This window comes from Mytilus trossulus, chromosome 12 (genome assembly GCF_036588685.1).
Source record: "Mytilus trossulus isolate FHL-02 chromosome 12, PNRI_Mtr1.1.1.hap1, whole genome shotgun sequence".
NCBI classification, from domain to species: Eukaryota; Metazoa; Mollusca; class Bivalvia; order Mytilida; family Mytilidae; genus Mytilus; species Mytilus trossulus.
Window position 1 is genome coordinate 16,734,516 of NC_086384.1, and position 144,179 is coordinate 16,878,694.

A 144,179-nucleotide genomic window follows, 5' to 3' on the forward strand; every position below is an offset into this window, starting at 1 on the left:
CTTTTATATTTACTTTCTTCTCATTTTGCGTTTTTTAGTAATAATCAAGATATATTAATGTAAATATAAACATTTATCGCTGTATATGACGATGCAATTATGACTCTGATCGAGTGAAAAAGTAAATATTATTTCTTCCATTGACGACAAAAAAAAAATTAAAAAAAAATTAAATAGTTTTTACTGAATGAGAAAGTGAACCGTCGAAAGACCAATATTACTCTAAAAAAATATTTAAAAACATAAAGAAAAGCTTTTTTGCCAAACATAATATACATATATTTACGACAAAAGGAACCCATTGTTGGGTTGCTGCCACTTAATTGGTAATTTTAAGGAAATTTTGCATTTTTTTGTCATTATCTTGAATATTATTCTAGATAAAGATAAACAGTAAACAGCACAAATGATCAGCAAAGTAAGATCTACAAATAAGTTAATATGACCAAAATAGTCAATTGACCCCTTAAGGGGTTATTTTCCTTTAATGACAATTTTTCACAATTTGTTCATCATATTTGCTAACTTTAAAAAATCATATTCTCTAAAACTACTCAACCAAATTCAACCAAATTTCAACTGAATGATCAGTAGGGTGTATAAAATAAAGTTTGTGCTTTATTTTTTATTTCGTCAAAAAACATGGCCGTCATGGCTAAAAATAGAACACAGGGTAAAATGCAGTTTTTGGCTTATATCTCAAAAACTCCAGCATTTAGAGCAATTAAGACAGGAAGTTACAGTATTTATAAGGTCAAGGTCTACCTGTCCTGAAATTTTCAGCCGAATAGGGTAACTGGTTTTTCAGGTATAATGCCCCTGAATTGATGATTTTAAAGAAATTTTGCAGTTTTTGGTTATTATCTTGAATATTATTATAGATAAAGATAAACTGTTAATAGCAAAAATGTTAGGCAAAGTGAGATCTACAAATAAGTCAGTTTGACTAAAATTGTCAATTGACCCCTTAAGGAGTTATTGCCCTTTAAAGACTGTTTTTCACAATTTGTTCATCATGTTGACTTACTTTAAAAAATCTTCTCCTTTGAAACTGCTGTATCAATTTCAGCCAAACTTACACTAAATGAGTTTCAGAGTATCTAGTATAAATTTTATATTTCATTTCCTTGTATGTCAAGAAACATAGCTCCTATGGCTAAAATAGGACATAGGAAAAAATGATTTTTTTTTGCTTTTGAAGAAAATAGGACGATTCAAAGAACATTTAAATAAATTGAAAAGCCAAAATAATCATTGATTAGAGATTTAACCAAAAAAAATGAGGTGAGCGATTCAGGCTCTTGAGAGCCTCTTGTTTAAATTGGTCCCTACATGATTCTAACCAAGCAGGAATCTTCCTATCCCCACATGGCTTGAATCTGTCATGGTAAGTATTGAAAACTACCCGTTGGAGTTTTACCTTGTACACATACCCGGTAACCTTACTAATTATGATACCCGTCCCTTTCCATTGTGACCCCAATTTCTTACATTTACCCTTAATCTGAGCAGTGTCCAAAACATAGACAAGATCCCCCGGCTGGTATGATTTTTCTAATACCCTAAGGTCATAGTCTCTTTTCATTTTCTCCTGGGAGGTATTGAGCTTATCACGAGCAATGGTATGTGCACTTTTGATAGCTTTTTCTAGGTCTATAATATAGCTATCAGCACCCTCATACTTCTTTTCACTTTGACTACCAAACATAAGGTCTGCTGGCTGATTAGTCTCCCTGCCAAGCATGAGCTTGTTTGGTGTGTACCCTGTACTCCTGTTGACACTAGATCTCATGGCTCCCCCTAGTTGAGCAATGTGTTGATCCCAGATTTCTTGTTGTGAATCAACAAAGCATCTCACTGCATCCATGAGACTGCGGTTCTGTCTCTCAACTTGTCTATTTGACTGAGGACGGTATAGGGTCGTTCTAGCCTTGTGAATTTGCAGCAAATTGATCTGTTTGCATGGACAAATATGCCAAACGTAATGCAGAAAAACACGTTAGGCTATTTTATACAGACCAGTCAAATTACAAAATTCTCAATATCTGGCTAGTGTGCTGTCATATCATACCATTCCTCTTCTTTTATTCAATTCTTATAAGTAACATACGTTTTTGAGAATGAAATATATATTATCACTGTTTGAACTTTTTAGAAATCTTTTAAAATTTCCTCATAGACAGTTGAATAACGTTTAATTAATTTTGTATAATGTTTAAAGTCTATCATTTTCGTAAAAACAATAAATAAGGATCGTTTAAATTGATGTAATTGAATAGATCAGACAGCTAATAAAAGTCATCTGAATTTGTCATTTGAGAGGTTATACCATAGTCCTTTATGTTTAATATTTTTTTAACTTGATCAGAGACACACAGTTCTTTATGATTGAGATTAACCTTCCCAAAGTTAAATACCCTTATTATCGTTGATTAGCATTTCCAGATCAGTAAAATCTTTGCACTTTTAGACTACTTCATTCTGAATTTTCCCCTAATATCAGTTATCATTTCCTCTCTTTTGCTGCAATATTCCTAAACTATATACACATTTTGTTTTGATTAAACTGAGTACCGTTTCTAAGAAATAAAAAAAAAAAAAAAAGAAATGGACGTTTATAAAAAAAAAAAAAGATATGTAACGCGCGTCTGGTGCAAATATAAAATTTCAATCCTGGTACCTGATGAATTTATTTACAACCACTGGGTCGATGCCAGTGCTGGTTGAGTTTTTGTTCTTCGAGAGTATCACCAACCAAGTAGTCAGCACTTCTGACTTGAGTTATTGATATTTTCATAATTATAAATTAACTGTTTGTAAAACTCTGGATTTTGAAATGCTAAGTTTTTCTACCTCAGGAATAGATTACCTTAGCTGTATTTGGCAAAACTTTTAGGAACTTTTGGTCCTCAGTGCTCTACAACTTCGAACTTTCTTTGGCCTTTTTTTACATTTTTTTATTTGAGCGTCACTGGTGAAACTTTAGTAGATGAAACACGCGTCCAGCGCAAATATAAAATTTCAATCCTGGTACCTATGATGAGTTTATTTATATTTATGTTATTGAATTGATAAGTCAGCTCAAAGTCCATTTACCTTTGAATTTCTTCTAATTTGATCCTTTTGGTGTAATAAACAAGATATTAGTTATAAACACATATCGCTATAATACGAGATAATTCTTATTCTGATCGAGTGCAAAAGTCAAAACATAATTGTTCCATTGTATCTCCAAATTTGTACCCCAATCTGCAAAAGTGTAATTGTTGTTTTATTGATTGGTCAAGAGAAAACGTTTAAGGACCAATACAACTCCCCAAAAATCCTTTGATAAAAAAATACAAAGGAACCCACTGTGCAAAATATAATATATAACGGATTTAAGTTGGGTAAAACGGACACCTTAGATTATTAAAAATCAAGAATTATTGACTGATATTCTCCAAGTATCTTTTTGAATATGATGTCTGCTTACACATAATTCCATTAAGTTTAATCAACTACTACCTTAAATTGAAGATGTTGTAATGAAGATTTACCGCAATATATCAACAAGTTAAAAATATATATATTAGACTTCCGTCGGCTCATTATTACTTTGACGAATACCCCTCTCTTTTTATTCATTATTTATTTCAAGTAACATAAGTTTGAGAAAGCAATATATATAAGCACTGCTTTTACTCTTGAAAGACGTATTGCAATTTCCTAAAAGATGTTTTTACATCGTTTGATTCATTTCGTATAATGTTTAAAGTGTGCCATTTTTAATAAAATAAAAAGGTTGATTGAATTGATGTTATTGAATATATCAGATATTAATATGTCAATGGAGTGGTTACCTTGTATCTTTTTACGATTAAATAGATAACTGGAACAGGAATGACAAACTGTTTAGTATGATTAAGATTTATCTTTCCTTTTTCTGTATTTGAATGTTTCATTTCAGTTTTTAAAAAATCGTCTGCTAAGTCGAAAGTGAAATGTGAAAATTTAATTTTAATTTGATTTTGGTATCATTTCTTAGAAACAATTAATACAGACGTTTAAATTTATGTAATAAAATTGATAATATGACTTGGGTGACATGAATTAAGTCAATAGAGCGGTTTCCCTATATCGTTTACGTCGCGATGGATAACTGGATCCGGGATGAAACAGTATTCTGATAAATAAACTTATCATAGCTACCAGCATTACAATTAGAAATTAAGACCAATATAAAGTTTAAAACCAAAGGTCGCCGTATAGAATTCAACAATGAACAAAACGCATACCGCATAATTAGCTAAAAACTGTATCACTCGACTAATTTGCTGACATTCACATAAAAGGATCAAATTGCTGTGTAGATCGTTAAACACTTCTATAGTTAGACCGAACAGAAAATAGCAAAAAAAGAGATCTTATGTACTGATTTTGTGTTATGGGTATATATTCCATATCCTTTGGTTTTTTTCTATTTTATGTCTTTTATGAACACATCATACACAACAAATGAAGTCAGTTGTAAAAGATCAAATACATCATTATATTCCATGCAAAACCCGGACCATTTTTACCATCACAAAAAAAAACAGTACATTAGGATTGATTTTATGATACTTTAAGGTGATAAAAACTTTGTCACAGGAAAGTTTATCCTGTATAAAAGAGAAGATGTGGTATGATTGTCAATGAGACAGCTATCCAAAAAGACCAAAATGACACAAACAATAACAGCTATGGATCACCGTACGGTCTTCAACAATGAGCAAAGCCCATACCGCATAGTCAGCTATAAAAGGCCCCGCTAAGACAATGTAAAACAATTCAAACGAGAAAACTAACGGCCTTATTTATGTAAAACAATGAACGAAAAACAAATATGTAACACATAAACAAACGGAAACCACTGAATTACAGGCTCCTGACTTGGGACAGGCACATACATAAATAATGTGGCGGGGTTAAACATGTTACCGGGATCCCAACCCTCCCCTAACCTGGGACAGTGGTATAACAGTACAACATAAGAACGAACTGTAAAAATCAGTTGAAAAAGGCTTAACTCATCAGATAGACAAAAAATACAAGTGGACGTGGCCGGGTACATACCGACAAAAAGACACAATGAACAGATCTGAGAATACTCGCAGTTATCTGACAGCTAGTTCAAAGCCACTAACAACTAATAAAAAAATCATGCCTCTAAGACTTAATACTCAATTTGTACATATCCAACATACAATGGATTTAGTGTAAAGACGTCATAAACAGCCAGAGAAAAACATGACCTTGTGCAATGCCAAGTTACAGGTATCGACAGATTGTAGATCCATGAAAATGTATATGTATATAACATACTAGTAATATGTAGTTAGCTTTTAATCTACTGATAACAAAATCAATATTTATACCAATAAAAACAATATTCAATGATCTGATTACAGTGTCGAATAGGTAACCTTTTAGAATAAGTTTATTTAAAGGAGCAACAAGTTAACATGGATCATTTCTAAATTTCCGGGCACGGTTAACAACATTTTCGTAAAAATGAGGATGTGCTATCCCGTTTGAAATAAGTTTTCTACAGGTACAACCAAACTTCAAAACCAAATCTTTATATCTATGGAAAAATATAGTAAAGGTTTTAAGTAATTTATGGTAACTATATCCCTGATTTAATAATTTACCAGTAATACATAGGTTGCGTTCGTTAAAATCAAAAACGTCACAACAGACACGGGCATAGCGAACAAGTAGTTAAATTATAGCACAATATTGACCACTGTATCCCTATTTTGACATTTTTACCTATTACGTCTGTTTGTTTTATTTGCCCATTGTTGTAAATAAAGTGGAATTGCATGCTTTTGTCATACTAGTGAGAGGTTCAGCTTGATTTAAATAAAAACCAGGTTTAAATAATTATTTTCTTCATAAGGAAATGTCCGGACTAACGCAGAAATATGACAGTTGTTTAAAATTCGTTTGATGTGTTTGAGCTTTTGATTGAGCCATTTGAAACGTGACTTACCAGTGCTGAATGTTTCTCGGAGTTAGGTAGTTTTTGGAATATATGTTAGTATGTATGCAATATTTCATTCAGTTTTCACAGATAAACCACTGTTCCATTTTTTCCTATTTTCCAAGATAAATATTTACATTGATGAATATAACATATTATATTAATGCAAACATTCGTAAATGCAAACAAATTAATATTGGCAATAAACTGGCCAACGGATGTCTAATATATTCGTTTGTAAACTAGTTGATATATATTGTACATAAAGGGAAGAGTAATATACCGGTGTTCAAAAGTCATAAATCGATTGAGAGAAAACAAATCCGGGTTACAAACTATAACCGAGGAATAAACATCAACTATTAGAAATACAGCACAAACTCACGCAAGAACGCAAGAACATACACCACAGAGAAATGCACAAACATATAAAACAATAGTCTTCACAAAATGCAAACCGCAAAACAACAACGAACATATCCAATCAACGACAGACACCACCGGATATGTCAAACAGTGACGCGCTTACGTAACCAACATGCAATCTCGAACTTTTTACAGATATTTTCACAATACTTGTTCACACAATTGTCAATGCAAATTCTCACTCGGTATAACAGTCATATACAGGAATACTTCACGTTCGGTACATTAACAAACAGACGAAATAGATGTTAAACCACAATCGAAGACGTGGTAAAAAAAAGTCATTTGTTAGTTTAGACACAGCTACATCGTATAGATCAGCAATTCGTTAAGGTGTCCATAAAAATGTACGGAGTTTCATTTCAAATCTTTACTCTGTTGATGCAGTTTCTGTGTGCACACTCCTGTAAAAATACGATTTGATTATTGATTTAATTTTGACGTTATTTGAAAGTTTAAAAATAAGATTTATAAATGTTAACTGTACATTTCCATGAGCAGTTTCTGCTTGCACACTTCTGTAAAAATACGATTTGATTATTGATTTAATTTTGACAATAGTTTGAAAGTTTACAAATAAGATTTATAAATGTGTGTTCATTTAATTTGGTATTAAATGTTAACTGTACATTTCCATGAAATCACAACTAAGACCGTAAAACTTTATGTTATTGAATTGTTTCATAAACTCTCAGGTGATTTGATTTTTGTCAGTGGATACGTTACCATGAGATAGTTATTTGAGCATAGACGACAGAATTAGAATTAGAATTAAAACCAAACTTTGATTAAGAGGAATAGCATAATCGATCTTGTACTATACATTTGAATATCGTTGATTAGCATTTCCAGATCAGTAAAATCTTTGCACTTTTAGACTACTTCATTCTGAATTTTCCCTATATATCAGTTACCATTTTCCTCTCTTTTGCTGCAATATTCCTAAATTATATACAAATTTTGTTTTGATTAAACTGAGTACCGTTTCTAAGAAATAAATAATTTGATATGGACGTTTATAAAAAAAAATCAATCTTGGTACCTATGATGAGTTTATTTACAACCACTGGGTCGATGCCACTGCTGGTGGAGTTGTAATTTTTCGAGGGTATCACCAGCCCAGTAGTCAGCACTTCTGTGTTGACTTCAGTTATAATTGATATGTTCATAATCATAAATTAACTGTTGAAACTTTGAATTTTTGAAATACTGATGAGTCTTCTGTAGAAGAAACGCCCGTCTGGAGCAAATATAAAACTTCAATTCTGTACCTATGATAAGTTTATTTATATTTATGTAATTAAATTGATAAGACAGCTCAAATTTCTTTCACCTTTGAACTTCTTCTAAATTGATCATTTTATTGTAGTAGACAAGGTATAAGTTATTATAAGATTTGTAGAAACAAATATCGCTAGAAAATACTTATTCGAGTGCAAAAGTCAAAACATAATTGTTCCTTTGTAGCTCCAAAATTGTACCCCAATTTGCAAAATTGTAATGGTTTTTACAGATTGGTCAAGAGAAAACGTTTTAGGACCAATACAACTCCCCAAAAATCCTTTGATAAAAAAATATGAAGGAACCCACTGTGCAAAATATAATATATGGGTAACGGATTTTAGGTGGGTAATACGGACATCTTGGATAATCAAAAATCAAGAGTTATTGACTGATATTTCTCCCAGAATCTTTTTAATATGTTGTCTGCTCAGACATAACTCCATTTAGGTTAACCGAATATTCGCTTGAGTTGGAGATGATGTAATGAGGATTTACTAAAAATATATAAACCAGTTAACAAATAGATACAGACTTCCGTCGGCCCATCATTGCTTTGACGAATACGCCACATGAAATGAAGAAATGTGTAATGCAGAATTGTAGGTACTACAAACCAATCAAATTAAGTTACAGAAGTCCCCATATGTTGCTTGTTAGCTGTCGTGTTATAACACCCCTCTCTTTTTATACATTATTTTTTTTCAAGTAACATAAGTTTGAGAAAGCAATATATATACTCACTATTTTTACTTTTGATAAACGTACATGTATTGCAATTTCCTGAAAGATGTTTTAATATCGTTTAATTTATTTCGTATAATGTTTAAAGTGTACCATTTTTGATAAAATAAAAAGGTTGTTTGGATGGATGTTATTGAATATTTCAGATATTAATATGTCAATGGCGTGGTTATCTTGTATCTTTTTACGATTAATTAGATAACTGGAACAGGAGTGACAAACTGTTTATTTTTATTAAGATTTATCTTTCCCTTTTCTGTATTTGACTTTTTCATTTCTTTTGTCAGTTTTTCAAACCAACTGCTAAGTTGAAAGTGAAAGTGAAATGTAAAAATTTCATTTTAATTTGATTTGGTATCATTTCTAAGAAACAAATAATACAGACATTTATATTTATGTAAAAAAAATGATAATATAACTTTGGTGACATGAATTAAGTCAATGGAGTAGTTTCCCTATATCGTTTTAGGTCACGACTGATAACTAGATCCGGAATGAAACAATATTCTGATAAATAAACTCATCATAGCTAAAAGCATTAAAATTGAAATTGATACCAATATAAGTTGGAAACTAAAGGTCACTTTACGGAATTCAAAGATGAACAAAACTCATACCGCATAATTTAGAAACGGCCCTTTCGTGGCAAATATATCACTTTACTTATTTGCGACATTCATATAAAAGGATCAAGTTCATGTGAAGATCGTTAAACACTTCTATAGTAAGATCGTTAAACACTTCTATAGTAAGATCGAACACACATGCTTATGTACTGATTTTGTGACATAGATAGATACCCCATATTCTGTTTTTTTTTTTTTTTTTTATGTCTTTTATGAACACATGATCCTCCACTCAATCATACAAAACAAATGAATTCAGTTGTAAAAGTTTTCTTTATTCCTAATATTTTAGCACCCATTATTCTCTTTTCTTTTTTTTTCTTTTTTTGCCTTTTATTCTGCAATTTAAATCATACCGTCTTTTATAGACACGTATTTTAAAGAAAATTTAATGTTGAAAAAAACCCAATATGTTCATTATCAATATGTACATGTTGAAGAAAAATATTAATTTAGACAAAAACACTTTGTAAGTACATACACGTAAAAAATAGTAAAAACATAAAAATAGATTTAATCATTCCTATTATGGCTTGATTTAATAAAAGATAAAATTGAAGCAATATTTTTTTAAAACTGAAAGTGGGGGGGGGGGGGGGGGGGTCATATTGTGTTACCCTTGTCCATCTGTCCGTCCGTCCGCGCTTCCGTCCCATTATGGATATACACATCTTCCTATATCTATATAGTTTTTCCGCACAACTCCTCATACAGTTTAAATCCTAGGAAGTTTTCACTTTGCTGTCCGTTTGTACAAAATTACGAAAGGTCTGCATGTGGTCAGGGTTTTGATTTTTAATATTATTTGCTCTTATAGGAGATAGTTGAACTTTTCATTTTTGGGTACCCAATTCGTAAATCTCTTCGACTATCTTGCATGTCATCTGTTTGCATTATTTCCCCGTTCCGATATATATGATTTTAAGCCACTTAAAACCGTAACTTTAGCAGGTGGACATGTAATAGCTTGTTTTTGGCACTATATCACGACAGTACGTATTCTGTCCATATACTGCTGCATAACATGGCATATATAAGCAACATTATATCAGATTCTACAAATTCTTGAAACAGTGTCGTGCGGTTATAAATACATCTGCAAGTTAACAGAAAAACACGCATACAAACTGACATCTTTTTTTATCTGTATAAAAATTATTGTATACAAGTCTATAGAAACATTAAAGTTCTGGCTCCAACAGTGTTCACGGGTTTGCTCGAAGCATATACAGAACCAGTACATGATACACAACATGCGACAAAAAAGGGGGGTAGTAATAACAGGAAACTAAATTAAACTAAGGCTTTGGTCATGTTGATTGATTTAAACTCTTCAATAAAAATGGAATTTAAGGGAACAGGAAAAAAATGAATAAATTGCATTACTTACAACATCCTTTAAACTGACCAGTGATATTTTTTTTTATCACAGAACACACGGAGATAATCCAACGATTATATATAAGAGTCTGCATACATGAAGTGTGAACCTAAATGTTCTTTACCTTTAAATATAACGTTTATTCTAGTAAATCCTCAAAAAAAATAATTGTAAAATTCTTCTATAATAAAATTAGTTCTTTAATCTCTACATGTTTTTTGTCTGTGATATGTTTTATATTAATTTATCATTTTATTTTATTCTTTATAATTTTGCAAACTTCATTTCTTTTGTTAAATTTTTACATTAGCCAGTATCCTTTATTCTAAAATCCCCTTTTAGATCTTAGACTAATAATATGTGACAAAAAATTAATGTGTTTCTGTCTCTGAATTTCGCTTTCTCTCGAGACTTTGTCTTTATAGTAAGGTGATACATCGTGTAAAACATTTACAAAATAACTAAAGATACGGAGGTTGAGACATGACATCAAACAGATGTACATATTAATGTTTAATTTGGCTACCAGAATAATCTCCCTAACAACAAAAAACACTGACTGGAAATTGTGTGTTTTGTTATAGGCCATCTACAAAAAAATTCATATCATTATCGATGACTTTTCCTTTTGATTTTGATTTTTGTTGTCTGGTTGTTGTCTTATTGAATTATTGACTACTTACGGGATTGTCATTTTACTTTAGGTACAGAAAGTGTGTGTGCATATATTTTTTTAGTAGATTTTAGTATAGATATAGTTGTAGTATGATATAGACATGATCGATAGAATATTGTTCTCGACCCTCAAGTTATTCAGTGAAATAGAATTGGAAACTGTTCTATTCTATATTGAAGTTGAAATGCTACTTTCAGGGTACATGTCTCTATTCTGCCTGGTTTTGTTGTCTGGTTGTTGTCTTATTGAAGTACTGACTACCTACGGAATTTTCATTTTACTTGAGGAACAGTGTGTGTGCATATTTGTTTTTAGTAGATATATAGTAGTAGTATGATCTAGACATGATCGATATACTTTCAGGGTACATGTCTATTTTTTATTCGGTTAACTTTTTTACCTATACAGGCTATATTACTGTTTCCTTGATGATAAAACTAAACGAATCAATACAAAGAAAATTCTTTTAAGGATCCACTGAATGTTCTTTTATTCGGAGAATATCCCAGGTTTAACTCTTCAAACAATATACTATTTATACATGTGTGTATTTAAAGATTTCTGTTCTATTTTTAACTTCTAAATTGCGGACGTGAAAGAAAACACCATAACAAAAAACAAAAACGTGGAATGCAAAATGTAGCGATGGGTTCATGATCGCGAAACATCACTTATGTCAATAATTTATTTGGTATAATCCAAAAAAATATATGAAGTATAAATATCAAATGATTGTTGCAACCTAGGAGAACTTCAAGATTAATTAATTTAAATGTAAAATTGTTTTGTGTCAACTGTTGTCGTTGACTAACTGCTTGACACTGCGGAGAATTTATGACCAGTATATTTATGTAGTTCATTTCCTTTTCTTAAATTTGAAAGGTTTTTACTTATTCCGACTGGTGTGATAATTTTCAAAATAGGGGATATCTAGTCTTACCGTACGATAATTAATATGGTCAAATTCCTAAACTTGCACCCGGGCCCCTTCTTCTTGTTTTCTGCTGAACGATGTCATTTCCCAGTGAATCTTTTTTTAACAAAACTGATTCTCATGCTTTGTTCTTATAACAAAATTGTTTTTATTTGTTATACATGTATGTTTTTTTGCAAGCATGTGTATATACAAATGGTTCTTTTTAAATATGTTTTGAATATGTATTTCAAGTTGAAGTGCATATGTGTTTATATTTATTTGATCCCAGCAGACACTGAGTGTACTCAAGTTATGATGTACATGTCAATGACTGTTTTTGAAGTCACAAGGATGACCCAAATAATGACCTTTGAAGTCAAAGAAAACAACACATTTTTCTAATTTTTGAATGCAACTTGTAGTTGTATGTCTTTAATAGAAATAAACTGTGCTATTTTTTTACATGATAACACATGTAAAACCAGTAAAATTAAATACGCAGGATGGACAAATCATCCTTTTTGTAGAATGAATTTAAACACAAAAAGTACAGGTAAAAAATTAATAATTTCTGTAAACATTATTTATAAAGTTGATAAGTGTAAAACTTGTAATGATTTCACATTAAACACCTTCAGTTACAAATGTAAAATAATTATAAGTATCTTGATCCTATTTATAATACAAAGAACAAGTCGATTAATAAATAAAAGTCCCTTTAACAACGGGAATAGTGTTAAAAATAAAACACCTAGAAAAATGTCTATTTATAGTCTCTGTGAAGGTCAACTAAAATGTAACCTAATTATTAACACTCCAAAGGGGATTTACCTAAGTTTACTGAAGCATAATGGATGTTACAAATAAATATTAAAAATACTCCCCAACTATGGTATTAAACAAACATCTTCATATCTGTACAGTAAATTGAAAAGGCTTACAACAATCTGATAAAAGAAAAAGATTGATTAAATGATCAAAAACCCAAAAATGTGACATTCTTCTTATGCAAGAAACACACTTTACAGATAACTTGACAAATCATTTAAATACTGAATTTGAAGGCAAACTTATACTAAGTAATGGTTCAAGCAATTCAAGGGGTATTGCCATATGGCTGGAAAAAAAACTAAACTTTAAAATTATAGATGACTATAAAGATAATGAGGGAAGGCTATTGCTTGTTAATATTGAATTAGATGACACTATTATAACAATAGCTAACATTTATGCGCCAAATAAACCAAAAAGCAGAAATATTTTTTTTAAAACTGTACATGCTGTAATAGAAGAAAAAAGTTTGGGTCAACTTATTCTAGGAGGAGATTATAACGAAATGTTATCCCATATTGATTCAAAAAGCAAATCTAAGCACCAAAAAAATTAAAAAACTGCTCACAACTTAAATAAACTTATAAAGTCCTTTCAACTAAGTGATATGTGGAGAAACAGAAATCCAAACAAAGTTCAATATACATGGAGTAGAAAAGATAGATCGGAGTCGACAAGAATAAATTATTTTTTAATTGCTCCTGAGGTATTCAAAAACTGTGTTTCATGTGATATAAGACCAATAGTACTACAAAACACAGATCACAACTGTGTTTCTTTAAAAATAAATTTAAGTAGAGGACAAAAAGGAGGGGGATACTGGAAACTTAACAGTAGTGTACTTCAAAATGAAGACTACATTGAAATAATTAATAAGATAATAAAAAATTATAAAAACAAGGCAAACACTAAAACTGAACTTGACATTCTATGGGACAATTTCAAAATTGAAGTTAGAGACTATTGTAAAATAAAAGGTAAGAATAAAAAAGACCAAATCAGCAAGTTGGAAAAAATGTTAACGGTCGATGCCACTGCTGGTGGAGTTGTAATTCCCCGAGGGTATCACCAGCCCAGTAGTCAGCACTTTTGTGTTGACTTCAGTTATCATTGATATGTTCATAATCATAAATTAACTGTTGAAACTTTGCATTTTTGAAATACTGATTAGTCTTCTGTTTACAAAAAAAAGCATTACAAATAGTATCAACAGGTCAAATAAACAAGAAAGTAAGATTTGAGAGTACTCGCAGTTACTGATAGCTAGTTAAAGCCAAAAACAATTAATAATAAAAAATCATGCATCAGAGACTAAAATCAACTGAAACACATCCCAGGGATTTAGTATTTTAACGTCATGAACAGTCAAAGAAGACATGACTTGTGCAATGCCAAAAATAAATAAATCGACAGGCAGTAGGATAGTTAGGAGTTAACCACTTTATAGATCAAAATCAACGTGGGTGTGTCTTTATACACCCCGTTTGAAAAGAATACAAATTTAGTTGTGTTTTAATTTGCTGACGACAAAATCGATATTAGTGCCAATGTAAACTATATTTAAAGATCTAATTACAACATTGGTAAGATAACCTTTACTAATAAGTTTATTTAAAGCTTCGATGAGTTTACACGGATCACACAGTGATTTCTGCGCTTTAAGTACAATACATGTATTACCGTTAAATTTAGGATTTGAAATACCGTTTTTAATCAGTCAAATTTACTTATCAAATCTTTGTATCTATGAAAGAATTTAGTAAAAGTTTTACGTAATTTATGGTAACGAAATCCCTCACTTAATAATTTACCAGTGACATCACTACATACACGGGCATAACGAACGAGTTGGGATATTTAAACACCGTACGATGGAGCCAAAGGAACATCGCCGTCTAAAAAAGGAAAATTAGCAATAGGGAATGAAAAGTCGTCTCTTTTGTCGTAAATGTTAGTATGCAGTTTTCCTTTAGAGATTGAAATGTCTAAATCTCGAAAAGGGCAATTTACACATCATTCTCTAGACAAGAAAAATATCCCACTTAAAACAGAATTTGATACTATGAAGATTTGTCTCATTGGCTCTCATACCAAATCTTCCATATCTAATAGCTTGATCCTTGCATAGAACAACCAAAATATAGCATCATAATATTCATTCTGCCAACTACTAAGGGCACCAGTATGTATGATAGTGAGTGTACCGTCGCTTGTGGTCCTGAATAATCTTGGCAAACCAACATCTACCAAAACTACAATTACTAACTGTATATAACTAAGATAAGATATAAAACTAAACTATTTATTAGAACAAAAATCTAAAACTCACTAAGAGCTAAAACATTTTCATATAAAAAAAAAAAAAACTTACTAAATAGTAAAACATTTACATATTAATACCTTGATGTAACATTTGGCTTTCTAGGGGGCTACTCATTACAGTTTTTGAAGAATAACATACACAAAATATATATAACTTATGCCTGTGGTAGATCCGAGCAGACACAACATACGAAAAAATATATATTACTTATGCCTGTGGTAGATCCGAGCAGACAAAAATAATTTCGAGAACCTGTGGTAGATCCGAGCAGGTGAATGCGAATAAAAAATAGATTCTGCGGTAGATGCCAGCAGATTACCTAATGCGAATAAAAATAGATCCTGCGGTTGATGCCAGCAGGTGTACAAATGTACTTAATAATTTTAAATATGTATAAATGAATTGGGGGAAAGTAATTTCCCTGAAATTATGTTGGCCAAAATGAGCGAAATTAAAGAGTGAAAGCCCCCAAGAAAAGATACATCAAATATGTAAAAAAATAGTAACTTATAAATGTATGTACATTGTATCTATATGATAAAACAAGTAAAAAACTAATACAAATATAAAAAAAATCTGTACATATACATATATTTAACTTCACAATATGTGCCAATAATATGAAATGATGTATAAAATCTTCTAAGAGAAATGTTCGCTTAAAAACACATTTTATCTTGAGCTGCATGTATAGTTTTAGGGTTGGTTCTAATATTACGTATGTAACAATCAGATGACCATCTACCTAGAGTTTGAATAATGTGGTCTTCTATTCCTGCAGCAGCTGCAGATGTAGCTGCTCCTATTCTAAATGAATGCCCAAAAAATTTATCATCTTTATACCCAAGTCTAAAAAGTAAATTTATCAGCAAAGAAATAAATCTATCCCTTGATAAGGGAGTATGGTCATAAGCATCATTAACGAACAAAGGTGACTGAGGCTTAGCTCCTAAATCAGTTCTGAATTTGATATATTTACTCAAAGTAGCTACAGGGTGAAAAACATTGTTTTCAAAAATAGTAATATTAACACCTTGCCTGAATGGATCACACTTAGAAGAATGTAAATGGAAAACTAAATTTTGTAGTGACCCATCTAGAGAAATATCTTGAATTGACACAATGTTATCCTTAGAAAAATCATTACTCCGACAAGGAAATTCTCCACATCGGAGGAATCCAAAAAAAGCTCAATTAAATGCGCATTCTAGCATTAAATCCATCAATGGAGAAAATACCCCCGACCTCAACAATTTACATAGCTCTTTTAAAATTGTAGATGTAACAGGCATTCGCTTGGGACGTATATTACACTGAGACTTTTTTAAACCTCTTAGAATGCACTGCAAACGAACCGTATTTGCTAGCGGGCCTGAATGACCCTGTTTTAAAAAGTAGTGTCTTATACCTGCTAAATACAATTTAACAGTTGAATGTGCTAGTTTTAATGAATTTTTACAAAAGGCAACAAACAAAATTAAACAATTCTCATCTATAAATGGCAATGCATTTAAAAAACAGTCTGTTCCATTCATAACCATAAGTTTTGAAAACATTTAACACCAGTCATATAAGCTTGCTTTGTACTCTGACAAAGGCTGGCTTCCAATAATTCCTCAACTTGCTGAATCAACTCATCATTAACTGGGATGGCTTCAGGCAAGGTGTTGGTTCTTGATCTGCCAGTGGTTGTAGTGATCGAAACTTCCTCATCTGATAACGAGAAATAGAGTCTGCTACAGTGTTTTCGACACCAGCAATATGTTTTGCATGAATGACAAAGTTATATAGAGCAGAGAGATAAGTTAGTTTCCTCACAAGTTTCATTATACTCTGGATTTTTGATCTTCCTTTGGAGATAATCTCTACAGTACTTAAATTGTCACAGTAAAACAATATTCGTTTTCTTCTCCAATTGTGACCCCATAGAGCACAGGCCATCACTATAGGGTACAGTTCAAAGAAGGCCATAGACGTTTGCTCATGTAAAAGTTCTGGTGTAAATTCGCCTTGAAACCAACTTCCCTGATAGAATCCCCCGAACGATGTGGGTGTTGCATCTGTGTAAAGTTGAATGTCTGCAGCTTTAATAATGTCATCATTAATAAAAAAAGATATTCCATTCCAGTTTTTAAGAAATTGAGACCACATTGCCAAATCAGATTTGTAATTCTTAATATGTACATGATGTGACAATTTTTGAACAGTTGTTGAAAGCTTAATCAAGTGAGACACAAATGATCTGCCTGGTAAAATAACTCTGCTTGCAAAATTTAAGTGTCCTAGCAGACTTAAAAGTTCTCTTTTGGTACATGTATTACGTTTAGAAAAAGATTCAATAATTTCTTGAATTCTTGTAATTTTCTCTTTAGGCAAACGTGCCTCCATCTTTATAGTATCAAGAAAAATACCCAAATATTCTAAAATGACACAAGGACCTTCAGTTTTCTTTTTTGACAAAGGTATACCCAAAAACATTTTTAACACATTGCTCATTATTAGCTGACCATTATCTGCTCTAGGTACAATAATTAAAAAATCATCTAACAAATGTAAAATATTTACAATACCATAGTTATTTCTAGCTATCCAGCGAACAGCCCTGGATAGTGTATCAAAAATTTTGGGACTTGATCTACACCCAAACACTAATCTCTTAAAAAAACTTTTTGTTCCACTGTATACCATGATATGGCCATAATTCTGATTTAAGATGAATAGTTTTGAACGCATCGCAAACATCTGTTTTCAGAAGCCAACTTTTACTACCTAACTGCTTTATAGTATGAGTAGCATCATCAATGGAAACATACTGTAAAGAAAATTCTTTCTTATCTATAAGTTCATTTAGACTTGGATTGTACTCATCCTCATGTGGTGCTGAAAGATCAACAATTAAAGGCCTTTTCTTACTATATTTATGTTCGGCTAAACCAATTGGATTTATGCGATAATTGCTAAAAGGAATATTGTTAAAAGGTCCAATGAGGTATCCTTTTGACACTTCAGTTTCAAGTAATTCTGACACGCAGGTAGGATTTGTAGATGCTGACTTCAAATTTTTACAAATAATAGACTTTGATGGGAGAGTCTTTAACCCAGTGTGAAAACCATATCTTAACCCGTTTATCAAATAATTTTTAAAAGTTTAGTCCGGATGTCTACATAATTCATTTTCCAAAATATCTATATTAACAGGTGTAGAGACAGACATGTCAAAATTTTCAGGTGTCTCTAATTTCTCCTCTGTGTGTGGGGGCCTGTTCTTTTGAGGCTCCTGAAACTCGTTTTTTGTCTGCTGGCAGTTGATTTTTGGATGATCCCCTTTGCAAGCCAAACACACATGGGCATTTCTACAGCGTGGCAGAATGCATCCCTGTGTCAATTGAAATTGTTACAAATTTCTCTTCCAGAATGAAAAACCCTTTCACTACCATATGTATCCTGAGAATCATTCATTTTATTTCCTGATGACCTTTGAGTTGCAGAACAAAATCCTGATGTGTGAAAGGTACTGCCACAAATATTACATGTGTTAGGCCTTATATTTGTGAATATATAACAAAATAAGGTATTGTTCCGTATGGACCAATCAACTGCCATATTATTGTATCGCAAATGTGCAGCTGAATCGAGGGAAAATCTCTAATGGTACTCGTAGAAACCATTGCCAGGGTATCGCGATGCCATGTCTACAATGTCTCTCTCATATGTGTCAAGCTCACTCCTACTGTTGGGGAACGCTGAACACATTATGTTCTTGTAAATCCCAAACGCTTGGATAAACTCCCCAATGGACAAAGATCTGTTTAACCGTGGGTCAGGTTTCGTATGATAACTAGAAGTTTCACTCTTATCTTCCCCGTCTGTTGTACCCATTCCCACATAATACGGGATTAGAAGTGAGGATAGGTTTATGTCCATACCTGATATGATGTTTCTCCTTAATTGGGGTGTTACTGTTTCCACGAATGGCAAAGACTCGGCTGAATAGCCTCTTGGTGTTTGAACAAAACGATTGTTCCAAAGAGCTTGTTCCTCGCTGCCTGCTGCAGCCGTTGGCAATGCATTACTCTTCAGAGCAGAGTATGCTGTCTCCAAATTGAAGTTCAGACCATTGGCATTGACTTCTTCATTTCTCAGTTGATTTCCGGTTGAAGCGAAAGTAGAGATCCACGTGTTTCCGGTTAGCGTTGTTGTTGTCTGTTCACGTGCGTCCACTGTTCTCTGTGTAATAAGGGTATTAACTTGGCCAGTTAGTGTTGTCACATTATGTTGCAAGGACTGCACTGTAGTTGACAGTCTTGAAACAATGTTTATTAAGGTTCTGTTGTTTGTTTCTGCAGATGCATCTTGGGATGCCGCCCTTCCTAATATGTCATCGTGCACGTTGTCGGTTGTTGTGTCTGTGGCAGTTGAATTCTGGGATCGCGCACTTCCCAATATGGTGTCAGCGTGGCCCTCGTTGTTTCTCCCCGCATCGGAACTAATATTTTCTCTGGACTCGCGGAAAAGTCTGACCAATGCCATTCTCCTCGTATTTGGTGGAATTCTTATCCCTCTTGTATTTAGTTCTTGTCTAAGTTTTACTAGAGTCCAATTTTTTAAAATCAACTAAAACACATCCCAGGGATTTAGTATTTTAACGTCATGAACAGTCAAAGAAGACATGACTTGTGCAATGCCAAAAATAAATGTATCGACAGGCAGTAGGATAGTTAGGAGTTAACCTCTTTATAGATCAAAATCAACGTGGGTGTGTCTATATACACCCCATTTGAAAAGAATACAAATTTAGTTATGTTTTAATTTGCTGATGACAAAATCGATATTAGTGCCAATGTAAACTATATTTAAAGATCTAATTACAACATTGGTAAGATAACCTTTACTAATAAGTTTATTTCAAACTTCGATGAGTTTACACGGATCACATAGTGATTTCTGCGCTTTAAGTACAATATTACCGTAAAATTTAGGATTTGAAATACCGTTTTTAAGCAGTCAAATTTACTAATCAAATCTTTGTATCTATGAAGGAATTTAGTAAAAGTTTTACGTAATTTATGGTAACGAAATCCCTGACTTAATAATTTACCAGTGACATCACTACACACACGGGCATAACGAACGAGTTGGGATATTTAAACACCGTACGATGGAGCCAAAGGAACAAGGAAAAAGGAAAATAAGCAATAGGGAATGAAAAGTCGTCTCTTTTGTCGTAAATTTTAGTATGCAGTTTTCCTTTAGAGATTGAAATGTCTTAATCTAGAAAAGGGCAATTACTGCTGTTTATGTTAGATTTAGTTAAAGTAAGTTCGTTATGGTAAATTTCGGAAGTATATTTAGAGAACTCTGGATTATTTAACGAAAAAATGTCATCCAGATAACGGAAGGTATTGTTGAATGTATCAACCAAATATAACAATGACGTGTTTTTACTGAGTTTGGTCATAAACTGAGATTCATAGCAATACAGGAAAAAATCTGCTATTACAGGGGCGCAGTTAGTGCCCATAGGAATACCTGCTACTTGTCGATACACTTTATCGCCGAAACGTACATATATGTTGTCCAGGAGAAAATTTAAAGTTTCCATCATATATTCACATTTACAGTAAGTGTATCTAGCATACTTTCCTTTTTCGTTACAGGAAAATGCTTTAAACGAGTTACAGCAAATAAATTTGCAATGAGATTTTTCAAAAGACAATTTAATTAAATATGAAAACTTTTTCTTGATAAGATTGTGTGTAAGTGTAGTATAGAGAGTAGAAAAATCATAATTGTCAACAGAATTAAATGGACCATCAAAAGCATTTTTTTATATCTAAAATACCATTATTTTTATTAGCTTTATTACAAAAGTTAATAACAAGTTCTTTGATAGAAGTAAGGGAGGTAGTTAGAAGTACTGACAGATTGGTAGTAGAACACTTACAAGATGCGCAGATGAAACGGAATTTAAATGTTTTGTGTGACGATTATACGACATGGATACGTAAAAAAATGAGAAAATCGTGCACAGAAGATTTATTTTATGATATATACATGCACATTGGTTCACGAATTGGATAAACATTATTTGACACCAGTCACTCATTTCATATGACTTTAAAAACAGATAACCGAATTCAAAATTATGGACTGAAATGTCTGCCAGCATCATTTTGAAACTATTATCTGCTTAGACATTTAATGAAACCATATCTTCGCCCGAGATTGAAATGATCAACACATGATTTTAATATCGAGTGCAGAAGAAAATTAGGAACTTTCCGTTTTGAATTTTCCCGGAGTTCAGTTTTTTTTGTGATTTTACTTTTAACATATGCCAACACTTGTTACGACGAAGCTGTTGTAAATATGATCTCTATGATGATTTTGTTTGTATCAAATTTATGATCGATTATTAGGTTAAACTGTTTGAAGACCAGTATTTTTTAGCCGAACATCAACATTCTATCTTTTGTATAAATCATTAAAGTCATACATGATTGATAAATGTTAGAATATTATGGTATAATAAACATCTGTGTGTATGTATACACTATTTCAACCAGTTTGCAAACAGAATTCCATATAATATTAAGGTAATAGGGTCGTTTATTTCATAGAATTTTTAATAATTTGTCAAAACGAAGGTTTTTATCATGCTTTTTTCAAAAATATAACAAAAGGTATGGGTCACCGGACTTTTTTTCATGCTACATGTTGTGCAAAGTGGTAATATTTTGTATAGATTATTCATGGAAAATCTAAGTTTGTGTGATAAAAAGAAAACTACATGATATAATTTAAAAACAAAATGTGAGTAGATAGCTCTATTAACATGCTTTAAGATAAGAAAATGAAGACTTGTTTTCTTGCTACATATTAAAATAGTTAAATTCACAACACTTTCTATTATAAAATTACTTTATCTGAGTTATCTCTCCAACTATCTAAATTATCTCCCTTTATTTGGCAAAGTTGAAAGAAAAAAAATCAAACACAAATATGGCTGTTTTTTTAGAAATTACAGCCGAATAAAACACATAATTTTCTATATTTACATCAAAAGTCTAACACATGCATTACATTTTACTCTCAAAATTTGCACATTTTATTAAAGATCTTGACCAACCGTTATCTGCTACTTCAAAATCCAAGATGGAGAAAGACACCCGAGCCAACTTAACAACAATTTGAACTATATTTCCCAGAATAAATCTATAAACTATAGAATGAGGTGGATACCCGAAACAGTTAATCAACTGTAGGTATTACCTACAGCAGGGTGTTGGCTACGGTAAATACCAGCAGTGGTTTTCGTCTGATGTGGATTAGCCGAACATGAATATGTTATATTTTGCATATATCATTTAAGTCATACATGAATACAAATAATAATAAATTTTATGCAGAAATATATTTCTAAATTGTTATTTTGCAGGTCTTTGGGCGGAAATGAAATCTTAACGCTTGACATGAATATTTTTCGAGGTTTGACGGCTCTTCAGACATTGTAAGTAACTTGGTTCTATAAAATCAAACAAAACAAAAAGAAAACCAATTTCCCTTTATGCTTTGCGTGTTTATTGTCGTGTTGATTTATCTTATCTTTTTTGAAAATTTAGCAATTTCCAAATTTATATTTATTAATGCGTGCTTTTTTAGTTTGAGATAACATGTACACTGTATCAATGTAAATAAAAACAAAAATTAGAACGTTAAGATTAATGTTATTGAACTTTTAATAAACTCTTATGTGATAGAAATGTTTTAAAAACAGAGGTTACTTGTATCTGTTTAGGAGAAGGTAGTTTACTTGAGCAGATACCTCAGAACTCTGAATAAAGTTGAGACCAAACCTTGATAAATAGCAATACCATTATATATAATACAGTTGCACTTCCTTGATAAGTAGTACATATTTCAAGAATAGTAAATTCTTTGCACTATGGACAACTTCAATTTGACTTTGCCCCAAATAATGACAGGAGAATATTCTGCAACATTCTAAGAACATTGATAAATTTCGTTTTGAATAAAATGATTACCGTTTCTAAAAATTACAAATAAAGATATTTACGTTTAGATTTATGTTATTCAATTGATTCTTTCATTGACGACAAAAAACAAAATACCAAAAGTTTTATATAGTTTTTACTGAATGAGAAAGTGAACCATTGAAAGACCAATATTACTCACAAAAATTATTTAAAAACATAAAGAAAAGTTTTTTTGCCAAACATAATATACACTACCAACAATTTGACTAGCGTTAACATGTACATTAAATGCCGCTATAAAAACAGTACTTTTAGGAAACATTACTAAACAGTACATTAAATGCCGCTATATAAACAGTACTTTTAGGAAACATTACTAAACAGTACATTAAATGCCGCTATATAAACAGTACTTTTAGGAAACATCACTAAACAGTACATTAAATGCCGCTATATAAACAGTACTTTTAGGAAACATTACTAAACAGTACATCAAATGCCGCTATATAAACAGTACCTTTAGGAAACATCACTATTCAGTACATAGATTTTTATATCATTTTCAGTAATGTTGAGAAAAAGTTGTTTACAGTACTGAAAATTTCAGTCATTTATCAGTACTGAAAATTTCAGTCATTTATCAGTACTGAAAATTTCAGCCATTTTTAGTGCTGAAAATTTCTACACATACAATATAAGGTCAATGTCAGAAAAATATAAAATGTTTTTATACTACAACTAGTTGTGTTTATTTTATATAAAATATTGTAACAAAGCTCTATTGGTTTACGATGTCAATTTCATCATGGCACACTTTCTCCACAATCAGGGGTCCATGAAGGGATGAAAATAAGTCTTTCGTTTTTGTAACGATTTGAATAGCTATCAATTAATTAATTTATGTTGCAGTATAAAAGCAATATTAGGTCAATGTCAGAAAAATATAATCTTTTTTTGTGCTTGGCGCAAAACTGGGGAAGTGCTCGGTAGAACCTCGCCCTTCCCCAGTTTCTTAGCCTCATACAAAAAATATGTATGAGACTGCGAAACTGGGATAGGGCAAGATTTAAATGCGCCTTCCCTTTCCCCAGTTTTATTCAGAATACTAAAAAGTTTATATCTTTATGACATTGACCTAATATTGTTTTTTTCTTAATGCAACCTAAATTAAAATTGATTTTTAAATCGTAACTGTTATATATTATTAGCATGAATATCAAACTGTGTGTATCCCTTAATGAACCCCTGATTGCGGAGAAAGAATTGCATGATGAAATTGACATTGCATAAAATATAGAAATCAACTACAACGGAAGCCCGCAATGAACGGTGTTTTAATCTTTTGCTGACGACAACTTCCAAATCTACATAGGACCAGGATTTTTTAAGGTAAATAGTTACGAAATATATCAATGCAGTTCACATTTCATTTGGTTAGTATGGTGATCACGAAATCAAACACATTTCATTTGGTTAGCTATGGTGATCACGAAATCAAATAACGTGTTCAAACTTGGGGCATTTTAGTTAGTTGCAGAACCTGTCCGTCCTGGGACAACTCGGACCGTCATAAAAAGACAGCTAGGACCATCTATAATGGCAACTCAGACAAAAACAAAAGGAACATGTTTACTAAGTTTCAAGTTGATTGGACTTCAACTTCATTAAAAACTACCTCGACCACAAACGTTTACCTGAAGTGGGACAGACAGATGGAGGAGTGCAAAGAGTTTCAGAGGAGAAGATTTTTGTAAAAAATTTACGAAAAATTGGTAAAAAATGACTATTAAGTGCAATAACTCCTTAAGGGATCAACTTACCATTTCAATCATGTTAATTTTTTTTTAGATCTTACTTTGGTGACATAATGGCTGTTTACAGTTGATCTCTATCTATAATAATTGTCAAGATAATAACAGAAAACGGACAAAATTTCCTTAAAATTACCAATTCAGGGACAGTAACCCAACAACCCATTGTCCGATTCATCTGAAAATTTCAGGGCAGATAGATCTTGACCTAGTTAACAATTTTACTCCTTGTCAGATTTGCTCAATGCTTTAGTTTCAGAGTGATAAGCCAAAATATACATTTAACCTCTATGTTCTATTTTTAGCCATGGAGGCCATCTTGGTTAGTTTGGTTAGTTTGGCGGGTCATCGGACACAATTTTTAAACTAGATACCCCAATGATGGTTGTGGCTAAGTCTGGTAAAATTTGGCCCAGAAGTTTCAGAGGAGAAAATTTGTTTATAAGTTAACGACGACGGACGCTCAAAATTCGGATTTGTGGACATATTTTTCCTGTCGACAGGAATACATAACTTTTTTGTATTAAAAGATAAACAGATAAACATTATCTGTTTTATGTTAAATTATTTGTAAATTTTGTTTTATATATAAAATGTTCTTTAAATGTGTGCAATTTGTTTTTTTCTTCTTCAAATAATCCATATTTTTTTAACGAAAGTTTACTTTTGAACACTATTTTTATTTGTTTTTTTTAAACTGAAAAAAGTTTTAAATGTCTGAATATCTATATTATTTCTTTTTATTAAACATAATTTGGCTAATTTAAAAACTCTGCACTTTCCCTCTTTTTTGCCAAATTGAGTCCTGTTACCAGGAAATGGTAAACATATGGGGCTTAGGGAAGTAATAGTGTTGTGTTAAGCTCATGTGGCTCTATTCAACTAATAAAGTTTAATTCTGCGGTCACACTTTGCAACGATCGCACTACGATCTGTGAAAAAATGCAAATGTTGACGATCGTAGCGCGATCTTGAAGATCACAGTAAGGTCGTATCACGGTCGTGGTGAGGTCTTCAAGTTCGTGATGAGCGTATAAAACTTTGAACATGTTCAAAGCAATCGTGGTGGAATCAGGTATTAGTGAGTTCGCACTAAGGTCGTGGTAAGATCGCAAAGGTCGCTGTATCATTATAGCGAGAGCGTAGTGAAAGCGTGATTCTATTCGGAGAGACCAGTACCATAGTGTGGAAACGGAACTGTACGGTTTTCTAATAATTTGGTCATTCGGGAGACTGTCAAAAGGGGCCCCGACATTTGCAAAATAACAAGTTGCTTGAAGAAAATTTGATGAACTCTTATGTTACTATATATAGCTATGTAACGTTTCTGCTTCAGGTTTTGGTAGCTTTAATATTCTCATAAAGAACCAATAAAATAATAAGAAAGCTATGTGCATCCAAACGTTTTCCTTAGAATGATGGAGCTCCATGATGTGTGAAACGATCAAATTTGCCACACAAAAGGGATCAAAAATGTATAAAAAAAACGACGAAAAATGTAAAAAAAAAACATCGAAAAATCAATTTTTGCTACCTGAATTTCCACATGTACCTTTTCTGATATATAGTCGTACCTGTCTGAAAGTTTTGAAGTCATTGTTCCAGTAGAAATCCAAATATATTCATTTTCTCCATGTCGGATATTTTTATTGACTGTACAATCGCTTGCAAGTTTACTGTAAAATCACTCTGAGCCTTCCTGAACAATATCAATGAGAAGAACATAAACCGTGTACTATCTCTTCTGCCACATTCATGATTAGTTTATGTTTTCCATGATACTTCTGTCATATAAATATTTATTAAAATTGCTGTAATCCAATGCTGCAACACATGTCTGGAATGATTTTCTCTCCTTTTTCTGTTACAATTTAATATCAGTTAGTTATTTTGTATTGTTATCAATTTTTTATACCTAAATTACACACTCAAAAGTTGAATCTGACTGAGCGGATCCGGCACGTGGGGAGATGGAGTGTTGATGATTGAAACTCCATTCAAGTTTTTCGATTTTTTTTTATTTTGTGGAATTAAGGGTGTTCCGTGGTTTGGATCCCGCACCTGATCTGATATCGTTATTGATAGTATTAAATGATGATCCGATCATTCAACTGATTTTTTTTTTATAGTTTGGTCTTGTGTTGTGATAGTTTTTTTTATATATATAAATGAGCGCACACAGACATTTTTAACCCCGCCAAATTCTGTATGTACCTGTTTTAAGTCATAAGCCCGTAGTTCAGTGTTTGTCGTTTTTTCGTGTATGTCATAAATGTTTTTCCTAAATTGTTTTATTATGAATTAGGCCATCATATTGTGTATTAATTCTTATTTTTCATGTCGGAACCTGTTATTGCCGACTATAATTGCTTAAATCCATTTATTTTTTTAACTTTGAAAATCCTATCACATCTCCTTCTTTTTATATTGAAGATATAAATAATTATGGTTTGATAAAATGTTGATCTCACTAAAAAAAAACTTTTTCGTTAATTTGTCGGATTCTATAGTTGGGAATATTGAAAAGTTCCCGATATAAAAAAAAAATCATGTTGTTTTCTCTGTCTTTCTGATATCAAGGCCTCTCCAATCCTTGATAACATTTAATTTTACTTGAGCTTTTTCTTCCAGTAGTTGTAGCTTGTAGTAAACAGAAATCTCATTGGAAATTATACCACATCTTCTTATTTTAATATCGAGTTTATTGACATATATAATACGTGTCTTTTGCTTGGATCCGTGGTTAGCTACCACTATTTCACATTCGAATTCCTTTATCAAGTTACAATATTCCGATCCTCTGATGAAAACTTCTTTGTTTTATTGTTCAAATATGTATTTATTATTTTTTTTAAATTGCTGGTCAAAAACATATTAAGTAAAATTCGAAATATGCTAATTACCCTTGCAGAGCATCTAGTCACCTTTTTTATATATAAATATTTATTTTGTACGAGGATTATTTTCATTTTTATTTTAGATTGGATTTTGCTAATTGTTGACAGCCGTGCGATGACCTATTGTTGGTAATTTCTGTCATTTTGGTCTCTTGTGGAGAGTTGTCTATTTGGCAATCATACCACATCTTCTTTTTTTATATCTATTGTATACATTTTGTTTTTGTCTCTGATATAGTCACCTTAAAAGGGTTCCTTGATAGGATCTTAATTGGTAAAATGACTGGTTTTGTGCTTATTTTCATTTCAAATACCATACATGAATATAATAGGACAGACAAGGAATATGGAACGCCATAGCTGTGTCACAGTGGAAAAAATGGAAAAAAAAAATATTTTGATACTTTTTGGACATTTTGTTAAAGATTTTGTAAAACCAGTGATTTTGTTATATTTGCAATATTTCACTAGGGATTTTGATGTTTTTATTGTGCTAATTAAGTTTAGAAGATTAAGCTAATATAATTTCATGTTTTAATTTTTTTTTTTTTTAAATAGCGACATTTTACTTCAAAATGATCTATTATTCCTGAGACTACTATAACACATGTTATAGTAGTCTCAGATTATTCGTATTTGACAAGCCAAGGCTTTAATCCCATAAATAAGTCTGTATGTTCTATAATTGTTAATTATTATCTACATGTATGTGTTAATTTTTCTGCTATCCCTTATTTGAATTTTCTCACTCATTTAGAGAAATATTTGTCAAGTACAAGTAGTTTTGGTTTGTTATATAAATTAATTTGTTATTTTGATGTGGCAAATTGGATTTAGTATTACACTGAGCAGTCCCAACTGTATTCCATGCTGAACTTATTAAATTATACATCGCGCTAACCAGAGTCGTCTTTTGTTACTAGAGCTAGTCCCAGAGTCAGAGTCCGTACTGTTTATTGTGTTTGTGTGGTTCCAGACCAACACATTTCCCAGTCACAGATACACCCAGAATTTATTTGTGATAGCTGTCTTTCGTTGTTCATATTTAGTATAAGCTGTGAAATTTAATTATTTTCAGCTTTTATTACTCGATTATGAGTGCCCTTTTTATTATGTTCAAATGGTTCAGTAGTATAACAATTATGTTGAGCAATAACATCATAATGTCATTATATTGTGCAGATCTGGTATTATATTCAGCACTTTAATCAATATACTTTTGTCTTTATATTCAGTACTTTTGAAAATATCTTCTGTCAACATATTATTATATTATGTAGATTTCTCATTATGTTGATTACAGAAACCGAAATATTCAGTGGTCAAACACACTTTTTATACGCCCGTCGTCTTTAGACGGGACGTATTATGGTATACCGTTGTCCGTCCGTCGTCTATACTTCGGAAAATAACTCAAAAACGCTTTCACCAATTTCCATGAAACTTAAGTGAATTGTTTATATCTATTGACGTAAGCTCCCTTTTGTTTTTTTTTAATTTCAAATTTTAAGTTTTGGATTTATTGGGCTTTATTTATAAAAAAAAAAGGGGGTCCGTTGTCCACACTTCGGACAATAACTCAAAAACGCTTTCACCAATGTCCATGAAACTTTGGTGAATTGTTTATATCTATTGATGTAAGCAAGCTCCCCTTCAATTTTTATAAATTTCAGATTTTAAGTTTTGGATTTAGAGGGCTTTATTCATAAAAAAGGGGGATTTTTAACACTTCGGACAATACTCAAAAAGGCTTTTACCAATGTCCATGAAACTTTGGTGAATTGTTTATATCTATTGATGTAAGCTCCCTTTCAATTTTTATAAATTTAAGATTTTACATTTCCGTGTTATGAATTTTTATGCTTAAAAAGGGGTGATTTTCCAATTTGGAACAATAACTAACACTTTAAAAAACAAGTGAAAAGAGCAACGGGCGTATCATGCGCTAAAGCGTAGCACTTTATTATCAGTACTGTTATCATTATGTTGAGTGAAATAAATATTATGTTCTGTAGACTGATCATTATGTTCAGTAAAATAAATATTATGTTCAGTTCAAACAACTTTATGATCAGTAGTCAAAATGTTTTATGTTTGGTTCAAAAAATATTATACTAGGTGGTTAATCAATTACTTTCAGTGGGTTTTTTTTTCATTATGTGGTGGTGGTAGACTTCCGAAAATAACCGAAAACATGTATAATTTTTTCGGGTAACATGTCGTCTGCTATACAATGTGCTCTTGCAGAACTTAATCTGCAAATCTTTCAAATTAAATTTTTTAAAGATGATAGGATAGAAGATGACACTTTTCAGCACCTTACTGATCAAGACTTGATCAGACTAGGTGTTGAAACTATTGGTGATAGAATAAAGATTGAGGGAAGCAATGAGGATGACTCTGTGACTATATTACACAAACATTAGCAACTATAGGTCATCATAATGCCCCCAATAATTAGAAAAAGCCCCCGCATAGTCAGCTATAAAAGAGGGGGAAAGATACCAGAGGTAGTATCCCCGAAATGCTGTGTGGTAGACAGTGTTATTAATTAATTATTAGCGCCCTTGGTGAAACTTCAAATTTCATAATTAATGTATTTCATTGTTAAATAATTTACATGAAGCATATAAGTATACATTTGTTAATTGCATAGCTTTTGCTATTTGAATTCGTTGGTTAAAGATATTTATTTATATTGTAAAGTTTAATATTTGCATCGTCGCAAAATCTTTGGTTACCCTCTTTGTATACATTCAGTGAGAAAGTTATATATTTTATAGATCATACAGACACTAAAATAGGAAATTGATAATGCTTGTCTATCCTTTTTTTGATGCGTTTTGTTATTTGATTTAGCCATGTGATTATGGATGTTCCGAATTGAGTTTTCTCTTATACTCCAGTCCCACTAAGCCACGATCGCACTACGATCTGTGAAAAAAATGCAAATTTTGATGATCGTGTAGGTCGCAGTAAGGTCGTACCACGGTTATGGTGAGATCTTCAAGATCGTGAAGAGCGTGGCCAACTTTGAACATGTTCAAAACAATCGTGGTGCGGTCGTGGTAGAAGCGTAGTGAAAGCGCATTAAGAACGTAGTAAGATCGGAAAGGTCGCTGTACAATCGTTGCGAGAGCGTAGCGAAAGCGTGTTTCTATTCGGAGAGATTGCGCTACGATCTCACAGCGACGTTATCACGACCTTAAGTTCAGTATTTTTGTGATTTTACTCTCTACTCTGTTACCGGCCACAAAAGAGCTCATCAACCAGAGAATTAATTTAATAAACACAAAACTGTAATAAATCCCAGTAATTTTAAGTTTTGGAAGCTCTTTGGTATTGTATTAGGTACTTTAAATGAAAAGAAAAGTTACAAGTAACATATTATATTAGTTTAAACGAGTAAACACTAGGGACTATATTCGTGAACAACGAAGCGAAGAAGAACAGACAATTGTGGTCTCGGTCGTATATTGGTATGACGTTGGCGTCGTCGTCGTCGTCGTCGTCGTCCGAAAACATTTGATGTTTTCGCACTTTAACTTAAGTATAAGTAAATAGAAACATGTGCAATTTAAACACAAGGTGTATGACCATAAAAGGGAGGTTGGGATTGATTTTGGGAGTTCTGGTCATAACAGTTTAGGAATTAGGGACAAAAAGGGCCCAAAATAGCATTTTACTTGGTTTTCGCACAAGAACTTTCAGTAAACAGAATTCTATTAAAGGAGTAGGTACGGTAAGACTCCTTTTTGGCCCAAAAATATAGCAGTTTTACAAAATTGTGATAATGTAATCGTTAAGCCATTTATTGGAAAGTAGAATGATTCTGGTACATAAATATGGGCTGTTTTTGACAATACAATGCACATATATCGGGTACTAGCATCATAAAGTCACGCTAAAATACTGAAATCTTCACAATTTCAGCATTGTAGACAAATTTTAGACGGTTTCTGTCTAAAATCATCTTCGCTATTATAGCCAAGGGTTACGAGAGAGCGGGAGTGGATCGTAACCCTTGGCTAGCGAAGATGGTCTAAAATGAAAGTGGCCGCATTCGTGTTCATCCATAAAATTGAAATGTAAGTTGTATTTGATGATAATACATAATATATATAAAGGTTGAGGATGAACACGGATGCGGCCACTTTCATTTTTGACCAAAACCATCTGAAAAGAGACGATTTTTGGCGAATTTGATAGATTTTTCATATTAAGCTTGAATCAGAGCGTTTTTAATGATTTAATCAGTTGAAATCTTTCACAAAAACTAATTGAATCAATTGAAATAGACACTTTTAAAAGTGTTTAAAAAGTGTCTAAAATATTTCGTCAGATGAACTTGAAAATTGAGGCCAAAATCGGCCCTTACCGGACCTACGTCTTTTAACATAAGGTTTATGACCACAAAAAGAAGGTTGGGATTGATTTTGAGAGGTTTGGTCCAATCAGTTTAGGAATTAGGGGCCAAAAACGGTCCAAAACAAGCATTTTTCTTAGTTTTTGCACAATATCTTTAGTATAAGAAAATAGAAATCTATGAAATTTTCATACAAGGTTTATGACGACAAAAGGAAGGTTGGGATTGATTTTGGGAGTTTTTGTTTTCGTATAAAGCTGCGCCCTGCGGAGCATCTGGTTCTTTGAGTGGCCCAAAAGCGTGGGATTCATTATCCAGTGAAATAAAAAAAATATACTATAGGTGTTTTTTATACGACCTCAAACATTTTTTTGGATCGTATAATTGTATGATGTCGTTGTCGTCTGCGTGGTCCGAAGCCCAATTGGTTTCCGGACAGTTTCTTTAGTTTAAAAAAAATAGATCTTAATGATTTTTTTTCTAAAGAGTCAATACCACAAAAGGAAGGTTGGATCGATTTTGGGGATGGTTGTCCAACCGTTTTGGAATAAGAAGCCCAAAACAAGGATTTTTCTAGTAAGGATAATAACTTGTGTATAAGTATTTCATTTGCTCTGAAATTGTACCACAATGTTTAAAACCACAAGTAGAAGGTTTGGATTCGTTTACGGGGTTATGGGTCAAAAGTTTAGGAATAAAGGGCCAAAAAGGGACCAAAAGCCAGCATTTTTCTAGTTCCAAGACAATAAATTGTGTTTAACTGTATTGACTTCTCTAAAATTGTACCAAAATGTTCCACATAACAAAGGGGAGGCTAGGATTAAATTTTGGAATAATTGCCCAAAATATGTAGGAATTAGTGGGGCAAAAAAAGAAGCATGTTTCTAGTTTCCAAACAAAAATTGTTTAGGTGAATTAATCTCTCTGAAATCGTAATACAAGGTTCCATACTACAAGGGAAATGATGGGACTGAGTTGAAGGGTTATTGCTTAAAAAGGGGGTTTCAATAAGTTTTTTTTAGGGGGGGTTAAAAATTTTAAGGGATTCCTTTATTTCAAAAATTTTCGAAATTCGAATTTTTATAAATTTCAAGAAGAAGCCTTCAATTGCACAGTATTGTATAGTAGATTTGTTAGATCTCTGGCCACATTTATTTTGTGACAAAAACCTTAATTATGACAAAAATTCGATCACAATCCAAATTCAGACAGTATGAAGCTTCAATATTGTGACCAAATTTGCTCCAACCGTTCAGGGTTGCACCACTGCGGTCGTATAAAGATGTGCCCTGCGGAGCATCTGGTTGTTGTTGTAATTATAGTTTGATTATTTAGATCTATTGTTTACATTTGTATATTAGTAAATTATTCATTTATGTAGTTGATATTGTATGTAGAGAGCCTTATTGAAATTTGGTTTAATCCTAATGAGTTTTTATTATATTGTTATTATAACTCGCAACTTGACTTTTGTAACTTGCAACTCGACTTTCGTAACTCACAACTCAATACTCGCAACTCGACTTTCATAACTCGCAACTCGATACTCGATAAAAAGTGAATCTCTTGCGAATTGCCGAAATGATGTCAGAGGCGGATTAAGGAGGGGGGAGGGTCCAGCCTCCCTTTTTGGGAAAAAAATCCTGCTTGCTTAAAAGGGAATCACCGAAGCTTGACTGGAGCGGGGCCCCTCTTAGGCAGTCACCGGGCCCCCACTTATGAAAATTACTGGATCCGCCACTGGATGTTGCCATCAAAACTGTGTCACTTAAAATAATTTGTCTCCGGGTATATTGTTATGCAATCTGTAACTTTACTACAATGGTTCTTTTATGGTTGCCATGGTAAGGGGTGTTTTGTTTTAAGGGGACAATAATTTGATGGGGTTTTTTTTTTGGGGGGGGGGAGTTGACGAATAGATCTAATCATTTTGATCTGTTGCTACGCAAGTTTATATTTTACTACAGCAAAGATTCATTTTTACTTTTTTATACGCCCGTCAAAATTTTGACGGGACCTATTATGTTATACAAATGTCCGGTGTCCGTCCGTCTGTCCGTCTGTCCGGCGTAAACATGTCGCGCCGTAACTTGAGAACGACTTATCCAAATTTCACGAAACTTATTGTAGTTGTTTCTTATGATAGTCAAATGATTTGTATACTTTTCGGTCAAAATAAGATTAAAACTTTTTGAGTTACGGCACTTTGTAACTAAAACAGGGGTGTGTTTTTTTCACATGTCGCACTGTATATGAAAAACAATGTTTGACTATTGCTTAAAACTTTACACACTTCTTAGTTATATTAATTTTAAGATCTGTATACTTTTTGGTGATGATTTAAAATTTCGTTTTTCAGTTATTTAGTATTTTGTAAAAAAAAAAGGGGGAGGGTATTTTTACATGTCACGCCGTATCTCAAAATCAATTTATGATTGTTGCTTAAAACTTTAAACACTTCTTTGATATATTGATCTTAAGATCTGTATACTTTTGGGTGATGATTTAAAATTTCATTTTTCAGTTATTTAGTATTTTGTTAAAAAGGGGGAGGGTATTTTTACATGCATGTCACGCCGTATCTCAAAATCAATTTATGATTATTGTTTGAAACTTTACATACTTCTTTGTAACATTAATCTTAAGATCTGTAAATTTTTTGGTTTTAATTCAAAATTTTATTTTAGTGATATTTAGTTTTTTTGGGTTCATATGTCCCTCTGTATCTCAAAAACAATATATGGTTATTGCTTAAAACTTTCTCAATTTTTTTTTATGATTATTGCATTAAACTATCACACAAGACGACAAGTGTATCATGCGCTCATGGCGCAGCTGTTTATTTTAATTTGTACACAATTTAGTTCCTGCATTTAAAGTTGCAGAGAGTTAATTTTCCTCATGCTCTGGGCATATTGGTCAAAATAATTTCTGTCAAGTCTTATCAGCCTATAGTAAAGTTTTAAAAAATTCATTTAAAAGAATTGGTTGTCATATTTGTTTAGCCCACTTTGCTATATTCATAAATTTTTATCCGTAATCATTGTCCGTTAACTTATCTAAAATTGTAAAAACTGGTTTCCTCTGCATACTAATGAGCTTAATTATTTTACCAAACTAGGGAACAAGAAATCTTCATAGGGATACATAGATTGAACATTTTCTAAATGGATCCACAGAACTCTGTGTCTCACCTGCAGTTGCTGCTGTTGGTGTAAAAGTGTGATGTTGACTATAAAAGTGGGTATATTTATCAGTAAAATACAGAATTTAAAAAATAATATATGTGCATGCATCATACTACATGGATAATAAAAACAATGTTATGGCATATTCATAGATCTAATTTTAAGGGTTAACTTAATATAGCTCTACATCTTTTATATACGCTTTAGATTTTAAATATTTTGGCCACGAGCATCACTGAAGAGACAAGTGTTGTCGAAATGCGCATCTGGTGCAGAAAAATTGATACCGTTAATGTTATTATTAAATTTTGCAGACTCGACATAGGGATAGTGATCCGGCGGCGGCGGCTACGGCGGCGGCGTTAGCTAACTTCTTAAAAGCTTTATATTTTAAAAGGTAGAAGACCTGGATGCTTCACACTTTGTATATAGATGCCTCATGTCACGAACTTTCGGTCAGTAACATGTCCAATGTCCTTGACCTCATTTTCATGGTTCAGTGACCACTTGAAAAAAAAGTTAATATTTTTTGTAATGTTAAATTCTCTCTTATTATAACTAATTGGATAACTATATTTGGTATGTGCATACCTTGCAAGGTCTTCATGCCCGTCAGACAGTTTTCACTTGACCTCGACCTCATTTCATGGATCAGGGAACAAGGTTAAGTTTTTGTGGTCAAGTCCATATCTCAGATACTATAATCAATAGGGCTAGTATATTCGGCGTATGGAAGGACTGTAAGGTGTACATGTCCAACTGGCCGATGTCATCTCACCTTGACCTCATTTTCATGGTTCAGTGGTTAAAGTTAGATTTTTGTGTTTTGGTCTGTTTTTCTCATAATTTATGCAATAGAACTTCTATATTTGTTGTATGGAATGATTGTAAGGTGAACATGTCTAGCGAGCAGATGTCATCTGACCTTGACCTCATTTTCATGGTTCAGTGGTCAAAGTTAAGTTTTTGAGTTTTGGTCTTTTTATCTAATACTATATGCCATAGGTCAACAATATTTAGTGTATGGAAATATTTTATGATCTATATGTCAGTCGTGCAGGTTTAATTTGACATTGATCTCATTTTCATGGTTCATTGCTCAGTGTTAAGTTTTTGTGTTTTGGTCTGTTTTTCTTAAACTATTAGTAATAGGTCAACTATATTTGTTGTATGGAAGCATAGCTGTACATGTCTGCCTGGCATGGTTCATCTGACCTTGACCTCATTTTCATGGTTCATTGGTCTTTTTTAGTTATCTTGGTTAATGTTAAGTTTATGTGACAGTCTTTAATAAAGCTTTATACTTAGGACTATCAACATAATATCAATGACAAGTAAAGAAGGCGAGACATTTCAGCGTGTTCACTCTTGTTTATCTTGTTCTAGTTTATTATGGAGACTGCAATGATAAATTATAAATCCCAAAAAATCCTTAATCTCACCATTGTACGTGTCAGAAATGCTAAATATATGGACTCATCTTAAAATTCCTTAATAATAACCCTGATTGGTAAGGTTACCGTAGTATTTGATGATTATTTAAGAAAATTGTACCCTGAATTTTATTTTTAGATTTCAGCAACAGAATGAAGAATTCCAAGAGTCTAATACGGTTTATTAAACAGGATTTTATCATTGAATCAACATCCTACAAGAATATAACATACACATAAGTAATTATGTGCAGGGAAGAACATTTAAACAAAACTGTAAGAGACATACAGTGGTGGTGTATTTTTAAAGAGACCGAAAGAACCTATAATAACTTGCCATGAGTGTATATTTTCCAAACCAGAAGCTCGTTCATAATAATATACAATTTAAATTAAAATTATTGTATGAACATTACAGATAAAGTCTCAAATGAAACATTTAAGTACAAAACATTGAAATAGTCCTTTCCATGTTGTGTGACATGTAGAAATGTTATGCTTTCACCATTCATGTAGCTCCATATAGAGGAATGGGTCCCTGTCCCCCTCCCCCAAAAAAAAACGCATTCGTATCCGACTGCAATCAATCGATAAAAAACACCAAACAAAAATCAAAAGGGAAACATACCATCGACACTTAATACATGTAGCATGCTCTGCATTGTGAATGAAAGATTTTTTTTATGTTTTTTTGACATGAGACAAGCAACGAGAAGGTTCCTACCTTGGTACAGGCGTTTGCATAAATTATTTTTAGAATATTAAGTTGATAAATGGATTAGAAAAAAATCTTTCGTTCTGTCTTTTGTAAGTAAGACCCTTTTCCCTGAGTAATTTGTTTCAAAGTTGATCAACAAATACAACTAAAATCCAGGATGCGAGTCATCGATGTACATGACTTTGCTTGTCTTCTTGCTTTATTGTCGTGCCTGTGACATGCGAAAGATATAGATAACAATCCTACGGCGTTAGCTATTTGTATTGAGCTTGATATTTTATATGGTAATTGACTTTAACTGGAGGCTTCATACCTTGTGGCTTATACATGTATAACGAAAGTCTGTATTATATCTGTTGGCCTTGACCTCATTTTCATTGTCAAGCAACTGCTTGAAAACAAATTTCTATTTTTATTATGTTTTTTTCTCACTTAACTATTAATGAACTACCGAATTGGACTATTTAACGGGTTTGTAATAACATGAGCAACAGGATGGGTGCTACATTTATATGTGGAACAGGATCAGCATACCCTTCAGGAGCACCCGATATCAAACCCATGGTGGGATTCGTGTTGTTTAGTCATTAGTTGTCTTTCTGACTTAAATTGGTTTATCTCACATTGACTTCATTTTCATGGATCTTTGACAATGTGTGATGTATGTGACACCTGTACTAAAACTCTAACCTTGGTCTATCAGCATAAAATAATTCGTGAATATAAAAGCAGGCGAAACGTTTCAGCTTGAGCATTCTCGTTGCATCTTATAAGTTGTATTTGTCTGAGACATTATTGGTTAGAGCTTACAGGACTCACTTTAATTGTTGAGGACCAAGAAATTTGAACAACAAGAAAAAAATAAAGATAGGTTGTATTAAACATGCTCACGACCAAAAAATATTTACTTTCTATAATATTATCTACAGTATGTTCAGTTTCTGTTAAATTCTTGTGAAGACTCGATTCGTGTTCATTTCCAATTAAAAAAAAATCATGTGATAGATCGATTCACTTTGGGTTCATAGGTAGAACATTTGTCTGTAGTTTAGATCTTTTACACTAACCGTGATTTTGAAAGTGCTTAAGGTCAAGGACAAAAAAAATATTTTTTTTGCAATTGAACACTCTTTTACTTGTAACGTAAAAGATGAAGAAAACCGAATAAGACTCCAATTAGTAATAGACTGAAATATCTTTTGTAGAAGTGTTACTGTTTTGTGGAGATTTAACTAACATTTCTTTTCATATTTAGAATTATGTATTTTAATTGGATTCTGCCTTACTACCCTAAAAATTAGTCCAGCTTTTCATTCAAAATCTACTGCTGTCAAAATTCTTATGCTATATTAAAACCACACAAAGAACAATTCGAAGCAAAGTTCTATTTTCTTGCCGTTAAATAGAAAATATCAGTGTTGGTAAAAATAAGGAATGTTGTTATAATTTTCAATGATACAACTATAATAATTCACCAAAGTTTTAGGTAGATATACGCAATTGTAGTCGACTGTACGACCTTCATAGAGTGAGTAAAAGTCGCTATAAAAGGTTTAAACATGTGAAATATGAATATGAAAAAATTCATATCAGAATATTAACTGCCTAATGTACATGTATAACAAAACAATTTACAAACAACAAATATTACCGAAATGAACCAACCACAACCACTAGACTACAGGTTCCTGACTTGATCCAAGGTTAATGTTATAAAAGTATCTTGAAACGTGTGCTTATTCTTTTAAATTACTTTTAAATTATTACTGATAACAAACTGTCATGGTATCAAAGAATCTTTTCTATCTATAAGAGAAACGTGAACTATATTAAAGACGTCATTGCATTTCAAGTGCTACAAGAAAGTATGAAAGAGCAACAGTTTTAATATAGACGACTGCATATATATAATCTACATATTTAGTTCTATAAATAAAACAAGGAGATGTGGTATGCCTCCCAACTAACAACAACAGAACAAGGATACTATATAAATAACCATAATGTTCAACGTCAGACATTGACAAAATCGGTTTAACCCGCCATATTTATATGCACCTCTGTCACAAGTCGGACAAAGTCATGTTATAGATATGTCTTTGTGTAGTTATACGTTTAGTTTGATGAACGATATTCTGACATTGTGCTTTACATCTAGATGACATCTATTTTTTTTCTCTCGGACCTATTCAGAACTTCTTGTATGGTGCTGACTGCTTAATATTGAAAAACTGTATTGGTGACCCCTGTCTGATAGTTTTGTATTTGTTGCTAATGTGATTGAATTTGACTGTTTTTATGACAGCTCCTTTTCCGCTTTTCACATAAATCCTTAATGAAATCATCATTGCGCATGGAAAGCTGTAAAAGTCATCTTGATAACTAGCGAAACTAATCGTCAGGGAAAAAAACCGCACTGGTTTACGCTAAAAACATTGAATAACACCAGTTATGACATACAACAAATAACAACAATCAAAAATGAGAAGTCGTGGCTTGAAACAGGCACATAACGAATGTGGTCATAAAGTTCATCAAAAATAATCCTCTTTAATGTCGTGTTGAAATGAAAGAATAAATATAGCCATGGAGTTTTAAAATAAAATTCTTGTTTTTATCCCAAACCAACTTATGATATTTGTTGATGATTATTTTTTATTGATTGTTGATTGCTTTATGTCCAGTGGCAAATATTTCACGATGGTTCTGGACGAGAACAAGTTTACAATAAATACAACAGGTACTAGTAGGTCTTTTAATAATAGAGGCCCATCCCGATGATGATCAGGGGGAATTTCGACTTCCACTGGAAAATAAAGGTATATAAGTAAGGGACAAAAATTTTGCCATGCAACAAGAAGAGTTGTTGCAAGGGTTCTTAGCGTGCAGAGATCTTGTCACTCTCTTTACTAGAGGCATTGGATTAAACCGCGATATCTGACAGGACGTAGCTGCAAACTTGATACATCTTTCACAGCCAGACGGACGCCCCACTTTAACAAGTTTTTTACTGCCGATCGGAACAGGACCAAGTGAGCATATTTCTATTCCCAACTCACCCTTGGGGCTTATGATATTTGTGATAGCATAACCGAGTTTTTTATTAGGTCTTGAATTTGACTACAACTTTATGTACTTAAAAATGATTGAATTTTCAGTACTGTAAAATTATTAAATTTTCAGTACTGAAAAATGACTGAAATTTTCAGTACTTCTGAAAAATGACTGAAATTTTCAGTACTACTGAAAAATGACTGAAATTTTCAGTACTGAAAAATGACTGAAATTTTCAGTACTGAAAAATGGAAAACGACTGAAATTTTCAGTACTGAAAAATGACTGAAAGTTTCAGTACTGAAAAATGACTGAAATTTTCAGTACTGAAAAATGACTGAAATTTTCAGTACTGAAAAATGGCTGAAATTTTCAGTACTGAAAAATGACTGTAATTTTCAGTACTGTAATCAACTTTTTCCCAACATTACTGAAAATGATATAAAAGTTAATGTACTGAATAGTGATGTTTCCTAAAAGTACTGTTTATATAGCGGCATTTAATGTACTGTTTAGTAATGTTTCCTAAAAGTACTGTTTATATAGCGGCATTTAATGTACTGATTAGTATTGTTTCCTAAAAGTACTGTTTTTATAGCGGCATGTAATGTACATGTAAACGCTAGTCAAATTGTTGGTAGTGTACATAGATTTATGACAAAAGGAACGATTTTTCGATCTCTTTTGTTAATTTTCCTTTCTGGATGTTGATGTTCCTTTGGCACCATCTTACAGTGTTTATACTAGTATTTCACAACTCGTTCGCTATGCCCGTGCCTGTTGTGGTGTTTTTTTTTTTATTTTAACGAAAGTAATCTATCTATGACTGGTAAATTATTAAGCCAGGGATTTCGTTACAACAAATTACATAAAACCTTTACTTAATTTTTCAATAGATATAAAGATTTGGTTTTGAAGTTTGGTTGTACATTGTACCTGTAGAAAATTTATTTCAAACGGGATAGCACATCCTCATTTTTACGGAGATGTTGTTTACAGTTCCCGGAAATTTAATTTAACACTGTAATTGGATCTTTGAATATTGTATTTATTGGTAATAATATCGATTTTTTTACCAGTATCAGTAAATTTAAAACAAGCTAAATTATTGTTATTTACATATGCACATTCATGGATTTAAAATCTCTCGACATTATCTTAGCATTGCACAAGGTCATACTTTTCTCTGACTGTTTATGACGTGTTTACACTAAATTCATTGGATGTTGAATGTGAACAGATTAATAATTAAGTCTCAGATGCAAGATTCTTTTATTAGTTGTTTGTGGCTTTGAACTAGCTTTCAATAATGAAGGAATAGTATAACATAAGAACGAACTACAAAAATCACTTGAAAAGACTTAACTCATCAGATGGATGGATATAAATTCATCTAACAAAAACACTGAGTGAACGGGGCCGTGTACTTGTAAATCCCAACAACAAAAAGACACTAAGTGCAGATCTATGAGTACTCGCAGTTACTGACAGATTTTTCAAAGACACTAATAAAACAATCATGCATCTAAGACTAAATTATCAATCAGTACACATCCGACATCCAATTGATTTAGTATAAGATGTCATATACAGAAAAACATGACCTTGTGCAATGCCAAGATACAGGTATCTACAGATTGGAGCACCATGAATGTGTATATGTTTACAACAATACAATTTAGTTTGCTTTAAACGTACTAATAACAAAATCAATATTAATACCAATAAAACAATATTCAATGATCTAGTTACAGTGTTGAGTTTGTAACCTTTTAGAATAAGTTTATTTAAAGGATCAATAAGTGTACCAGGATCGTTTCTAAATTCCGGGGACGGTAAACAAAATCTCCGTAAAAATGAGGATGTGCTATCCCGTTTAAAATAAGTATTTACTACAGATTTTTATTGTCAGTTTTGGTGGACGTTTCGTCCCCGAGGCTATCACCAGCCCAGTAGTCAGCACTTCGGTGTTGACATGAATATCAATTATGTGGTCACTTTTATAAATTTCCTGTTTACAAAACTTTGAATTTTTCGAAAAACTAAGGATTTTCTGGTACCAGAAATAGATTATCTTAGCCGTATTTGGCTCAACTTTTTGGAATTTTGGATCCTCAATGCTCTTCAACTTTGTACTTGTTTGGCTTTATAACTATTTTGATATGAGCGTCTATGATGAGTCTTATGTAGACGAAACGCGCATCTGGCGTACTAAATTATAATCCTGGTACTTTTGATAACTATTTACACCACTGGGTCGATGCCACTGCTAGTAGACGTTTCTTCCCCGAGGGTATCAACAGCCCAGTAGTCAGCACTTTGGTGTTGACCTATATCGTTTTAGGTCACGATAGATAACTGGATCCGGGCTGAAACAATATTCTGATTAATAAACGTAGCATAGCTACCAGCATTACAATTAGAAATTAAGACCAATATAAAGTTGAAAACTAAAGGTCACCGTATAGAATTCAACAATGAACAAAACGCATACCGCATAATTAGCTAGAAACGGCCCCTACATGGCAAATGTATCACTTGACTAATTTGCTGACATTCACATAAAAGGGTCAAATTGCTGTGTAGATCGTTAAACACTTCTATAGTTAGACCGAACAGAAAATAGCAAAAAAAGAGATCTTATGTACTGATTTTGTGTTATGGGTAGAAATTCCATATCCTTTGATTTTTTTCTATTTTATGTCTTTTATGAACACATCATACACAACAAATGAAGTCAGTTGTAAAAGATCAAATACATCATTCTATTCCATGCAAAACCCGAACCATTTTTTTACCACCACCCAGTACATTAGGATTGATTTTATTATACTTTGTCACAGGAAAGTTTATCCTGTATCTGTTTAAAACAAGGTAGTTTACTTGAGCAGAGATGAACAAATCATTTCAAGTGGACAATACACATCTTTTGAGAGAAATAACTTTACCAATTCGACTCTATACGTCTTCTAATAGTAATTCACATTATCAGAACAACCACAACATTGTTCTTTGAACTATTTCCATGTAATATTTTTTATTTTCTTCTTATTTAGGATAATCAACTTAATATAAAATACGTATAATCAAATATCTATATTTAACGATCAAATTAAAATTTGCATGTAGCGCGAAGGTTTTTATTAAACTAAAATCTGAACTTTTCATCATAGCTCTAAAACAGTACCTCATTTGGCAAAGTTGTCGCAATATCGCTTTCAAAAGTAAAATCTATTGATCTGGTGGATCTCATTTGCACAACGGAGAGTAGTAATACATATTTCTGAAACAGTAAAATCTTGGCACTTTTACAACTTCAATTTGACATTGTCCCAAAAATATAAAGCTAACAAATATCTGTAGTAATTTTCCCCTCTTTTTCTGCAAAATCCTACAATATTATAAATTTCATATTGATTCAACTGGTTACCGTTTCTTAAAAACACAAATTAAGATGATGTTCGTCTGGTAATACAGAAGATATCAAAATTCTTACATTGGTACCAGTTGATTATCAGATTTATCCAATCGAGATAATTAAATAACCGAATTTTAAGGTCCGAGCATCGGGGAGGACGTTAAAGTTGAGAATTTACAATCGTGATTGAATATATCCGATAATCCATGAATAACTATGTAATAATCAGTAACTCTAATGAATATCAAATACATTTTTATTTTTGATCAGCGAAAATCCCTTCCAGTGGCCTCCACATTCCACAAAATTGTCTATTTCATTAAAACCTGTTAGCATCTTTTGATTCATTCAGTCAGCCGATGAAGGGTGTGAACCGTAAACTCATTCAAAAATCGTCTGAGATCGTAGGCAACCACACGTTGATTAATTGTTTCATACATTGGTTACGGACAGGGTTAAATATAGCCACAGAATTAGGGAAAAGTTATTATAAGAAATCTATAAACAGTTATCGCTATTTGACGACAAAATAATGACTAAATACAAAAGTCAACACATAATTGTTCCATCAATAGACCAAAAGTCTAACCCCAATTTCAACTAAAAGAGAGAGTTAAACCGTTTAAAGACCAATATTACTTCCAAAAATTCATTGACCAGTTTTCAAAGAGATAAACAACACTTCCAAGGCCTTCTTTTTCGAAAGTAAATATGTTTGGATTAATAAAAACGGAAAAATGTATGCAAATTACGTTTTTGAAATATATTTATTATTTTGAGGGACCTGGCTGTCAACCAATTTTTTTCGAAACTTGATGTAAACATTTTTAAAGATTTGACGTCTCTGGAGGAATTGTAAGTAACTCGATTCACAAAAGAAATATTTGACTTCATGTAATGCTGGTTTGCAATCGCAATGATTTGATTTATATCTTTTGGGAAAACTTTTCCATTTTTTTAACGATATATAAATGTTTGTCAAATCGATTTAATATATGTAAAATGTACACTTGTAAAGAAATAACAAATAAGAACTTTTAGATTAATGTTTTTGGATTGTTCATACAAGTTTGGGGGATGGGGATTTTTTCAATGGGGAGGTTTCTCTGTATCTGTTTATGACAATATAGTTTACAGGTGCAAAGATGAGACCAAACCTTAAGAAATTGAAGTCAATGAAGAGTTGATAAAACTTAAGTGTTAAACTATAACCAAATCCGGGCAAATAATTAAATATGTTCATGCTGTACATTCTACTATTTTTATGAACGAAAAAAAAATGACGTTTAGATTGATTTGCTTATAATTGAATGTATATGATATTTTAAAGTTGTCTGAATCGTTCAATCTAGAATGGAGAGGTTACTCAATATCTTTTGATGACAAGATTGTTAGCTAGAGCAGGGGAAGGTCAAATTCTTCTCAAATTGACATATAACCTTGCTTAGTAAAAAATCGCTATCTATTGTGCGCTATACATCTTTGACAAGTAGTTCACATTTTATCAATTTTGTATCTTAATTAGTAGAACGTTTATTCTAACAGGAATGAAAAAAATCATTTCAAATTAACACCAAATGACGTAATTCCGTTTGGATATAGAGATACATTTTATGCAGAAATTCGTTTTAAAAAAGGGTACTTATACTACAACCAAATGGCAACACTTGATATCAATCACTTTAAGGTAAAGGAACAGTAAATGGGCTATGTCGCAGATTTTACTACAAAATTGCATACAACCTTGGCTCGTTGAACTACAACTGAAAATCGAAAAAATAATACATTTATCTGTTTTTGTTGCTGAAAAGTTGCAGATTGATTTCTCTTAATATGGGTGAACATTTGTATAGAAAGCACATAAAATCGGCAAAAAAACTTCTAAATTTTGTCTTAAAATCGCCAAATCTCTAATTCTACTCCATAGATTTTTCTTAAAAAACTATATATTGTTGACACATACATTTCTGTTTTAATGATATAAAATAATCATAGGGTCACCGACTTCGTTTTTTATCTAATAATCAATTTGTTACCTTATTGGTAGTAAAAAACGTCAAAAATCAACGCTTTACGGCCTGCAACGCGATAACGTTACGATTTTTTCGACGTTGTGTTGGATTTTTTCACAAAGAACGCAACTTTGAATGATGTATACTGTAAAAACGAAGTCGGTGACCCTATCTTTATTTTGCATCATTATAACGGAAATTTATGTAACAACAACATATAGTTTTTTAAGAAAAATCTATGGAGTAGAATTAGAGATTTGGTGATATTAAGACAAATTTTAGAAGGGTTTTCGCCGATTTTATGTGCTTTCTTTACAAATGTTCACCCATTTTGTAAGAACTCAATCAGTAATATTTCAAATGATAATTGAGATAAATGCATTATTATTTCGATTTTCAGTTGAAGTTCATCGAGCCAGAGCTGTATGCCAAATTTTACTGAAATCGAAGACATAGCCCATTTACTGTAACTTGACCTTAAATGGTATCATTTTAAGAAATAAAAAAAAGGACGTTTAGATTTATGTAATTAAGGTCAAGGATCTGTAAATGACTAGTCCATAGATTTTTTTTTTAAATTTACAACTCAATTAGATATTGAAAATATACATCAGAAAATGTTAAAAAGAAAGTATATGTCACCGACTTCGTTTTCGAGAAAAATCCATTTTTAAAATAGTCCGATAGAGTACTAAATTACGTTAAATATATAGGGACAATCAATATTTTTCTTCAACAATTTTCGGTTTCCTGAATAAATCACGTGAACCGCACCATCGAATTTTGAACAAAATTAATATGTTCTTTCTCTTTGTCTAACTAATTAGATGATGCTTAAAAAAATATGGTCACCGACTTCGTTTTCCCTGTAGAAGCGACGCAAACTCAACATTTTGGCAAAAAAAAAAAAAAAAATCTTGACGTCGTCATTCTTATTACATAACGTCGTTATCATGCTAATAATTTCCAACGTTCTTCGTGTTGATTATGCACGATGATGATGTGTTTTGTACTGATAGATTCTTTTTATCATATTAAAGAGTCTGGATAATTATCATTAGTTTTTATTTTGTATTACCAGTTTTCTTAATTCTTTATATTTTAGCACCCCATTATTCTCTTTTCTTTTTTTTCTTTTTTTGCCTTTTATTCTGCATTTTTTGCCCGTTATTCTGTATTCCGTAAACCCTAAATCAGAACGTCTTTTATAGACACGTATTTAAAGAAAATTTAACGTTGAAAAAACCAATATGTTCATTATCAATATGTACATGTTGAAGAAAAATATTAATTTAGACAAAAACACTTTGTAAGTACATACACGTAAAAAATAGTAAAAACATAAAAATAGATTTAATCATTCCTATTATGGCTTGATTTAATAAAAGATAAAATTGAAGCAATATTTTCTTTAAACTGAAAGTGGGGGGAAGGGGGTCATATTGTGTTACCCTTGTCCATCTGTCCGTCAGCCCGCCCTTCCGTCCCATTATGGATATACACATCTTCCTATATCTATATAGTTTTTCCACACAACTCCTCATACAGTTTAAATCCTAGGAAGTTTTCACTTTGCTGTCCGTTTGTACAAAATTACTAAAAGTATGCATGTGGTCAGGGTTTTGATTTTTAATATCATTTGCTCTTATGGGAGATAGTTGAACTTTTCATTTTTGTGTACTCAATTCGTAAATCTCTTCGACTATCTTGCATGTCATCTGTTTGCATAATTTCTCCGTTCCGATATATATGATTTTAAGCCACTTAAAACCGGTTCTACAAGTTCTACAAGTTCTTTAAACAGTGTCGTGCGGTTATAAATACATCTGCAAGTTAACAGAAAAACACGCATACAAACTGACATCTTTTTTTATCTGTATAAAAATTATTGTATACAAGTCTATAGAAACGTTAAAGTTCTGGCTCCAACAGTGTTCACGGGTTTGCTCGAAGCATATACAGAACCAGTACATGATACACAACATGCGACAAAAAGGGGGGTAGTAATACCAGGAAACTAAATTAAACTAAGGCTTTGGTCATGTTGATTGATTTAAACTCTTCAATAAAAATGGAAGTTAAGGGAACAGGAAAAAATGAATAAATTGTATTACGTACAACATCCTTTAAACTGACCAGTGATATTTTTTTCTTATCACAGAACACACCGAGATAATCCAACGATTATATATAAGAGTCTGCATACATGAAGTGTGAACCTAAATGTTCTTTACCTTTAAATATAACGTTTATTCTAGTAAATCCTCAAAAAAAAAAAATTGTAAAATTCTTCTATAATAAAATTATTTCTTTAATCTCTACATGTTTCTTGTCTGTGATATGTATTATATTAATTTATTATTTTATTTTATTCTTTATAATTTTGCAAACTTCAATTCTTTTGTTAAATTTTTACATTAGCCAGTATCCTTATTCTAAAATCCCCTGTTAGATCTTAGACTAATAATATGTGACAATAAATTAATGTGTTTCTGTCTCTGAATTTAGCTTTCTCTCGAGACTTTGTCTTTATAGTAAGGTGATACATCGTGTAAAACATTTACAAAATAACTAAAGATACGGAAGTTGAGACATGACATCAAACAGATGTACATATTAATGTTTAATTTGGCTACCAGAATAATCTCCCTAACAACAAAAAACACTGACTGGAAATTGTGTGTTTTGTTATAGTCCATCTTCACAAAAATTCATATCATTATCGATGACTTTTCCTTTTGATTTTGATTTTTGTTGTCTTGTTGTTGTCTTATTGAATTATTGACTACTTACGGGATTGTCATTTTACTTTAGGTACAGAAAGTGTGTGTGCATATATTTTTTTAGTAGATTTTAGTATAGATATAGTTGTAGTATGATATAGACATGATCGATAGAATATTGTTCTCGACCCTCAAGTTATTCAGTGAAATAGAATTGAAAACTGTTCTATTCTATATTGAAGTTGAAATGCTACTTTCAGGGTACATATCTCTATTCTGCCTGGTTTTGTTGTCTGGTTGTTGTCTTATTGGAGTACTGACTACCTACGGAATTTTCATTTTACTTGAGGTACAGTGTGTATGCATATTTGTTTTTAGTAGATATATAGTAGTAGTATGATCTAGACATGATCGATAGACTTTCAGGGTACATGTCTATTTTTTATTCGGTTAACTTGTTTACCTATACAGGCTATATTACTGTTTCCTTGATGAGAAAACTAAACGAATCAATACAAAGAAAATTCTTTTAAGGATCCACTGAATGTTCTTTTATTCGGAGAATATCCCAGGTTTAACTCTTCAAACAATATACTATTTATACTTGCGTGTATTTAAAGATTTCTGTTCTATTTTTAACTTCTAAATTGTGGACGTGAAAGAAAACACCATAACAAAAAACAAAAACGTGGAATGCAAAATGTATCGATGGGTTCATGATCGCGAAACATAACTTATGTCAATAATTTATTTGGTATAATCCAAAAAAATATATGAAGTATAAATATCAAATGATTGTTGCAACCTAGGAGAACTTCAAGATTAATTAATTTAAATGTAAAATCGTTTTGTGTCAACTGTTGTCGTTGAGTAACTGCTTGACACTGCGGAGAATTTATGACCAGTATATTTATGTAGTTCATTTCCTTTTCTTAAATTTGAAAGGTTTTTACTTATTCCGACTGGTGTGATAATTTTCAAAATAGGGGATATCTAGTCTAACCGTACGATAATTAATATGGTCAATTTCCTAAAATTGCACCCGGGCCCCTTCTTCTTGTTTTCTGCATAACGATGTCATTTCCCACTGATTTTTTTTTTAACAAAACTGATTCTCATGCTTTGTTCTTATAACAATTTTTTTTTTATTTGTTATACATGTATGTGTATATGCAAGCATGTGTATATACAAATGGTTCTTTTTAAATATGTTTTGAATATGTATTTCAAGTTGAAGTGCATATGTGTTTATATTTATTTGATCCCAGCAGACACTGAGTGTACTCAAGTTATGATGTACATGTCAATGACTGTTTTTGAAGTCACAAGGATGACCCAAATAATGACCTTTGAAGTCAAAGAAAACAACACATTTTTCTCATTTTTGAATGCAACTTGTAGTTGTATGTCTTCAATAGAAATAAACTGTGCTAATTTTTTACATGATAACACATGTAAAACCCGTAAAATTAAATACGCAGGATGGACAAATCATCCTTTTTGTAGAATGAATTTAAACACAAAAAGTACAGGTAAAAAATTAATAATTTCTGTAAACATTATTTATAAAGTTGATAATTGTAAAACTTGTAATGATTTCACATTAAACACCTTCAGTTACAAATGTAAAAGAATTATAAGTATCTTGATCCTATTTGTAATACAAAGAACAAGTCGATTAATAAATAAAAGTCCCTTTAAAAACGGGAATAGTGTTAAAAATAAAACACCTGGAAAAATGTCTATTTATAGTCTCTGTGAAGGTCAACTAAAATGTAACCTAATTATTAACACTCCAAAGGGGATTTACCTAAGTTTACTGAAGCATAATGGATGTTACAAATACATATTAAAAATACTCACCAACTATGGTATTTAACAAACATCTTCATATCTGTACAGTAAATTGTAAAGGCTTACAACAACCTGATAAAAGAAAAAGATTGATTGAATGGTCAAAAACCCAAAAATGTGACATTTTTCTTATGCAAGAAACACACTTTACAGATATCTTGACAAACCATTTAAATACTGAATTCGAAGGCAAACTTTTACTAAGTAATGGTTCAAGCAATTCAAGGGGTATTGCCATATGGCTGAAAAAAAACTAAACTTTAAAATTATAGATGACTATAAAGATAATGAGGGAATGCTATTGCTAGTCAATATTGAAATAGATGACACTATTATAACAATAGCTAACATTTATGCGCCAAATAAGCAAAAAGCAGATTTTTTTTTTCAAAACTGTACATGCTGTAATAGAAGAAAAAAGTTTGGGTCAACTTATTCTAGGAGGAGATTATAACGAAATGTTATCCCATATTGATTCAAAAAGCAAATCTAAGCACCAAAAAAATAAAAAAACTGCTCACAACTTAAATAAACGTATAAAGTCCTTTAAACTAAGTGATATGTGGAGAAACAGAAATCCAAACAAAGTTCAATATACATGGAGTAGAAAAGATAGATCGGAGTCGACAAGAATCGATTATTTTTTAATTGCTCCTGAGGTATTCAAAAACTGTGTTTCATGTGATATAAGACAAATAGTACTACAAAACACAGATCACAACTGTGTTTCTTTAAAAATAAATTTGAGTAGAGGACAAAAAGGAAGGGGATACTGGAAACTTAACAGTAGTGTACTTCAAAATGAAGACTACATTGAAATAATTAATAAGATAATAAAAAATTATAAAAACAAGGCAAAAACTAAAACTGAACTTGACATTCTATGGGACAATTTCAAAATTGAAGTTAGAGACCAGACAATCAACTATTGTAAAATAAAAGCTAAGAATAAAAAAGACCAAATCAGCAAGTTGGAAAAAATGTTAACGGAATTAAATATAATTATAGACAAATCATCATGCAATGATAAAAACAAAAGCAATTTAGAACAGAAAGTAGAAAATATAGAAAATAAAATAGGAAAACTCTATAATGAGAAAATAAAAGGTAATCGAATAAGGGCATGGGTAAAGTGGGTTGAAGAGGGAGAAAAAAATTCGGCATATTTTCTAGGGATGGACAAATCTAGACAGAATAGAAAAACAATAACCCAATCATATGATGATAAGGGTCAGGTTACAAGAGATCAAGACAAAATATTAGAATTAGAAGCAAATTATTACAAAATTTTGTACTCTACAAAAAATCCTGAGATAGAAGAAACAAAAAAGTATTTAGAATCTCTAAAAGAATATAAAAAAAAAATGACTCTGAAAGTAATACTTGTGAAGGGGAAATAACTGTTGATGAATGTACTGATGCAATTTTTAAAATGAAACTTAATAAAGCTCCTGGGCTTGATGGATTAAATGTTGAATTCTACAGAACATTTTGGGAAGAATTACAAACTTTTACAGTCGCTACTTTTAATTATTGTTTTGAAAAAGGAAAGTTATCAAACACTCAGAAAGTAGGTCTAATATCCTTAATTTATAAAAAAAAAATGACCTTCTTTCACTAGATAATTATAGACCTATAACTCTTTTAAATTATGATGCAAAAATACTCGCTTATGCATTAGCACAAAGATTAAAAACCCTGCTACCCAAAATTATACACACTGACCAAAAAGGATATGTTAAAAATAGGTATATTGGTTTTAAAGTCATAAGAAACGAGTGGCCGGTGAAAAATAATGTTCTTCCAATTCTTAAACCAATGCATACAAACATCATAAACTTAGTCTTCTGTGCTCGAATTTATCATTTTTTTCGTGTAAATTTCGTATAATTGTCAATTTTTTTTTCAATCGGTCAGTGTTGTGAAAATATGGCAGGTTATTAAAGTTCGTGTTTTGAAGCCGAAGTTTAACGATTGTCACCTGTTTGTCAACAATTGACGAAAAATAAACAAAAAGCATGGAAATTGAGCACGTGTTTAACATGTAAATTCAGATAATAGTTTATTTTAAGGACATTCCTGCGTATTGTGGTCACCGGATTTTTACGAGATGGGTCACACTGAGGTCACCTTGCATACGGAAAATATGTCGGGGGAATTGCTTGCTGGAAGGAAGCTATTCAAATAAAGTAAACTTCTTCTAAATATGAATAAATTAAAGAATTTTCTTTAGAAAAAAGTATATGTACATAAGTTTTATAATGAAAACTATCCATTGAGTTATTAAAATCATATGCATTAATTCTTTTTGATTTGAAGTTTCTTATGACTTTAATATTCGACAAATACAAGATGTTATAGATTACTCTGAAACTTTTAAAATAGATGGAACAATCTCATTCCTTGACTTTACAAAAGCATTTGATTCATTAGAATGGGACTTCATGTTTGAGACTTTAAAGAAATTTGGCTTTAAAAATAATTTTATTAGGTGGGTTCAGACAATGTACTCGGATGCATTATTAATAACGGGTGGGTTTCTACTCGATTCAGTGCTTCTCGTGGAATCTGACAAGGATGTCCGTTATCATCGTTACTTTTTGTTCTAGCAGTAGAAGTAATGGCAATTAAGATAAGGGAAAATAAAAACTTTAAAGGACTAGAAATAAAACTAGATGGTAAAAGTAACACTCTGAAAATTTGTCAACTAGCAGATGATACCACTTTATTTCTTCAATCAAAAAAAGATGTTACTCTTGCAATCAATTTAATAGAAATATTTGGTACTTCTTCAGGTTTAAAATTAAATAAAACAATGAATGAAGGGATATGGCTAGGCCAATTGAAACACTGTCGTGATAAATGTGAATATATAAATTGGTGTACTACACCTATTAAAAGTCTAGGAATTGATTTTGGGCATAATAAACGAGCATGTCAAAAATTAAACTTTGAAAAGCAGCTTTTAAAATGTAAAAAAATAATAGCCGATTGCAGTAAAAGAAATCTTACTATTATAGGAAAGATAGTCATCATCAAATCACTTGTTTTGCCAAACCTAACATATATTGCATCAAACACTATAATTCCTTAAAAAAATGTTGCAAAATTTTAAAACTTTGATATAATTTTATATGGAAAGGTAAAAAAGACAAAATAAAAAGATCCACACTTACAAAAGATTTTTTGGAAGGTGGACTTAAAATGACAGACATTGATGTTTACATAAAATCATTGCATATCAATTGGATTCTAAAATTAAGCGAAGATAAAAATGATAATTGGACAATCATTCCAAAATTTTATTTCAACAAATTAGGGGAAAATCTTTTTGTATTCAAAATGAATTTAAAGAGTATTAAAGACATTGATAAAAATAAGTTACAAAATATGCCAGACTTCTACAAGCAACTAATTAAAGATTGGATTAGTGAAAAAGGAGGGAACACAAAAGATCCCAAAAGATTTTTTGAAATCAGAAAACAAGTTTTGTGGGGTAATGATAATATTAGGTTTAACAGAAAATGTCTAAACTTTGACGACTGGATAAAAGCGATATAATTAATATAAATGATATCATTGATGAACAGAGTAAAATCTCTGAAACTACAATCTTATCTAAGCTTAAATATAAACAAAATTGGATAAAGCAAATAAATATGTTAAAAAAAGCTATACCAAAGAAGTGGAAACTAATTCTTTGTACTGAAGAATCCATCAAAACTAAAGTTAAAGTTGTCAACGACTTAAAACTTAGGTATACAACAATAATTCCATTAGGGAGCACTAGAGAACTCTATAAAATATTCAAATTAAAAGAAAATCATGAAAAACCAAACGGTTTTCTTTTATGGGAAAAATTATTTGACAAAAATTTAAATTACAAGTTCAAAAATAACTTTGTTTTTATTTTTCAATATCTCACTGACAACAGATTGAAAATATTTAGATGGAAACTTATTCACTATATTCTGCCATGTAATGAACTATTAAAAAAGTGGAAAATTACTGAAGACAACTTATGTAAGCATTGTAAAGAAAAAGATAACTATGAACACTTTTTTGTCAACTGCTCATTTAATACAGACTTCCTAAAAATAGCAATGAAATTAATGAACTCCCTAGGTATATACAAAAACATTTTAAGTCTTGAAAATCTAGTAATAGGGTACAAAATTGAAGACTCGGCATACTTGGATATTAACTACATACTAACAATAATATCCTTTTCATTATATAAAGCATATTATGTCTCAGAAAAAAAAAAAAAAAAAAAAAAAACATTTTGAAAATTTTCCAAAAAGAAATTTCAGATATTATTGAAATGAACAATTTCAATAACAAAAATAATAGTAAGACAATTCTAAAAACAAATAAATTCATTGAAGATTATACAAAAAAAAATCAGAATTAAATCAGTTTTAAATGTCTGAAACATTATCTTATAAAAAGAACAAAACGTAAGCACAATTGTTAATTGTTATAATCCTGGTACTTTTGATAACTATTTACATGCCATATATGGTCATGTTTATTCACAGGTTCAATCATGCATGTCGGCATGTGTTACAAATATGTTTGTTATAATGTTCAACCATGCATAAGTAACGCCATGTTACATATTGTTGTTTTATTCATAAACATTATAAGAAAAAAAAAAGATAAACATGTGTAATCACGATTATTTAATATTTTTTTCATAGTGTAGACAAATTGTGAATTGTGCACGCTAAAATGAATGATTTAACTTGTGCAATACATATACACGACGACATACAATAGATCAGTAGAAATTTAAACAAAAATTGTATACTTACCGAACTTTATAAAATAAGTTAAATCCTGTTTATATAAGAATATTTAGACACACTCGATAAAGCGATAACGCACATGCTTTCCGAACCAAAACTAAGCCCAATTTCTTTCAATGGAACACGGATCATTTGATAAAATCGATAACGGAAAAAAATTCCGGAAAATTTAATGTATAAAAAAAAACAAGAAATTTTTAACAAAGATCTGTATGTGTATTCACAATATTTATTTTATATAATTGTGAAATCAATTATACTATAGCTACTAATATTATGAATAAGTTATATCTTACCAAATAGTGTTTCCCTAAACTATTAGGTAAACTAACATGAGGGATACTAAGTTACAAGCTGTAAACTTAGTAAATTGTTACAGCAAATATGAAATAAAGATATTATTACGTTTAAAAAAAAAAGTCATTTCCCAGTGAATATGAGGTTTTTGAATGAACAGTTTTGACATATCTGTACTACACACAGAATACTTCCGATACCACACTGTTTACAACTTGGGAAGAAATACACACTGTTTAACTGCTTAGCAAGATATCAAAGTTCTAGATCTACCACCTTATACGATCTTATACCAGTCAAGTTCGCGATTTTCATTTTGAAGATCTTCTTCGTGACTTTTTTTACATTCATTTTTAAAATCCTTGATTATTTCTTCATCTTCAATTTTAGCAAACAAGTTAATTCTCCTATAAGTTGCATACTTTTCACCAAATTTACCGTTGTCCCGTCGGAAAGTCGCCGGTTGCTACAATGCAAATTCTAGTGAAAGGGATGTAATTCGTACAAAACGTCGCAATATTTCGCGGAATCCGGTAGATGGCGTTCATTTACTGTTACTTGACCTTAAATTGAAAATATAACTTATGTTACATGAATTTAGTCAGTGAAAATGTTGCCTAAATCTTTTTATGACAAGATAGTGAATTGAAACCGGGATAAAATAAATATCCTGTTAAATAAATTATCATAGGTACCACGATTTAAAATGAAATCGAGACCAATACAAAAGTTCGCAACTCTAAGTCACCGCACGGAATTCAATAATGAACAAAACCCATACCGAAAAATAAGCTATAAAAGGCTCGGACATGACAAACGTGAAAAAAAGTTCAAAAGAGAAAACTAACGACCTAGTTTATGTAAAAACAATAAACATAAAACAGGTTTGACATACAGCAATATACAACAACCCTTGGTTATGTGCTGACATTATCCCAAAAGTATTAAATTTCTGTGTAGGTCTTATAACAGTCCTTAGATGTACGTTCACCAGACAGTAAAATACAGAAAACGAATTGATATGTTTTATATCTTTTATGAATGTATGTTATAAACCTTTACTTAATCATTCAAAATAGAAAAATCAAGTACACTATGCTAGATTATGAACATTTTTATTTTTCTTGCAGTTACAACAGCAATTTTTTATCAAAAATATCCAACCTTCTTAAATTTATAGGTTTCAATGAAAGTATTCTTAATATAGAAAATCTTGTAGTAGGATATAAAATAAATGATGAAGCTTACTATGAAATTAACTTTCTTTTGACTGTAATATTTTTTTCTATCTACAAATCATATTACATCTCTGACTCAAAAAGAACAAAAATAGATATCTTTAAAATATTCAAGGCAGAAATAAAATCTATAGTTGAAATCAATAATATAATTAAAAGAAAAACCAGTAAATTGATTTTAAAAACCCTAAAATACATAAATGATCATAAATAATAACAAGGATTTGTACAAATATCCCTGAGATCACATGACCCAAGTATTAAGTCACATGACTTGAGCATGTCAGGTGACAATAATGTACAAAAATACCACGTGTTAAAAAAAAAAAAAGATAATAATGTATCATTCAATATTGTATAATACACACTTTATTGTCTTCTTTTTTACTTTATATTTTATGTGTTTATCTTTGACAACTATGTGTAGTGCACCTTGATGTCGTGTATAATCATGTTTACCCGAGTAGTTTAGATATATCAGTCTAAAATACAACAGGTTTCAAATAAGTTAACAGTTACACTTTTATTATGATTCAAAACATCACGAAAATTATGATCAACTTACCTTTTAAATTAGACAAACTGTCTAAGTATTGTGAATTAAATTTATCCAAATCACAAAGATGATCAAAGATGATGATGGCAAAACGATGCACATTTATCTAATATTAAAAAACACTATCGGACGGAAGTGAAATATTCTCCGGTAAACATGAAATCATTTAAAATATTGTAATATTGTAATGTAACATCAATTTACTTTTATTAGATATTCTCCCTGGATACCTAATAACTAATATATCAGGGATACTTAGTGCAATGCTGTACACTAAGTAAATTGTTAACAGCAATAGAGTGCAACAAAGTATATTATCCACGTTAAAAAAAAAAAAAGTACACTATGCATGATTGATATATTATGGGAATTTTATGATAGTTTAAGGTGATACGAAATTTGTCAATCGAGAGGTTATTCTATAACTGTTTAGGGCAAAATGGTGTACTTCAGCAGAGATGACAGAATCATTTCAAATTGAGACTAAACATCTTTAAAGAGGAATACCATTTTCCGGCGCTATGCTTCTTCGAATAGTATTCACACTTTAGGATAATCAACCAGATACAAAGTAATTCAAAATATGTATTAACAAATATCAAAGTACATTTATAACGATACCATTTAAATTCGCACTTAAAGCGAAAGTTTTTATAAAACTAAAATCTGAACTTTGCATCGTACAAATTTAGCTCTAAAACAGTTCTTCATTTGCAAAACTTGTGGGAAGTTACTAATGAATAAGAAAGGCAAACCATTTTTAAAGCAATACCACTTCCCAATATAAACTCATTTGATAATAAAAACAAAAAGAACCATTGTGCCAAATGTAATACATGAATGTAGGATTTTATGGGTTTTAATATGGACAACTTAGGCAATCAAATTAAAACTTAAGGACTGATTGTCTTGCCAGCTAAAGCATGACAATTTTTATTAAACTGAAATCTAAACTCTTCATCATGAATCTATAACGGTTTCCAATTTATCAAAGTTGTCGAAAGTTGCTGCTGAATGAGAAAAGCTTACCATTTTCAAAATTAAAATTATTTTATTACCAAAAACACAAAGGAAACCGTTGTTCAAAATATTTAATATGAGTGTAAGTATTTATGTGGCTAATAAGGACAACTTTGGTAACTGAAATAAAAATCTGGAATGATATTCCTATCCGCAGTAATTTGTAACTTTAGTCTACATACATCGTGCTCCGTGTAAATTCACCATATAAATTCACATATAACAGCTCCATATCAAAATGGTGAAATGACCAGATTTAATAGAAGACTTTGAGCATGTTGTTTTAACATATATAATTAACGTCATCCGTGATAAATAACTTTTAAAATAATTCATTGTATCCCTCGTTTTCCAAGGTAAGTATTATTGCATTGATGAATATGAAATATTTTATGCAGAAATACGTTTCAAAAATGTTATTTTGCAGGGACTTATGGAGCAACAAAATTTCAGCACTCGACGTGAATATCTTTCAAGGTTTGACGTCACTCGAGATATTGTAAGTAACTTTATGCCGTTAAAACATAATTTGCATTTACATGTATGTGTTGCTGATTTACTGTCGCAAAGGTTTATCTTCTCTTTTTGAAAACATTTTGCAATGTTCCTACTAAATTAATAAATGCCTGTTCATTCAATTTGATATAACGTGAAAGCTTAACCAATTTTTAGAATTAAAAAAATTAGAACATTCAGATTAATGTTTTTGAATTTTTAAGATAAGTCAAGGTGATATAAATGTTTTGAAAACAGAGGTTACCTTGTATCTGTTTAGGGCAACGTAGTTTTCTTTTCGAAAAAAAACTTGAGACCGAACCTTGCTAGAGAGGAATAGCATAATCGATCTAGTGGTATACATTTGCACATCACAGATTAGCAGTACATATTTTCAAAACAGTGAAATATTAGCACTTTGACAACTTCAATTTGACTTTGCCCAAAAGAAAAAACAAGAAAATGATACAAAGTTACTAAATATCTATTGTCATTATACCCCCGCTTTAAAAAAGGGGGGTATACTGTTTTACCTCTGTCTGTCAGTCCGTCCGTCAGTCCGTCAGTCCGTCAGTCCGTCAGTCCGTCCCATTTCGTCACATTTTTCTCAGGAACTACACATCCACCCTTTCTGTAATTTGGTATCAACATTTATATATGTCAGCCATACCGTGTGATGCGTTTTCAGATTCATCATTCATCGACTTCCTGTTTACCGAACACTTGTATGATTTTACACATGATAGCCAAGTTGAAAATTTTCGTCACATTTTTCTCAGGAACTACAATACAAGGATTTCTGAAATTTGGTTTCAGGGTTTATCTAAGTCGGCTATACCGTGTGATGCGTTTTCAGATTGATCACTCGACAACTTCCTGTTTACCGAACTCTTGTATGATTTTACACATGATAGCCAAGTTGAAAATTTTCGTCACATTTTTCTCAGGAACTACAATACAAGGATTTCTGAAATTTGGTTTCAGGGTTTATCTAAGTCAGCTATACCGTGTGATGCGTTTTCAGATTGATCACTTGACAACTTCCTGTTTACCGAACACTTGTATGATTTTACACATGATAGCCAAGTTGAAAATTTTCGTCACATTTTCCTCAGGAACTACAATACAAGAATTTCTGAAATTTAGTTTCAGGTTTAATTTAAGTTAGCTATACCGTGTGATGCGTTTTCAGATTCATCACTCGACAACTTCCTGTTTACCGAACACTTGCATATTTTTACACTATTAATATTATCCACTTGCGGCGGGGGTATCATCAGTGAGCAGTAGCTCGCGGTTTCACTTGTTTCCACCTTTTTTCTACAATATTATTAGAATATGTATAAATTTCGTTTCGATTAATCTGGGTGCCGGTTTTTTTTCTCAAAAAAGATATGGACGTGCGGATTTAAGTTCTTTAAATGATGAGATTAATCCAAGTACTCTTCTCTCTGACCTCCTTCTTTTTTGTGTTTTTTATGGTAATAACCAAGATATAACTTTTTATAACATGTATAGGAGGATTATACACATCGCTATATCAGTTGTATATTTCGATAAAATCCGACTCTGATCTGTTACAAAAGTCAAAACATAATTGGTCATAACTTGTATCCCAATCAGCAACGCTTTGGTCAATTCTTACTGAACATGAAAGGGAAACCGTTTTTAGACCAACATTACTTCCCAAAAATCCTATTATAAATACACAAAGGAAACCATTGTGTAAAAAATAGTGCATGGCTCGAGACTTTCATATGGTTAATACGAACAATTTAGATAACCGAAATAAACATTATTGACTAATATTTCTGCCAGCATCATTTCATCACTGGTGTCTGTCTAGACATAACCCCATTGAGTTAAACCATATCTTCGCTCGAGATTGAGATGTTGAAATGGGAGTTTTGATATCGAGGGATAAATATGCGTATCATTATGTTAACACTGGTGACGACGAGGCTGTAGTAAATATGGTATTAAGATCATTTTGTTTCTATTCAAATGTGTGATCAATTATGTGATTAAACCGTCTGAAGACTGGATTGTTTTAGCCGAACATCAACCTGTTATTTGGTGCATTAATCATTTAAGTCAAAACTATAACCTTGTGTTTTTATGTCAACACTTGTTACGACGAAGCTGTAGTAAATAAGATAAATTTGTTTGTATTCAAATTTGTGATCGATTGTGTGATTTAACTTTCTAAAGACTTGATATATATTCTAGCCAAACATCAACATGTAACTTGTTGCAGTAATCATCTACGTCAAACATGAACTATAACCTTGTATTGTAATGTAGACATGTATTACATTGTTTGCAATGAACAACAGTGATTTCCCAGTAAAATAAAAACCGATAACTTAACATGTGAAATAAACCCAATTAGTTCACTCCCCTAACGTCATACAACAATGTGGTTTCTACATTGTCAATGTAATAAAAAGAATAACTTATTAATGAATTCAAGTATCAAGAAATAGTGAACTCGTGATCTGACAACACTGATAATTAACGTATACGCTACGCGCATTTGTGAATTGTTTGGTCACTCGTTGAACATTTTTCTCATTATAAATTATAATCCTGGTACATTTGATAACTAATTATTGTCAGCAGTAAAACGGTATTTAATTTGACAAAGTTGTCTTTACCTAATACTTAACGAGAAAGGTAGAAAATTATCAGACCAATATCACTTTACCAAAAATGTTTTAGTGAAATAAATTAAAAGTAAATGGTTATGCAAAATACAATATACCTTAAAATAATAGATGAGGTTGAAATGGACAACTAAGGTAACTGTACTGAAACTGTCAGCATTATTCGGCGGTTATTTATTTGTCTGCCTGCACACAACAACGTAATACTTAACGTAATGGTCACTTAATATGACTACAAAAGTCAAAAAGTCTGAAAAGACCAGTTTTTGTCTGAATTTGCATAAATTTTTACTTGACATTCTTAATTTGTCTGCATAATTTTTGAAAATTCTTGACATAGTACTAGTTTGTCTAAAAAGGTTCTTGATTTTTCTTGACAAGTGTTTTGACAGTATTAACATTGTCTTAAAATTTCTCGACACTTCCTGTATCATCTGATAAGAGTCTGAATTAGTCTCGACCAATTCTTGACTGTCTTAAATTTGTCTCGATCTGTCTTGACATATTCTTGACATTCTTAATAATGTCTGAATTTGTCTTGACATATTCTTGACATTCTTTATAATGTCTGAATATGTCTTGACACATTCTTGACAGTATTAAATATGTCTTGACACTATCTCAACAGTATCAATTTCGCCGGTACGGTTTATGAAATATTTTGGGTTTGTGTGGCTAAAAAAAGAGGAGGGGGGCTTTCGTGTTGGTCAAAGATTTTTTTATCAACAAAAATTTGTGATAACGGTCTCCTTCCTGAAAAGAAAAAAAATGTTTAGATCTATATTATGTATGTTTGTTTGAGACCAATGAAATTATTGATTAAAAATTATTAAATTCAACACTCAAATTTGAATAGTAAATAGAAATCATTGATGGGACCCATTATGAATACTTTTTTTATTATTATTCCTGGAGTAGATAATAATTTTCTTTTAATCTTTGAAATGTTTATTGCAGGTCAACTGATAAGTTGTATGGCTGATTATAGGTTAATCAGTAATTGCTATTTGACAGTTGCGTGTATTCTGGGGTGTGTTATAACTTAATTTCATGGGGAACATCCTGTCCATGTATAATACTGAATATATATATTCCAACAGATGACATTACACAAATTTTTCTTCTGTTAAATGAATGATTTTATGTCATCATAATTTGCTATTTATATAAACCACATTTTTGTACAATAATTATTTACAATATTAACATTGGATATATTGAATGTAGAGTGAAATATGTCTACCATATGATTGGTTTTAATAATTTAATTAATAATTGAGATTTAGGAATCAAAACTTGTATTTTTTACAAAAAAACACATTTAAATTGTTTTATATCAACACACCCTCATTTAAATTATTTTATACATTATATTTCGTAGCCGTATTTGCATTTGTGAAACTATTTAAATACCAAAATTTTCAATTGTTTTACATAATATTTGATATAAATGAGAATTTGTCAAGAAAAATTAAGACACGAGTCATACTTTTGGAGAATGTCAAGTAAAAGTTCATGCAAATCAAGTCAAAAACTGGTCTTTTCAGACTTTTTGACTTTTGTAGTGTATGGAACGCATTAAATGGAGGGACAAAAGTCAGAAGACATCACTTCAAATCTTCAAACACTGTTGTACAAGATGGTCATTGAAATATTTGTATTCAAGTTCATCATTTATAATGCGGTAATACTGTCTAAAAACAACATCGATTTTTATATACTTAAGGGCAGATATTGAAAATGTTTTCGTCTCATGATAATAATGGAAGCCATAAATGAATAAAAACTTTATATCATATTATAAAAATCTGCCAGTATGTTGTCAATATATATCAACCAGTTTATAAACAGATATACTTCTGTTGGACCCCCAAGGGTGATTGGGGAATAGACATATGGTCACTTGGTCTTCTTCCGACCGGCAGTAAAACGCTTGCCGAAGTGGGGCGTCCGTTTGGCTGTGCGGGATGTATCAAGTTCGCAGTCACGTACGGTCAGATTGGGGACGTTAAATCCGATGCCTCGTGTAAGGAGAGTGGGCTGTTGCAAGGCAAAATTTCTGTCCCTATCCAATATACCCTCATTTTTCAGTGCCATTCCAAATTTCCCCGACCATCATCCCAGATGGCCTCTATTAATTCAAGACCTACCTATAGTATTTTTTGTGAACTTGTTCTCGTCCTGAATATGCATGAACTATTTGCCACTGGACGTTAAGCAACCAACAATCAATCAATCAATACTTCTGTGGGTCAATAACTGCAATGACGAATACTCTTATTTTTCGGAAAAAATGTTACTGGTTTGATCTTGTATTATATCTACCTCTCCTTTTATTAATTGTTTTTCAAGTAACACAAGATTCTGAAAAAGCAACATATATAATCAATGTTCTTATCTTTTTAAAAATATTTTCCATCGAGCTTTTAAAGTATGGATCGATTCAGCTTGTTGAATGATTAAAGACAACCATTTTGATGAAAATAAACAAACGTCGTTTAAATTGATCCTATTGATTGTAATAAATTGCCATTTGTTTTCAAAGATATATTAATTTGTGTCAATTGTATTTAGTATTACAAGTAAAATTAGAAATATATGCAAGAAATAACAATTAAGGTTATTGAATTGCTGGTAAGGAGTCTGAATTTGTAAATGGAGAGGTTTGCCTATATCTGATTAGGACAAGATAGTTTACAGGATCAAAGACGACAGCATTCTTAATCAAATTTAGATAAAACCTTGATGAATAGTAAAAGCATTATCGATGTTTTTATGTTTCAACTAACCAAATACAACCACCTGATTGTAAGCACATTGTATGTATATTTGAACAGCACACGGTTTGAGTGTCTAGGTAAAACACGTTCCTCTGTCACCCTCAAACAGTGACGTTACAAAATAACATTGAGAATAAACTTTACAAAAAATCTGAAGAAATTCATTTAACAAATCAACATGAAGGATCTTTCAGTAATACCTTTAATTGGTTTTCAAAGAAATATACTATACTTCAGTTTTTCTTATTTTTCTACTGTAAATATGTATGGATTGAGGAATACAAAACATTTTATGCAGACATATGTTTAAAAATATTATTTTACAGGTGGCTGAGTGCCAATCAAATTGAAACGCTTGACGTAAATCTCTTTAATGGTTTGACGGCTCTGAGGACATTGTAAGTATTTTGAATCCACAAACAACTATTTGCCCCATCTGATGCTGGTTTTCCATGCAATGATGTAAATTATCTATTTTTGTTTCCTTTTTCTTTTCGTGCACAGATATATTAACTTGTGTCAATTTGATTTTGTATTATATGACAATATAGTTTACAGGAAAAAAGATGATACGATTCAAGCAAGCCTTCATTAAGAGGAATAAAAATTTGGATCAAGTGCAATATATTTCTACATTTTTTTAGTAGAACATATTATCAGACCGATACAATATGTGCACTTTAGACTATTTCAGTTCAACTGACTTGTCTATTGCCCCAAAATTAAATGAAGATTATATAAATAAACTCATCATATATACCAGAATTGAAATTATATATTTGCGCAAGACGCGCGTTCCATAAAGCTATTGCATATCTATTATAGCCATTTGGTTTTTTTTAATTGGCTGCCAAATTCCTCAAAATATATCCAAAAAAAATAGTTGTGTATCGTTTTAAAGAAATAATCAAAAAAATGTTAGAAAATCGATAAAACATTTTAAGTGAATTTAGTGAAAATATTTTTTTGTAATGGGTCGAATCTTTCGTTAATTGTCTTGATTTTATGTTAATATAAAACATGCATAAATAAATATTGATATATAATGATATAAAGCAAATTTAAAATTGTTCAATTTCTGCTCTCAAACAGTATTTCATTTGGCAAAGTTGTCGTTTCTTACTACTGAATGATAAAGGCGGAAAATTATCAGACCAATATCACTTCCCAAAAATATTTTAATAAAATAAATTTACAAGAAATTGTTATGTAAAATATGATTTTGCGTAAATTAAAGTATGAAGTTCAAAATGACAAATAAGGTAACTAAACTGCAAACGTTGTGCCAGTATCCTTCGGGGGCTATTGTCTGCATGCACACAACCGTAATTTATACTACTTAACGCCATGGTCACTGACTTTGGACCTGCTTAAATTACAGAATAAATCAAACACGGTAGAAGACCACACGTATGATCTGCCAGCACTGCTGTAAAATATGGTCATTGAATTATTTGTTATTTAATTAATCATTAATATTGCGGTAAAATTGTCTAAGAACAACGCTGATCTTTGTAGATTTAAGGGCAGACATTGAAGATATTTATCTTATAATGATAATGTAAGACATAATTGGTAAATAACTATGTATTATATTATGAAAATCTGTCACTATGTTTCTGTTGTTCCGTTGTTTTCCTTTTATAGTTGATGTGCTCCTCTCGGCTTTAGATTGTAACCCGGATTTGTTTTCTCTCAATCGATTTATGACTTTGGAAGCGCTATACTACTATTGCCTTTATTTGCAATATATCAACTGGTTTACATACCGATATATTCGATATCCGCTGGCCAATGTATTGCCAATGTTAATCTGTTTGCATTTACGAATATGCCAAATGTAATGATGAATTACGTTATGCTATATTGTAGGTCTCACATACCAATCAAATTACAAAACTCCCCATGTATTGCTTGATTGCTCTTGTATTATAATACGCCTATTATTTTATTCATTGTTTTTAAAGTAAAATAAGTTTTTAAGAATGCAATATAAATAATCAGTGTTTTTTTTCTTCAAATAATGCAATTTTCCGAAAGATTTAAATACTGTTTATTTTATTTGGTATATCATATAAAGTCTACTGTTTTCAAAAAATGAAGATGCCGTTTAAATGATGCTATTGGATAGATCAGATAACGCAATGCCATCTGCATTTTTGTCAATAGAGAGGTTACCATGTGACTTTCATGATACATTAGTTAACTGGAGTAGGAATGACAAACTGTTCAGTATAATTAAGATTAAACTTCAATAATGGGGAATTTAATAAATAATTCTCATTTCGAGCACTACCAAAATATAGCACTTTATGATACTTTGTATTTGACTTTTCTTTTCTACTTTTTAAAAACCGCCTGCGCATCTTAGATAAATGAATTACGTTCGCTTTAATTTGATATGGTATCATTTTAAGAAATAACATAGTAATAAGGACTTTTAGATTTATGATATTGAATTGATTATCTTTCTTAAGTGACATGAGTTTAGTAAATGAAAATGTTGCTTTGATCTATTTTTTGAAAAAATAGTTTGTTTTTTGCTTTTTTTTAATTGACTGCACAAATTCGTCATAATATATAAAAAATGATAATCGTTTCAAAAAAATAATGAAAAAAAAATGTTAGAAAATTGATAAAACAGTTGAAGTGAATTTAGAAAACATAGACTGTCTTGTAATATATCCTATCTTTCGTAAATTATCCGGATTTTATATTAATATAAAGCATGCATTAATAAATATTGATATATAATGATATTAAGCAAAATTTAAAATTGTTCAATTTCTGCTCTAAAACTGTATTTCATTTGGCAAAGTTGTCGTTACTTACTAGAGAATGAGAAAGGCGGAAAATTATCAAACCAATATCACCTCCCAAAAATATTTTGTTTCAATAGATTAAAAGGAAATTGTTGTGTAAAATATAGAATTGCGTAAATTAATGTATGAGGTTCAAACGCATCACTTAGGTAACTAAACGTAAATCGTTCTGCCAGCATTCTTCGGGGGCTATCGTAGGTTAGGCATTAAAACAATACACAAAAACATATATTATATACAGCAATACACAACAACCCTTGACGTATGTGCTGACATTCGCCAAAAGGATTAAATTTACAATTAGACAAAAATAACAGAAAGCGAATTGATATGTTTTAGATATTTTATGAAAGTATCTTATGAACCTTTATTTAATCATTCAGAATAGACAAACCAAGTACATTATGATTGATTTTATTTAAATTTTATGACAATTTAAGACGATAAGACATGTGTCAATGAACAGTGGTAAACTACTGTTTCCTTTATTTGTCCTGTATCTGTCTAGGACAATATGGTGTACTTGACACAGATGATAGTATCATTTCAAATTGAGACCAAACATCCTTAAAGAGGAAAACAATTATCACTCCGGCGCTATACGTCCTCGAAAAGTTTTCACATTTTCTGAACAAACACAACATTTTATTCGAAATAATTTCAAGTGCCTTTATTTTCTCCTACTCTAGGATAATTAACCAGATACAAAGTAATATAAAACATGCATCAGAAATTTCAAGATATAACGATGAAATGTGAATAAACATTTAGAGCAAAAGTGTTTATAAAACTTGAATCTCAACTTTGCATCGTACAGATGTATTTCTAAAACAGTAATACATTTGAAAAACTTGTGGGAAGTTACTGTTGAATGCAAAAGGCAAATCATTTTCAAAGCAATATTACTTCCCAAGATAAACTCATCAGAAACACAAAAGAAACCGTTGAGCCAAATTTGGTATATGAGTAGGATTTGATGGGGTTAATATGGTCAACTGAATTTAAAAAAAAATGAACAGCTTAATATTTTTTCATTATTTTTGTATTCATATTCAGCATTGAGAATGACGTGAAACTGTATAAAAAGCTTATTTTTCGCAGATATGTAGGATGTTATTTTTAACATTGATCATTTGAATACATATAATGTATGGCAAATAAGACAATTTCAATTTTGAATTTATCAATTTCCCCCAACTTAGTAGCAATCAACCAAATTAACCTGCATATGGGATATAAATTTCCCAACTCATTCAGTATTCAAAAACTTCCATCCTCTACTCAGACTTTATAAAACGTCACCAGTGTCTGAGCAAAAAGTTGATGAACCAAGGTTATGTAAAAAATGTATGAAAAAAAGTTACGTGTTAAAGTGTTCTTTGTTTTGTCTTTGTAAATTAAGAACTTGTACGGTTTATACAAAAAAGAAGATCTAGTATGATTCTAAATGAGACAATCATTCACAAGATACGAAATGACACAGACATTAACAGCTATAGGTCATTGCACGGCCTTCAACAGTGAGCAAAGCCGGTACATCATAATCAGCTATAAAAGGACCCGAACTCACAAATGTTAAACAATTCAATCGAGAAAACTAACGACCTAATTAATGTACAAAAAAATGAACGAAAACAATATGTAACATAGCAAAAAACGACGACCACTGAAGTACAGGCTCCTGACTTGGGACAGGCAACTACATACAGAATGTGGCTGGGTTAAACATGTTAGTGGGATCCCAATCCTCCTCATTACCGGGGACAGTTGTGAAACAGTACAGAATAAGAATGAACATTATAATCAGTTCATAAAGGGTTAACACATCAGATGGATACAAATAGAAATATATCTAACAAGTGTACAGATTTGAGAGTACTTGCAGTTTTTGACAGCTAGTTAAAAGCCAATAATAACTAATAAAAATAATCATGCATCTAAGACTAATGTATCAATCAGTTCACATCCAACATCCAATGGATTTAGTGTAAATTTGTAATGAACAGTTAGAGAAAAACATGACTTTGTGCAATGCCAAGATACAGGAATCTAAAGATTGTAGATCCATGCAAGTGTACATGTATATAACAATATTATTTTAGTTTGCTTTTTAACTGATAACAAAATGAATATAAATACCAATAAAAACAATATTCAAAAATCTTATCACAGTATTTGAAAGGTAACAATTTGGAATAATTTTATTTAAGGGATTGATAAGTTTACCAGGATCGTTTTCTAAATTTGCAGGCACGGTAAACAACATCGCCGTAAAATGAGGATGTGCCTATCCGTTTGAAATAAGTTTTCTACAGGACTGGTACAAAAAAACTTCAAAACCAAATCTTTATATCTTTGGAAGAATTTTGTAAAAATTAATTAAGGTAGATTAATCCATGACTTAATAATTTACCAGTAATACATAGATTACGTTGGTTAAAATCTAAAACGTCACAACAGACACAGGCATAGTAAACTAGTTGTGAAATATTAAAACCGTAAGATGGTGCCAAAGAAACATCAATATCCAAAAAAGAAAAAGAAACAATAGGGAACGAAAAATCGTCCCTTTTGTCGTAAACGGGTTTCCCGTGTAAAACTGAAATATCTAAATCCAAGAAAGGACAGTTATTACCGTTTAAATTTGATTTATCTAAGGCAAGTTCCTTTGGGTAAATTTCGGCAGTATGTTCAGAAAGTTCTTGATTATTTAACGAAAAAATATCATCAAGATAACGGTAAGAGTTTTGTTGAATTTTTAATTAAATGCAATTAAGACGGGTTTTTACTGAGTTTGGTCATCAACTGTGATTCATAACAGTACAAAAACAAGTCCGCTATGAAAGGGATGCAATTAGTGCCCATGAGACCACATATGATATGTCGATAAACTTTGTTGTTGAAGCGTACATAAATATAATCAAATAGAAAATTAACAGCTTCAATCATCTCATCACACCTCCAGTAAGTATATCTTCCAAAAAAAGTAATTCCACTATTTTCATATATTTTATTTCAAAAGTTTATGATTAGTTATTTGATAGTTAAGGAACTATTTAAAAACACTGAAAGATCAGTTGTAGAACACTTACTAGAGGCCGAGATGAAACGATAGTTTGCTGTTTTTTGTAAAGTTTATGTAACTAATACATAGTATGGAACTTCTGATGTTCAGAAGGGGCCTTCAGCTGTGATGTCGCTATGATATACAGTTGGGTGCAGACCAAGCATTACATGTAGACGGGCCGAAAAAGTTAACGCGGCGTTTACTCGCGTGCACTTCATGTAAACGCCGCGTTAACTGTTCGTTAACTCTGAAATTTCAGTAGACATTAAAAGTAAACGGGCGTTTACTTTCGCGTTTACCTCCGCGTTAACGCAAAAACGGCGCGTCTTCTAATTTTGTAAAGAGTAAACGGGCGTTTACTTTCCCGTTTACCTCCATGTTAACGTGAGAAGATGCGCGTCTTCTATTTTCGTAAAAAGTAAACGCACGTTTACTGTTTGTAGTAAACGCGCGTTAACGCAGAATGTCATCGTATCCTGGATACACTGACCTAAAATATCAAATGATAATAAATGTACATCAACATTAAATGACCAACAGTTAATTATAAATTTTATCACACATATGTATTCAATTGAAAAACAGTAAAGTAAATTTCTTGTTCTTTGCAAATTTTAAGTATGTTTATTCAAATAATTTAATCCTCACCATAATCAAACAGATTTCTCATTTAAGACAGTCTGACTCGTAAAACAAAATTATTTGATCTATTTAACCAAAACGGACCATATTTATCCTTTATCAAGTTATCTATTTAGTAGTAATTCAGTTATATTTTTATGTCATAATGGACATATAATACAATTGAAAGCAATTTTTGAACCAGCATGACCTCTTTTATTTAAAATATTGAATTGTAAACAAATTTCAGTAGTTTTCATTTTTACTGAAATTTGTTTACAATTCAATATTTCAAATAAAAGAGGTCATGCTGGTTCAAAAATTGCTTTCAATTGACTGACCGCTTAGTAAATGAAATAAATGTTTATGTAAGGATTGATGGTATAATACAAAAGGTAGCAATATTTGAATATTATGACTAAAAAGTTTTGTTCGCATCAATTTAGAGTGCAGGCATGTACTTTTTTTATTCAAAATATTGAATTGAAACAAATTTCAGTAGTTTTCACACCTCAGACTGACTCTTATTATAAATCATTTGTCCGCAAAAACTAAAACTGAAAAGATAAGCATTTTAGTATGTAAATCTATATAGCCACAAAGTAAATATTTTCATGTAAGGATTGATTGTATAATACAAAAGGAAGCAATATTTGAATATTATGACTAAAAAACTTTTTTCGCATCAAATAAGAGTGCCAGCATGTCCTTTTTTTATACAAATTATTGAATCATGAACCAATTTCAGTAGTTTTCATACCTTATAAAATAATTTGTTTCGCAACAATCAAAACTGACCATACTAGCATTTTATTAGGTAAATCTATATAGTCACATAGTAATTGAGTTATATTTTCATGTAAAGAACTGATTGTATAATACAAAAGATAGCAATATTTGAATATTATGAATAAAAATTTTGTTCTCATCAATTTAGAGTTCCAGCATGTTCTTTTTTTATTCAAAATATTGAATTGTAAACAAAATTCAGTAGTTTCCATACCTCAGACAGACTCATATAATAAAATTATTTGTCTGCAACAACCAAAATTTACCATATAAGCACTTTATTATATAAGTCTATATAGCCATATGGTAAATGAGTTATATTCTCATGTAAGGATTGATTGTATTATATAAAAGGTAGCAATATTTGAATATTTTGACTACAAAAAATTGGTTCGCATTAATTAAAAGTGCCAGCATGTACTTTTTTATACAAATTAATGAATCGTAAACCAATTTAAGTAGTTTTCATACCTCAGACTGACTTGTATTATAAATCTATTTGTTTCGCAACAACCAAAACTGACCATCTCAGCATTTTATTATGTAAATCAATATAGTCACATAGTAAATGAGTTATATTTTCATGTAAGGATTGATTGTATTATATGAAAGGTAGCAATATTTGAAAAAATATGACTAAAAAAAATTTGTTCGCATTAATTAAAAGTGCCAGCATGTACTTTTTTATACAAATTAATGAATCGTAAACCAATTTAAGTAGTTTTCATACCTCAGACTGACTTGTATTATAAATCTATTTGTTTCGCAACAACCAAAACTGACCATCTTAGCATTTTATTATGTAAATCAATATAGTCACATAGTAAATGAGTTATATTTTCATGTAAGGATTGATTGTATTATATTAAAAGTAGCAATATTTGAAAAAATATGACTAAAAAAAATTTGTTCGCATCAATTTAGAGTGCCAGCATGTACTTTTTTATACAAATTATTGAATCGTTAACCAATTTAAGTAGTTTTCATACCTCAGACTGACTCCTATTATAAAATTATTTGTGCACAGCAACCAAAACTGACAATATACATGTAAGCACTTAATTATGTAAATCTATATAGGGGCATAGTAAAAGAGTTGTATTTTCATGTAAAGATTGATTGTATAAATTAAACGGAAGCAATATTGGAACAGTTTAAATAAAAAAAATGGTTGGCATCAATTTAGAGTGCCACAATGTCCTTTTTTTATTCAAAATATTGAATCGTAAAAAAAATTCAGTAGTTTTCATACCTCAGACTGATTCATATAATAAAATTATTTGTTCCCAACAACCATAACTGACCATATTAGCACTTTTTTTATGTAAATCTATATAGCTGCAAAGTAAATGAGTTATATTTTAATCTAATGATTGATTGTATTATATAAAACTGAAATGTAGCAATTTTTGATTAGTATGACTAAAAAAAATTGTTGGCATCAATCATTCTAATTTAGAGTTCCACCATGTCTTTTTTTATTCAAAATATTGAATTGAAACAAATTTCAGTAGTTTTCATACGACTGACTCGTATTATAAAATTATTTGTCGGGAACAACCAACACAGACCATATTAGCACTCTATATAGCTGAATAGTAAATCAGTTATAAATCCATGCAAAGGATCGCAATATTTGAACATTTAAATTGACGGAATGGTACAAATGACGTACATACTTATGTTACACTTTATTAAATATCCCTGTACAATTGACGTTTGATAATTTGTCAAAACAAAAGCTTAAATCATGTTAATCCAAGACAAACGAGGGGAATTTCGATTTAAAATTATGTATTAAATGCACCGAGTTATAGTTAGGAATTCGAAGAACAATTACAAATGGGGAAAGAAACAACGTAAACCAGGATGTTTATAAAAATATGTTTCCGATGTCTCTGATAACCTTTCTTTCCGTATCGATATTTGTACATGTAACTTTTGAAAAGAAAATATAGAACATCTGCTAATAAGTAAAAATAATGGACTTAATGGAACTGATTGTGTGTGATTGAATAAAATTAATATTCGAATTAAAAGAATTTTGGAATTGTTCTGGTTTAAAACACATATACGTAAAATACAAAGACTAAAGGTCGTTTTTATAAAATAAATGAACAAATGAACTTTATTTCTAAATTTAGCTAATCAGTTAACGCGAAAAGTAAACGCGCGTTTACTTTCAAGTGCACGTAAAAATACACTTTTAAAATCTGTAGTAAACGCCCGTTTACTTTGAAGTGCACGTAAACATAAATTTAACGAATTCTGAAGTAAACGCCCGTTTACTACTGACTAAACGGACACAAAGTAAACGCCCGTTTACCCGGGTAGACATTAGAAATTTCCATTTCGACCGCGTTAACGTAATTATAGTAAACGGGCGTTTACTAGTGAACGGGAAATTTGAAGTTAACTAACGAAATATGTGCACGCGGCGTTAACTTGCGTTTACTTTATGTAATGCTTGGTCTGCACCCAACTGTATATGTTTACTATACGACTCTCTGTGAAGCGCACGGACTTGAATGTAGATGAATTTAAAATTTCAAACTTAAGAACGTCCGTGTAGTATTTACGGCATTGATTTTTATTCTGAAAATAGACGTTCTACAGCTGACTATGCGGTATGGACTTTGCTCATTGTTGAAGGCCGTACGGTGACCTAAAGTTGTTAATTTCTGTGTCAGTTGGTCTCTTATGGCGAGTTGTTTCATTGGCAATCATACCACATCTTATTTTTTGTATTATTTTCTCTATTATTTAGTTCTGAATTATTCTCAAAATGTTATATTCGAATATCCACAACATTCATACATTTATTTAGATAAGAATCAAGAGATTTTTTATCACATTTTTTCCCGTTTACACCAATTTTTACAAAATGAGGAGAGCGTATTTTGTGACCTGACTACACTGTTTCCAATCTATTTTAGATGGAGACCGATATTTTGGTCCTTTTTAAAAATAGATTTTAACCTCTTTGTCTTGGACGATATTGAGGTCCCCATAAAAACATGGCCGTAGGGGTCATATCTAAACTTCGACGATTAACAGTTTCAAGTTTAAGGAGTATTGTTTTCTACACTGACGTCTGATGTTACTGACGTATCACTAAAAAAACTTCTGCTTGGTTTTTTGTATGTTTACGAAATAATAGGTGGTTCTGTCCATTTGTCCATATTCCATATTTTGTAATATTGTTTTGGCGTGGCTCGGTACTTTGACATTCCGCGTTGTGTTATTTTCATATGTTCCGTGTCTTAATGTCAATTTGTTTTAATAGTAATTAAATTATCACACAATATTGACTACTGTATCCCTATTTTGACATTTTTACCTATTACGTCTGTTTGTTTTATTCGCCCATTGTTGTAAATATAGTGGAATTGCATGCTATTGTCATACTAGTGAGAGGTTCAGCTTGATTTTAATAAAAAACAGATTTAAATAATTATTTTCTTCATAAGGAAATGTCCGGACTAACGCAGAAATATGACAGTTGTTTTAAATTCGTTTGATGTGTTTGAGCTTTTGATTGAGCCATTTGAAACGTGACTTACCAGTGCTGAATTTTTCTCGGAGTTAGGTAGTTTTTGGAATTTTAATGTTATAGTCATTCATAAAAGATATGCATTGAATTATGAATATATGTTAGTATGTATGCAATATTTCATTCAGTTTTCACAGATATACCACTCTTTCATTTTTCCTATTTTCCAAGGTAAATATTTACATTGATGAATATAACATATTATATAAATGCATTCATTCATAAATGCAAACAAATTAAAATTGCCAATAAACTGGTCAACGGAAGATTAATATATTCGTTTGTAAACTAGTTGATATATATTGTACATAATGGCATAAAGTAATATACCGGTGTTCAAAAGTCATAAATCGATTGAGAGAAAACAAATCCGGGTTACAAACTAAAACCGAGGAATAAACATCAACTATTAGAGGAAAACAAAGGAACAACAGGAACACTGAAGTCGAACAAAAACAAACACCAGCATACATAGAAACGAACTATTTGATAATAAACTGCCATATTCCTGACTTGGTACAGGACATTTTAAGAAAAATGGTGGGTTGAACCTGATTTAATGGCTCGCCAAACCTCCCGCTTTATGACAATGTTAAAAAAAATCGCTAAAAAGACAATACTACGTGACAGAAATACAGCACAAACTCACGCAAGAACATTCATCACAGAGAAATGCACAAACATATAAAACAATAGTCTTCACAAAATGCAAACCGCAAAACAACAACGACCATATTCAATCAATGACAGACACCACCGGATATGTCAAACAGTGACGCGCTTACGTTACTAACATGCAATCTCGAACTTTTACAAATATTTTCACAATACTTGTCCAAACAATTGTCATGACAATGTTGGTATTGAAAGGCATAATGGATGTTACAAATAAATATTAAAAATACTCACCAACTATGGTATTAAACAAACATGTTCATATCTGTACAGTAAATTGTAAAGGCTTACAACAACCTGATAAATGAAAAAGATTGATTGAATGGTCAAAACCCAAAAAATGTGACATTCTTCTTATGCAAGAAACACACTTTACAGATATCTTGACAAACCATTTAAATACTGAATTTGAAGGCAAACTTTTACTAAGTAATGGTTCAAGCAATTCAAGGGGTATTGCCATATGGCTGAAAAAAAACTATACTTTAATATTATAGATGACTATAAAGATAATGAGGAAAGGCTATTGCTTGTTAATATTGAAATATATGACACTATTATAACAATAGCCAATATTTATGCGCCAAATAAACTGTACATGCTGTAATAGAAGAAAAAAGTTTGGGTCAACTTATTCTAGGAGGCGATTATAACGAAATGTTATCCCATATTGATTCAAAAAGCAAATCTAAGCACCAAAAAAAAAAAAAAAACTGCTCACAACTTAAATAAACTTATAAAGTCCTTTAAACTAAGAGATATGGGGAGAAACAGAAATCCAAACAAAGTTCAATATACATGGAGTAGAAAAGATGGATCGGAGTCGACAAGAATAGATTATTTTTTAATTGCTCCTGAGGTATTCGAAAACTGTGTTTCATGTGATATAAGACCAATAGTACTACAAAACACAGATCACAACAGTGTTTCTTTAAAAATAAATTTAAGTAGAGGACAAAAAGGAAGGGGATACTGGAAACTTAACAGTAGTGTACTTCAAAATGAAGACTACATTGAAATAATTAATAAGATAATAAAAAATTATAAAAACAAGCCAAAAACTAAAACTGAACTTGACATTCTATGGGACAATTTCAAAAATGAAGTTAGAGACCAGACAATCAACTATTGTAAAATAAAAGCTAAGAATAAAAAAGACCAAATCAGCAAGTTGGAAAAAATGTTAACGGAATTAAATATAATTATAGACAAATCATCATGCAATGATAAAAACAAAAGCAATTTAGAACAGAAAGTAGAAAATATAGAAAATGAAATAGGAAAACTCTATAATGAGAAAATAAAAGGTAATCGAATAAGGGCATGGGTAAAGTGGGTTGAAGAGGGAGAAAAAATTCGGCATATTTTCTAGGGATGGAAAAATCTAGACAGAATAGAAAAACAATAACCCAATTATGTGATGATAAGGGTCAAGCTACAAGAGATCAAGACAAAATATTAGAATTAGAAGCAAATTATTACAAAAATTTGTACTCTACAAAAAATCCTGAGATAGAAGAAACAAAAAAGTATTTAGAATCTCTAAAAGAATATAAAAAAAAATGCCCTGAAAGTAATACTTGTGAAGGGGAAATAACTGTTGATGAATGTACTGATGCAATTTTTAAAATGAAACTTAATAAAGCTCCTGGGCTTGATGGATTAAATGTTGAATTCTACAGAACATTTTGGGAAGAATTACAAACTTTTATAGTCGCTACTTTTAATTATTGTTATGAAAAAGGAAAGTTATCAAACACTCAGAAAGTAGGTTTAATATCCTTAATTTATAAAAAAAAAAATGACCCTCTTTCACTAGATAATTATAGACCTATAACTCTTTTAAATTATGATGCGAAAATACTCGCTTATGCATTAGCACAAAGATTAAAACCCCTGCTACCCAAAATTATACACACTGACCAAAAAGGATATGTTAAAAATAGGTATATTGGTTTTAATATTCGACAAATACAAGATGTTATAGATTACTCTAAAACTTTTAAAATAGATGGAACAATCTTATTCCTTGACTTTACAAAAGCATTTGATTGATTAGAATGGGACTTCATGTTTGAGACTTTATAGAAATTTGGCTTTAAAAATAATTTTATTAGGTGGGTTCAGACAATGTACTCGGATGCATTATTAATAACGGGTGGGTTTCTACTCGATTCAGTGCTTCTCGTGGAATCTGACAAGGATGTCCGTTATCATCGTTACTTTTTGTTCTAGCAGTAGAAGTAATGGCAATTAAGATAAGGGAAAATAAAAACTTAAAAGGACTAGAAATAAAACTAGATGGTAAAAGTAACACTCTGAAAATTTGTCAACTAGCAGATGATACCACTTTATTTCTTCAATCAAAAAAAGATGTTACTCTTGCAATTAATTTAATAGAAATATTTGGTACTTTCTCAGGTTTAAAATTGAATAAAACAATGAATGAAGGGATATGGCTAGGCCAATTGAAACACTGTCGTGATAAATGTGAAGATATAAATTAGTGTACTACACCTATTAAAAGTCTAGGAATTGATTTTGGGCATAATAAACAAACATGTCAAAAATTAAACTTTGAAAAGCAGCTTTTAAAATGTAAAAAAATAATAGCCGATTGGAGTAAAAGAAATCTTACTATTATAGGAAAGATAGTCATCATCAAATCACTTGTTTTGCCAAACCTAACATATATTGCATCAAACACTATAATTCCTTAAAAAAATGTTGCAAAATTTTAAAACTTTGATATAATTGTATATGGAAAGGTAAAAAAGACAAAATAAAAAGATCCACACTTACAAAAGATTTTTTGGAAGGTGGACTTAAAATGACAGACATTGATGTTTACATAAAATCATTGCATATCAATTGGATTCTAAAATTAAGCGAAGATAAAAATGATAATTGGACAATCATTCCAAAATTTTATTTCAACAAATTAGGGGAAAATCTTCTTGTATTCAAAATGAATTTAAAGAGTATTAAAGACATTGATCAAAATAAGCCAGACTTCTACAAGCAACTAATTAAAGATCGGATTAGTGAAAAAGGAGGGAACACAAAAGATCCCAAAAGATTTTTTGAAATCAGAAAACAAGTTTTGTGGGGTAATGATAATATTAGGTTTAACAGAAAATGTCTATACTTTGACGACTGGATAAAAAGCGATATAATTAATATAAATGATATCATTGATGAACAGAGTAAAATCTCTGAAACTACAATCTTATCTAAGCTTAAATATAAACAAAATTGGATAAAGCAAATAAATATGTTAAAAAAAGCTATACCAAAGAAGTGGAAACTAATTCTTTGTACTGAAGAATCCATCAAAACTAAAGTTAAAGTTGTCAACGACTTAAAACTTAGGTATACAACAATAATTCCATTAACGAGCACTAGAGAACTCTATAAAATATTCAAACTAAAAGAAAATCATGAAAAACCAAACGGTTTTCTTTTATGGGAAAAATTATTTGACAAACATTTAAATTACAAGTTCAAAAATAACTTTGTTTTTATTTTTCAATATCTCACTGACAACAGATTGAAAATATTTAGATGGACACTTATTCACTATATTCTGCCATGTAATGAACTATTAAAAAAGTGGAAAATTACTGAAGACAACTTATGTAAGCATTGTAAAGAAAAAGATAACTATGAACACTTTTTTGTCAACTGCTCATTTAATACAGACTTCCTAAAAATAGCAATGAAATTAATGAACTCCCTAGGTATAGACAAAAACATTTTAAGTCTTGAAAATCTAGTAATAGGGTACAAAATTGAAGACTCGGCATACTTTGATATTAACTACATACTAACAATAATATCCTTTTCATTATATAAAGCATATTATGTCTCAGAAAAAAAAAAAAAAAAAATAAACATTTTGAAAATTTTCCAAAAAGAAATTTCAGATATTATTGAAATGAACAAATTTAATAACAAAAATAATAGTTAGACAATTCTAAAAACAAATAAATTCATTGAAGATTATACAAAAAAAATCAGAATTAAATCAGTTTTAAATGTCTGAAACATTATATTATAAAAAGAACAAAACGTAAGCACAATTTTTAATTGTTTACATGCCATATATGGTCATGTTTATTCACAGGTTCAATCATGCATGTCGGCATGTGTTACAAATATGTTTGTAATAATGTTCAACCATGCATATGTAACGCCATGTTAAATATTGTTGTTTTATTCATAAACATTATAAGAAAAAAAAAGATAAACATGTGTAATCACGATTATTTAATATTTTTTTCATAGTGTAGACAAATTGTGAATTGTGCACGCTAAAATGAATGATTTAACTTGTGTAATACATATACACGACGACATACAATAGATCAGTAGAAATTTAAACAAAAATTGTATACTTACCGAACTTTATAAAATAAGTTAAATCCTGTTTATATAAGAATATTTAGACACACTCGATAATGCGATAACGCACATGCTTTCCGAACCAAAACTAAGCCCAATTTCTTTCAATGGAACACGGATCATTTGATAAAATCGATAACGGAAAAAAATTCCGGAAAATTTAATGTATAAAAAAAAACAAGAAATTTTTAACAAAGATCTGTATGTGTATTCACAATATTTATTTTATATAATTGTGAAATCAATTACACTATAGCTACTAATATTATGAATAAGTTATATCTTATGTTAAACTATTAGGTAAACTAACATGAGGGATACTAAGTTACAAGCTGTAAACTTAGTAAATTGTTACAGCAAATATAAAATAAAGATATTATTACGTTTAAAAAAAAAGTCATTTCCCAGTGAATATAAGGTTTTTGAAAGAACAGTTTTGACATATCTGTACTACACACAGAATACTTCCGAGACCACACTGTTTACAACTTGGGAAGAAATACACACTGTTTAACTGATTAGCAAGATATCAAAGTTCTAGATCTACCACCTTATACGATCTTATACCAGTCAAGTTCGCGATTTTCATTTTGAAGATCTTCTTCGTGACTTTTTTTACATTCATTTTTAAAATCCTTGATTATTTCTTCATCTTCAATTTTAGCAAACAAGTTAATTCTCCTATAAGTTGCATACTTTTCACCAAATTTACTATTGTCCCGTCGGAAAGTCGCCGGTTGCTACAATGCAAATTCTGGTGAAAGGGACGTAATTCGTACAAAACGTCGCAATATTTCGCGGAATCCGGTAGATGGCGTTCATTTACTGTTACTTGACCTTAAATTGAAAATATAACATAATGTTACATGAATTTAGTCAGTGAAAATGTTGCCTAAATCTTTTTATGACAAGACAGTGAATTGAAACCGGGATAAAATAAATATCCTGTCAAATAAATTATCATAGGTACCACGATTTAAAATGAAATCGAGACCAATACAAAAGTTCGCAACTCTAAGTCACCGCACGGAATTCAATAATGAACAAAACCCATACCGAAAAATAAGCTATAAAAGGCTCGGACATGACAAACGTGAAAAAAAGTTCAAAAGAGAAAACTAACGAACTGGTTTATGTAAAAACAATAAACATAAAACAGGTTTGACATACAGCAATATACAACAACCCTTGGTTATGTGCTGACATTATCCCAAAAGTATTAAATTTCTGTGTAGGTCTTATAACAGTCCTTAGATGTACGTTCACCAGACAGTAAAAAACAGAAAACGAATTGATATGTTTTATATCTTTTATGAATGTATGTTATGAACCTTTACTTAATCATTCAAAATAGAAAAATCAAGTACACTATGCATGATTGATATATTATGGGAATTTTATGATAGTTTAAGGTGATACGAAATTTGTCAATCGAGAGGTTATTCTATAACTGTTTAGGGCAAAATGGTGTACTTCAGCAGAGATGACAGAATCATTTCAAATTGAGACTAAACATCTTTAAAGAGGAATACCATTTTCCGGCGCTATGCGTCTTCGAATAGTATTCACACTTTAGGATAATCAACCAGATACAAAGTAATTCAAAATATGTATTAACAAAAATCAAAGTACATTTATAACGATACCATTTAAATTCGCATTTAAAGCGAAAGTTTTTATAAAACTAAAATCTGAACTTTGCATCGTACAAATTTAGCTCTAAAACAGTTCTTCATTTGCAAAACTTGTGGGAAGTTACTAATGAATAAGAAAGGCAAACCATTTTTAAAGCAATACCACTTCCCAATATAAACTCATTTGATAATAAAAACACAAAGAACCATTGTGCCAAATGTAATACATGAATGTAGGATTTTATGGGTTTTAATATGGACAACTTAGGCAATTAAATTAAAACTTAAGGACTGATTGTCTTGCCAGCTAAAGCATGACAATTTTTATTAAACTGAAATCTAAACTCTTCATCATGAATCTATAACGGTTTCCAATTTATCAAAGTTGTCGAAAGTTGCTGCTGAATGAGAAAAGCTTACCATTTTCAAAATTAAAATTATTTTATTACCAAAAACACAAAGGAAACCGTTGTTCAAAATATTTAATATGAGTGTAAGTATTTATGTGGCTAATAAGGACAACTTTGGTAACTGAAATAAAAATCTGGAATGATATTCCTATCCGCAGTAATTTGTAACTTTAGTCTACATACATCGTGCTCCGTGTAAATTCACCATATAAATTCACATATAACAGCTCCATATCAAAATGGTGAAATGACCAGATTTAATAGAAGACTTTGAGCATGTTGTTTTAACATATATAATTAACGTCATCCGTGATAAATAACTTTTAAAATAATTCATTGTATCCCTCGTTTTCCAAGGTAAGTATTATTGCATTGATGAATATGAAATATTTTATGCAGAAATACGTTTCAAAAATGTTATTTTGCAGGAACTTATGGAGCAACAAAATTTCAGCACTCGACGTGAATATCTTTCAAGGTTTGACGTCACTCGAGATATTGTAAGTAACTTTATGCCGTTAAAACATAATTTGCATTTACATGTATGTGTTGCTGATTTACTGTCGCAAAGATTTATCTTCTCTTTTTGAAAACATTTTGCAATGTTCCTACTAAATTAATAAATGCCTGTTCATTCAATTTGATATAACGTGAAAGCTTAACCAATTTTTAGAATTAAAAAAATTAGAACATTCAGATTAATGTTTTTGAATTTTTAAGATAAGTCAAGGTGATATAAATGTTTTGAAAACAGAGGTTACCTTGTATCTGTTTAGGGCAACGTAGTTTTCTTTTCGAAAAAAAACTTGAGACCGAACCTTGCTAGAGAGGAATAGCATAATCGATCTAGTGGTATACATTTGCACATCAGAGATTAGCAGTACATATTTTCAAAACAGTGAAATATTAGCACTTTGACAACTTCAATTTGACTTTGCCCAAAAGAAAAAACAAGAAAATGATACAAAGTTACTAAATATCTATTGTCATTATACCCCCGCTTTAAAAAAGGGGGGGGGGTATACTGTTTTACCTCTGTCTGTCAGTCCGTCCGTCAGTCCGTCAGTCCGTCAGTCCGTCCCATTTCGTCACATTTTTCTCAGGAACTACACATCCACCCTTTCTGTAATTTGGTATCAACATTTATATATGTCAGCCATACCGTGTGATGCGTTTTCAGATTCATCATTCATCGACTTCCTGTTTACCGAACACTTGTATGATTTTACACATGATAGCCAAGTTGAAAATTTTCGTCACATTTTTCTCAGGAACTACAATAAAAGGATTTCTGAAATTTGGTTTCAGGGTTTATCTAAGTCGGCTATACCGTGTGATGCGTTTTCAGATTGATCACTCGACAACTTCCTGTTTACCGAACTCTTGTATGATTTTACACATGATAGCCAAGTTGAAAATTTTCGTCACATTTTTCTCAGGAACTACAATACAAGGATTTCTGAAATTTGGTTTCAGGGTTTATCTAAGTCAGCTATACCGTGTGATGCGTTTTCAGATTGATCACTTGACAACTTCCTGTTTACCGAACACTTGTATGATTTTACACATGATAGCCAAGTTGAAAATTTTCGTCACATTTTCCTCAGGAACTACAATACAAGAATTTCTGAAATTTAGTTTCAGGTTTAATTTAAGTTAGCTATACCGTGTGATGCGTTTTCAGATTCATCACTCGACAACTTCCTGTTTACCGAACACTTGCATATTTTTACACTATTAATATTATCCACTTGCGGCGGGGGTATCATCAGTGAGCAGTAGCTCGCAGTTTCACTTGTTTCCACCTTTTTTCTACAATATTATTAGAATATGTATAAATTTCGTTTCGATTAATCTGGGTGCCGGTTTTTTTTTCTCAAAAAAGATATGGACGTGCGGATTTAAGTTCTTTAAATGATGAGATTAATCCAAGTACTCTTCTCTCTGACCTCCTTCTTTTTTGTGTTTTTTATGGTAATAACCAAGATATAACTTTTTATAACATGTATAGGAGGATTATACACATCGCTATATCAGTTGTATATTTCGATAAAATCCGACTCTGATCTGTTACAAAAGTCAAAACATAATTGGTCATAACTTGTATCCCAATCAGCAACGCTTTGGTCAATTCTTACTGAACATGAAAGGGAAACCGTTTTTAGACCAACATTACTTCCCAAAAATCCTATTATAAATACACAAAGGAAACCATTGTGTAAAAAATAGTGCATGGCTCGAAACTTTCATATGGTTAATACGAACAATTTAGATAACCGAAATAAACATTATGGACTGATATTTCTGCCAGCATCATTTCATCACTGGTGTCTGTCTAGACATAACCCCATTGAGTTAAACCATATCTTCGCTCGAGATTGAGATATTGAAATGGGAGTTTTGATATCGAGGGATAAATATGCGTATCATTATGTTAACACTGGTGACGACGAGGCTGTAGTAAATATGGTATTAAGATCATTTTGTTTCTATTCAAATGTGTGATCAATTATGTGATTAAACCGTCTGAAGACTGGATTGTTTTAGCCGAACATCAACCTGTTATTTGGTGCATTAATCATTTAAGTCAAAACTATAACCTTGTATTTTTATGTCAACACTTGTTACGACGAAGCTGTAGTAAATAAGATAAATTTGTTTGTATTCAAATTTGTGATCGATTGTGTGATTTAACTTTCTAAAGACTTGATATATATTCTAGCCAAACATCAACATGTAACTTGTTGCAGTAATCATCTACGTCAAACATGAACTATAACCTTGTATTGTAATGTAGACATTTATTACATTGTTTGCAATGAACAACAGTGATTTCCCAGTAAAATAAAAACCGATAACTTAACATGTGAAATAAACCCAATTAGTTCACTCCCCTAACGTCATACAACAATGTGGTTTCTACATTGTCAATGTAATAAAAAGAATAACTTATTAATGAATTCAAGTATCAAGAAATAGTGAACTCGTGATCGGACAACACTGATAATTAACGTATACGCTACGCGCATTTGTGAATTGTTTGGTCACTCGTTGAACATTTTTCTCATTATAAATTATAATCCTGGTACATTTGATAACTAATTATTGTCAGCAGTAAAACGGTATTTAATTTGACAAAGTTGTCTTTACCTAATACTTAACGAGAAAGGTAGAAAATTATCAGACCAATATCACTTTACCAAAAATGTTTTAGTGAAATAAATTAAAAGTAAATGGTTATGCAAAATACAATATACCTTAAAATAATAGATGAGGTTGAAATGGACAACTAAGGTAACTGTACTGAAACTGTCAGCATTATTCGGCGGTTATTTATTTGTCTGCCTGCACACAACAACGTAATCCTTAACGTAATGGTCACTTAATATCACTACAAAAGTCAAAAAGTCTGAAAAGACCAGTTTTTGTCTGAATTTGCATAAATTTTTACTTGACATTCTTAATTTGTCTGCATAATTTTTGAAAATTCTTGACATAGTACTAGTTTGTCTAAAAAGGTTCTTGATTTTTCTTGACAAGTGTTTTGACAGTATTAACATTGTCTTAAAATTTCTCGACACTTCCTGTATCATCTGATAAGAGTCTGGATTAGTCTCGACCAATTCTTGACTGTCTTAAATTTGTCTCGATCTGTCTTGACATATTCTTGACATTCTTAATAATGTCTGAATTTGTCTTGACATATTCTTGACATTCTTTATAATGTCTGAATATGTCTTGACACATTCTTGACAGTATTAAATATGTCTTGACACTATCTCAACAGTATAAATTTCGCCGGTACGGTTTATGAAATATTTTGGGTTTGTGTGGCTAAAAAAAGAGGAGGGGGGCTTTCGTGTTGGTCAAAGAATTTTTTATCAACAAAAATTTGTGATAACGGTCTCCTTCCTGAAAAGAAAAAAAATGTTTAGATCTATATTATGTATGTTTGTTTGAGACCAATGAAATTATTGATTAAAAATTATTAAATTCAACACTCAAATTTGAATAGTAAATAGAAATCATTGATGGGACCCATTATGAATACTTTTTTTATTATTATTCCTGGAGTAGATAATAATTTTCTTTTAATCTTTGAAATGTTTATGGCAGGTCAACTGATAAGTTGTATGGCTGATTATAGGTTAATCAGTAATTGCTATTTGACAGTTGCGTGTATTCTGGGGTGTGTTATAACTTAATTTCATGGGGAACATCCTGTCCATGTATAATACTGAATATATATATTCCAACAGATGACATTACACAAATTTTTCTTCTGTTAAATGAATGATTTTATGTCATCATAATTTGCTATTTATATAAACCACATTTTTGTACAATAATTATTTACAATATTAACATTGGATATATTGAATGTAGAGTGAAATATGTCTACCATATGATTGGTTTTAATAATTTAATTAATAATTGAGATTTAGGAATCAAAACTTGTATTTTTTACAAAAAAACACATTTAAATTGTTTTATATCAACACACCCTCATTTAAATTATTTTATACATTATATTTCGTAGCCGTATTTGCATTTGTGAAACTATTTAAATACCAAAATTTTCAATTGTTTTACATGCCCAACTTTCATATTTGTTGTAAGCAATGTAACTTAAAATCAACAGTATATTATGAAAAAGAAATAAAGATTACAGTTATATTATGAATATTGGTCATGATTTGTAAAACTTAGAACTTTCAAGTAAATTTAAGACACAATTCAAAATGTTCAGAATATGTCAAGCCAAACTGAGAAAGAATAAGAATGTCGAGAATATGTCGAGAAATTTCAAGACAGTATTCAAATGTGAAGAATTTGTCAAGAAATTTTAAGACCATATTCAGAATGTCAAAAATATGTCGAGTAAATTTCATAAAAATTTGATATAAATGAGAATTTGTCAAGAAAAATTAAGACACGAGTCATACTTTTGGAGAATGTCAAGTAAAAGTTCATGCAAATCAAGTCAAAAACTGGTCTTTTCAGACTTTTTGACTTTTGTAGTGTATGGAACGCATTAAATGGAGGGACAAATGATACAAGTCAGAAGACATCACTTCAAATCTTCAAACACTGTTGTACAAGATGGTCATTGAAATATTTGTATTCAAGTTCATCATTTATAATGCGGTAATACTGTCTAAAAACAACATCGATTTCTATATACTTAAGGGCAGATATTGAAGATGTTTTCGTCTCATGATAATAATGGAAGCCATAAATGAATAAAAACTTTATATCATATTATAAAAATCTGCCAGTATGTTGTCAATATATATCAACCAGTTTATAAACAGATATACTTCTGTTGGACCCCCAAGGGTGAATGGGGAATAGACATATGGTCACTTGGTCTTCTTCCGACCGGCAGTAAAACGCTTGCCGAAGTGGGGCGTCCGTCTGGCTGTGCGGGATGTATCAAGTTCGCAGTCACGTACGGTCAAATTGGGGACGTTAAATCCGATGCCTCGTGTAAGGAGAGTGGGCTGTTGCAAGGCAAAATTTCTGTCCCTATCCAATATACCCTCATTTTTCAGTGGCATTCCAAATTTCCCCGACCATCATCCCAGATGGCCTCTATTAATTCAAGACCTACCTATAGTATTTTTTGTGAACTTGTTCTCGTCCTGAATATGCATGAAATATTTGCCACTGGACGTTAAGCAACCAACAATCAATCAATCAATACTTCTGTTGGTCAATAACTGCAATGACGAATACTCTTATTTTTCGGAAAAAATGTTACTTGTTTGATCTTGTATTATATCACCCTTTCCTTTTATTAATTGTTTTTCAAGTAACACAAGATTTTGAAAAAGCAACATATATAATCAATGTTCTTATCTTTTTAAAAATATTTTCCATCGAGCTTTTAAAGTATCGATCGATTCAGCTTGTTGAATGATTAAAGACAACCATTTTGATGAAAATAAACAAACGTCGTTTAAATTGATCCTATTGATTGTAATAAATTGCCATTTGTTTTCAAAGATATATTAATTTGTGTCAATTGTATTTAGTATTACAAGTAAAATTAGAAATATATGCAAGAAATAACAATTAAGGTTATTGAATTGCTGGTAAGGAGTCTGAATTTGTAAATGGAGAGGTTTGCCTATATCTGATTAGGACAAGATAGTTTACAGGATCAAAGACGACAGCATTCTTAATCAAATTTAGATAAAACCTTGATGAATAGGAAAAGCATTATCGATGTTTCTATGTTTCAACTAACCAAATACAACCACCTGATTGTAAGCACATTGTATGTATATTTGAACAGCACACGGTTTGAGTGTCTAGGTAAAACACGTTCCTCTGTCACCCTCAAACAGTGACGTTACAAAATAACATTGAGAAGAAACTTTACAAAAAATCTGAAGAAATTCATTTAACAAATCAACATGAAGGATCTTTCAGTAATACCTTTAATTGGTTTTCAAAGAAATATACTATACTTCAGTTTTTCTTATTTTTCTACTGTAAATATGTATGGATTGAGGAATACAAAACATTTTATGCAGACATATGTTTTACAGGTGGCTGAGTGCCAATCAAATTGAAACGCTTGACGTAAATCTCTTTAATGGTTTGACGGCTCTGGGGACATTGTAAGTATTTTGAATCCACAAACAACTATTTGCCCCATCTGATGCTGGTTTTCCATGCAATGATGTAATTTATCTATTTTTGTTTCCTTTTTCTTTTCGTGCACAGATATATTAACTTGTGTCAATTTGATTTTGTATTATATGACAATATAGTTTACAGGAAAAAAGATGATACGATTCAAGCAAGCCTTCATTAAGAGGAATAAAAATTTGGATCAAGTGCAATATATTTCTACATTTTTTTAGTAGAACATATTATCAGACCGATACAATATGTGCACTTTAGACTATTTCAGTTCAACTGACTTGTCTATTGCCCCAAAATTAAATGAAGATTATATAAATAAACTCATCATATATACCAGAATTGAAATTATATATTTGCGCAAGACGCGCGTTCCATAAAGCTATTGCATATCTATTATAGCCATTTGTTTTTTTTTAATTGGCTGCCAAATTCCTCAAAATATATCCAAAAAAAATAGTTGTGTATCGTTTTAAAGAAATAATCAAAAAAATGTTAGAAAATCGATAAAACATTTGAAGTGAATTTAGTGAAAATATTTTTTTTTGTAATGGGTCGAATCTTTCGTTAATTGTCTTGATTTTATGTTAATATAAAACATGCATAAATAAATATTGATATATAATGATATAAAGCAAATTTAAAATTGTTCAATTTCTGCTCTCAAACAGTATTTCATTTGGCAAAGTTGTCGTTTCTTACTACTGAATGATAAAGGCGGAAAATTATCAGACCAATATCACTTCCCAAAAATATTTTAATAAAATAAATTTACAAGAAATTGTTATGTAAAATATGATTTTGCGTAAATTAAAGTATGAAGTTCAAAATGACAAATAAGGTAACTAAACTGCAAACGTTGTGCCAGTATCCTTCGGGGGCTATTGTCTGCATGCACACAACCATAATTTATACTACTTAACGCCATGGTCACTGACTTTGGACCTGCTTAAATTACAGAATAAATCAAACACGGTAGAAGACCACACGTATGATCTGCCAGCACTGCTGTAAAATATGGTCATTGAATTATTTGTTATTTAATTAATCATTAATATTGCGGTAAAATTGTCTAAGAACAACGCTGATCTTTGTAGATTTAAGGGCAGACATTGAAGATATTTATCTTATAATGATAATGTAAGACATAATTGGTGAATAACTATGTATTATATTATGAAAATCTGTCACTATGTTTCTGTTGTTCCGTTGTTTTCCTTTTATAGTTGATGTGCTCCTCTCGGCTTTAGATTGTAACCCGGATTCGTTTTCTCTCAATCGATTTATGACTTTGGAAGCGCTATACTACTATTGCCTTTATTTGCAATATATCAACTAGTTTACATACCGATATATTCGATATCCGCTTGCCAATGTATTGCCAATGTTAATCTGTTTGCATTTACGAATATGCCAAATGTAATGATGAATTACGTTATGCTATATTGTAGGTCTCACATACCAATCAAATTACAAAACTCCCCATGTATTGCTTGATTGCTCTTGTATTATAATACGCCTATTATTTTATTCATTGTTTTTAAAGTAAAATAAGTTTTTAAGAATGCAATATAAATAATCAGTGTTTTTTTTCTTCAAATAATGCAATTTTCCGAAAGATTTAAATACTGTTTATTTTATTTGGTATATCATATAAAGTCTACTGTTTTCAAAAAATGAAGATGCCGTTTAAATGATGCTATTGGATAGATCAGATAACGCAATGCCATCTGCATTTTTGTCAATAGAGAGGTTACCATGTGACTTTCATGATACATTAGTTAACTGGAGTAGGAATGACAAACTGTTCAGTATAATTAAGATTAAACTTCAATAATGGTGAATTTAATAAATAATTCTCATTTCGAGCACTACCAAAATATAGCACTTTATGATACTTTGTATTTGACTTTTCTTTTCTACTTTTTAAAAACCGCCTGCGCATCTTAGATAAATGAATTACGTTCGCTTTAATTTGATATGGTATCATTTTAAGAAATAACATAGTAATAAGGACTTTTAGATTTATGTTATTGAATTGATTATCTTTCTTAAGTGACATGAGTTTAGTAAATGAAAATGTTGCTTTGATCTATTTTTTGAAAAAATAGTTTGTTTTTTGCTTTTTTTTAATTGACTGCACAAATTCGTCATAATATATAAAAAATGATAATCGTTTCAAAAAAATAATGAAAAAAAAATGTTAGAAAATTGATAAAACAGTTGAAGTGAATTTAGAAAACATAGACTGTCTTGTAATATATCCTATCTTTCGTAAATTATCCGGATTTTATATTAATATAAAGCATGCATTAATAAATATTGATATATAATGATATTAAGCAAAATTTAAAATTGTTCAATTTCTGCTCTGAAACTGTATTTCATTTGGCAAAGTTGTCGTTACTTACTAGAGAATGAGAAAGGCGGAAAATTATCAAACCAATATCACCTCCCAAAAATATTTTGTTAAAATAGATTAAAAGGAAATTGTTGTGTAAAATATAGAATTGCGTAAATTAATATATGAGGTTCAAACGCATCACTTAGGTAACTAAACGTAAATCGTTCTGCCAGCATTCTTCGGGGGCTATCGTAGGTTAGGCATTAAAACAATACACAAAAACATATATTATATACAGCAATACACAACAACCCTTGACGTATGTGCTGACATTCGCCAAAAGGATTAAATTTACAATTAGACAAAAATAACAGAAAGCGAATTGATATGTTTTAGATATTTTATGAAAGTATCTTATGAACCTTTATTTAATCATTCAGAATAGACAAACCAAGTACATTATGATTGATTTTATTTAAATTTTATGACAATTTAAGACGATAAGACATGTGTCAATGCACAGTGGTAAACTACTGTTTCCTTTATTTGTCCTGTATCTGTCTAGGACAATATGGTGTACTTGACACAGATGATAGTATCATTTCAAATTGAGACCAAACATCCTTAAAGAGGAAAACAATTATCACTCCGGCGCTATACGTCCTCGAAAAGTTTTCACATTTTCTGAACAAACACAACATTTTATTCGGAATAATTTCAAGTGCCTTTATTTTCTCCTACTCTAGGATAATTAACCAGATACAAAGTAATATAAAACATGCATCAGAAATTTCAAGATATAACGATGAAATGTGAATCAACATTTAGAGCAAAAGTGTTTATAAAACTTGAATCTCAACTTTGCATCGTACAGATGTATTTCTAAAACAGTAATACATTTGAAAAACTTGTGGGAAGTTACTGTTGAATGCAAAAGGCAAATCATTTTCAAAGCAATATTACTTCCCAAGATAAACTCATCAGAAACACAAAAGAAACCGTTGAGCCAAATTTGGTATATGAGTAGGATTTGATGGGGTTAATATGGTCAACTGAATTTAAAAAAAAATGAACAGCTTAATATTTTTTCATTATTTTTGTATTCATATTCAGCATTGAGAATGACGTGAAACTGTATAAAAAGCTTATTTTTCGCAGATATGTAGGATGTTATTTTTAACATTGATCATTTGAATACATATAATGTATGGCAAATAAGACAATTTCAATTTTGAATTTATCAATTTCCCCCAACTTAGTAGCAATCAACCAAATTAACCTGCATATGGGATATAAATTTCCCAACTCATTCAGTATTCAAAAACTTCCATCCTCTACTCAGACTTTATAAAACGTCACCAGTGTCTGAGCAAAAAGTTGATGAACCAAGGTTATGTAAAAAATGTATGAAAAAAAGTTACGTGTTAAAGTGTTCTTTGTTTTGTCTTTGTAAATTAAGAACTTGTACGGTTTATACAAAAAAGAAGATCTAGTATGATTCTAAATGAGACAATCATTCACAAGATACGAAATGACACAGACATTAACAGCTATAGGTCATTGCACGGCCTTCAACAGTGAGCAAAGCCGGTACATCATAATCAGCTATAAAAGGACCCGAACTCACAAATGTTAAACAATTCAATCGAGAAAACTAACGACCTAATTAATGTACAAAAAAATGAACGAAAACAATATGTAACATAGCAACAAACGACGACCACTTAAGTACAGGCTCCTGACTTGGGACAGGCAACTACATACAGAATGTGGCTGGGTTAAACATGTTAGTGGGATCCCAATCCTCCTCATAACCGGGGACAGTTGTGAAACAGTACAGAATAAGAATGAACATTATAATCAGTTCATAAAGGGTTAACACATCAGATGGATATAAATAGAAATATATCTAACAAGTGTACAGATTTGAGAGTACTTGCAGTTTTTGACAGCTAGTTAAAAGCCAATAATAACTAATAAAAATAATCATGCATCTAAGACTAATGTATCAATCAGTTCACATCCAACATCCAATGGATTTAGTGTAAATTTGTAATGAACAGTTAGAGAAAAACATGACTTTGTGCAATGCCAAGATACAGGAATCTAAAGATTGTAGATCCATGCAAGTGTACATGTATATAACAATATTATTTTAGTTTGCTTTTATTTAACTGATAACAAAATGAATGTAGATACCAATAAAACAATATTCAAAAATCTTATCACAGTATTTGAAAGGTAACCATTTGGAATAAGTTTATTTAAAGGATTGATAAGTTTACCAGGATCGTTTTCAAAATTTGCGGGCACGGTAAACAACATCGCCGTAAAATGAGGATGTGCCTATCCGTTTGAAATAAGTTTTCTACAGGACTGGTACAAAAAAACTTTAAAACCAAATCTTTATATCTTTGGAAGAATTTTGTAAAAATTAATTAAGGTAGATTAATCCATGACTTAATAATTTACCAGTAATACATAGATTCCATTGGCTAAAATCTAAAACGTCACAACAGACACAGGCATAATGAACTAGTTGTGAAATATTAAAACCGTAAGATGGTGCCAAAGAAACATCAATATCGAAAAAAAGAAAAGAAACAATAGGGGACGAAAAATCATCCCTTTTGTCGTAAACGGGTTTCCCGTGTAAAACTGAAATATCTAAATCCAAGAAAGGACAGTTATTACCATTTAAATTTGATTTATTTAAGGCAAGTTCCTTTGGGTAAATTTCGGCAGTATGTTTAGAAAGTTCTTGATTATTTAACGAAAAAATATCATCAAGATAACGGTAAGTGTTTTGTTGAATTTTTAATTAAATGCAATTTAGACGTTTTTTTCTGAGTTTGGTCATAAACTGTGATTCATAACAGTACAAAAACAAGTCCGCTATGAAAGGGATGCACTTAGTGCCCATGTGCCCATGAGAATACATTCAATCTGTCGATAAACTTTGTTGTTGAAGCGTACATAAATATAATCAAATAGAAAATTAACAGCTTCAATCATCTCATCAAACCTCCAGTAAGTATATCTAGCATATTTACCTTTCCCATTAGAGAAGAAAACTTTAAATTAGTTGCAGCAAATATATTTGCATTCAGATTTACCAAACGACCATTTATTTAAATAGGAAATCTTTTATTTGATAAGATTGTGTGGAAGTATAGTGTAAAGAGTTGAAAAGTCAAAACTTTCAACAGAATCAAAAGGACCATCAAAAGCAAGTAATTTGTCTAAAGCTTCTAGAGAATATTTTACATTCCAAAAAAAAGATAATTCCACTATTTTCATACATTTTATTTCAAAAGTTTATGATTAGTTATTTGATAGTTAAGGAACTAGTTAAAAACACTGAAAGATCAGTTGTAGAACACTTACTAGAGGCCGAGATGAAACGATAGTTTACTGTTTTTTGTTAAGTTTATGTAACCAATACATAGTATGGAACTTCTAATGTTCAGGAGGGGCCTTCAGCTGTGATGTCGATATGATATATCTGTTTACTATACGACTATCTGTGAAGCGCACGGACTTGAATGTAGATGAATTTAAAATTTCATGCTTAAGAACGTCTGTGTTGTATTTACGGCATTGATTTTTATTCTGAAAATATGCGTTTTACAGCTGACTATGCGGTATGGACTTTGCTCATTGTTGAAGGCCGTACGGTGACCTAAAGTTGTTAATGTCTGTGTCATTTGGTCTCTTATGGCGAGTTGTTCATTGGCAATCATACCACATCTTCTTTTTTGTATTATTATCTCTGTTATTTAATTCTGAATTATTCTCAAAATGTGATATTCGAATATCAACAACATTCATACATTTATTTAGAAAAGAAGTCAAGAGATTTTTTATCAAATTTTTCCCGTTTACACCAATTTTTACAAAACGAGGAGAGATCGTCTTTTGTGACCGGACTACACTGTTTCCAATCTATTTTAGATGGAGACCGATATTTTGGTCCTTTTAAAAAATCGATTTTAACCTCTTTGTCTTTGACGATATTGAGGTCCCCATAATAACATGGCCTTAGGGGTCATATCTAAACTTCGACGATTTACAGTTTCAAGTTTAAGGAGTATTGTTTTCTACACTGACGTCTGATGTTACTGACATATCACTAAAAAACTTCTGCTTGGTTTTTTGTGTGTTTACGAAATAATAGGTGGTTCTGTCCATTTGTCCATATTCCATATTTCGTAATATTGTTTTGGCGTGGCTCGGTACTTTGACATTCCGCGTTGTGTTATTTTCCTATGTTCCGTGTCTTAATGTCAATTTGTTTTAATAGTAATTAAATTATCACCCAATATTGACTACTGTATCCCTATTTTGACATTTTTACCTATTACGTCTGTTTGTTTTATTCGCCCATTGTTGTAAATATAGTGGAATTGCATGCTATTGTCATACTAGTGAGAGGTTCAGCTTGATTTAAATAAAAACCAGGTTTAAATAATTATTTTCTTCATAAGGAAATGTCTGGACTAACGCAGAAATATGACTGTTGTTTAAAATTCGTTTGAAGTGTTTGAGCTTTTTATTGAGCCATTTAAAAGTGACTTACCAGTGCTGAATTTCACTCGGAGATAGGTAGTTTTTGGAATATATGTTAGTATGTATGCAATATTTCATTCAGTTTTCACAGATATATCACTGTTCCATTTTTTTCCTATGTTCCAAGGTAAATATTTACATTGATGAATATAACATATTATATTAATGCAAACATTCGTAAATGCAAACAAATTAATATTGGCAATAAACTGGCCAACGGATGTCTACTATATTCGTTTGTAAACTAGTATATATATATTGTTCATAAAGGTAAGAGTAATATACCGGAGTTCAAAAGTCATAAATCGATTGAGAGAAAACAAATCCGGGTTACAAACTAAAACCGAGGAATAAACATCAACTATTAAAGGAAAACAAAGGAACAACAGGAACACTGAAGTCCAACAAAAACAAACGTCAACATACATAGAAACGAACTATTTGATAATAAACTGCCATATTCCTGACTTGATACAGGACATTTTAAGAAAAAAGGTGGGTTGAACCTGATTTATTGGTCGCCAAACCTCCCACTTTATGACAATGTTGAAAAAAATCGCTAAAAAGACAATGCTACGCGACAGAAATACAGCACAAGCTCACACAAGAACATTCACCACAGAGAAATGCACAAACATATACAACAATAGTCTTCACAAAATGCAAACCGCAAAACAACAACGAACATATTCAATCAACGACAGACACCACCGGATATGTCTAACAGTGACGCGCTTACGTAACTAACATGCAATCTCGTTTTTTTGCAGATATTTTCACAATACTTGTCCAAACAAATTGTCATGACAATGTTGGTATTGAAAGGCAATTTTATAATTATTTGGACTACAAACGATAAAACATAACACATTATCAAACCGACACCATAACAGAAACATCAAAAATAAAAACGTGAATGTTGGATGTACAAAACACCGAGACGCGTTGTATAGCAATGCAAATTCTCACTCGGTATAACAGTCATTATCGGGAATACGTCACGTTCGGTACTTAACAGACAGACGAAATAGATGTTAAACCACAATCGAAGACGTGGTAAAAAAGTCATCTGTTAGTTTAGACACAGCTACATCGTATAGATCAACAATTCGTTAAGGTGTCCATAAAAATGTACGGAGTTTCATTTCAAATCTGTACTCTGGTGGAGCAGTTTCTGCGTGCACACTCCTAAAAAAATTGATTTAATTTTGACATTATTTTGATAGTTTACAAATAAGATTTATAAACGTGTTTTCATTTAATTTGGTATTAAATGTTAACTGTACATGTTCATGAAATCACAAATTAGACCGTACAACTTTATGTTATTGAATTGTTTCATAAACTCTCAGGTGATTTGATTTTTGTCAGTGGATACGTTACCCTGAGATAGTTATTTGAGCATAGACGGCATAATTAGAATTAGAATTAAAAACAAACTTTGATTAAGAGGAATAGCATTATCGATCTTGTACTATACATTTGAATATCGTTGATTAGCATTTCCAGATCAGTTAAATCTTTGCACTTTTAGACTACTTCATTCTGAATTTTCCCCTAATATCAGTTATCATTTTCCTCTCTTTTGCTGCAATATTCCTAAATTATATACACATTTTGTTTTGTTAGAACTGAGTACCGTTTCTAAGAAATAAAAAATAAGATATTGACGTTTATAAAAAAAAAAAAATATTGGTACCTATGATGAGTTTATTTACAACCACTGGGTCGATGCCACTGCTGGTGGAGTTGTAATTCCCCGAGGGTATCACCAGCCCAGTAGTCAGCACTTCTGTGTTGACTTCAGTTATCATTGATGTGTTCATAATCATAAATTAACTGTTGAAACTTTGAATTTTTGAAATACTGATTAGTCTTCTGTAGAAGAAACGCCCGTCTGGAGCAAATATAAAACTTCAATTCTGGTACCTATGATAAGTTTATTTATATTTATGTAATTGAATTGATAAGACAGCTCAAAGTCCTTTCACCTTTGAACTTCTTCTGAATTGATCCTTTTATTGTAATAGACAAGGTATAAGTTATTATAAGATTTGTATAAACAAATATCGATAGAAAATACTTATTCGAGTGCTAAAGTCGAAACATAATTGTTCCTTTGTAGCTCCAAAATTGTACCCCAATTTGCAAAAGTGTAATGGTTTTTACTGATTGGTCAAGAGAAAACGTTTTAGGACCAATACTACTCCCCAAAAATCCTTTGATAAAAAAATACGAAGGAACCCACTGTGCAAAATATAATATATGGGTAACGGATTTTAGGTGGGTAATACGGACATCTTAGATAATCAAAACTCAAGAATTATTGACTGATATTTCTCCCAGGATCTCTTTAATATGTTGTCTGCTTAGACATAACTCCATTAGGTACACCAAATATTTGCTTGAGTTGGAGATGATGTAATGAGGATTTACAGCAATATATCAACCAGTTAACAAATAGATATACTAGACTTCCGTCGGCCCATCATTGTTTTGACGAATACGCCACATGAAATGTAGAAATGTGAAATGCAGTATTGTAGGTACCTACAAACCAATCAAATTAAGTTACAGAAGTCCCCATATGTTGCTTGTTAGCTGTCGTGTTATAAAACCCCTCTCTTTTTATACATTATTTTTTTCAAGTAACATAAGTTTGAGAAAGCAATATATATACTCACTATTTTTACTTTTGATAAACGTATTGCAATTTCCGGAAAGATGTTTTAACATCGTTTAATTAATTTCGTATAATGTTTAAAGTGTACCATTTTTGATAAAATAAAAAGGTTGTTTGAATTGATGTTATTGAATATATCAGATATTAATATGTCAATGGAGTGGTTACCTTGTATCTTTTTACGATTAGATAGATAACTGGAACAGGAATGACAAACTGTTTAGTATGATTAAGATTTATCTTTCCTTTTTCTGTATTTGAATGTTTCATTTCTTTTCTCAGTTTTTCAAAAATCGTCTGTTAAGTTGAAAGTGAAATGTGAAAATTTCTTTTTAATTTCATTTGGTATCATTTCTAAGAAACAAATGATACACACATTTATATATGTGTAATAAAATTGATAATATAACTTTGGTGACATGAATTAAGTCAATGGAGAAGTTTCCCTATATCGTTTTATGTCACGACAGATAACTAGATCCGGGATGAAACTAAACTCATCATAGCTACAATCATTAAATTAAAATTGATACCAATATAAAGATGGAAACTAAAGGTCACCTGAAGGAATTCAAAAATGAACAAAACTCATACCGCATAAGTTAGAAACGGCCCTTTCATGGCCAATATATCACTTGACTTATTTGCTGACATTCATTTAAAAGGATCAAATTCCTGTGAAGATCGTTAAACACTTCTATAGTAAGATCGAACACATATGCATTTGTACTGATTTTGTGACATAGATAGATACCCCATATCCTTTGTTTTTCTATGTTATGTCTTTTATGAGCACATGATCCTCAACTCAATCATACAAAACAAATGAATTCAGTTGTAAAAGATCAAATACATGTTTCTATTCCATTCAAAACCCGGACCATTTTTTTCCACCACAAAATAAAAAAAACAACAGTACATTAAAATTGATTTTATTTGCATTTTATGATAATTTAAGATGATAAAACATGTGTGTGAGGTTATCCTGTTTCTATTTACGACAATGTAGTTTACTTGAGCAGAGATGAACGAATCATTTCAAGTTGACCCTTAACTACTTTAAGAAAAATTACTTTATCAATCCGACTTTATACGTCTTCGAATAGTAATTCACATTATCAGAACAACCATAACATTGTTAGAACTATTTCCATGTGAATATTTTTTATTTTCTCCTACTTAGGGATAATTAACCAGATTCAAATTAATATAAAATACGTATAATCAAATATCTATATATAACAATAAAAATAGACTTCATATGTAGCGCGAAAGTTTTTATTGAACTAAAATCTGAAGTTTTTATCATAGCTTTAAAACGGTGCCCCATTTGGCAAGTTACTGTTGAATGCGAAAGCTTACCATTTTCTAAGCAATATCACTTTCCAAAGTAAAATAATTTGATTAACTAAAAAAAAAGAAACCATTGTGCCAAATGTGATACTAGTATATGAGTGTAGGTTTTTAAGCTGTTAATATGGACAACTGTGGTAACTGAAGTAAAAATTCTGGACTGATATTCCAAACAGCAGCATTTTGTAACTTTTTTCTACTTACATCGTGCACCATTGATAAAAACACAAAGGAAACCATTGTGTAAAAAATAATTTATGGCTTGAGATTTTTTGTGGTTAATACAAACAACTTCAGCATCATTGCATCACTGGTGTCTGCCTAGACATTACCCCATTTAGTTTAACCATATCTCGCTCGTGATTGAGTTGTTAAAATGCGTCTTTTGATATCGAGAGCTAAATATGCGAATTAATATTTCAACACTGGTTACGACGAAGCTGTAGTAATATGGTCTGTAACATCATTTTGTTTGTATTCAAATTTATTATCGATGATGCGATTGAACTGTCTGAAGACTAGATTTTTAAGCCGAAAATTTACATTTTATATTTTGAATAAATCATTTAAGTCATGCATGAGCTATAAGCTTGTGTTGTTTTGTAGACATTTATTACATTGTTTGCAGTGAATAACCGTGATTTCCCAGCGAAATAAAAACCGATCATTTCACATGTGAAATAAACTCGATTATACTGAAATATTGAACTCGTGAATGACCAACACTGACAATTAACGAATATGCTACACCGCATTCGTGAATTAATTGGTTGTTTTGTCACTCGTTGCATATTTGTCTATTTAGAAATTATGTATTCTCAGCAGTAAGACGGTTTTTCTTTGGCAAAGTTATCTTTACCTAATATTGAATGAAAAAGGTAAAAAATTATCATACCAATATCAATTTACCAAAAATATGTTAGTGAAATAAATTAAAAGTAAATGGTTATGCAAAATATAATATAGCGTAAATTAATAGGTGAGGTTGAAATGGAAGACTTAGGTAGCTGAACTGAAACTGTTATTTCAGCATTCTTCGGGGGCTATTATCTGCGTGCATACAACAACGTCCTACTTAACGTCATGGTCACCGAGTATGCAACTCATACAATGGCGTGATAAATGAAACACGTCAGTAGACCTAACTTCAAATCTGCAAACACTTTTGCAAAAGATGGTCATTGAATTATTTGTATTCAAATTCCTCATTGATATGCAGTAATACTGACTAAAACAACCTCGATTTCTATTAACTTGAGGGCAGATATTGAAGATGTTTTCGTCTAATAATAATGTAAGCCATAGATGAAAAACAACTTTATAAAATATTGTGAAAATCTGCATGTATGTTGTCAATATATATCAACCAGTTAAAAAAATCATATCTACTAGACTTCCGTTGGCCAATAACTACAATGACGAATACCATAACTGTACTAAAAAATGTTACTGGTTTTATGTCGTAATATAATACCCTCTCCTTTTATTAAGATTTTTTTTCAAGTATCACAAGTTTTTGAGAAAGCAATATATATATAGTCAATGTTTTTATCTTTTTTGAAAACTTTCCACCAAGATTTAAAAATATGGATTTATTGAGTTTGTTTAATGTTTAAAAATTACCATTTTTATGAAAATAAAAAAAGCGTTTAAATTGATCATAATGAATAGACCAGATAACTGAATGTCATCAATTGCACTTGTCTTTCAAAGATATATTAATTTGTGTCAATTGGATTCAGTATTACAAGTTTATTTAACACTATGAAAGAAGAAAAAAGACTTTCGTTTTATGTTATTGAATTACTGGCATAATGCAAGGGGTAAAAAAATTTAAACAAAGAGGTTTGCTTATACATTAATATGAATATGTTTAGGACAAGATAGTTTACATGAGGAAAAATGACAGAATTCTATATCAATTGAAAACTAAACCTGAAATAATGGCAATAGTAGTTTATCGATATTCAAACGTCATAACGTCGATTGAGCGAAAACAAATTCGGGTTACAAACTATAACCGAGGGATACACTTCAACTACAAGATGAAAACAAAGGAAAAAGAGGAACTCTGAAGTGAACAAAATACAAACGCCAACATACACAGAAGAATAAAGAGAAATAACATTTTTGATCTGGTGCAATGCATTTGTACACTCATTTTAGTAGTTCAAAACGATACACAATGCACATTGGTCTATTTCAGTTTGACTTACTTGTATATAGAAAATTGACAAAACAGTTTAAATGAAAAAGTGAATTCAGATATAATATGTCATATCTTATATATATATATGAGCAGATACGACAGAATTTCGAATAAAATTTGGACCAAACCTTGCTTAAAACGAAACGAACTTAGCTAACTGGGGCATGGATAACAAACTGATCATTATAATTGCGATTAAACTTTCAAAAATTATAAGGCTTTGTATGCATGTATCACTTTTTTCATTTTTTTTCTCCTTTTCAAAACCCTTCTGGAATTTTAAAGAGAAATGTATAAAATTTTGTTTCAATTTGATTTGGTATTATTTCTAAGAAATTATTGATAATTGAAAGGAATAGAAAAATAAGGACCTTCAAATTCTTGTTATTGGACTGCTGATTTAAGTTATAGGAAAAGGAGTTTTGACAACGGAGAGGTTTATCTGTATCTGTTTAGTACAAGAGAGTTTTGGTCTGTTGTCTATGTCACAAATGTTCTTAAAAAAAGAGTTTTCCTATTTCTTTTGATGACAAGATTGTTAACCCTGATCGAGAAAGGTATAAACAAATAGCAAAGTACATTTATAACGATACCATTTAAATTCGCATTTAAAGCGAAAGTTTTTATAAAACTAAAATCATAACTTTGCATCGTACAAATTTAGCTCTAAAACAGTCCTTCATTTGCCAAACTTGTGGGAAGTTACTAATGAATAAAAAAGGCAAACCATTTTTAAAGCAATACCACTTCCCAATATAAACTCATTTGATAATAAAAACACAAAGAACCATTGTGCCAAATGTAATACATTAATGTAGGATTTTATGGGTTTAAATATGGACAACTTAGGCAATTAAATTAAAACTTAAGGACTGATTGTCTTGCCATCTAAAGCATGACAATTTTTATTAAACTGAAATCTAAACTCTTCATCATGAATCTATAACGGTTTCCAATTTATCAAAGTTGTCGAAAGTTACTGCTGAATGAGAAAAGCTTACCATTTTCAAAATTAGAATTATTTTATTACCAAAAACACAAAGGAAACCGTTGTTCAAAATATGCAATATGAGTGTAAGTATTTATGTGGCTAATAAGGACAACTTTGGTAACTGAAATAAAAATCTGGAATGATATTCCTATCCGCAGTATTTTGTAACTTTAACCTTCATACATCGTGCTCCGTGTAAATTCACCATATAAATTCATTATAACAGCTCCATATCAAAATGGTGAAATGATGACATGATGTTTTAATACTTGAGGTAAGAAGAACCAAATATAGTATAGCTACACTGCTATCGTTGTAGCTGTTGTAAAATATCGTCACTTAGACATATATTTTTTGTGTATTCAAATCCGGCATTGAGTATAAAGAAACACTGTCTAAAGACCAGATTTAATAGAAGACTTTGAGCATGTTATTTTAACATATATAATTAACGTCATCCATGATAAATTACTTTTAGAATAATTCATTGTATCCCTTGTTTTCAAAAAAGGTAAGTATTATTGCATTGATGAATATGAAATATTTTATGCAGTAATACGTTTCAAAAATGTTATTTTGCAGGGGTTTAGCGTGGAACAAAATTTCAGCACTCGACGTGAATGTCTTTCAAGGTTTGACGTCTCTCACGGACTTGTAAGTAACTTTATGCCGTAAAAACATAATTTGCCTTCATGTGTTGCTGATTTGCTGTCGCAAAGATTTATCTTCTCTTTTTGAAAACATTTTGCAATTTTCCTACTAAAATTGATAAATGCCTGTGCATTCAATTTGGTATAACGTGTAAGCTTAACCAATTTTTAGAATTCATTCAGATTAATGTTTTTGAATTTTTAAGATAAGTCAAGTAGATATAAATGTTTTGAAAACAGAGGTTACCTTGTATCTGTTTAGGGCAACGTAGTTTTCTTTTCGAAAAAAAAATTGAGACCAAACCTTGCTAGAGAGGAATAGCATAATCGATCTAGTGGTATACATTTGCACATCAGAGATTAGTAGTACGTATTTCCAAAACAGTGAAATATTAGCACTTTGACAACTTCAATTTGACTTTGCCCAAAAGAAAAAAACAAGAAAATGATACAAAGTTACTAAATATCTATTGTCATTTCCACCTTTTTTCTGCAATATTATTAGATTATGTATAAATTTCGTTTCGATTAATCTGGGTGCCGGTTTTTTTTCTCAAAAAAGATATGGACGTGCGGATTTAAGTTCTTTAAATGATGAGATTAATCCAAGTACTTTTCTCTCTGACCTCCTTCTTTTTTTTGTTTTTTATGGTAATAACCAAGATATAACTTTTTATAACATGTATAGGATGATTATACACATCGCTATATCAGTTGTATATTTCGATAAAATCCGACTCTGATCTGTTACAAAAGTCAAAACATAATTGGTCATAACTTGTATCCCAATCAGCAACGCTTTGGTCAATTCTTACTGAACATGAAAGGGAAACCGTTTTTAGACCAATATTACTCCTCAAAAATCCTATTATAAATACACAAAGGAAACCATTGTGTAAAAATAATTTATGGCTTGAGATTTTATGTGGTTAATACAAACAACTTAGATAACCGAAATAAACATTATGGACTGATATTTCTGCCAGCATCATTTCATTACTGGTGTTTGGCTAGACATAACCCCATTGAGTTTAACCATATCTTCGCTCGATATTTGCCACTGGACGTTAAGCAACCAACAATCAATCAATCAATACTTCTGTTGGTCAATAACTGCAATGACGAATACTCTTATTTTTCGGAAAAAATGTTACTGGTTTGATCTTGTATTATATCACCCTTTCCTTTTATTAATTGTTTTTCAAGTAACACAAGATTCTGAAAAAGCAACATATATAATCAATGTTCTTATCTTTTTAAAAATATTTTCCATCGAGCTTTTAAAATATGGATCGATTTAGCTTGTTGAATGTTTAAAGACAACCATTTTGATGAAGAAAAAAAAACGTCGTTTAAATTGATCCTATTGATTGTCATAAATTGCCATTTGTTTTCAAAGATATATTAATTTGTGTCAATTGTATTTAGTATTACAAGTAAAATTAGAAATATATGCAAGAAATAACAATTAAGGTTATTGAATTGCTGGTATACGGTAAGGAGTCTGAATTTGTAAATAGAGAGGTTTGCCTATATCTGATTAGGACAAGATAGTTTACAGGATCAAAGACGACAACATTCTTAATCAAATTTAGATAAAACCTTGATGAATACACTGCATGAACACATGAGTTTACTAACATTTAATTTTTCAATAAATTTCTTTCTACTTAAGTTTAGAAATACACTTGAAATTTAAGGCAAATTATACTACAAGTTTGTGAGAAATTACTGAATTGCTTCGATTTGAAAATTAATTCACATTAAAGTAAATTTACAATACAATATATTTCAAGTTTATCAGAATTTATAAAAAGTTTTTTAGTTGAAATTGAATAACGAATAATGCGAATTTATAATATTTTCTACTTCTAATTTATGAGAATTTAATCTGTTATGTTTTTTTGCAATTAAAAGTCTAGTTAAATTTCATTTGACCCCATCTTTAATGAGAGTTATTTTTATAGTATACATATAGTTAGGAGTGGTTTGAAGAAAATTAGCAAAATAAAGCATTAATTTTATATTCAAGTTATTCTATTCTTTTTTCTTCTTTGCATTTGTTCACTGAATTATCGGATAACGAGGAAAGTTACTATACATTACTTTTGAGAAGACATTTGAGACAACAGTTATTTAATCTGAGGTTGGATTTTTCGGCTTATAAATCATTTATTAAAAAAAACTATGTTTGGGGAGTCAAATTTCAAGAAGTTGATACTAATTCTTTTCTCCCCTTTTCATTATCATAATTATAACTTCTTTTACATTGCAAATTCCTATTTTCCTCGTACTTAATTTAACAATTTTGGGGTTATTAAAAAATAAGTCTTTTAGTTTTCTCAATTTAATTGTTTCATATTTTTTATGTCGGGGCTTATTGTAGCCGACTATACGGTACAGGGTTTTTCTCATCGTTGAAGGACGTTCTGTACGGTAACGGGTTGCCTATAACTTAAATCCACTTTTTTTTCCATCTGAATTTTGGTGACACATCTCTTATTTTTATAAACATCAAATATGGTGTATTATGCTACTAAACTGTTTAATCATTCGTATATTATTCGGCATTATTAATATTCCTTTGCATTATCAGTAAAGTCAGGGTCTTTAAATTTTGCAATAAATTAGCATAGATTGTAATTGTTTAGCATACATCTAGTTTTGCTTAGTATGAATCCAAAAGTGTATCCGTATGTTCGTAGAGTTGACCTCCCTTTGATTACAAAAGATGCATCCAGGGGAACTAACTGCGCTGCATTTACAACAACGTTTTATTTGGTTATTCTTAAATATTAGATACATGCTAATTGGTTAATTTACCGTTTATATCTTTCTATTTACTACAACAACAATGCCTGCACATAAACGAATTTGTAATATGCAATCAAGGTTAAAAAAATAGAAAAATACTGTACAATGTTAAGGACATTGCTTTTTTCCTAAACTGTTAACACGTTACAGATCATAATTAGGTCTTTCCACTTTTCTGTGGAAAGACCTATTGTTTTTCTTCTGATTATTATTTTTTTTTTTTTTTTCTTCCGCCTTATTTTCTTCTTGCGATAAACATTTGTTTCGCAATATGTCGCTTAGATATTTGGTATATGATATTGAACAGTTTATGCGCTTTTGAAATTTACCCTGCGTAAACAAATACTTTTCTTTGTAGGAGTTATCTCCCCAAACACTGTTTTCCTTGTTAGCGCATCTCCTTCGCAACCGTAAAATATTATGACAAATTTATTTTTCAAAATTGCTTGTTATATCCTTCGCATGATTTGTCCTATTTTGACCGAAGTGATATGAACGCTCCATATGAGAGTTATTTCCCCTTATGCATTTGATATAAGTGATATGCATTTCTATCTTGTAAACCATAAGTGCTAGAGACCAAGGATCTTTTGATTTGAGGTCCTTGGTCCAAAAAAATAAAAATTAGGTCAAGGTCAAAGGTCAAGGTCATATTCTAATTTGAATTTGGCTTATTTCCACTAATTTCCAGAAACCGTATAAGATATCGACATATTATTTTTTCTAAATTGTTAGTTGCGACATGTCGTAACACATAAATTTTGATTGCAAGAGTACGTTAAACGTAAAAGTGAGTTTTCTCCCCTCTTGTATTTAAAAATACGCGTTTGGTGATATAACTGATTAACCAAATATTATTAAGACCTATGGTCTTTTGATTTGAAGTCCTTGGTTTATGACCTTGAAATTATTCTCCAGGTCATAGATTAATTTAATGTTCTAGTTTTTGACCTTTGCTTTCAGCTCATATGTATACATGATATAGCCATGAGACTTATGGCAAAAGGTATCAAACCATTTAACCTTGAAAAAAACAACCGGAAGTGACCTTGTGTAAACCGGAAGTAGCTATTTTTTGTACTTTATACAAAAAAAAGTATATAGAACCAGATCATTTTGGAATCAGTGTCAATTAAATATTCAAATATTATCGGAAGTAACATTTTTCAAACCGGAAGTAACAAATTATCTCCCTTATTTAAAAAAAATATTGTATAGAAACCATATATTTCTGGAATCAGCGTACAATAACCTATCAGTTGACGATTGAAATGACATTTCAAACTTAATTTTACAACTTTCATATTAAAATACATTGTTTTCAATGGAAAGACCTTCAATTGTTCTCTGAACAATTGGTTTTTAATTATATCTAGTATCTGTTCATGTAAAGAAAACAATTGAAAGAGTCTGGCCAATCTTTGAGATTAAGAAACCAAAGGAAAATAAAAATATGAAGCAACTGTAAGATATAATAGTGTCCTGTGAAAATTATTTTTAAAATAATGTCCATTGCCATGAAATATTGTCGCTTAAGTGGACATATTTTTACTGCAAAAAACATGAAATAGTGTTAACCACAGGACAACTTTCATACAATATGCTATTAAATTGTGTCCTCCAAGGGAAGCAATACAAAGGTCATTAAAAAGTTTTAATATACTTGAATTTTAATAAAATCTGAACAATTGAAAAGACTTATTAATACTGTTAACAAACATATAATGGTTGAAAATGAATATAGAGACATTAATTTCTTGGAAAAGCCCAGTTAATGCTAATGACAATGAAAGAAGGACGTTTGTAAAGTATAAAAATCAAATTTGAGCAACTTTACTATACTTATTATGAGAAAAATACAAAATAAAATATTGAATTTTGATGTAAATAATGTCCATTGTAATAAAATGTTGTCCTGTAAGTGTTCAGCAGTTAACAATAAAAGTTACAAGTATGAAATATGGTCCAACCACATGATAATATTTATTAGTGGTTAGTGTTAGCCATTAATTACAAGTACTTAAATATAAAACAATAACAATTCAGCGAAATTGAAAAAGCATGGTCAGAATATACTTAAATAATAAACTAAACAAAAACAAGAAAACCCAAGGACTTGATGTTGACTTTGGACAGGAACGTCCAAGAACCGGTTTAAACATACCAACAATTCGCTTATATATCTTGAACAGTGTTGGAACAATCGCCGATGTCGGATTTGGGACAATGACTGTTCATTACTTATCTGACATAAAACATACGTCAAGTGCTTGTTCTTACTATACATATTATCTGAATCAATGTTCGTGATTAATGCTTGTAATCATACTTGGAACATAAAATGTGTTTACGTTATTATATTTGGAGTGTCTATATAAAGAAGCCGATATGTTCGATAAAAGTTTCTGCTTTAAAAAGCCTCAATCTGAAAAGTCACATACTTTTGATTAAACGGTTATAAAGCGTGAAAATGCGCTATGTTCAATCTATTTAGAAGTAGAATCAGAATAATTTCACTGATCCGACTCCTGACTTCACCATGCGTGATTGCGTATTTAGTACTATTTACACATTGCCTAGATTTGCATCATACTCTAATAAAATTGAGAATGGAAATGGGGAATGTGTCCAAGAGACAACAAAACGACCATAGAAGAAAAGACAACAACAGAAGGTCACCAACAGGTCTTCAATGAAACGAAAAATTCCCGCACCGGAGCCGTCCTTCAGCTGGCCCCTAAATATTATCTAAACACGAAAGCTGTGCTAGATTTATCCGAGTACTATAACCTAGCCTTATAGTCCTGAAATGTTAACTGCTTCGACAGTTTACCGTACCCTTTTGGGGGTTTTAAATATTTAGAACTAAATCCCGTAGCCTATATCTACTCCATTGAACTGAAATCTTAGGCTAGTATGCTCTCTGCAAATGTGAAAATCGTATTTATATTCGATTCCCGACTGTATCAAACCAAACTCTTGAAAATATTGGTGCAGACGAATCACAAAGCAGTATACTATATTGTGTATACTGATCAGAATATGACTTCATTTTACATCGTCATTGAAAAATGTGTAGATCCTGTCTGAACGTATAAAACGCGTAAATTTAAATACAAATATATGCATAGATATATATCTCAGGAGCATGGGTTCGAATCCCGGCGAGGGAAGAACAAAAAGTTTGCGAACGCAAATATACAGATCTTACATTGTTGGGTTGATGTTTAGACGAGTTGTATATACAGAATGTACACAGCAATGTATCACCATCAATGCTGATGATCCGATGGGTAAATCTGTTGTAGAGTTGTCACTGGTTCAGACGTACTTATAATATATCTATATCTATATATATATAAAATAGACCTGAGTATTCTGGTCTTATCATACATGTCTCTGGAAAAAGACCAGTTTAGATAAATAAAGATAAAAGCCGGCTTCGCGAAAGGGGAAAATTGATATTCTCCTCCCGAAATCGTCTACTGCCCTTCTCCAACAATAACATGGTCATCCCCCTAAACAGTACGCAGGAAGAAAAGTTGAAAGAGAACAATTTCGCAATTCCTATGAACGGTGAATAAAGCGTTTCATCGTGCAGTGGCAAGTATTACAGATATATTTGAGACGAACCAATTCAACAAACCATATTCATTTCAATGAATAGGATATAGAATATTCATTTGTCATAAGAAAACTGGATCTGTCGATATGTGAAGGGAACTTTATCACCGAGTTGTCTACGTACAAAAATGTATACAAAAAGAAGATGTGGTTATGATTGTTAATGAGACAACTCTCCACTAGAGTCCAACATGACACAAACATTTACAACTATATATCACCGTTCGGCCTTCAACAATGAGCAAAGCCCATACAGTATAGTCAGCTATAAAAGGCCCCGAAATCACAATTTAGTACTTAAATGGCCACAAGCGTGTCAAAACTGAGGCTGTGACTGCATGTACGTGGTTCTTTCTTCGGCAAAGCGTGTTCATCTTAGATCCTTAGAAATAGACACACGTTACTTGTTTTCTTGTGGAAGGCCAGTGGTTTTCTCTGGCTTTCTCTACAAATTAATCTTGATTGTCATGGAAAACCAAGCGTAATGAAAGTGTCACTAAACCAGCAAGCAACTAATTGTTCATACGATTTTTTTCGTTTACGGGTAAAATGATTTCAATTTAGTTTGAACCATGTATTTGCAAGACATAAGTGCGCAAACATTTTTCATCACTTTTTTATACTGATTTTCGGAGAACCCGAATTGTGCGCCTATTCCTAAAAACAGATATACTGTATTTTTTGCCCAAAATATTGAATAAATCATTTTAATTTCGGTGATCTTGATAATATAGTTAATACAAGAGTAGGTATGCCATTGTATCATTCAGGTTTGTTTTTAATGTTCACCGGCAGACGACTTTGTCAGCACCGACTCCAATCAAGCGAAATTTCTATTACAACTGTCAGAAGATAAGAAAGGGGGGGGGGGGGGGGGCAGATGAACGGTCCCTTCATGAAATATCGTATTTGTAAAGCGCTTACACTTTTTTAAAAGTAACAGTCAAAATATTTGCTTACTAGTCTCCCTTTTTAAGTGGTTTATCATTTTCAGACAAAATGGGTGACGGATCTATGAAATGTCGTAATATATGGGCAATCGCACCGCAATCCAATCTGTAGAAATCGAGAAATCGGTATTATGTGTCTTTGTATGTACATGTATATTTCATCTTTTTAATAGTACCATAGAAAGGAAGACGCAAATGTGGTTCAATGGAATCTTTTGTGTAACTATTACAGCTATGTTTGTTTACCAATCACAGTCTCTATGATATAGACCGATGTGGCATATACAATTTGGTCTAATGTATTAAAGCAGAGTTCAAGATTTAGATAAAGCAAAATTTAAAGGAAATGGAATTTTATAGAGGTACGATTAATTTCCCTGTATTTTGTATACTTCATGTAACGTGTCGAAATTTCGTACTTGCAAATATCCAAACTATCCATTGGATAAAGCACATATGCTTTACATAACAATGCACAATACAAGTGTACAACATATAAAACATAAGTGAAAATTAACCACAAGTCTATTTTATTGGAAGGAAAAATATACATGGTCCATAATCTCATGTTTTGTTCTTTTAATGCTAGCCCAACGAATGGATATCAAGAATACTTTTCTGATTCAAACTCTGAACCTTTCCAAATTCAAACTCTGAACCTTTTCAAATTCAAACTCTGAACCTTTCCAAATTCAAACTCTGAACCTTTTCAAATTCAAACTCTAAACCTTTCCAAATTCAAACTCTAAACCTTTCCAAATTCAAACTCTGAACCTTTTCAAATTCAAACTCTGAACCTTTCCAAATTCAAACTCTGAACCTTTTCAAATTCAAACTCTGGACCTTTCCAAATTCAAACTCTGAACCTTTCCAAATTCAAACTCTAAACCTTTCCAAATTCAAACTCTAAACCTTTCCAAATTCAAACTCTGAACCTTTCCAAATTCAAACTCTGAACCTTTCCAAATTCAAACTCTAAACCTTTCCAAATTCAAACTCTGAACCTTTCCAAATTCAAACTCTAAACCTTTCCAAATTCAAACTCTAAACCTTTCCAAATTCAAACTCTGAACCTTTCCAAATTCAAACTCTGAACCTTTCCAAATTCAAACTCTAAACCTTTCCAAATTCAAACTCTAAACCTTTCCAAATTCAAACTCTGAACCTTTTCAAATTCAAACTCTGAACCTTTCCAAATTCAAACTCTGAACCTTTTCAAATTCAAACTCTGGACCTTTCCAAATTCAAACTCTAAACCTTTCCAAATTCAAACTCTGAACCTTTCTAAATGCGCTGTCTAGGCATGTAAGTAATATTTATACTTCCATGGTCTAGGTATCTATAAAAATCTGCGATCCAAATTTCCATAAGGTTTTTAAATATAAAGGTCTGTATACAAAGATCGTTACTTGAGTTTATCAATTATAATCCAGTATGGAGTTTAAAACTCCCCTGCGATTTAAATTGCTTATGGGTGTCATGTACATGTACCTGTTAAATTGAAGTCGTGTGCCATCTGAAAAAATTTCTATAATACAGTAATAAGATAATCACGTGTCCGAAAATTTGTAAAACAAATATATGTGTAAATCTAAAAGTACACATTTGACACTACATGAATGGTCTTAGTAGAAAAAAAATTAAAGGAAATTAGCTGCTTGCCATGTTTAAACTATTTTTTTTCATTTTTGCCCTTTTAAAGTTATAGATGGTGAATTTCACTCCTTCTTTCATTGCGAAATAAATAAACATGTAAGAAATGATAACTTCTCTGCAAATGCTTTTCAGAATATTGACTTTATGTGTTGCACTAACAAACAAAAACTACAATACATACTCATCATGATCAATCAATAAAAAAATTCAACACATTTTAGGCTCGTTTTCAAACTGAGGACAGGGCTTGATTTACCGATGCATGGTTTAAAGTTTTGTGGTTTATTAATATGCTGTAATTTGTATTTAAATTTTTCACTATATTACATGTATATACTTGCAACAATAGATACATGTATAATATATGTGTATATTGTAGGTTTTTTTCCGGCTTGTTTGATTTGTTGAAATATATATGACCAGATGACAATAAAGATTATTATTATTCATTTTATCAACGCCTGACTTTTAACTATTCAATTATTTTTACCCTTACCATGGAAGTGAAATAACTAAAGAGGTTATATGACCTCATTGCCCTAACTCTGATGTAAATTAAATCTGGCAGATAATTTCACATCCGCAAGAACAAATGTTTCGTAGTAGGGTGCATCTTCTGATAAAGGATCAAAGGACGCCAATAGTACTTTATTATAAAGCTTTCATCACAATAAGATCGTGGCGTTCCTGATCAATTAACTTAATGGGACGTTTTAAACTATTATATGATAATTTGAAGATAACGACAAGCTGAACGGCCTCATCTACCTTTATTGTTGTACAAGAAACATTTACCTGCATTCATTTTAGATATTTGAGGTTCTAGTGTAGGAGTTACACCCTGTGAAATATACAGAAGCCATAACTCCATGTCTACACAACCCCAATTTATTGATGGGTTTCTGACACGTTTTAATCTAAATTGTTGATCAACCCATATCAGCACATCTGCCTGCCCCCAATTTTACATAATAAATATACTTAAGTAAGTCCGGGGTACTACTAGGATGTGCTGCTGTTTAAATGCTAGTATAAATTAAGATAGCATCGAACCATGTATTGATATTGGATATTTTCTTTTCAGATTTTGGCTTTAAATTAAGATTTCCATTATTATCCATAACTACTCCCCTTGATTGCTTGCAATGAGAAATAACCAATAGGTTTTCTAATTCTACATATTTCCCATTAATAATGTTGTCTCTTACTTGCTGAGAAATGTGCATCCCAAGGTCATCATTGAAACTTTTAACAGGAGCAATATAATCATTATCATTTACAAGTATGCTGTTATTAGCGAGATTTATACCTGACAAATCTGTATCTGGGGTTGAGCAGAGTGTGGGTGTTCTCTGGATAGCCTTAATTGCTTTAGCCGTTCTTCCCATTTTACTTCCACACAATCTGAAAAACTAATAAGTGAAATATGAACAACAAATCCTTTTTTACTTATTTCATGCAAGTGTGTACGTTGTTTTAATTCAGAACTTATATCATCGATCCTCGCTATATCGATCAATTAGTAATGCGATTAAAGGATTTTTATACAAAACCACGCCTTAACGCGTTAAATCCCGCTGCAAAACTTACCAAAAATTTATCTTTATTGAATCTTATCAAACACATTTTTTTTTTCTAATAAATACATTTCATATTACGTAAACATAGTTATACGTTTTTAAACATTTTTCTTACATTACATATAAAAAAATTAATACAAAACCCGGAATTTACTCTGACGAAAAATGTCTGTCTTTTCTTCTTAAATCTCTGAACGCCAATGCAGGCGATATATTGACGTTACAAACGATATTGGTCCGCTAGGCAACATGACCCTTTTTCTAAGAAGCGTAGTTTGATTTTCCAAAAATTGCAAACCTACATTATAAAGAAACTGTATAAAGAAAAGTAACTCGAATAACCGAAACGGCAGCTTCACAGAATTAAAGCAATCTATCCCATATAAGGATAGATTGAATTATTCATCAAACCAACAAAAAGCATCTATTTGTGTGTATGTTATACCTGTAATTGGTTTTCAAACAGATATATTACACTTCCACTTGTATTTTTTTTTCTTCTTCTGTAAATATGTTTGGATAACTTAATATAAAACATTTTATGCAGACGTACGTTGTTGTATTATTTTACAAGCAACTGGAACATAACCGAATTGTAACACTTGACGTAAATCTCTTTCATGGTTTGACGGCTCTGATTAAATTGTAAGTAACTTGATTCTACAAACAACTGTTTGCCTTCATGTGATGCTGGTTTGCCATGTAACGATTTAATTTATCTCATTTCTTATTTTTCAATTTTAGTCTACAGATATATTAATGTATGTCAATTTAATTTTGTATAACATAAAAAGTGTACAATTTAAAGAAATAACAAATAAGGACTTTAGATGTTAGATATTGCATTGCTGTTATAAGTTAAGTGAATAGGAATTTTGACATCGGATAGGTTTCCCTAAATCTGTTTATGACAATATAGTTTACAGGATAAGAGAGGACAGCATTCTTATCAAAATTGAAATCAAACTTGCTATGTGTTTCTTTATTCTACATTGGCTAGAGGTATAGGGGCGGTTGAGATCTCACAAAACATGTTTAACCCCGCCGCATATTCGCGCCTGTCTCAAGTCAGGAGCCTCTGGCGTTTGTTAATCCTGTATGTTTTTTTTAATTTTAGTTCATTTATATGTTTTAAAGTTTAGTGTGACGTTCATTTTCACTGAACTGTTACACAATTGTATTTAGGGGTCAACTGAGGACCACCTCAGGGTGCGGGATTTTCTCGCTGCGTTGAAGACCCATTGATTACCTTCGGCTGTTGTCTGCTTTGTGGTCGGGTTGTTGTCTCTTTGACATGTTCCCCATTTCCATTCTCAATTTTATTAATTAAGAGGAATTGCATTTTCGATCTGGTGCAATATATATTTGTACATTTTTTTAGTAGTACATATTTTTCAGAACGATACAATATTTGCACTTTGGACTATTTCAGTTTGAATTCCTTGTATATTGCCACAAAGTCATTGATTTTGGCCCTATTTTTAAACTATCTGCAAAATTCCTCAAAATATATCAAATATATTTGATTTTGTATCGTTTCCAAAATATAATGAATAAGAATGTTTTCAAATTGATAAAAGAGTTAAAGTGAATTAAGTGATTTCAGACTTTCTTGTAATATCTCTCGTTTATTATTTGGATTTACAGTTAAAACATGCATGAAATATCGATATGTAACGAGATGAAAGTAACATTTTAAAGTTAATATAAAACATTCATTGATAAATATCCACATATAATGTTATAAAGCTAAAATTAAAATTGTTCTAATTACAGCTCTTAAACAGTATTTCATTTGACAAAGGTGTCGTTTCTTAATACTGAATTAAAAAGGCAGAAATTATCAGACCAATATCACTTCCCAAAAAATATTTTGGTACAATAGATTAAAAGGAAATGGTTATGTAAAATATAGTATAGCTTAAAGAGTAATGTATGAGGTTCAAACGGAAAACTTAGACAGTTAAGTGAACTGAAAATGTTTTGTCAGCATCTATCGGAGGCTATAGGATCTACATGCACACAACAACGTCCTACTTAATGCCCTCTCCACTGACTTTGGATCTGATTACATAACAGGATATATCAAACATGTCAGGAGACCTCAGTTAAAAATCTGCCGACACTTTTGAAAAATATGGTCATTAAATTATTTGAATTCAAATTACAACCTTGATTTTTGATAGATTAAAGGACAGACATTGAAGATGTTTTCGTCTTATAACAATAATGTAAGACATGAATAAATAATAACTACTAAGTATATATTATATTACGAAAATCTGTCAGTATGTTTGCAATATCAAACAGTTCACAAAACAGATATATTAGACTTCCGTTTGCCAATTATTGCCAATGTTAATCTGTTTGTTAAGTATACTTTTAAAACCATATTTAGCTTCTTTTGATTTAAAATCTGTTGCTCAAGTTAAAACTTGCAAATGTCCTCCATGGGAACTTCCCAAACCAAAAATGATATTTGATCTCCGTGAACACAAAAAAAATAAAACAAATCCTCTTTTAATTCAGCAACACTATGCTGAAATGTAAGCCGATTATCTAGATTTTTCAACTGTCTATACTGATGGATCAAAAGATGGTGACAGAGTTGAATCTGCTGCTGTCTTCAGGGACAGAGCTGCAACTTTCCGTTTGCCATCTGATGCATCCATCTTTACTGCTGAAGCAGAAACAATAATTTTGGCTTTGCAATTTATTGCTCCTTCAGATAAATTCAAATTTATTATATGTTCTGATATACTTTCATGCTCACAAGCTATACAAAATACTAAAATTAAAAACCCAACAATTCTTAAAATTTTATATGTTATGAGGAATTTAAAAATTCTTCTGAAAGAAATAATATTTCTATGGGTTCCGAGTCATGTTGGAATCCTTGAAAACACAGCTGTAGACCTTGAGGCAAAGAATGCCCTGGGTGACCCTTGATCTTACTGTGATATACCATATACTGGTTTTAAATCTAATATAAGAGAATATGTTTTTAATATATTGAAAAATGAATGGAGTAAAAAAGATGATAATAAATTACATGAAATTAAACCTAATTTAGGCAAACCTTTTAATAATTTTATGTGCAGAGAAGATCAGTGTGTTATTTCTAGACGTCGTATTGGTCATACTAGAATAACACACGAGTATCTTTTAAAAAATGAAGATGAACCACAATGTATACCTTGCAACTGCAAGTATACTATAAACATGTTTTAATTAATTGTATTGTCTTTGCTGATATTCGTAAGAAGCATTTCAATGTCAAAAATATGTATGATTTATTTAATAATGTTCCATTTACAAATATTGTTGCATTTTTAAAAGAAATTGGAGTTTATTATAGAATATAAAAATGTTATTATATTCAAGTCGTTTTTAATTTTAACACATTATCTTACTGTTGATTTTTATTTGTCAATAATCAATTTGCTTTGGTCTAGAATTTTAGTATATTGAAGGACTTTTTGTCTTATTTTAAAGATATGCTTTAAATAGTGAAAATATTCGAATTAGCTCTCGACGCGATATAGCTGTTTTGTGCTAATGCGGCGTAAAGCAACCAACAATCAATCAATCAATTGATCTGTTTGCATGGACAAATATGCCAAACGTAAAGCAGAAAATCACGTTAGGCTATTTTATACAGACCAGTCAAATTACAAAATTCTCAATATCTGGCTAGTGTGCTGTCATATCATACCATTCCTCTTCTGTTATTCAATTCTTATAAGTAACATACGTTTTTGAGAAGCCAATATATATTATCACTGTTTTAACTTTTTAGAAATCTTTTAAAATTTCCTCATAGACAGTTGAATAACGTTTAATTAATTTTCTATAATGTTTAAAGTCTATCATTTTCGTAAAAAACAATAAATAAAGATCGTTTAAATTTATGTAATTAAATAGATCAGACAGCTAATAAGAGTCATCTGAATTTGTCAATTGAGAGGTTATACTATAGTCCTTTATGTTTAATATTTTTTTAACTTGATCAGAGACACACAGTTCTTTATGATTGAGATTAACCTTCCTAAAGTAAAATACCCTTATTATCGTTGATTAGCATTTCCAGATCAGTAAAATCTTTGCACTTTTAGACTACTTCATTCTGAATTTTCCCCTAATATCAGTTATCATTTCCTCTCTTTTGCTGCAATATTCCTAAACTATATACACATTTTGTTTTGATTAAACTGAGTACAGTTTCTAAGAAATAAAAAAAAAAAAAAAGAAATGGACGTTTATAAAAAAAAAAAAAAAGATATGTAACGCGCGTCTGGTGCAAATATAAAATTTCAATCCTGGTTCCTATGATGAATTTATTTACAACCACTGGGTCGTTGCCAGTGCTGGTTGAGTTTTTATTCCTCGAGAGTATCACCAACACAAGTAGTCAGCACTTCTGACTTGAGTTATTGATATTTTCATAATTATAAATTAACTGTTTGTAAAACTCTGGATTTTGAAATACTAAGTTTTTCTACTTCAGGAATAGATTACCTTAGCTGTATTTGGCAAAACTTTTAGGAACTGTTGGTCCTCAGTGCTCTACAACTTCGAACTTTCTTTGGCCTTTTTTACATTTTTTTATTTGAGCGTCACTGGTGAAACTTTAGTAGATGAAACACGCGTCCAGCGCAAATATAAAATTTCAATCCTGGTACCTATGCTGAGTTTATTTATATTTATGTTATTGAATTGATAAGACAGCTCAAAGTCCATTTACCTTTGAATTTCTTCTAATTTGATCCTTTTGGTGTAATAAACAAGATATTAGTTATAAACAAATATCGCTATAATACGAGATAATTCTTATTCTGATCGAGTGCAAAAGTCAGAACATAATTGTTCCATTGTATCTCCAAATTTGTACCCCAATCTGCAAAAGTGTAATTGTTTTTTTATTGATTGGTCAAGAGAAAACGTTTGAGGACCAATACAACTCCCCAAAAATCCTTTGATAAAAAATACAAAGGAACCCACTGTGCAAAATATAATATATAACGGATTTAAGTTGGGTAAAACGGACACCTTAGATTATCAAAAATCAAGAATTATTGACTGATATTCTCCAAGTATCTTTTTGAATATGATGTCTGCTTAGACATAATTCCATTAAGTTTAATCAACTACTACCTTGAATTGGAGATGTTGTAATGAAGATTTACCGCAATATATCAACAAGTTAAAAATATATATATTAGACTTCCGTCGGCTAATTATTACTTTGACGAATACCCCTCTCTTTTTATTCATTATTTATTTCAAGTAACATAAAGTGTGCCATTTTTGATAAAATATAAAGGTTGATTGAATTGATGTTATTGAATATATCAGATATTAATATGTCAATGGAGTGGTTACCTTGTATCTTTTTACGATTAGATAGATAACTGGAACAGGAATGACAAACTGTTTCGTATGATTAAGATTTATCTTTCCTTTTTCTGTATTTGAATGTTTCATTTCAGTTTTTCAAAAATCGTCTGCTAAGTTGAAAGTGAAATGTGAAAATTCAATTTTAATTTGATTTTGGTATCATTTCTAAGAAACAATTGATACAGACGTTTATATTTATGTAATACAATTGATAATATGACTTGGGTGACATGAATTAAGTCAATAGAGAGGTTTCCCTATATCGTTTACGTCACGAAAGATAATTGGATCCGGGATGAAACAATATTCTGATAAATAAACTTATCATAGCTACCAGCATTACAATTATAGAAATTAAGACCAATATAAAGTTGAAAACTAAAGGTCATCGTATAGAATTCAACAATGAACAAAACGCATACCGCATAATTAGCTAGAAACGGCCCCTACATGGCAAATGTATCACTTGACTAATTTGCTGACATTCACATAAAAGGATCAAATTGCTATGTAGATCAGAAACAGAAAAAAGCAAAAAAAGAGATCCTATGTACTGATTTTGTGTTATGGGTAGATATTCCATATCCTTTGGTTTTTTTTTATTTTATGTCTTTTATGAACACATCATACAAAACAAATGAAGTCAGTTGTAAAAGATCAAATACATCATTCTATTCCATGCAAAACCCGGACCATTTTTACCATCACAAAAAAAAACCAATACATAAGAATTGATTTTATGATACTTTAAGGTGAGAAAAACTTTGTCACAGGAAAGTTTATCCTGTATCTGTTTAAAACAAGGTAGTTTAATTGAGTTGAGATGAACAAATCATTTCAAGTGGACAATAAACATCTTTTGAGAGAAATAACTTTACCAATTCGACTCTATACGTCTTCTAATAGTAATTCACATTATCAGAACAACCACAACATTGTTCTTTGAACTATTTCCATGTAACATTTTTTTATTTTCTTCTTATTTAGGATAATCAACCAGATACAAATTAATATAAAATACGTATAATCAAATATCTATATTTAACGATCAAATTAAAATTTGCATGAAGGTTTTTATTAAACTAAAATCTGAACTTTTCATCATAGCTCTAAAACAGTACCTCATTTGGCAAAGTTGTCGCAATATCGCTTTCAAAAGTAAAATCTATTGATCTGGTGGATCTCATTTGCACAACGGAGAGTAGTAATACATATTTCCGAAACAGTAAACCTTGGCACTTTTACAACTTCAATTTGACATTGTCCCAAAAATATAAAGCTACCAAATATCTGTAGTAATTTTCCCCTCTTTTTCTGCAAAATCCTACAATATTATAAATTTCATATTGATTCAACTGGTTACCGTTTCTTAAAAACACAAATTAAGATGATGTTCGTCTGGTAATACAGAAGATATCAAAATTCTTACATTGGTACCAGTTGATTATCAGATTTATCCAATCGAGATAATTAAATAACCGAATTTTAAGGTCCGAGCATCGGGGAGGACGTTAAAGTTGAGAATTTACAATCGTGATTGAATATATCCGATAATCCATGAATAACTATGTAATAATCAGTAACTCTAATGAATATCAAATACATTTTTATTTTTGATCAGCGAAAATCCCTTCCAGTGGCCTCCACATTCCACAAAATTGTCTATTTCATTAAAACCTGTTAGCATCTTTTGATTCATTCAGTCAGCCGATGAAGGGTGTGAACCGTAAACTCATTCAAAAATCGTCTGAGATCGTAGGCAACCACACGTTGATTAATTGTTTCATACATTGGTTACGGACAGGGTTAAATATAGCCACAGAATTAGGGAAAAGTTATTATAAGAAATCTATAAACAGTTATCGCTATTTGACGACAAAATAATGACTAAATACAAAAGTCAACACATAATTGTTCCATCAATAGACCAAAAGTCTAACCCCAATTTCAACTAAAAGAGAGAGTTAAACCGTTTAAAGACCAATATTACTTCCAAAAATTCATTGACCAGTTTTCAAAGAGATAAACAACACTTCCAAGGCCTTCTTTTTCGAAAGTAAATATGTTTGGATTAATAAAAACGGAAAAATGTATGCAAATTACGTTGTTGAAATATATTTATTATTTTGAGGGACCTGGCTGTCAACCAATTTTTTTTCGAAACTTGATGTAAACATTTTTAAAGATTTGACGTCTCTGGAGGAATTGTAAGTAACTCGATTCACAAAAGAAATATTTGACTCCATGTATTGCTGGTTTGCAATCGCAATGATTTGATTTATCTTTTGGGAAAACTTTGCCTTTTTTTTAACGATATATAAATGTTTGTCCATTCGATTTAATATATGTAAAATGTACACTTGTAAAGAAATAACAAATAAGAACTTTTAGATTAATGTTTTTGGATTGTTCATACAAGTTTGGGGGATGGGGATTTTTTCAATGGGGAGGTTTCTCTGTATCTGTTTATGACAATATAGTTTACAGGTGCAAAGATGAGACCAAACCTTAAGAAATTGAAGTCAATGAAGAGTTGATAAAACTTAAGTGTTAAACTATAACCAAATCCGGGCAAATAATTAAATATGTTCATGCTGTACATTCTACTATTTTTATGAACGAAAAAAAAATGACGTTTAGATTGATTTGCTTATAATTGAATGTATATGATATTTTAAAGTTGTCTGAATCGTTCAATCTAGAATGGAGAGGTTACTCAATATCTTTTGATGACAAGATTGTTAGCTAGAGCAGGGGAAGGTCAAATTCTTCTCAAATTGACATATAACCTTGCTTAGTGAAAAATCGCTATCTATTGTGCGCTATACATCTTTGACAAGTAGTTCACATTTTATCAATTTTGTATCTTAATTAGTAGAACGTTAATTCTAACAGGAATGAAAAAAATCATTTCAAATTAACACCAAATGACGTAATTCCGTTTGGATATAGAGATACATTTTATGCAGAAATTCGTTTTAAAAAAGGGTACTTATACTACAACCAAATGGCAACACTTGATATCAATCTCTTTAAGGTAAAGGAACAGTAAATGGGCTATGTCGCAGATTTTACTACAAAATTGCATACAACCTTGGCTCGTTGAACTACAACTGAAAATCGAAGACTTCGTTTTCGAGAAAAATCCATTTTTAAAATAGTCCGATAGAGTACTAAATTACGTTGAATATATAGGGAAAATCAATATTTTTCTTCAACAATTTTCGGTTTCCTGAATAAATCACGTGAACCGCACCATCGAATTTTGAACAAAATTAATATGTTCTTTCTCTTTGTCTAACTAATTAGATGATGCTTAAAAAAATATGGTCACCGACTTCGTTGAAAAATCGCTATCTATTGTGCGCTATACATCTTTGACAAGTAGTTCACATTTTATCAATTTTGTATCTTAATTAGTAGAACGTTAATTCTAACAGGAATGAAAAAAATCATTTCAAATTAACACCAAATGACGTAATTCCGTTGGGATATAGAGATACATTTTATGCAGAAATTCGTTTTAAAAAAGGGTACTTATACTACAACCAAATGGCAACACTTGATATCAATCTCTTTAAGGTAAAGGAACAGTAAATGGGCTATGTCGCAGATTTTACTACAAAATTGCATACAACCTTGGCTCGTTGAACTACAACTGAAAATCGAAAAAATAATACATTTATCTGTTTTTGTTGCTGAAAAGTTGCAGATTGATTTCTCTTAATATGGGTGAACATTTGTATAGAAAGCACATAAAATCGGCAAAAAAACTTCTAAATTTTGTCTTAAAATCGCCAAATCTCTAATTCTACTCCATAGACTTTTCTTAAAAAACTATATATTGTTGACACATACATTTCTGTTTTAATGATATAAAATAATCATAGGGTCACCGACTTCGTTTTTTATCTAATAATCAATTTGTTACCTTATTGGTAGTAAAAAACGTCAAAAATCAACGCTTTACGGCCTGCAACGCGATAACGTTACGATTTTTTCGACGTTGTGTTGGATTTTTTCACAAAGAACGCAACTTTGAATGATGTATACTGTAAAAACGAAGTCGGTGACCCTATCTTTATTTTGCATCATTATAACGGAAATTTATGTAACAACAACATATAGTTTTTTAAGAAAAATCTATGGAGTAGAATTAGAGATTTGGTGATATTAAGACAAATTTTAGAAGGGTTTTCGCCGATTTTATGTGCTTTCTTTACAAATGTTCACCCATTTTGTAAGAACTCAATCAGTAATATTTCAAATGATAATTGAGATAAATGCATTATTATTTCGATTTTCAGTTGAAGTTCATCGAGCCAGAGCTGTATGCCAAATTTTACTGAAATCGAAGACATAGCCCATTTACTGTAACTTGACCTTAAATGGTATCATTTTAAGAAATAAATAAAAAGGACGTTTAGATTTATGTAATTAAGGTCAAGGATCTGTAAATGACTAGTCCATAGATTTTTTTTTTAAATTTACAACTCAATTAGATATTGAAAATATACATCAGAAAATGTTAAAAAGAAAGTATATGTCACCGACTTCGTTTTCGAGAAAAATCCATTTTTAAAATAGTCCGATAGAGTACTAAATTACGTTGAATATATAGGGAAAATCAATATTTTTCTTCAACAATTTTCGGTTTCCTGAATAAATCACGTGAACCGCACCATCGAATTTTGAACAAAATTAATATGTTCTTTCTCTTTGTCTAACTAATTAGATGATGCTTAAAAAAATATGGTCACCGACTTCGTTTTCCCTGTAGAAGCGACGCAAACTCAACATTTTGGCAAAAAAAAAATAAAAAAATCTTGACGTCGTCATTCTTATTACATAACGTCATTAGCATGCTAATTATTTCCAACGTTCTTCGTGTTGATTATGCACGATGATGATGTGTTTTGTACTGATAGATTCTTTTTATCATATTAAAGAGTCTGGATAATTATCATTAGTTTTTATTTTGTATTACCAGTTTTCTTAATTCTTTATATTTTAGCACCCCATTATTCTCTTTTCTTTTTTTTCTTTTTTTTGCCTTTTATTCTGCATTTTTTGCCCGTTATTCTGTACTCCGTAAACCCTAAATCAGAACGTCTTTTATAGACACGTATTTAAAGAAAATTTAACGTTGAAAAAACCAATATGTTCATTATCAATATGTACATGTTGAAGAAAAATATTAATTAATACAAAAACACTTTGTAAGTACATACACGTAAAAAATAGTAAAAACATAAAAATAGATTTAATCATTCCTATTATGGCTTGATTTAATAAAAGATAAAATTGAAGCAATATTTTCTTTAAACTGAAAGTGGGGGGAAGGGGGTCATATTGTGTTACCCTGGTCCATCTGTCCGTCCGTCCGCCCTTCCGTCCCATTATAGATATACACATCTTCCTATATCTATATAGTTTTTCCACACAACTCCTCATACAGTTTAAATCCTAGGAAGTTTTCACTTTGCTGTCCGTTTGTACAAAATTACTAAAAGTATGCATGTGGTCAGGGTTTTGATTTTTAATATCATTTGCTCTTATGGGAGATAGTTGAACTTTTCATTTTTGGGTACTCAATTCGTAAATCTCTTCGACTATCTTGCATGTCATCTGTTTGCATAATTTCTCCGTTCCGATATATATGATTTTAAGCCACTTAAAACCGGTTCTACAAGTTCTACAAGTTCTTTAAACAGTGTCGTGCGGTTATAAATACATCTGCAAGTTAACAGAAAAACACGCATACAAACTGACATCTTTTTTTATCTGTATAAAAATTATTGTATACAAGTCTATAGAAACGTTAAAGTTCTGGCTCCAACAGTGTTCACGGGTTTGCTCGAAGCATATACAGAACCAGTACATGATACACAACATGCGACAAAAAAGGGGGGTAGTAATAACAGGAAACTAAATTAAACTAAGGCTTTGGTCATGTTGATTGATTTAAACTCTTCAATAAAAATGGAAGTTAAGGGAACAGGAAAAAATGAATAAATTGTATTACGTACAACATCCTTTAAACTGACCAGTGATATTTTTTTTTTATCACAGAACACACCGAGATAATCCAACGATTATATATAAGAGTCTGCATACATGAAGTGTGAACCTAAATGTTCTTTACCTTTAAATATAACGTTTATTCTAGTAAATCCTCAAAAAAAATAATTGTAAAATTCTTCTATAATAAAATTAGTTCTTTAATCTCTACATGTTTCTTGTCTGTGATATGTATTATATTAATTTATTATTTTATTTTATTCTTTATAATTTTGCAAACTTCAATTCTTTTGTTAAATTTTTACATTAGCCAGTATCCTTATTCTAAAATCCCCTGTTAGATCTTAGACTAATAATATGTGACAATAAATTAATGTGTTTCTGTCTCTGAATTTAGCTTTCTCTCGAGACTTTGTCTTTATAGTAAGGTGATACATCGTGTAAAACATTTACAAAATAACTAAAGATACGGAAGTTGAGACATGACATCAAACAGATGTACATATTAATGTTTAATTTGGCTACCAGAATAATCTCCCTAACAACAAAAAACACTGACTGGAAATTGTGTGTTTTGTTATAGTCCATCTTCACAAAAATTCATATCATTATCGATGACTTTTCCTTTTGATTTTGATTTTTGTTGTCTTGTTGTTGTCTTATTGAATTATTGACTACTTACGGGATTGTCATTTTACTTTAGGTACAGAAAGTGTGTGTGCATATATTTTTTTAGTAGATTTTAGTATAGATATAGTTGTAGTATGATATAGACATGATCGATAGAATATTGTTCTCGACCCTCAAGTTATTCAGTGAAATAGAATTGAAAACTGTTCTATTCTATATTGAAGTTGAAATGCTACTTTCAGTGTACATGTCTCTATTCTGCCTGGTTTTGTTGTCTAGTTGTTGTCTTATTGGAGTACTGACTACCTACGGAATTTTCATTTTACTTGAGGTACAGTGTGTGTGCATATTTGTTTTTAGTAGATATATAGTAGTAGTATGATCTAGACATGATCGATAGACTTTCAGGGTACATGTCTATTTTTTATTCGGTTAACTTGTTTACCTATACAGGCTATATTACTGTTTCCTTGATGAGAAAACTAAACGAATCAATACAAAGAAAATTCTTTTAAGGATCCACTGAATGTTCTTTTATTCGGAGAATATCCCAGGTTTAACTCTTCAAACAATATACTATTTATACTTGCGTGTATTTAAAGATTTCTGTTCTATTTTTAACTTCTAAATTGTGGACGTGAAAGAAAACACCATAACAAAAAACAAAAACGTGGAATGCAAAATGTATCGATGGGTTCATGATCGCGAAACATAACTTATGTCAATAATTTATTTGGTATAATCCAAAAAAATATATGAAGTATAAATATCAAATGATTGTTGCAACCTAGGAGAACTTCAAGATTAATTAATTTAAATGTAAAATCGTTTTGTGTCAACTGTTGTCGTTGAGTAACTGCTTGACACTGCGGAGAATTTATGAGCAGTCTATTTATGTAGTTCATTTCCTTTTCTTAAATTTGAAAGGTTTTTACTTATTCCGACTGGTGTGATAATTTTCAAAATAGGGGATATCTAGTCTAACCGTACGATAATTAATATGGTCAATTTCCTAAAATTGCACCCGGGCCCCTTCTTCTTGTTTTCTGCTGAACGATGTCATTTCCCACTGATTTTTTTTTTAACAAAACTGATTCTCATGCTTTGTTCTTATAACAATTTTTTTTTATTTGTTATACATGTATGTGTATATGCAAGCATGTGTATATACAAATGGTTCTTTTTAAATATGTTTTGAATATGTATTTCAAGTTGAAGTGCATATGTGTTTATATTTATTTGATCCCAGCAGACACTGAGTGTACTCAAGTTATGATGTACATGTCAATGACTGTTTTTGAAGTCACAAGGATGACCCAAATAATGACCTTTGAAGTCAAAGAAAACAACACATTTTTCTCATTTTTGAATGCAACTTGTAGTTGTATGTCTTCAATAGAAATAAACTGTGCTAATTTTTTACATGATAACACATGTAAAACCCGTAAAATTAAATACGCAGGATGGACAAATCATCCTTTTTGTAGAATGAATTTAAACACAAAAAGTACAGGTAAAAAATTAATAATTTCTGTAAACATTATTTATAAAGTTGATAAGTATCTTGATCCTATTTATAATACAAAGAACAAGTCGATTAATAAATAAAAGTCCCTTTAAAAACGGGAATAGTGTTAAAAATAAAACACCTGGAAAAATGTCTATTTATAGTCTCTGTGAAGGTCAACTAAAATGTAACCTAATTATTAACACTCTAAAGGGGATTTACCTAAGTTTACTGAAGCATAATGGATGTTACAAATACATATTAAAAATACTCACCAACTATGGTATTAAACAAACATCTTCATATCTGTACAGTAAATTGTAAAGGCTTACAACAACCTGATAAAAGAAAAAGATTGATTGAATGGTCAAAAACCCAAAAATGTGACATTTTTCTTATGCAAGAAACACACTTTACAGATATCTTGACAAACCATTTAAATACTGAATTTGAAGGCAAACTTTTACTAAGTAATGGTTCAAGCAATTCAAGGGGTATTGCCATATGGCTGAAAAAAAACTAAACTTTAAAATTATAGATGACTATAAAGATAATGAGGGAAGGCTATTGCTAGTCAATATTGAAATAGATGACACTATTATAACAATAGCTAACATTTATGCGCCAAATAAGCAAAAAGCAGATTTATTTTTTTCAAAACTGTACATGCTGTAGTAGAAGAAAAAAGTTTGGGTCAACTTATTCTAGGAGGAGATTATAACGAAATGTTATCCCATATTGATTCAAAAAGCAAATCTAAGCACCAAAAAAATAAAAAAACTGCTCACAACTTAAATAAACTTATAAAGTCCTTTAAACTAAGTGATATGTGGAGAAACAGAAATCCAAACAAAGTTCAATATACATGGAGTAGAAAAGATAGATCGGAGTCGACAAGAATCGATTATTTTTTAATTGCTCCTGAGGTATTCAAAAACTGTGTTTCATGTGATATAAGACAAATAGTACTACAAAACACAGATCACAACTGTGTTTCTTTAAAAATAAATTTGAGTAGAGGACAAAAAGGAAGGGGATACTGGAAACTTAACAGTAGTGTACTTCAAAATGAAGACTACATTGAAATAATTAATAAGATAATAAAAAATTATAAAAACAAGGCAAAAACTAAAACTGAACTTGACATTCTATGGGACAATTTCAAAATTGAAGTTAGAGACCAGACAATCAACTATTGTAAAATAAAAGCTAAGAATAAAAAAGACCAAATCAGCAAGTTGGAAAAAATGTTAACGGAATTAAATATAATTATAGACAAATCATCATGCAATGATAAAAACAAAAGCAATTTAGAACAGAAAGTAGAAAATATAGAAAATGAAATAGGAAAACTCTATAATGAGAAAATAAAAGGTAATCGAATAAGGGCATGGGTAAAGTGGGTTGAAGAGGGAGAAAAAAATTCGGCATATTTTCTAGGGATGGACAAATCTAGACAGAATAGAAAAACAATAACCCAATTATATGATGATAAGGGTCAGGTTACAAGAGATCAAGACAAAATATTAGAATTAGAAGCAAATTATTACAAAATTTTGTACTCTACAAAAAATCCTGAGATAGAAGAAACAAAAAAGTATTTAGAATCTCTAAAAGAATATAAAAAAAATGACTCTGAAAGTAATACTTGTGAAGGGGAAATAACTGTTGATGAATGTACTGATGCAATTTTTAAAATGAAACTTAATAAAGCTCCTGGGCTTGATGGATTAAATGTTGAATTCTACAGAACATTTTGGGAAGAATTACAAACTTTTACAGTCGCTACTTTTAATTATTGTTATGAAAAAGGAAAGTTATCAAGCACTCAGAAAGTAGGTCTAATATCCTTAATTTATAAAAAAAAATGACCTTCTTTCACTAGATAATTATAGACCTATAACTCTTTTAAATTATGATGCAAAAATACTCGCTTATGCATTAGCACAAAGATTAAAAACCCTGCTACCCAAAATTATACACACTGACCAAAAAGGATATGTTAAAAATAGATATATTGGTTTTAAAGTCATAAGAAACGAGTGACCGGTGAAAAATAATGTTCTTCCAATTCTTAAACCAATGCATACAAACATCATAAACTTAGTCTTCTGTGCTCGAATTTATCATTTTTTTCGTGTAAATTTCGTATAATTGTCAATTTTTTTTCAATCGGTCAGTGTTGTGAAAATATGGCAGGTAATTAAAGTTCGTGTTTTGAAGCCGAAGTTTAACGATTGTCACCTGTTTGTCAACAATTGACGAAAAATAAACAAAAAGCATGGAAATTGAGCACGTGTTTAACATGTAAATTCAGATAATGGTTTATTTTAAGGACATTCCTGCGTATTGTGGTCACCGGATTTTTACGAGATGGGTCACACTGAGGTCACCTTGCATACGGAAAATATGTCGGGGGAATTGCTTGCTGGAAGGAAGCTATTCAAATAAAGTAAACTTCTTCTAAATATGAATAAATTAAAGAATTTTCTTTAGAAAAAAGTATATGTACATAAGTTTTATAATGAAAACTATCCATTGAGTTATTAAAATCATATGCATTAATTCTTTTTGATTTGAGGTTTCTTATGACTTTAATATTCGACAAATACAAGATGTTATAGATTACTCTGAAACTTTTAAAATAGATGGAACAATCTCATTCCTTGACTTTACAAAAGCATTTGATTCATTAGAATGGGACTTCATGTTTGAGACTTTTGGCTTTAAAAATAATTTTATTAGGTGGGTTCAGACAATGTACTCGGATGCATTATTAATAACGGGTGGGTTTCTACTCGATTCAGTGCTTCTCGTGGAATCTGACAAGGATGTCCGTTATCATCGTTACTTTTTGTTCTAGCAGTAGAAGTAATGGCAATTAAGATAAGGGAAAATAAAAACTTAAAAGGACTAGAAATAAAACTAGATGGTAAAAGTAACACTCTGAAAATTTGTCAACTAGCAGATGATACCACTTTATTTCTTCAATCAAAAAAAGATGTTACTCTTGCAATCAATTTAATAGAAATATTTGGTACTTCTTCAGGTTTAAAATTAAATAAAACAATGAATGAAGGGATATGGCTAGGCCAATTGAAACACTGTCGTGATAAATGTGAAGATATAAATTGGTGTACTACACCTATTAAAAGTCTAGGAATTGATTTTGGGCATAATAAACGAGCATGTCAAAAATTAAACTTTGAAAAGCAGCTTTTAAAATGTAAAAAAATAATAGCCGATTGCAGTAAAAGAAATCTTACTATTATAGGAAAGATAGTCATCATCAAATCACTTGTTTTGCCAAACCTAACATATATTGCATCAAACACTATAATTCCTTAAAAAAATGTTGCAAAATTTTAAAACTTTGATATAATTTTATATGGAAAGGTAAAAAAGACAAAATAAAAAGATCCACACTAACAAAAGATTTTTTGGAAGGTGGACTTAAAATGACAGACATTGATGTTTACATAAAATCATTGCATATCAATTGGATTATAAAATTAAGCGAAGATAAAAATGATAATTGGACAATCATTCCAAAATTTTATTTCAACAAATTAGGGGAAAATCTTCTTGTATTCAAAATGAATTTAAAGAGTATTAAAGACATTGATAAAAATAAGTTACAAAATAAGCCAGACTTCTACAAGCAACTAATTAAAGATTGGATTAGTGAAAAAGGAGGGAACACAAAAGATCCCAAAAGATTTTTTGAAATCAGAAAACAAGTTTTGTGGGGTAATGATAATATTAGGTTTAACAGAAAATGTCTAAACTTTGACGACTGGATAAAAGCGATATAATTAATATAAATGATATCATTGATGAACAGAGTAAAATCTCTGAAACTACAATCTTATCTAAGCTTAAATATAAACAAAATTGGATAAACCAAATAAATATGTTAAAAAAAGCTATACCAAAGAAGTGGAAACTAATTCTTTGTACTGAAGAATCCATCAAAACTAAAGTTAAAGTTGTCAACGACTTAAAACTTAGGTATACAACCATAATTCCATTAGGGAGCACTAGGGAACTCTATATAATATTCAAATTAAAAGAAAATCATGAAAAACCAAACGGTTTTCTTTTATGGGAAAAATTATTTGACAAAAATTTAAATTACAAGTTCAAAAATAACTTTGTTTTTATTTTTCAATATCTCACTGACAACAGATTGAAAATATTTAGATGGAAACTTATTCACTATATTCTGCCATGTAATGAACTATTAAAAAAGTGGAAAATTACTGAAGACAACTTATGTAAGCATTGTAAAGAAAAAGATAACTATGAACACTTTTTTGTCAACTGCTCATTTAATACAGACTTCCTAAAAATAGCAATGAAATTAATGAATTCCCTAGGTATATACAAAAACATTTTAAGTCTTGAAAATCTAGTAATAGGGTACAAAATTGAAGACTCGACATACTTGGATATTAACTACATACTAACAATAATATCCTTTTCATTATATAAAGCATATTATGTCTCAGAAAAAAAAACCAAAAAAAAAAAAACATTTTGAAAATTTTCCAAAAAGAAATTTCAGATATTATTGAAATGAACAATTTCAATAACAAAAATAATAGTAAGACAATTCTAAAAACAAATAAATTCATTGAAGATTATACAAAAAAAAATCAGAATTAAATCAGTTTTAAATGTCTGAAACATTATATTATAAAAAGAACAAAACGTAAGCACAATTGTTAATTGTTATAATCCTGGTACTTTTGATAACTATTTACATGCCATATATGGTCATGTTTATTCACAGGTTCAATCATGCATGTCGGCATGTGTTACAAATATGTTTGTTATAATGTTCAACCATGCATAAGTAACGCCATGTTACATATTGTTGTTTTATTCATAAACATTATAAGAAAAAAAAAAGATAAACATGTGTAATCACGATTATTTAATATTTTTTTCATAGTGTAGACAAATTGTGAATTGTGCACGCTAAAATGAATGATTTAACTTGTGCAATACATATACACGACGACATACAATAGATCAGTAGAAATTTAAACAAAAAATGTATACTTACCGAACTTTATAAAATAAGTTAAATCCTGTTTATATAAGAATATTTAGACACACTCGATAATGCGATAACGCACATGCTTTCCGAACCAAAACTAAGCCCAATTTCTTTCAATGGAACACGGATCATTTGATAAAATCGATAACGGAAAAAAATTCCGGAAAATTTAATGTATAAAAAAAAACAAGAAATTTTTAACAAAGATCTGTATGTGTATTCACAATATTTATTTTATATAATTGTGAAATCAATTATACTATAGCTACTAATATTATGAATAAGTTATATCTTACCAAATAGTGTTTCCCTAAACTATTAGGTAAACTAACATGAGGGATACTAAGTTACAAGCTGTAAACTTAGTAAATTGTTACAGCAAATATGAAATAAAGATATTATTACGTTTAAAAAAAAAAGTCATTTCCCAGTGAATATTAGGTTTTTGAATGAACAGTTTTGACATATCTGTACTACACACAGAATACTTCCGATACCACACTGTTTACAACTTGGGAAGAAATACACACTGTTTAACTGCTTAGCAAGATATCAAAGTTCTAGATCTACCACCTTATACGATCTTATACCAGTCAAGTTCGCGATTTTCATTTTGAAGATCTTCTTCGTGACTTTTTTTACATTCATTTTTAAAATCCTTGATTATTTCTTCATCTTCAATTTTAGCAAACAAGTTAATTCTCCTATAAGTTGCATACTTTTCACCAAATTTACCGTTGTCCCGTCGGAAAGTCGCCGGTTGCTACAATGCAAATTCTAGTGAAAGGGATGTAATTCGTACAAAACGTCGCAATATTTCGCGGAATCCGGTAGATGGCGTTCATTTACTGTTACTTGACCTTAAATTGAAAATATAACTTATGTTACATGAATTTAGTCAGTGAAAATGTTGCCTAAATCTTTTTATGACAAGATAGTGAATTGAAACCGGGAAAACATAAATATCCTGTCAAATAAATTATCATAGGTACCACGATTTAAAATGAAATCGAGACCAATACAAAAGTTCGCAACTCTAAGTCACCGCACGGAATTCAATAATGAACAAAACCCATACCGAAAAATAAGCTATAAAAGGCTCGGACATGACAAACGTGAAAAAAAGTTCAAAAGAGAAAACTAACGACCTGGTTTATGTAAAAACAATAAACATAAAACAGGTTTGACATACAGCAATATACAACAACCCTTGGTTATGTGCTGACATTATCCCAAAAGTATTAAATTTCTGTGTAGGTCTTATAACAGTCCTTAGATGTACGTTCACCAGACAGTAAAAAACAGAAAACGAATTGATATGTTTTATATCTTTTATGAATGTATGTTATAAACCTTTACTTAATCATTCAAAATAGAAAAATCAAGTACACTATGCTAGATTATGAACATTTTTATTTTTCTTGCAGTTACAACAGCAATTTTTTATCAAAAATATCCAACCTTCTTAAATTTATAGGTTTCAATGAAAGTATTCTTAATATAGAAAATCTTGTAGTAGGATATAAAATAAATGATGAAGCTTACTATGAAATTAACTTTCTTTTGACTGTAATATTTTTTTCTATCTACAAATCATATTACATCTCTGACTCAAAAAGAACAAAAATAGATATCTTTAAAATATTCAAGGCAGAAATAAAATCTATAGTTGAAATCAATAATATAATTAAAAGAAAAACCAGTAAATTGATTTTAAAAACCCTAAAATACATAAATGATCATAAATAATAACAAGGATTTGTACAAATATCCCTGAGATCACATGACCCAAGTATTAAGTCACATGACTTGAGCATGTCAGGTGACAATAATGTACTAAAATACCACGTGTTAAAAAAAAAGATAATAATGTATCATTCAATATTGTATAATACACACTTTATCGTCTTCTTTTTTACTTTATATTTTATGTGTTTATCTTTGACAACTATGTGTAGTGCACTCTGATGTCGTGTATAATCATGTTTACCCGAGTAGTTTAGATATATCAGTCTAAAATACAACAGGTTTCAAATAAGTTAACAGTTACACTTTTATTATGATTCAAAACATCACGAAAATTATGATCAACTTACCTTTTAAATTAGACAAACTGTCTAAGTATTGTGAATTAAATTTATCCAAATCACAAAGATGATCAAAGATGATGATGGCAAAACGATGCACATTTATCTAATATTAAAAAACACTATCGGACGGAAGTGAAATATTCTCCGGTAAACATGAAATCATTTAAAATATTGTAATATTGTAATGTAACATCAATTTACTTTTATTAGATATTCTCCCTGGATACCTAATAACTAATATATCAGGGATACTTAGTACAATGCTGTACACTAAGTAAATTGTTAACAGCAATAGAGTGCAATAAAGTGTATTATCCACGTTAAAAAAAAAAAAAGTACACTATGCATGATTGATATATTATGGGAATTTTATGATAGTTTAAGGTGATACGAAATTTGTCAATCGAGAGGTTATTCTATAACTGTTTATGGCAAAATGGTGTACTTCAGCAGAGATGACAGAATCATTTCAAATTGAGACTAAACATCTTTAAAGTGGAATAACATTTTCCGGCGCTATGCGTCTTCGAATAGTATTCACACTTTAGGATAATCAACCAGATACAAAGTAATTCAAAATATGTATTAACAAATATCAAAGTACATTTATAACGATACCATTTAAATTCGCATTTAAAGCGAAAGTTTTTATAAAACTAAAATCTGAACTTTGCATCGTACAAATTTAGCTCTTAAACAGTTCTTCATTTGCAAAACTTGTGGGAAGTTACTAATGAATAAGAAAGGCAAACCATTTTTAAAGCAATACCACTTCCCAATATAAACTCAATTGATAATAAAAACACAAAGAACCATTGTGCCAAATGTAATACATGAATGTAGGATTTTATGGGTTTTAATATGGACAACTTAGGCAATTAAATTAAAACTTAAGGACTGATTGTCTTGCCAGCTAAAGCATGACAATTTTTATTAAACTGAAATCTAAACTCTTCATCATGAATCTATAACGGTTTCCAATTTATCAAAGTTGTCGAAAGTTGCTGCTGAATGAGAAAAGCTTACCATTTTCAAAATTAAAATTATTTTATTACCAAAAACACAAAGGAAACCGTTGTTCAAAATATTTAATATGAGTGTAAGTATTTATGTGGCTAATAAGGACAACTTTGGTAACTGAAATAAAAATCTGGAATGATATTCCTATCCGCAATAATTTGTAACTTTAGTCTACATACATCGTGCTCCGTGTAAATTCACCATATAAATTCACATATAACAGCTCCATATCAAAATGGTGAAATGGTGACATGATGTTTTAATACTTGAGGTAAGAAGAACCAAATATAGTATAGCTACACTGGTATCGTTGTAGCTGTTGTAAAATATCGTCACTTAGACATATATTTTTTGTGTATTCAAATCCGGCATTGAGTATAAAGAAACACTGTCTAAAGACCAGATTTAATAGAAGACTTTGAGCATGTTGTTTTAACATATATAATTAACGTCATCCGTGATAAATAACTTTTAAAATAATTCATTGTATCCCTCGTTTTCCAAGGTAAGTATTATTGCATTGATGAATATGAAATATTTTATGCAGAAATACGTTTCAAAAATGTTATTTTGCAGGAACTTATGGAGCAACAAAATTTCAGCACTCGACGTGAATATCTTTCAAGGTTTGACGTCACTCGAGATATTGTAAGTAACTTTATGCCGTTAAAACATGATTGGCATTTACATGTATGTGTTGCTGATTTACTGTCGCAAAGATTTATCTTCTCTTTTTGAAAACATTTTGCAATGTTCCTACTAAATTAATAAATGCCTGTTCATTCAATTTGATATAACGTGAAAGCTTAACCAATTTTTAGAATAAAAAAAATTAGAACATTCAGATTAATGTTTTTGAATTTTTAAGATAAGTCAAGGTGATATAAATGTTTTGAAAACAGAGGTTACCTTGTATCTGTTTAGGGCAACGTAGTTTTCTTTTCGAAAAAAAACTTGAGACCGAACCTTGCTAGAGAGGAATAGCATAATCGATCTAGTGGTATACATTTGCACATCAGAGATTAGCAGTACATATTTTCAAAACAGTGAAATATTAGCACTTTGACAACTTCAATTTGACTTTGCCCAAAAGAAAAAACAAGAAAATGATACAAAGTTACTAAATATCTATTGTCATTATACCCCCGCTTTAAAAAAAAAAGGGGGGGGGGGGTATACTGTTTTACCTCTGTCTGTCATTCCGTCCGTCAGTCCGTCAGTCCGTCAGTCCGTCCCATTTCGTCACATTTTTCTCAGGAACTACACATCCACCCTTTCTGTAATTTGGTATCAACATTTATATATGTCAGCCATACCGTGTGATGCGTTTTCAGATTCATCATTCATCGACTTCCTGTTTACCGAACACTTGTATGATTTTACACATGATAGCCAAGTTGAAAATTTTCGTCACATTTTTCTCAGGAACTACAATACAAGGATTTCTGAAATTTGGTTTCAGGGTTTATCTAAGTCGGCTATACCGTGTGATGCGTTTTCAGATTGATCACTCGACAACTTCCTGTTTACCGAACTCTTGTATGATTTTACACATGATAGCCAAGTTGAAAATTTTCGTCACATTTTTCTCAGGAACTACAATACAAGGATTTCTGAAATTTGGTTTCAGGGTTTATCTAAGTCAGCTATACCGTGTGATGCGTTTTCAGATTGATCACTTGACAACTTCCTGTTTACCGAACACTTGTATGATTTTACACATGATAGCCAAGTTGAAAATTTTCGTCACATTTTCCTCAGGAACTACAATACAAGAATTTCTGAAATTTAGTTTCAGGTTTAATTTAAGTTAGCTATACCGTGTGATGCGTTTTCAGATTCATCACTCGACAACTTCCTGTTTACCGAACACTTGCATATTTTTACACTATTAATATTATCCACTTGCGGGTATTATCAGTGAGCAGTAGCTCGCAGTTTCACTTGTTTCCACCTTTTTAGCTCACCTGGCCCGAAGGGCCAAGTGAGCTTTTCTCATCACTTGGCGTCCGGCGTCCGTCGTCGTCCGTCGTCGTCCGTCGTCGTCCGTCGTCGTCCGTCGTCCTGCGTCCGTCGTCGTTAACTTTTACAAAAATCTTCTCCTCTGAAACTGCTGGGCCAAATTAATCCAAACTTGGCCATAATCATCATTGGGGTATCTAGTTTAAAAATTGTGTCCGGTGACCCCGCCAACCAACCAAGATGGCCGCCACGGCTAAAAATAGAACATAGGGGTAAAATGCAGTTTTTGGTTTATAACTCAAAAACCAAAGCATTTAGAGCAAATCTGACATGGGGTAAAAATGTTCATCAGGTCAAGATCTAACTGCTCTGAAATTTTCAGATGAATCTGACAACCTGTTGTTGGGTTGCTGCCCCTGAATTGGTAATTTTAGGGAAATTTTGCTGTTTTTTGTTATTATCTTGAATATTATTATAGATAGATATAAACTGTAAACAGCAATAATGTTCAGCAAAGTAAAATCTACGTATAAGTCAACATAACCAAAATGGTCAGTTGACCACTTTAGGAGTTATTGTCCTTTATAGTCAATTTTTAACCATTTTTCGTAAATCTTGGTAATCTTTTACAAAAATCTTCTCCTCTGAAACTACCAGGCCAAATTTAAACAAACTTGGCCGCAATCATCATTGGGGTATCTAGTTTAAAAATTGTGTGGCGTGACCCGGCCAACCAACAAAGATGGCCGCCATGGCTAAAAATAGAACATAGGGGTAAAATGCAGTTTTTTGCTTATAACTCAAAAACCAAAGCATTTAGAGCAAATCTAACAGGGAGTAAAATTGTTAATCAGGTCAAGATCTATTTGCCATGAAATTTTCAGATGGATTGGACAAACTGCTGTTAGGTTGCTGCCCCTGAATTAGTCATTTTAAGGAAATTTTGCCGTTTTTTGTTATTATCTTGAATATTATTATAGATAGAGATAAACTGTAAAGGGAAACAATGTACAGCAAAGTAACACCTAAATATAAGTCAACATGACCTAAATGGTCAATTGACCCCATAAGGAGTTATTGCCCTTTATAGTCAATTTTTAACAATTTTCATAAAATTTGTAAATTTTAACTAACATTTTCCACTGAAGCTCTTAGGCCAAGTTCAATATAGATAGAATGATTGTAAGCAGCAATAATGTTCAGTAAAGTAAGATATACAAACACATCACCATCACCAAAACACAATTTTGTCATGAATTCAAATGCGTCCTTTGTTTAATATTCACATAGACCAAGGTGAGCGACACAGGCTCTTTGGAGCCTCTAGTTTCTACAATATTATTAGAATATGTATAAATTTCGTTTCGATTAATCTGGGTGCCGGTTTTTTTTTCTCAAAAAAGATATGGACGTGCGGATTTAAGTTCTTTAAATGATGAGATTAATCCAATAGATATAGGAAGATGTGGTGTGAGTGCCAATGAGACAACTCTCCATCCAAATAACAATTTAAAAATTAAACCATTATAGGTTAAAGTACGGCCTTCAACACGGAGCCTTGGCTCACACCGAACAACAAGCTATAAAGGGCCCCAAAATTACTAGTGTAAAACCATTCAAACGGGAAAACCAACGGTCTAATATATAAACAAAGCGAGAAACGAGAAACACGTATATATTACATAAACAAACGACAACTACTGTACATCAGATTCCTGACTTAGGACAGTCTCTCTGACCTCCTTCTTTTTTGTGTTTTTTATGGTAATAACCAAGATATAACTTTTTATAACATGTATAGGAGGATTATACACATCGCTATATCAGTTGTATATTTCGATAAAATCCGACTCTGATCTGTTACAAAAGTCAAAACATAATTGGTCATAACTTGTATCCCAATCAGCAACGCTTTGGTCAATTCTTACTGAACATGAAAGGGAAACCGTTTTTAGACCAACATTACTTCCCAAAAATCCTATTATAAATACACAAAGGAAACCATTGTGTAAAAAATAGTGCATGGCTCGACACTTTCATATGGTTAATACGAACAATTTAGATAACCGAAATAAACATTATAGACTGATATTTCTGCCAGCATCATTTCATCACTGGTGTCTGTTTAGACATAACCCCATTGAGTTAAACCATATCTTCGCTCGAGATTGAGATGTTGAAATGGGAGTTTTGATATCGAGGGATAAATATGCGTATCATTATGTTAACACTGGTGACGACGAGGCTGTAGTAAATATGGTATTAAGATCATTTTGTTTCTATTCAAATGTGTGATCAATTATGTGATTAAACCGTCTGAAGACTGGATTGTTTTAGCCGAACATCAACCTGTTATTTGGTGCATTAATCATTTAAGTCAAAACTATAACCTTGTATTTCTATGTCAACACTTGTTACGACGAAGCTGTAGTAAATAAGATAAATTTGTTTGTATTCAAATTTGTGATCGATTGTGTGATTTAACTTTCTAAAGACTTGATATATATTCTAGCCAAACATCAACATGTAACTTGTTGCAGTAATCATCTACGTCAAACATGAACTATAACCTTGTATTGTAATGTAGACATTTATTACATTGTTTGCAATGAACAACAGTGATTTCCCAGTAAAATAAAAACCGATAACTTAACATGTGAAATAAACCCAATTAGTTCACTCCCCTAACGTCATACAACAATGTGGTTTCTACATTGTCAATGTAATAAAAAGAATAACTTATCAATGAATTCAAGTATCAAGAAATAGTGAACTCGTGATCGGACAACACTGATAATTAACGTATACGCTACGCGCATTTGTGAATTGTTTGGTCACTCGTTGAACATTTTTCTCATTATAAATTATAATCCTGGTACATTTGATAACTAATTATTGTCAGCAGTAAAACGGTATTTAATTTGACAAAGTTGTCTTTACCTAATACTTAACGAGAAAGGTAGAAAATTATCAGACCAATATCACTTTACCAAAAATGTTTTAGTGAAATAAATTAAAAGTAAATGGTTATGCAAAATACAATATACCTTAAAATAATAGATGAGGTTGAAATGGACAACTAAGGTAACTGTACTGAAACTGTCAGCATTATTCGGCGGTTATTTATTTGTCTGCCTGCACACAACAACGTAATACTTAACGTAATGGTCACTTAATATCACTACAAAAGTCAAAAAGTCTGAAAAGACCAGTTTTTGTCTGAATTTGCATAAATTTTTACTTGACATTCTTAATTTGTCTGCATAATTTTTGAAAATTCTTGACATAGTACTAGTTTGTCTAAAAAGGTTCTTGATTTTTCCTGACAAGTGTTTTGACAGTATTAACATTGTCTTAAAATTTCTCGACACTTCCTGTATCATCTGATAAGAGTCTGGATTAGTCTCGACCAATTCTTGACTGTCTTAAATTTGTCTCGATCTGTCTTGACATATTCTTGACATTCTTAATAATGTCTGAATTTGTCTTGACATATTCTTGACATTCTTTATAATGTCTGAATATGTCTTGACACATTCTTGACAGTATTAAATATGTCTTGACACTATCTCAACAGTATAAATTTCGCCGGTACGGTTTATGAAATATTTTGGGTTTGTGTGGCTAAAAAAAGAGGAGGGGGGCTTTCGTGTTGGTCAAAGAATGTTTTATCAACAAAAAATTGTGATAACGGTCTCCTTCCTGAAAAGAAAAAAAATGTTTAGATCTATATTATGTATGTTTGTTTGAGACCAATGAAATTATTGATTAAAAATTATCAAATTCAATACTCAAATTTGAATAGTAAATAGAAATCATTGATGGGACCCATTATGAATATTTTTTTTTATTATTATTCCTGGAGTAGATAATAATTTTCTTTTAATCTTTGAAATGTTATTGGCAGGTCAACTGATAAGTTGTATGGCTGATTATAGGTAAATCAGTAATTGCTATTTGACAGTTGCGTGTATTCTGGGGTGTGTTATAACTTAATTTCATGGGGAACATCCTGTCCATGTATAATACTGAATATATATATTCCAACAGATGACATTACACAATTTTTTCTTCTGTTAAATGAATGATTTTATGTCATCATAATTTGCTATTTATATAAACCACATTTTTGTACAATAATTATTTACAATATCAACATTGGATATATTGAATGTAGAGTGAAATATGTCTACCATATGATTGGTTTTAATAATTTAATTAATAATTGAGATTTAGGAATCAAAACTTGTATTTTTTACAAAAAAACACATTTAAATTGTTTTATATCAACACACCCTCATTTAAATTATTTTATACATTATATTTCGTAGCCGTATTTGCATTTATGAAACTATTTAAATACCAAAATTTTCAATTGTTTTACATGCCCAACTTTCATATTTGTTGTAAGCAATGTAACTTAAAATCAACAGTATATTATGAAAAAGAAATAAAGATTACAGTTATATTATGAATATTGGTCATGATTTGTAAAACTTAGAACTTTCAAGTAAATTTAAGACACAATTCAAAATGTTCAGAATATGTCAAGCCAAACTGAGAAAGGATAAGAATGTCGAGAATATGTCGAGAAATTTCAAGACAGTATTCAAATGTGAAGAATTTGTCAAGAAATTTTAAGACCATATTCAGAATGTCAAGAATATGTCGAGTAAATTTCATAAAAATTTGATATAAATGAGAATTTGTCAAGAAAAATTAAGACACGAGTCATACTTTTGGAGAATGTCAAGTAAAAGTTCATGCAAATCAAGTCAAAAACTGGTCTTTTCAGACTTTTTGACTTTTGTAGTGTATGGAACGCATTAAATAGAGGGACAAATGATACAAGTCAGAAGACATCACTTCAAATCTTCAAACACTGTTGTACAAGATGGTCATTGAAATATTTGTATTCAAGTTCATCATTTATAATGCGGTAATACTGTCTAAAAACAACATCGATTTTTATATACTTAAGGGCAGATATTGAAAATGTTTTCGTCTCATGATAATAATGTAAGCCATAAATGAATAAAAACTTTATATCATATTATTAAAATCTGCCAGTATGTTGTCAATATATATCAACCAGTTTATAAACAGATATACTTCTGTTGGACCCCCAAGGGTGAATGGGGAATAGACATATGGTCACTGGGTCTTCTTCCGACCGGCAGTAAAACGCTTGCCGAAGTGGGGCGTCCGTTTGGCTGTGCGGGATGTATCAAGTTCGCAGTCACGTACGGTCAGATTGGGGACGTTAAATCCGATGCCTCGTGTAAGGAGAGTGGGCTGTTGCAAGGCAAAATTTCTGTCCCTATCCAATATACCCTCATTTTCCAGTGGCATTCCAAATTTCCCCGACCATCATCCCAGATGGCCTCTATTAATTCAAGACCTACCTATAGTATTTTTTGTGAACTTGTTCTCGTCCTGAACATGCATGAAATATTTGCCACTGGACGTTAAGCAACCAACAATCAATCAATCAATACTTCTGTTGGTCAATAACTGCAATGACGAATACTCTTATTTTTCGGAAAAAATGTTACTGGTTTGATCTTGTATTATATCTACCTCTCCTTTTATTAATTGTTTTTCAAGTAACATAAGATTTTGAAAAAGCAACATATATAATCAATGTTCTTATCTTTTTAAAAATATTTTCCATCGAGCTTTTAAAATATGGATAGATTTAGCTTGTTGAATGTTTAAAGACAACCATTTAAATGAAAATAAACAAACGTCGTTTAAATTGATCCTATTGATTGTCATAAATTGCCATTTGTTTTCAAAGATATATTAATTTGTGTCAATTGTATTTAGTATTACAAGTAAAAATAGAAATATATGCAAGAAATAACAATTAAAGTTATTGAATTGC

At 30.9% G+C, this 144,179-nt stretch overlaps 1 protein-coding gene and 2 long non-coding RNA genes across 3 annotated transcripts; 2 read left to right on the plus strand and 1 right to left on the minus strand.

Annotated features, from left to right (window-relative positions):
- Nucleotides 1-16,843: 16,843 nt before the first annotated feature.
- On the minus strand, nt 16,844-17,902 carry LOC134692261 (uncharacterized). Its single transcript, XM_063552712.1, has one exon. The coding sequence runs from the start codon at nt 17,900-17,902 to the stop codon at nt 16,844-16,846; it is 1,059 nt and encodes a 352-aa protein (XP_063408782.1).
- Nucleotides 17,903-24,476: 6,574 nt separating this feature from the next.
- LOC134692976 (uncharacterized) lies at nt 24,477-37,323 on the plus strand. The gene is made up of 3 exons (XR_010102301.1): nt 24,477-24,600; nt 35,407-35,525; nt 37,046-37,323. It is a non-coding gene; the product is annotated as an uncharacterized LOC134692976 (long non-coding RNA).
- A 21,711-nt stretch (nt 37,324-59,034) lies between these two features.
- LOC134692977 (uncharacterized) lies at nt 59,035-89,160 on the plus strand. Its single transcript, XR_010102302.1, has 3 exons — nt 59,035-59,106; nt 82,952-83,023; nt 89,081-89,160. It is a non-coding gene; the product is annotated as an uncharacterized LOC134692977 (long non-coding RNA).
- Nucleotides 89,161-144,179: the final 55,019 nt, after the last annotated feature.

What these genes read in the sequence shown, in the direction of transcription:
- LOC134692261 (XM_063552712.1), bottom strand. Translation starts at nt 17,902, where the DNA reads ATGGTATACAGTGGAACAAAAAGTTTTTTTAAGAGATTAGTGTTTGGG.